Source organism: Hetaerina americana, unplaced genomic scaffold (genome assembly GCF_022747635.1).
Source record: "Hetaerina americana unplaced genomic scaffold, ioHetAmer1.1.p SCAF_5, whole genome shotgun sequence".
In the NCBI taxonomy this organism is placed as follows: Eukaryota; Metazoa; Arthropoda; class Insecta; order Odonata; family Calopterygidae; genus Hetaerina; species Hetaerina americana.
The window spans coordinates 29489645-29633823 of NW_027287095.1; the positions used below are offsets into that span (position 1 = coordinate 29489645).

Consider the following 144179-nt stretch of genomic DNA (forward strand, 5'->3'; position numbering starts at 1 on the left):
TAACTATCACTACAGAAATCCCTGTTATCCCTCATCTCACCTCGCAGAGCTCTAAAACATCTATCTTTTCCTTCCTCATTTCCTGATTTCTATTTTCTGATTTTCCTGTCCCCAACATCGTCCTAACATTCACAATCTCTATGATAACTTATTTTTTCCTCTTCTGTGTCTTCTGTCCTGCTTCTGCCTATTTAGGTTGCAAGGATTTCGTAAAATGACGACCACTGAAGCCCTGCCTCTCCTGAAGTCAGGCACGACACACTTCTCAGTTGGCTCGCGGTTGCCCTGACAGAGGTCCATGATTGGTTCTTGGAATAATTAATAGAGACTGTTTCCCATTACCTTCCCTTATGGTGTTTTGAAAGTAGCACTTATCATCCAATGGCTGCTCCCCACTGGGGTCAGACGCCTTTGCAGCAGCTCACTGAGGATTAGACGCTGCGAGGACTACCGTTCGTCTGGCTCTAACCTTTCGACCTCAATGGCATGGGTGTCCCAACCAGGAGCAATTACCATTGCTCCCGTCCCCACAGTTCTAGGGGTAGTCAGAACCCACGCGCCATCACAACGAGGTTATAGTCCATGGGGATAGACATTCATTACGTTCAACTAGATTTTAGGAACGCTCTACGTCAAATCGCAGTGTCTAAGGAATTCAAGTCGAAAATACGGTTAAAATGAATGCCCAGTAAAAGAGAATTGTATCTGAGATAACTCTCGATCAAATTAACTGTCATTTTATGCGCCAAGGATACATTTTGGGCCGCAATAAATTAGTATTGAATAAATTCTCATAAAATGTCATAGTTTATTAAATACTATTTTGTATTAATGACTGAGAGCCATCCCGTATAAAATCATCTTTTGTTTGGCATTCAATTCAACCGAATTTTCGGCTTAGATTCCTTAGACACTGCGATTTGACGTAGAGCATTTCTAAATAGTTTCAATTTACGATCAGAGGCGGGATACATTCCGAAGGAGAGGGATCAATCCATTAATTTATTGGGTCATGGTTGGGGGGCAAAGGTCGTCAGGGACGTGATCACGAATATTTTTCTGCGCCTAATCGCCATTGCCGCCCATCACGCGATTTTCCTCGACAACACCCTAAGAGGTCTTGTGACCAAGCTCCTGTGATCCTTGGTAACGTAAAGAATTACTTTACTTCTTATCCCGTGTCACGAAACTCAAAGTACTGTGACAGAGTTTTTTCCTCGATCCGTCTCATTGGAAACGATGGCGGGAGGGCGAAGTACGCAGTTCCATGATTTCGCCCCAGGAACAACCATAAATGGAAGTATAGGTAGAAGTTTAAACGCTGCTTTCGGTTTGGAAATTACCGGTGACATCACTCATATCTCAAGTCCTCATTAAGTTTCGCGAATAACGGAAACCTCAAAAATTCACCGCCGACTCTAATATCACGTGTTGAAGGAGGAATTTTTCCACGTAATCCCCTGAGCAGGAAAGCGATCCATCCGGGGTGATTTTACGCGGGGCGGATCAGGAATTCTGAATTTCTCCGACTCTGCTGTGCATGCTCAGATCGCAGATTATTTGTGCGCTCAGCGTTTGAATGATGATATGCACAGCGGAGTAAAGGTCATCTGTTCCGATGATGATTTTTTTGAGAATCGATACCTGTCCGGAAGCTGGAAAAAGGAACAGAATAACTTGATGGATGAGAAATTCACGAAAATTGACCGCCGAAAAAAAGTCCATAAATAATGGTTTCCTTAGATGTGGAGCATGTTTTGTGGACAGACAACGTAATAATCCATGTCATTGCTGGCCTCAGATTATACCGTCGGGGCACCTTGGTGGAAATGTTTCAATTTTTTCAATGAAACTGTCTAGTGGGAATGAGCACAGTTCGAGGGTGGTAACTACACGACCGATTCACGGTCCCGTAGCCATACTTTTTGTGACCATTCATTCCTGACCTGTGCCATTTTCACTCAACAGAGCGTAGCTCACCAGATTTGCGGAAATGGGATAAGCGTCTTAATCCTTGGATTCCAATTTCGCTAATTTCCTTCGTCAATTTCAAACAATTTTTTCCCTTCAATGAGAGAACTTTTTTGCGGTCGGGCATAAAAACCAAACAGGCATGACGTAATGAAAAGAGCCGATTATGCACTCCAAACCTGTGGTTAATATATTCCTAAGGTTCAGGTGGATCAGCCAAGAGATTAAATCCTGATCCGCGGTACCAGATAAGGTTTATAATAGTTTTTATGTGCTCTTCAAGTCTTTTGTGAGGTAAATTTGACTTTGAGACCGAATAAACTTACAATGAAATGGTGTTCATTATTTCCTGCATATTTCAGTAAATGGTAAATTGATGCTATAATGATTATGTGCGGATTTCGTTTTCAATAAGATATGAATTTGTGATCGGCATTAATTGCCATCCCAAATGTTAGTCACAGCACATAAGTGTATGATCTATCCCAGTGAAGATATGCTTATGTACTCCGTTTTGTCACGTGCGTGTTCGGTGCGTTTCTGTTAGCATACTTCACTTAAATGGAATTATTTTGTTGATGGGTAAATTCGTTGAATACTACATCCTCGCGCATACACAAAAAGATGTTTTAAATGTCCAGGCAATTAATTGACTGATTGGCTTCGATACGGAAACCCATCGTACCTGACCTGATAGCATCAACCATCCAAAATAGTTTTCCTGCACACATTAAGCCAAAACATCTCGCTTAATTTTTTTCAACTCGCCTCCTGCGCCGCGATAAGTAATGGAGATACCTGGACGAATAACCTGGCAAAGTTCATTCCACTTTCTCCAATAAAAAAATCTTGTGCTAATCCTTTGGGAGGATGATATTTTTTCGATTGGTTTTGATTCTAGCAGGCGAGGTTGGAGCTCAACCCGAGCTAATTGAAAGATTTATGGCGCCCATGGTACGGATCCCATTCGTTTTCCCACGAAATTATAGTAACCAGAAAGTCGCCTTGGTTTCTTAGACGGAGTTGATCAATAGCATCACCCAGGATTCAAACTTGGAACCCTCCGTGAAGAGTCTCCACTAGGCTACTACCCAACTCTGTACCAATTGTTTTCAAACCAAGGATAAGTCCCCTCCTTCAATGGAAAGAGGCGGTGACTTATCCATGTTGCCCTCGGACGTATGCATAACATACTAACCTTCACTCATATGCTCGGCAATACTTTCTAAGATTGTCTGGGTCACCTGTGCCGCATCTGTTTGTTACGGCACCTCTCACGGTTACGTAGGTGTGAACTCAGAAAAAGTGATCTTAGTTTTCGGGTTTATATGCAGATTATCATCAACCCAAATAGTTCTTTCATGAAGTCGGATATTGCTAAGGTAATATTCTCATTTTGCACTAAAATGCCTTACTTAATTTATATAATAAATGTGTAGGGGACTGAGGCTTAAATGTTGTGTCGCACCGACTGAGTTATGCCAATATGCTAGCAATAAATATTTAATATTTATTATGGGAAGAGGAAATTCTTTTGGTGGTGGTGAAAGACTTCAGAAGTGTAGGTTTGAAAGGATTTTTATGAAATGGTGTCGAATGTTTTTTCAAAATTGCTGTAATGAGTCAGATGTTTAGAAAAACGTTTAACCTAAACACATGCAAGAGGAATAAAAAATATAATTTGATTTCTCCCCGCAAAATCTGTACGTAAATTTGTGCATTCACAGTCCAAATAAATGCTATTTGTTTGACTAGTTTGTCCATCGCCAATGCAAATTACATATTCCTTGGCGTGACGAAAAAAATGTCTGCCAATATTCTGCTTCTGGTATGTATCAGGACAGCGTTCGCCTTGTATTCACGATGCCTTTTTCAGCCCTAGACTGCCGTTAGAGCCATATTTTTTTATTTTGACACTACAGAAGCTAGATGAAACTCAGCAATTCATTAAAGGGAGAAATGTCCATCTAGGCTAGGCACATACTATATACTGAGGAGTAGACATTTTATAACTCTAATCAAGTAGTGTTTTCTAGTGCATACTTTTGCAAAGACTGGCATCCATCGTTTTGGTGAACCATCCGTTCTTAAAATTTTTCTTATATTAACAAGTATGAGCTGAGAAATTTATTGACAGAAAGAAAGAAAACAATTAACGTAAAACTTAGGAATTGATGATGCTCGACAACTGAGATTATTCCACAATGTCGATCTGAAGTCTCCCTATACCTGAATACAAACCTGACGCATCCGTTCTCTTTCGTGCCTGACTCACTTCCACTTTTCTGCTTATATGTCACCCTTAGATCGTAAAAATCAGCGACAACCGGAACCCCTGAAGTTTCCGCGAATAGACTCTAAGCTGAAATATGAATATTTCGCTATCTCTTATCCTGAAGATTCACGCGATCGCTCTACTTTTTTCGAATTGTAAACCACTTCTTATTTTTTTCGACAGAGAGATCGGTAATGAGTAATAATAGTTTGGAGTGTCGGGAGCGACCGATTTCCTAACTCGCGCGGTGTTTTTCTGCGCCGCTGACGACAGCCGCGACCTCCTTACATTTGGCGGCGACCACCGTCGAAAGAGCTCAGGCGAGAGTGCAAGCGCGTAAGTATGCATGCCCTTGTCCTACACACGAGCCCACTTGCGGCGCCCCGCGTTGTATTGTTCAGATGCATTTGTGCATATATGATGTCATAACTATGTAGCACCTCCAGGGAGAAGTGCGAAAATCATTCGTAGGACATCATCACCACAGGTTATCACCCGACGTTTGCTTTGTATCAGCTCTCCACGCTATCCTGTTAACTGCCAATCTTTTCATTCCTTCATGGTTCCCGGTTCACCGTCATTCCTTCTAATAACTATTGGGTTAACAATTTCAACTATTACTCGTTGATTTTGCTATAATAAATCATGATAACATTAAAGGAGATAACTTAAGGCGTCACTTTGTGGAAACGATAAATATTTACAAAAGAAACACTTGGTTTTTCCACATAAAATTTAATCACGACCTAGGTTTCGACGCTCAATGCCCACCCCACCTCCCCATTCCTTCTAGTATATAAAGAAAGATTTTGGCCTGTATTTCAACTGATGATGACGCTGAGCGTCGAAACCAAGGTCGTGATTAAATTTTATGTGGAAAAACCAAGTGTTTCTTTTGCAAAAATGATAGCATTAATTTCCAATTCGACTTGAAAGTTCTAGGCAATAGTTCCTGGTTTGTATCTAACACTGCAATGCTAATGCATATCGTGGTGCTGTGAAGAATTCAAAAGTATTTTAATATTTTTATCAAGGTTGCTTTTTTTAGGTTGTCTTATTTATATAGTCTCCAGTAAAGTCTTAGCTAATACTGATAACTTAACAGTGTTCGTTAGTTTTATTTTGATCAATATTATGTAGCTACAAATTTACAGCGTTTGGAATGTCATTTGCTCAGCTGCTCCTATTGTTCCAGCCGTTGGAAATTAAGTTTCAATAATACGTTTTTTTGAATGATACCCTTTAAGGGTGGCATTATTTGATCTTAGTAGTTAATGAACTAGGGATTCGCCCAAAAATTAGATTAAAAATAAAGAAAGATTTTAAGAAAGACGATACGCGAATGTTTAAATGGAATTTTGGAACTAACGTTTTAGCCATTCATATCCTGTACAGTAAATTTTACAAAATAATGAACCTGCCATATCATCAATAGTTACTATACGCAAAAGTGCTTTAACAAAGTTGCAGCAATCACTCTAATCACTTAAATTAAAAAACTATATTTTTCGAGTCAAACAAAAAGTTTCCAACGAAAAAAATAACAAATCTAGGTTATGTTCGGAATCTTATTCTGAAAACCGCAATTCTAGATAAGTGAGTATCTAAAATATGTTATCACATTATTTCTCATTTACAAAATAAGATTAGAGGAACTGTTGGTCACAAATTTTCTCCGGATACCGCAGCATTCAGCCTCAAACCCTGGTGGCTGATATTTCTCCCGTGATTTTTGGCACAGCACGAAAGAAGGAGAATTAAAGAAGGTTGGGCATTACCGTGACGAACACTGAAATCACGGTTAACCCCGCCGAAGCGGTGTCCCGTTGCGTGCTAGTGCATACATGCATTGCTATACAAATAAGCAGTCTGCGGAAACATGGAGACATTCTTTGTAAGAGCCGAAGCTTCTGCCTTTTCCTCCTTCCTCAGCTTGCGCTCACACCTCGCTGCCTTTTCTTCCTTCCTCCACCACCGCATTCACATGTTTGATGTCAGATCACGCGTTATACTAAGTAAGCAGCATCCTACAGGTAGGTTCGCACTGAGGGTGTTTTTCCTTCTCCACCGTGACCTTCAGGTTTTTCATCGTGCGGTTAGACCAGTGTTTCGCTACTATAATACGTTAGTGGATAATTTATGACATCGATAATAAATGGTGGGACGGAATTTAGACTTGTTCTCACCTTACCGTAGCATTTTATAAAATCTTTCCCGGATTCATAGTTATTTGAGAAAAATTGTATCGGATTTAAAATGAATTAATCACGTGTTTATGTGAGCATATGTGTACCTCCCGCTCGGTCATTTACGTATTCTCCCAGTGACTCAGAACTCTAAAGCTGTGACAGCATTCATTTAGGCATTAGGGGTTCGAAAATTTCTATTAGAAATTGGAGGTTGCAAAATCCTTTTTCATTAAAAGATTACAGAGATAAAGGATTAGGAATGCGATGTAAAGTTGTGGCCCATTTTGTGAGGTAATTTTGATGCCACAAAAATGAATGCTTGTAATTGTTACGTAAGGCTCAAATTGGTCTCACATGTTTTGCTTCTGTTCCCGATTGTATGAAGGAAAATCTCCCGAAAGTCGCCAGCACATTCATTTCCGCTGCCGATGTAAGAATTGCATTGTTACCTATCAATAATAGATATTGTGACTTCAGTATAGCGTCGCAAATTAATTATGATTTTGAATACCAATGGAAAAGAGAGACATTTCTGTGTCGTAAAATTGTTCTACTCATAAAATCGATCATTAACTACATTGTAGGGTTGGATCGCAAGCCTTATTGGAGCGTGGTAAATGTGTTCAACATTCTTTTTCTTCTATTGCCACTAAACTTACTGTTTTACCGTCTTTTTCAGTTCGCTCGCCCTGGAAACACATAGAGAAAAACCTCAGATGCAAATATCAATGAGCGATTTCCTGCTGAAATTTGATTAAATTTCATTCGATTTCAAATTGAAAAATTATCTTTAATTGCGAAACGATTTTTTCAAATCGATGCCATTGATGTTTTTTCCACTAAAGGATGAGTCAAACATATAACCGAGCGAGGTTCCGCGAAAGTGAATGCCTTCGTCCAGCCTGCGGAAATAATGTGCAAATTTCCGAGTGTTTCCTCCTACCCCAAAAATGTCGAACCACTCTTGACATTTGAATTGTTTTCATACACTAGTCTTTCATTTAAAAAATATAAAAACATAACTGGTAACCTCCTGATTCTCGGATGCGACCATTCTCCTACAATTAAAGGTATGAGGTGTGTAAAACAAAATTAAGAACACGCTTCATACTGTGCGATTTTAATATATGTACGTTAGGAATACAAACTCTGTTAATCATCTTCTACAATCTTTTTTTTACCACGTAATGCCGCATATGTTTGAATTAATGAGTAAGATGGAGTTTGGAAGTCGCAGCACAATTATTATCGGACGTTTTGAAGGCCTTATGACTCATGGATCAATTGTTAATAGCTTAAAAAATTTACTTGTAACGGCAAAGGAAAATAAATGACCATATACGGAATCCATGATCCTAAGACGCGCGCCCCATCTGGTGACATTAAATGGCTGACGGGTATTCCAAAATCCAATGAGAAATATCTGATCAAAAATGCGTGCTCACAATCAAAAGTCGCCATTGAAATTGCTTTGTTCATGGGTGTTTATAAAGGCCTATGTAAAAATGCTAGATGCCTCCCTTTTTCATCGATTCCCTTTACATTTAATTAATTGTTTTTTCTTCGATTTAGTATTCCGAACAGCGTGAACATACTCATATTTTTGATGAATTTATTTAAGTTACGATTGATATTACAGTTTGATTAATGCCGATGCGTCCAAGGTTCTTTAATATCAATATAAAGGTTTATTTCATGGAATAATTTTCAATATTTTCTAAATATTTGTTCCTTGCTCCCTTATTTAATGCTTTACCAGAATATAAATGGAATTTAGGATTTTATTTCCAATTATAAAAGTTGGAAAGTATTATTGGCAAAATTGCCAATAGGCTCTTTGACTTGAGAGTAACATACGATGGCCACACAAAGCTTTGAATTACTTCGTCTGACACATGGCGAACTGTCATCCTATTATCGACTTTAAATTGTTGCGGATACTATTTTAATTAAAACTTATTTTTGCACTTGCACATTTATACACTTTTGACAACTGAGAAGAACAATTTGCTGCTAAAGGAAAGCGTAATGACTAACGACAGACTTCCAAACGCTGTGCTCATACCACTAATAAGCTGAGAAGCGATCAATAAATAAATCCTATAATATATGATTAATTGTTCCAGGTGCATTATCACATTCCCTCCATGAGTGTTTTCCCTTCTAATAAGGATGTGCAGAAAAATGCAGGCATTTCCGTGCGTGCATTTCCTTTTATCATCCTGAGTGGAATATGTTTCTCTTGAGGTACAGACTCTGACTAACATAAATCTACGTATCTAAATGAAGTTTCTTCCACAGCGGTAAAAAATTGCTATACTGGACTACATGAAGTATGCACAAGTTGTTATTACGGTTATTGTTTGTTAGCAGACCAACGAATCTGCGTCCGTTATCGCAAGTACTATTCAGTTTCATCAAACATATTTTGCACAGGTATCATGCGTATTATATATATATATATATATATATATATATATATATATATATATATATATAATAAACATAATTAATTGATCTACCGGCTAAGGTGGGTTTTGGATGGACACGACTACAAAATAAATATTTTGTGACTAGTAACAAAACAAAATCCAGCAACTTACTCTACATCTCTTAAGTCTCTCTTCATCTCTGTTTACTTCCTCCCTACCGTCATCCCGTCCAACATCCCTATCCTGTTCCTACTCTTTCCTTATTTGTCTGAACATTCTCCCCTCTGTTACAGTCTTCAACATCCCACTGGTAATCAATAATCCCTTCATCCATTTTTCCTGCCTCCGTACGATTCCTCACAACCAACCACTCTCCTCGCCCACCATGCCTAGTATTTACTCATTTGTTTTTCACTCGGCCCATTTCACCTTCTCCATTCTTCTCCTCACCCACATTTCAAAAGCCTCCAGTCTGCATCTATCCTCCTGCTTCAATGACCACGTTTCCGCTTCGTACATAGCTACGCTCCATATCAAAGTTTTTACGAGTCTTTTCTTAACATCCTTACTCAAAGTCCCTGTCATCAACTATCTCCTCCTAGTGAAGGCCTCTTTGCCTAGCGTAATTCTTCTCCTTACGTCCCTACTACTTTGACCGTGTTGGCCCAAAACACTTCCAAGATACGTAAACTGTTCTACCTGCTCTAGTTTTTGCCCACCTATTTTAATGTTTAACTTAGCCTTTTTTCTCTCTGGAAAATCTCTGAAAAATGTAATCATTTCCTCCACCTCGTATGCGTTGAACAGCAACGATGATAATTGGCAACCCTGCCGTACACCTTTCCCTAACACTGCCCATTAGGACTCTCCGTTCCCCACTCGCACCTGAGCGGTCTGAGACATGTACATGTTTCGGATTGGTCTCCTGTCCCTCCAGTCTATTCCTATTTTCTGTAATATTCTAATTAGTTTTTCCCAATTCGTTCTATGAAACGCCATTTCGAAATCTACGAAACAGGCAAATACGTCCTCGTGTGTGTGTGTGTGTACATATATATATATATATATTATATATATATATATATATGATGCATATATTCTTGTATAAAAAGATTGAAAATATGTGAATAGCTCTCCCTCATCGATGTAATTTACTTAATGTAACGCAAATATTGTCAGATTTTTTATATATTGGAATATTTCATGCCTAATTTAGCCCTTATCGCTATATGAACTGGCAAATTTGTTAATATATCGTCAGTAAAATAAAACCCACTTTCCACGGCATCAAATGATGGTTAATTTATTGGGAAAATCTGTGAAATTTTGCAGTTAGAAAATTTAGTCCAGTATGATATCACAAAGGAATTACAATTCAAACAAAAATTGAATATCTCAATGCGGTTGCGTTAGAAAGTTTACATTTGCTGCTTGCGCTGTTTCTCGGGAGATTTTTTGAAGAAAGTTTTCGGTCATTGATAAATAATAGACTTTTTGTCAAAGAGAATATTAAAAAATGGAGTAAAATATCTTATTTAAACACTTGCCTGTTACAAAAATGTTTAAAATTAATATTTCAGTCGGAAAATTTTCCATTTGTCAAGATTGCGGGGGTTTGTAGTGCATTTACTTACGTGCTTTAAAAATTCATCGCAGTATTAGTTGATATAGTGAACAAAATAGACGTAACATCTCGTACGGTGTCATCTCTTTATTTGCTTTGGAATGATGGCATATGTTCAAAGCTGTATCTTTTTGATTAGATAATAATAATATTTTAATTGGAAACTTATTCATTAACTGATGGGCGAACCACCTTAATATTCAGAAATGTTTTACTATTCAAACTCAGTACACTTTGTACAAAATAGCCATTGCATTTTAATTGCGTACATTTTTGCAATTATCTCTTCGTTGGTAGATCACGTGTTACAAATATTCGTTGTAATTTCAAATATTTTGCTTTTCTTTCTTTTTTAACCGCATGTGTGTCATAAAAAGTATTGTTTCGTCTGTACGTGCATATTAATTGCTGGCTGGCTAATTAATCCTTTCAAAGATGTTGAGACGCTCCTCATAGTGTGAGGCTCAAACATGTTGCCCTTTGAGGTTCTTAATAAATCCAGCTTCGAGGGGAGTTGAGGGATGAAATGAGCGGTAAATCCGTGTAGAAGGTCAGGAGATACCATCAAAAAAGACTGAAGGGCCATTACAGAAAACTTGCTTGGGTGATGGATGACATCTTAAATATTTTTAGACATGACGAAGGAGTTAAGGAACTTGCGATTCCCGTGGGCCCGTGGTTTATTTTTTCGCTGAGTAGCCGACTAGTTATTACTCCAAAGGGTGTCCTGCGCAGCAACAGTGAAACCAATCTTAGTGGTTTTTCTCAGTCGGTGGTAGTTTCCATCAATTTTTCCTTCTTACGCTTTCCTCGTGCCCACACGATAGGACGAGGAAATTACAGAGGAAGAGGCTTGTAATTGGATACCGGGAGGAGAATGGAGAGGAGAACTGCATCCATATAATCAATGGTGTTTGGCCAATGACCGCAAGGATGATGAGAGAGAGGAGGAACCTGTGCTTCCTACGGAACTAAAGGTTCTCTCTCGCTGAAGCTATAATCTCCCTCACCGAATGCACCGAAGCTCAAGCGAGAAAGAATATGGGGGCGATGCTAAATGACTGTGAAAGGACTATCCGATATGACGATGTATAGCTATGCAGACATTTTTTTTCGTATGGGCCAGGATAATATGCAGAATTTCAAGGACCCGATAATTCAATGGTCGATAATTATCGTTGATATGGTTGGGATATAACAAGGCTGAAATTGCCGATATGGATTATACTGTCGACGAGACGATATTAACGATAATAACTAAGTGTTTGTAATATGTGAGGATTTCAGAATTTACCTCTAAAGAAATCCTTCGTATGACGACAGTAGAGCTGCTGTCACTGTGTAACCAAATCGTCGATATTTCCGAAGCACGAAATGAAAGATAGTGTCTTTATATGATAGGGATTGCCCTTTCCGACATCTAATGATATGTCACTGCAACGCCCACACATTGTTATCAACTAGGTGTTTCTTTTACATTGGGGTTCGATACTGATAAAAAAATATCGCACAGTTCTGGGCCTCAACTTAGCGTTTCAGCTAGTGCGAATTAGGGGTCACATCACGGGCGTCTGTGCCACTGGGGTTGGTGAGAAGATGACACAGCGTCTAAAATACTTAAACGTACGCTGTTGATTTGCGATGATGAGGTTACACCTACTCGTTACCAAACAGCCGTGTTTTTTTCTGCGGAATAGACTCGGGCAGATTAGGATGAGATCTATTTGGTCCTAAATCATGTGATTGTTTTCGTCAGAATGAGGGTTCAACCTCTAAAAGTATAATTTTCGGTTGTACTCTGATCCTTACTCGGGTGTCTCGTAGGGGGAGCCCTTCACAAGACTAACAACACTTCATCTGTTAGAGTAATCGCATCATTTCTAGAGACTAAGGGCGCAACAATGGAAGTTCATAATATGCACCCATTAACTTTATTAACGTAATCAATTACACTATCATCAACTTGTTCAAGTCGAATAGGAGCTAATAAGCCAACATAGGCGATCCCTGGTACTATCATGAATCATTCGCACTAAGCCGCAACATTTGAAATAACTAACATAGAATAACTACATTTTTCGGTAGAAATATTTGCAACAGGGACCACTGAAATAACAAGGACAGAAATGGGGAAAAGACTTGGAGACTTCACCAGACCTGATATAAGATAGTTCGTAATTCTAAGGGACCCGACCCATGCATGTATATAATTCTGCATCAAACGAAATCAAACAAGCCAAGTATTGCGGTACGCCAATACAAAATCGAACCATCCGTAGAAAATATATTGGTGTTGCCATTAAAAGTGAATTTTAACATTTAATTGTTAAATATTACAATATTATAACTTCAATCAAGGACTATATCTCATGAGAGAAAAAATGCCATTACCGTGAAAGTTATAACGCAAAACTGAATAAATAAAACAATATCGACAACGCGATTTAAAATCACCTTATCATGTCCAACGCTCCGAATTATATTTTCGTTCCATACTTACTGAGTGAACAGGTGTCCATTTCACAGTCGCTGGCTTGAGAAATATTGCGGAAAGCGATGGAAGTGGAGCAAAAGGGACGCGAGTTCATAGGATACCTATCGGAAAGTTTCGTTGAAGACACCGATGCAAGTTCCGACGCAGTGTTTCATTCCGTTCATCATACCCTAGCCGTTTCTTCCCCGGAGCAGATCACCCACCCACCTGAACCAGAAGTCGCGATTGACCTCGACACTCAACGCAACTCCCGCCGAAGAAACGGGGTCCTTGAAATTTTGGCCGTTGCCAGCGCGCGTGTCGCTCTCCTACCACCACTGCCACGTTCCCTCGATGCGTGTGTGAAACACTCACGCATCGCCGCATTCTCCCGTGCACCCCCGAAAGCGAGGGCATAACAAACCCGTCCCTCCTCTCCGCCGGCCCTCACTCATCCTCTGCCAGCCTTCGCCGCGACGATCCCCTCCAGAGCACGTGCCACTAAAACCGCGGGCGAACCTCGCCTACCTCCCCCTCCGCCCTCAACAACCAGTGTGTGTACACTGTTTGCTGCTCCCTCGTCCTCGTCCTCTCCCTCCCTCCCCCATTCGCCCCTCCGCCCGCCCCAACTCCCCCCTCTCCCCCAATACGTTTCGCGCAATCGTAAGGCCGCGTATAAAGGGAGGCGTGATGGGGCGGCCTCCCATTCAGTCAACTCCGTCCCGGGAGCACCTCCTCTTTCCTCTCTCTCTCACCTCGCCGTTCGAGCCGCGAGCCGACCCAGCTCTGTCAGCCAGCCTTCCCGGAGGAGGGAAAGCGTTCGGTCCGGGAATCGAAAGGGGCAGGCCCGTGAATCGGGAATAATCATCTTCCTTATCCGTCCTCGACCTTAACATCTCCTCCACCTGCACCCTCGCTTTCCGTTGCGACGTCCAATACTCCCCCTAAGTTTCTTCGTCCAGAGACAGGTGCTGGCTACCAATCTCTCCGCTCGAGAGACACGTAAGAAGCAGGAGACTCATCACTTCCGCCGGACCACCTGCAGGACCGGCCGGCCACCGTCACTCACCTCTTCCAGAGTGAACGGCCTAGGCGGTTGGTCAGTCGGAAACTCGTCTCTTCAGGTAGAGGGGACTCCTCCCTCACACCGGGTGCGATGGCGTTCGTGAGGATTGCAATGGTGCACTGGAAGAGCTTGGTGCTGGTGCTGGTGCCCCTGTTGCTCCTCCCCATCCCACTGGCTAGCTACACCAAGGTGAGAGGCCCCCCTCTCTATCGAGTGCATCTTTTTTGAAAGGGCACGTTTTGTTGACGGTGATTGTCCGCGGTGTGCTGTCAGTCGATTGCTTGGCTAGTCCCTTGTGGCCCATTGACTGAGTCGAGTGCGTTTGGACTTCGTGGCATTTCATTGTTCACACCGCGCCAGGTGTACCGGAATCAAGTTTTCTGGCGTGCTTGTGAATAGGGATCTCCCGTCCGTGCTTATGGATAAAGAGAGTCCATTGATTTTTTTCAAGCTCGATCGTCGGAATTATTTGAATGGATGCTGAGGAATGCTCGTCGAAAATTCACGCGAAACAATTTTGCCTTGAATCCTCGTCAGGGCTACCAAGCGGAAGCGTCGTTCGTGATTACAGCCAATTATATTTCTTCTTGGAACCTCCATTTTCGGCGAACTCTCGGTTTGCACAAAATTCTCTGTCATTCAAGGGATTTAAAATGAATTAAATGTTGTCTTCCGCCTTCAAACGGGTTACTACGTTGTGTGCATTGAAAATATCCGTGAAAACATGTCAAAAGGATGAGTGATTTGGATTGCAGAATATTGTCGATGCGAAAAAATGTTAAGATGTCCAGACCATAAAAACGTAGGAAATCATTTGCTCTCGTGGGTGCTAATGAATATCAATCCCGTTTCCTCATTGCATGTATCTAGTTGTTATAAAATTTTGAATGGAGAAGGTGCATTTCAGATGCAATTTTTTTATCCAAGTGTTATTCTTAAATAAATTACCCTGGAAAACACATAAACCTTTTGAATGTAAACTAGGAAGTTAAACTGACTTTTTGGAAGTATAATTTTAAAAACTTTGGAAACATTATTTTGTATTGGTTCATGAAAGTTTTCCATAAATTGTCTCTCATTCCGTCGAATCATTATTTCTACCGATAACTGTTTCGCGTCCATCCCCTTAGCTCCAACTCGTAGTTTTTACTCTGCGCAGCCGTTTCGACGGCAGACTCTTCCGTAACATCCTTAATTATTAGCGTTATCAACTCACGATGAGAAGTTCTAAGCATTGCAAAATTCCGCTCATTAATGTCCTTTATGGTTGTGTAAAATCTGTCATAAACACCCAAGTATGGAATACAGTTCTATCCATGCAATCGTTGCGAATATTTTTCTGTTCTTATCAGTTTTTGTTATCACCACACATTAAGCTAAGCGATTTTAGAGCTTAAACTAAAAGTCGTAAATTACATCTCGGATTAACTTGGGATATACTGCAATAATTCTCTCATCTTTGTATCATACGTCGACTAAAATATTCAACTTTTTTGATTCCAACGCACTGATTGTAGTTATTATTTGGGTGCGCTGTGTCTCCCTCAGCCGACTCTATGGGAACATTGAAGTGGCGGTTAATTGTAAAGAAGGTATTACTACGGTTACTTGTAGGTTAACATTAGCAGATTGTAAATGGCACATTAAGTGAGTTCCACACCGACATATGAATACATATAGGAAGAAGGAGGAAAAGGGTGATTTTCCTGTTTTATTGGTCCTGCTTTTTTTAAGTACCTTAAGGGGAAATCCATCAGAAAATGCATTATTTCCAATATTTATGGGTTCCCCGCCAATGCTATGCTACCTTGAAGTGGAGGAGACTCATTAAAACTCCTTTCTTCTGGAAACTCTTCGTCCATGTAGAAATGTCAGGAATAGCCAATAAAAAACAGATTTTATATTTCAATGCAGCATTTTTAAGGATAAAATGGTGTCTACGGCACTGATTCCTAGCCATATAAAATTCTCATAGTATTCAGGAAAATTATAACTATTTCATGGTCAAATTTCACAGCAAAAATCTACTGAAACATCATTGCATTCATAACTTTAATGACTTCTTCAGTTCTTCAAGGGAAATTCAAAAATAAGTATCCTCTCATTTAAATCTTTTCGTGGATAAGGCAAGGGAGGAACATTGAATAAATTGCTTAATGTTGCAAAAAAAATACACAGATATATACGTTTGAGTCTTATGAACATTTAAATTTTCTGTATTCTGTCATTTTTAGTCCAATTCACTTCGCAAAGGAAGCAGTTAACATATTTACTTATTTGTACTTTTTTTAATGAAACTATTTTGTGAGGAATATTAATGAGGCTTTTTTCATTATTTCCTTCGAGATTAATATTGATGATGTATTTCACAAATATTTCCTTAACTGATTAAAATGGAATGATTTAATAGATTTTACATGACATAATGTCAAAATTTGAAAACTGTTAATCTACATTTTTTGATAATTTTAAATTGATTGATGATGCACAATTGACATGCGTATTATATCCGTAGGGTTCGATAAACATTTACCAGTAACTTTATTTTTTCAGATTAAACAAATCTACATTCAATGTTAATTATTAATTCAATGCTTATTAAACGTCAAACTATTTGGTTTGAAAGAAATGAGAATTCTGGAATATTTCCGATAATCAGGAATTGCTGTTTATTACACGTACTGTTTTTGTCCAATGAGAATAGCTCACAATGATAGTTTTCGATGAGATTGTTTTGGGTATTCCATCAATGTTTTTGACCATTTAGTACCAGTCTATTTCGTCTGGGAGGAAAATAAAATGAGTTCACAATTGAAATTAATGCCAGAAGTATCCTTTGGATGGGATAAGTAAAACAAGTCATTAATTTTAGAAATAATCTCTGGAGCATCACTGGTTACTGGTGTCGGAGGAGATAAATTCTACTTCTTAGAGGAAGTTTCGAGAAGGTTAAATTACATTATTATACAGTTTGAACAATCATGTGGAACAATCAAACTATCTTTATCGTCGGAAATCCTGTATTCGAAATTCGCCTAATTGAGTGCATATAATCACCCCCACGCTTCCATTTAAGCTGCAAATATCTTTGAGACGTGGCAGTATTTAAGTGGAATATGGCGAGTAATTAATTCTACTTGAATTCCTAAGCACTGCAGTAAAATTTTCTCATAGTTTCTTATTGAGGGCGTTGAATTTAAAATCTCATTAAATTGCTTGAATCATTCCGAGAAATCCGCTTGGCCGTAGGTATGTCTTTAGGTATAAAAGACTGTATCGAAGATATATTAATCTATACTAGGATACAAGTGTCACTTACGAAAAGAGATTCTACATATTACTCGTACTCTCATCGGTAGACCTTGATGCAAGGTATTCCAGCATTTTTTAGTTGTAATGTTGCATACATCCCTTTCACAGTGTTCCATTACGGCGAAGTAAAGGTATAAAAAATCTAACTTTGGTTATGATGAAACATATGCTCTCTTGCACTAATTCCTTTCATATTTCTCTATCCCTGCGTTCTTCTCTCGAGTCTATTGCACATTTAAACTTGCGCTCCTTTTCCTGAGATATCTGAAATTCCTTGAGGATCTCTTCCAACACAGTCTCCCATTGCTTTCTCGATCCAGCTATCCTATTCTCTCAACCATGTACTTTTCTATGTATATGATAAATCCAAATGAGACAGGAAAGATGGGATGCTGGAGACTGCAATAGAGGGGAAAAATTAGGTAGGGAGGAAGGCAGCATGAGGGCGGTAATAAGCATGTTGGACGGAATGAAGGGAGGAAGGAAGCATGTCGAATCGAAGAACAGTTAAAGGTGGTATCGGATGCCAAATTGTGCTTTGTTAGGAGAGACAAGGAATTGTATCTTTGCACCATTGGTAGTGCCCATCCAAAACCTAACTCAACCGGTAGAATACCAATAATAATAATGTATTTGATTGGTGTATCGACCCTCATCATTTCTGCCTACGTGACCAAACCAAATCCATCTGCTTTCATACCGTTAACATCCAGGCCCTTTATTGTTTAATGTGCTGAGTAAAAAATGAAGTGTCAAAATTGTTTTCTTTCGGTTCGTGAACGACGAATTTTGGGTCCACCGTGAGGAGCAGCACACCGACCAGTGTCCTCCTCATTTCCCACGTGACTTTCTTGGGAATTTGAGCGGGAAACAGGCTTCCTTTTCGTCCTTCGCAGCTGTCTCTTCGGATGGTCACAACCTCCAATGCGCGATCCACCACGCGCACCGTCGTCTTCTGCCTGGCCTCCCGTGGGGAAGAGGACGGCGGCCGAAGGCGCCTCCAAAACCTTCCGCCTTCTTCTTACTCCTCCTCCTTCGCCCACCCGCCTCCCGCTCCTCACTCCCATCAGGAATATATAGGTCGAGGGAACGAGTGCATTTCCTTCAAGTTAGACAATTTTCCCCTCGTATCCTCATCCGTCACACTCGTTTCCCCCCTCCCTCCAACTCCCCCTCTCTGCCCGTCTCCTCAAAGTCTAATTCCCGGTTTTCGTACCGGTCAGCGTCTCGCGGATAACGGATCGCCGGACGAATTCGGCCGTAGTTAGAAGGTGTACGTCTGGCGGCAGGCACTGCCTCTTTCTCCTGGAAACGCCTCCCCTCCTCAATCTATAAATTGCTCACTGTTCGTGGACGTGGTTAGAAGGATTTATTTTGATTGTGTCACCGTCCTCGGCAAGTGTCAAGGTGCGCAGAAGACCTCGCTGTTCGTCGGATGAGAAAAACAGGTCTCGGATATCCAAGAGCCCAGAGCACAACGAATGTCTAAGTGTGCGACTCCTGATACCGTAGTTATCAGCAGTACGTGAGTTTGGCGTTTGAAGCATTACACCTTACCTGAATCCAAATTTCGACTTTCTACGCATAATAAGTGCCAAGCCGAGCGTTGAACGTCATTGTGGTTAAACTTTTCCTAAGAGTTTCATAGTCACATTCGTTAGCTTCCGAACCCTCTCGCTCTTTCATAGCGGAGGGCCTTATAACTATAGTAGCGTTCAGTACTGCACCAGTAATAGTCTTACCACAACAGCTGTAGCGTTGATTCGTTCGATCGACGTCAATTACGGAACTTTTTGATGGATATGCATCGCGTAGTATGGCGTCAACTATTGTTACATTTCTCCATCAACATTGTTAAGTTCCTCCCGTTCGAGCGCATGGAAGGATCTATAAGTTTGAATATGAATAACTTTCTGTTATAACCACATGATTTCATATTAACATTTTTTCCGTACATATCTACTCTTGCAGGTGAAATCTACTGATTAAATGTAATGCATAATGGGAGAAAACCGTAAATAAATCAAGGCCCGGTAGCGCTCGAGAAATTTTTTCTCGGGCAAAATTTTAGTTTCTCTCTAAAACCTTTTAATCACATATTGTCACCAATGTGTCCATATCTGAATTGTTTTCGTTCTTCTAAATGGTAGAGGATATGATATCACCTTGCTATGAAGGCTTCTTGGTGTTTTCTGATCACTGTCGTTCGGCTTTCGCCGCTCTGGTTAAAGTGTTATTACGGTGTCCCTACCTTCTTAGTTGGACAGCGCCTTGGGGTCTGATGTGATCCTGACTGACGTGAATCCAATCGGAATAAGTCATGTTACAATCCTTCTCCGGTATCTCCAGGTAACCCGTTGAAAACGGTATAGTTGCGTGCAGTCATCATGCGAATCATATTTGTATTTTAGACATACATTATTCCATTCTCTCGTATTTTTTTACGGTCGTCTAATATTGAATAGGCACTTTTATTTGCGTTGCACTGACTACTCATTTACACAGATAATTTATTTATTGAATTTAAAGTGATGAATTGCATTAAAGGATCAATCTCATGTATTGCGATCACTTAATAGAAAGCAGAAATGACTTCTTTTTTTAATATGTCGTTTGTTACAGTAATTGGAAGTTCGACGCAGTTTACTTTATGTCGTTTTCACATCATTTGTTTGCACATTATTTAACGTAGACACCCTCTTTTGCCTTAAGTTGACATTTAGAACATGAAAGTTAATTTTGCATAAAATATTATTTTTGTGAATGTCAACGATACAAAAGGTATGATAATCATTTATAGGCTTCCTTTGTCTAAACTGTGAAATTTATACCTTTCCAAAAAAGTCAAGTGGATTTTTAGCATTGATACGTACATTGTACATTTCCTCAAAAATTATTATTTGGTCAATTATTTTTACGTATTTACATCAGTAAGAAGACCATAGTATAGTCATTGTTTGAATTTAAAAAGTTTCCTTAACTGCTGGATGGTCTAAAGCGATTATACGATAGCAAAATGCTATTTTTTTAAGATTCCGAAGACAAAAAACATTTTTTCATTCCATTAATTTTTTACGTCCCCACAATTCTCTAAAATTTTTATTGGCTCAGTGTGAGGGTCGTGTTTCCATAATCACTACTTGAAACATATTAAACAAATTATTTTCATAAAGCTAGTTTTATAAAAGGTCATGTTTTACAGGCCGACGCCGGGTTTCTCTCCCCCCTTCATCCTTTCCTGTCCATCCCCTATGGCGCAAATGACCTTAGCTGTCGGTCGCCTCCCCTAAAAACTACTACTACCAACAACAACTACCATAAGTTAACGTTGTGAGTGAAAACTAGCCCTGGTACATATTTACTTACCGATCTTATAGTTTTCGGCTCACTGGGAGTCCTTAAGCAGGCATTACGTCGAAATGAAGCTAATGCCATTCTTTGAAACCAGTAAAAAATTGGCTTTCGTATTTCATCCTAAATTAAGTACGTATCAGCATCTGAGCATGAGCATAAAAGCATATGGGATTATTAGTTCACAGATCCAAATACAGAAAGTTCCCCATCGACCATGCTATAACTTATAACATTTTCGCAGCAATGTAACTTAAATGTCGCAGAAGCATAAAAAAATATATTTGAGGTGCTCTGACGATCCAGGTGAGATGGCATCATGCAGAAATCATCGTCACCATGCACCGTCGATTGAGCTTATATGATAAGGCAAGGTCTTAGAGCATGCCATATTATTTTAGCCACAATTTTGCTCTAAAGACATATGGCAACGGAGAATGCTAATCCCCCACTAGATACTCGGTGGTGTTCTAACATGTGGTGGTAGTATCAAATCTATGGAAATACTTAGAAAGATAATTATTAAAGATTTGTGGCACATGGCAATGCCCGTATGTTCTATTGTACCTTACCGAATATATCAATATATGCATTATGCCTATGTGCATAGATGAAATTTTCAATTAAACGAACAGCCGCATTCGCTTGAGTCACGACGCTGTATTTCAAATTCCTTATCTCGAAAAATTCACGCGAAGGCCATAAAAGTGGATTAAAAATCACAGGGCGACAATCTCGAGCAGTCCTGATAACAAATCGCCCATACACAGTTGAATACCTTGAGCGTTAACAAAAATAATCATGGGGAAAGGCAATTTTTACATTCCGATGTTGGGTCATTTTTAACACTGAATTTCCTCTCCTGGCATTTTTAGCAGCCCTTAGGAGGAAAAACCTGCTCAAGATCAGGCGGTGACCTCGCTGGAGGAAAGTCCCGACTCAGTCGTTTGCACGGAAGCGCTCTGGGTGCCGACGCTCGAGAGAAACGTGCCCTGCCGTTCAAATTCATTTCCGCCAATATTGCGTTCGTGAGTGCAGAAATTTTGTGACGAGTGCAGGGTTGGGAGAGGGTCAGTGTTCCACGCATGGCCACCCCTGATGTCATTTCCCCAACTCTGCTCCTGATCCGGTGCCTAGGTGACCAGCTGCAGCAGTATCGAAAAACAACTCCGAATTGCATCTGCACTGACAGATTGGACGAATGTCGTAGTTGCCCGTCAATTCCCAACAAACGAGTAAAGCTCTTTATTTAACTCTTCATTACCTTTTCTGATGTGTGTTTCGTACTCTGACATTTTTCATTCTATTCTTCAGTCAAATCAGATCTTCCTGGGGAACCATAACCGACCCAGGGTAAGGAACTCGTCCCCTACCCTGATGTGTCAATTTCACACGCCGTCGGGCTTAGTAATAGATGAACTCTATTATCACCTACCAAACAGACCATCCGGTTGATTACTGTGTTTATGTTTTACCACGATAAAAACCAACCAGACGAGTATTTAGCATTTTAAAAGTTTTTGGGAGTGGATTTTGCTAATGTTTATTTATGAAAGGAGTGCCTCCAAATATTGAGGTACTGTGTTGCCTATGCTAGCTAGACCAGGACCAGAACTATAGCTCTTCGGAGATAAGGGTGTTGGGCATGGACCACTGGCCGAGATTCAAAATCTTTCTCAGGCACGACTTCTTCCTTAAGACTTAGAATAGACCTATAAGACTTATAGAGAATTTTACTTAACAGAAATCTTTCTTCCTTCGAAAGTGAAAAGCATTCAACGCAGTCACGTTGATAGAAATGATCCTTTTAAATATGGAAGGGCATGTATTTTATTTTCTTATTCAGCTCGTAATTGCAGAAGTCGTATTTTACTGGTAAATTTGCTACAAAAACCTTTGAAGAGAATTAATATATGTTATACGTGTCTTATATTTTCTTGTTTTAAATGCTCCATTTGTTTCTTTTATTACCGCCCTATTTTTTGGCTTGATAATTTAAAGAAACTTTTCAAAGAATGGGTTAATACTTTAATGTGATGAATATTTATTTTCTTAAAGACGAGTGAAAATTATGAAGCTGTTAATTATGAGTCTGAACGGAGACATAACGTTGACAATATATTATTTACCTTGCACATTGAAATCATGAGCTATCTTGCAGTTTAAATTGCACCGTTTTGAAGATTGGTGTGTGAGTTTCACTTTTTAAAATTTAAAATGAATTCGAGTCTCCAGGCATGATGCTGTAAGTACGGCCGGTGTTCTGCCCAGCAGAAAATCGATTTTTTTTAGGTTCTCGAATATCTGTCGCCATGTCAAAAAAATAAATCGCTCACCGTTGAAACAACAATGAAACCTCACGGGAGCGGAAACACGCCCACTTTCGAGTGCTAAATGGGTGGCGGTGGATGGCGACTTCTTTCCCGCCTGTCTCCTGGGCGTCGGACTGGAAAATGAAAGTGTTTACATGACGTGACCTTCAGAGAAATCGTCTCACGGGAGTCCAGCTCAATGTCCCTCGGGATGATTTATAGATTGGGTATACCGTTCCGAGATCTCCCTGACCTCTTCGATTCCTGCCCGGTCGTGCCCTCACTCCCACTTGCCCAACTCAAGTCACCGTGTTTCATTCCTCGTGAGGACAATGGTGACATCACCAGTCCCATTAGCATGAGGTCATGTTTTCTCGTTTCGTGATCGCGAGGCAGCCGAAGACACAACTAGGCCTTCGGAAGAGAAGGATTAGGGAATACCTCTCGGCCGAGAGGCTTAATAAATGTGCTATGGTACTTTTCGGTAATTGCACCGAAAACCTCAATTCTATCTTCAAAGCGACTATTTATTAACACACCAGGAATTTACTCGTAACAAATAGCCAACATACTCTTAGGAGCTGACTTGAAACTGATCGGTTATGATCGAATCAAATGCCAGATAGACTCAGCTTGGAAGATGGATGGGCCTTTCATAGTAAAAACTATCGTCACATTTATAACGCTCCAATCTGTTGAAATAATAAACAGAAAGGCTCATATTTGCCAATCCGATTAGAAAGAGCTCGTCTAAATTATCGAATGCACTTGGAGGCGATGAGGAGGGCGGCTGTTCAAACTAGGTATCGAGTTATTTCCTTATTCGATGGGGAACTAAAAAAAGCGGTATCTAAATGCGTAAAAATTAACCATCCTCTTGAACGGTTAAACATCTTTGTGTAAGCGCCGATTAGTTACTGAGTTACCTTGATATTCGATTTTAAAATCAAGTTTCTCATACCTGCCAATGTAAAAAAATTATATGAGTAAAATAGAGATCTCGTTTGACAAGTGACGTAGTAATTTTCATCGAATTGTCAGTCAAACGGGCGTCAGGGGGATATTTCATATTTCTAAAACTAATAAATATATCTGTAACGTTCTTTTCAATGTCTCATTTTTCTTTCTTCTTGGAAACATTGCCAAGCAGTAAGCGCCGTGCATATACTTAGCTTGAGAAAAAAGAAACCTTGGTGATTTAAGGACACGCCACTTGAAAATTATATTTTTCTCGGGTCATCATCATCCACGCACGAATAATTAAGAATTTTAAGCATGCGTCGACATTTTTAGATCAATGGTAATCGCTCAGAGTATGTAAAAATATTAACCATTTGAAGTTTTCACGGGTTTCAGCTTTCAGGTTTGGCAGATCCTAAATCAATATTAATTAATAATAGAAAGTACTTCATGTGTCGCGTTTTTCATAATGCTATTAAATATATAGTACACAATAGAGGCATTTAGGTCGAATGCTTTATCAATTTGGTGGTCTTAAGTTTCGTTTTACCCACTCTAATTGGAAATAAACTGAAGTCCCACGTGGTCGTTGTTCTTGTATTGTTCAAGGATATTTATTAATGCAAAAATATCATGCAAACTGAAGTTGTCCTTCCTTTACAGAAGTTGATTCCATTGCTTTAAGCCCTGTAAGTTTGTTTTTATCGGTACGATGCCACGAGTAACACTGGTCTATAGATTCATCGGAGCATTGCATTTTTTTCTCCATGCTCGTGTTCATTCGGTGAGACATGAGTTGGGATGCCACTTGTGGGCAAGGGGGACCCAATGTTGAGGACCGCGAGCACACTTCAATTGCACGACGGGAGGGAGAGAATTGCAAGTGAGAGTAATTGTTTCAGTACACCACATCCGTTCTGTTGTGAGAGAAATTGAAACAACCGTGATACACTGAATTCCTTATCAGATACATTTAAGATTTATTCTTTCACAATTATAATCACGTTTTTGATGAGAATAAGCTACCAAACTAATGAAAAGGTAGAGCGTATATTTATGTATGCGTGTGTGTATATACACATGTGGGTAGATACACACATGCATACGTGTTTAAACTATTATTTTAACGTAAAATTTTAAATTATTTCAGAGTATGAACTCAGGTCGAAGGATGGGTCGACGGTTTGATAACATCTTTACATTGTTTTTAGTGAACGGTTAAAACTTTAAAGGCTGCATTGTAATGAAATCAACATCAGATTGCGGAAAATATTGGCAAGTTGTAGGAGGGCTAGTCTATTAACCTCTCAGTGATAACAGATGTCGTAATTTTATCGAAGGTTTACAGATTTCAAAAGAGTTTTTATTCCCGTAGCAGTTTGCCGCCCAGCGATCGTCAGAGACACTGTAATGCAGTCCATCGGGCAAGATTATGTTGGTGAACATCCCGTATTTCTGTCATAAGTATAAATAAAGCAACTACTTACCGCTTGCACTGTCTCAAGAATTGTGCATCTTTAGTAATGTATGACTCCATTCGTGTGCATTTAAAAATCAAGAAGGAGATAGATGCTGCTTGTCGGGAATTTTCTAGCTGTGAAAAGATTGGTTCCCCTCCATCGGACTGGAGATTGTTAAAGGCAGGTTGGACTTGGAGCTTTGCATTCTCATTGCTTGGAAGGTGGCCGCTTTCTCTTAGCCAGGGCAGAGCGAATTTATTGGTCATAATAGCACCTCGGGTGGACTCGAGTCCTGAATTTAAGAGTATACCTATTGTGGGAAATAATATAACCGTGAGAATTCACGTTTATTATTTTTCAAAGATTTTTGGCCTGGTTCCGATTTTTTTTATCTGACGGGAGCTGCCTCAACTTACGAATCACAAAAATTACAAAAAATGTTGACAAATTGTTTTTCTAGGGTACATAGCGATTATGTTTTCTTTATCATCTACACTAAACTGTTGGTTCTTGGATTATATATATATATATATATATATATATATATATATATATATATATATATGTGGATGTCTTCGTAATGGAACGCTCTTCGGCGACGCACAAATATATAAAAACGCAGATGTAGATTTTTAGACCATAGAGACACAATATGTTATTTGACGTTTCGACGGCTAGGCCGTCGTCTTCAGAATCACGTCTTCCGAATCTGAATACGACGGCCGAGCCGTCGAAACGTCAATTAACTAATTGTGAGTGTCCTTTCTTTGTGTCTCTATGGTCTAAAAATCTACATTTGTGTTTATATATATATATGTATATGTATATATATGTATATATATATATACACACACACACACACACGAGGGTCATCCGGAAAGTAGTACCCGTTCGTGAAATAAAGACACAAAAGTAAATATTAACAAACATAAAAAATTTTATTTGAAAGAGGATACTTTAAACTACTTCTCAACATAATCTCCAAGCAAATTAATGCATTTGTCATAACGTGTGACAAGTTTCTGTATTCCTGCTGCATAGTCCTTCGCCGCCAGCTCATTGAGATACGCGAGGGACCCATCTTGCACAAATTTTTGCATAATGCAGATGGTGTTTAACAATTTCATGAACAATTGTTCGAGAAACATTGGGAAAATGCTCACAGATGTCATCAATTGTGACGCGCCGATCGTTCCTCACGAATTCGTCAACTGAGCTCACCAGTTGGTCTGTAATGACAGACGGTCTCCCCGAACGCTCATCGTCGTGTGTGTTCCCCCTCCCCATGTTGAAGTTGCGACACCACCGCCGAACAGACGACTCGTCCATTACATTGTCTTCATACACCTCCTTTAATTGGCGATGAATATCACATGGGCGAACGTTTCTTGCATTGAGGAATTTAATCACTGCCCTCACTTCACAACTGGCGGCGTTCTCAATTTTTTTAAACATTGTAAACAATCACAGAAACAACACAGGCAATGCTAGCGTCACGCAACTTGGCTCAGAGAAGGCAGACAAGCCACTGAAGCTATCTGACCTCGTCCAGCGGCTACTCGCGTCGTCAGCACTTCATGCGGCACGAACGGGTACTACTTTCCGGATGACCCTCGTGTGTGTGTGTATATATATATATATATAAATATATTCATTTATTTGTGTGTGTTTGTGAGTGTATATGGATGATTAATAGTAGTTGGTCCTCATGAATAATGCCGTGGGATATAATTCTGTGGGACAAAAATCCTCTCTAGTAAAAGTGTGCGGTAGAAAAATTTTACATTTTTTTTGGTCTTCTCTAAAAAATTGGCACGTGCAAGGAATTTCAGGCGGTTAACCCTCGCGAGAGGGACTGATCGTATTCGCACTGCAGCCATTAAGCTAACAGTTTCTTCGGCGCTTTGCTTTCACATTTCCGGGAGACGGGCCGCTTTTTGTACCACTTTTGCAACAGTCGTATAGGTATCAATCCCCGTAGGAAATCATTAAAAATAATGATGGGTTTTCAACCAGAATTAGACGATTGGGTTGGAACCGCGCACAGAGTGCGTCATTGTGCACCTCCATTGGCAATGCAGCCCTGGTTTGAAATGCCAAGAGGTCGAAAGAAGTTGCTTCGAATGTCGAAATGTTTTGAAATCGTTTTCGTAATGTAGTTTCAGAGGTGGCTGCCGTGTGAGACGCAAGCCGGACGGAATTATTGTGCCTCGAGTTCGATGACCACAGTTTCACGACTGAATCCATGCTTCGCAGGGCTGCGGGACGGAGGATTGTTAGGACAGACGAAGGAAGAAGAATAAATAATTGTGTTCCCGTAGGTGTGGAAAGCTATTTTTAACTATTTTATAATTCTGTAGTCAACATAGGACTGTTAGTACCTGAACTCACGTTTATAAAATTAAGAGCATCATTGGAAGAGAGACTGGAGTGCACAAGTTACCGTCAAAGGTTTAGCATAGTTGAGAATAGTTCTAATGATATAAGAATTCAAATTTACGAACAGTTTAAACATATTTGCTCCAATTGAACTTAAATAAGGCAGCGCTTTTTATTATAGATAGGTCCTTCCGTAATTAGTCGTCTTTATTTTACGCGGAAGACCCGAATACCCTTTCCCTGTCCATCAATACACATTTACATTGGTCGGGTGCTGCTTCGTTCTGTTGTCGAGTCCCTAAATTCCTTGGAACGGTACCTCACGTTATTTAAACCCGTGAAGAGCTACCGAAAAATATTTGACGAATTCTATATCACGCAAACAATGTTTCTGTTTATCTTCCATACGTGATCGTGAACCTAGCTGGATGCGAAATGGTATGAGTAAGCACTATGGCCTCATTTCAGCAACATTTTACGCGTCATGGCCGCTAGTCAATTGGTGCCAAATATTTTTACTGTTCCGATCTAAGAGCTTTAGTAATTATTTCAGTATTTCGCTGTTTCTCGGCTTATGTTGTGCCTGGATCCATTTTACTCGCTCTCCTTCATAAATATTCCAGCAAAAGTTACACGTCCTGGTTAAAAGTGTGCTAAACGTTTTTGTCTCATTTTAAAATTCATGAAAGTAGCAGCTCTTTTGTTTTCTACATATTTGGGAATATATTGTAAATTCATCATGTTTAAAAATATGTATATGAGTTTGCACCTTTGATTAACGCCATGTCCTGGTTAGTGTTTTGGATTGGAGCTCTATATCCAAAGTGGAAATCGTCGGATTTCCACTTTGGATATAGAGCTCCAATCCATCGTCGTCTTTTACGGTCTACACTAACCCGACGGGGTTAGTGTAGACCGTAAAAGTGAGTTAAGGCGATACCAATTTTATAACCTCTGTGACCGGAGAAGTATAGAGCGAAATCCCTCTAAATAAAGTTTAAATTAATGTCCTGTAGCTGTACTGAAGGAGAAATAAAATGGAGGAATTCATAATCTAATTATTTATTGAGTTTGAAACCACAGCATTCGATTTTAATGCATGTTGCAAGTGACATTAGGTTGGAGTAATCTAGTAGTAGTTTTTGAGGGGAGGCGACCGACAAATGATGTCATTTGCGCCATAGGGGATGGACAGGAAAGGATGAAGGGTGGAGAGAAACCCGGCGTCGGCATTAGCCTACTCTTTACGAAAGGCGCCAAGGGGTCTGCAGTTTAACGTCCCATTCGACGGACGGTGTACTCACTCAAAGTACCCTCCACAAAGCACCTCAAGTAGGGATCGAGATACCTCTGAAAAATATTCAACACCGCCGGGATTTGAACCTGCGTCCTCTGGGTGGGAAGGCAGTACGTTAGCCCCCACACCATCTCGATCCCCCTTGGGGTAATCTGTTCATCGCCCTTTCAGGAAACGAGATGTCAAACATCACACACCTATGGGTGAGAACGTGTGATATGAAGTGTGAAGCGCATGAGCATCCAGCATGTTAGTTCACCTAAGTGCATTCTAAATGCCGTGACATGGGATATGGGTGCGTGACCTCGCGTGAACCATCTTCCTTCGCCGCTATTTATCTTGGTTCCGGGACCGTGCATGGGGAGGGAGAGAAGGTGCTTGCATGTGAGATAACAGGGCAGGTGACCGGTATTCCTTGGGATTCCCTGGAACGGGACCTACTATAAGATGCAATTATAGACGTTCAACCCTCAAATGAAACGTCATTTTTGTCTGAGGAAAAATTCCCTTCCACGAACATTTCCTCTGCGAGTGTTTCCCATCTTCCCTCCGCGTCGCCCTCGCGACCTGGAATGGGGATGAATATTAGAATTTAGGAATTGGATTGGACGCGCCAATAAATGGGCAAGATTTTTAGAAATTGAAACCTACCATTAATGTGTTGCTTCGTGGGTGTTCAGCCACGTATTCAGGCAAAAAAGACCCCTCTAAACAAGATGGATTACGTTTATAAATGATACCTCGGTAATGAATGGGTATGGACCTAAATTGCTACTCCAAAAAAAACGAGAGCTATCGCAAACCTCATAGATATGTGCGGACCCATTACATACAAGTGTCTCTGAGCCCCGTGTCATTTGTTTTAAGATTCCAAACCTTGGCGTTGCATGGGTTTTAACCTCAACTTTAGGCGTTTTAGTCCAGCGCGTAGAAAATTAGGTTACTAACCTATGAGCTCGGGTTTGATTCCCGATGGCTTTGGGTACACCCAATTTCACCCCAACTGTGTCATTTTTCGGGTATCAGAGAAACCATAGGCGCACAGGGAAAGGAGCTGCCTCCCCCAACCCTGATGTGTGAATTTCACATAGCACAGAGGGCTCTATCTTCTAGTTTGAGCTTTATCTTCACCTGTTGAACCAATGTCTGTGGTTAGTACAGTGCTTTTTTTGGTACAGGACGACTAAAAACTTTAGGGTAAGTTTCCAAGTGGCTAGCCGAGAACAGCACCTCAATGGTTAATTGGCCGGACTTCCCTCTCATTTCCACAGCTATCCCTCCCTATTATTATACGTGCAGACTTCTTGAGAAGGGTGGGAGCGATTGTGTGCTGGGAAAGCGCTCTGAAATATACATTGGAGTAATTATGTTTAGTTTAAATACAGAAAATTCAAATTGACAAAATACATTTAGTCTGTTTACATCTTTGCGTTAACTTAGGTGAGGTTGTTTTATCCCGTTTTCTTGTCGTCAGAACATTGAGACTGGATTCCTTTCTCTTTTCTTATACGGAGTGTTAATATTTATGGTTTCCTGTTACGCAGGTTCCGTTTGTGCGGTATTTTCCTTTCCTGCCGTATTGAATGGCGGGGAATCACCCGATACGTGTTAATCAAGCTAATTTCTCATGATTATGACTCAGAGAAAAAGAAAATGCACTTAGCTCAGTAAATGCTATTGACTATAGGGCCACTTCATTCATGGACTTACACGCAATAATTATTTGTGAATGCAATAAGGCAACCTTGTCGATGATTGTTTTGGTAATCGTGAGAATTTAATTCTCCGTTGTCCCGTGTCATCCGGTCATTGCCCGTACAGTCCACGAAAAACGAAGCACTTGTGTGAGGTTCGAATCCGCGACGACCGCGTGAAACTGGCGCACGCACTCTCCATTGATCGGACCGGAACGATCTTCTGCCCCCCCCCCCCCGTAGGGTTCCTAAGGAAGGTACTTTTGGCGTTTTAGGTAGCTGGGAAGTAGATAAACGAGAGAAATGTTTGCAAGGAGAAAATTATTCGCCTTCACAGGTATAAAAATTGGGATTCTTCAATTTCTGACCGACCGTGTGAGGCGGTAAAACTACCGAGACGTCGCCTACCAATCCGACATTTAGTAACAGTAAGACGTTTAGGAACAAAATATTCTGACCAAGGATGCAGATATATTTCACAATGAGGCTTGTTTTAATAAGTTCGGTTTGTACGCTATGAATATTTTCCATTTAATTTATTCCTAAAATTCCACCTGTACAAACATCACGCCTATGGGCAAACTGTCATTAAATTTCGCTCATTGCAACGAGCTTGCTGAACATTCAGGAACAGGTTACTTCCTGGGCGTTTTGTCTTCCAAGCTTCCTTCATCAGTCCTCCCTGTTCATCGCGCGTATTTGCAATCGCGGAAATATAAACGTTTCCAGGAATAAAATCGATCGAGAGAGGGGGGGGGGGAACAAGAGAAAGGAAGGAAATCCCGCAAAGTTAACGCGGGCAGCCCGAGGAGTGAAAGCGCCGGGCCACCAGGGTTGAGGCTAGAGAAAGAAGCTCCTTGGATGTGTCAATTAAACCACAATAAATAACCACATGACGAATGTCGGCTCCAATCCACCGACGACAATGAATCTTAATGAAGTCACTCAAACGTTCGTGAAATCTGTTCATTCGGAACACTTGCGTCACACGCTTCCGAGGGCCGCCCAGAATGGGGGAAGGGGAGTAGCAGGAGGGCCCAAAGGGGGGGGGGGCGCACGCTAATGCATCGGGCTTTCACGGCCATGTCCACATCGAAAGTTTATTGCGGATAGTGATCCTTACACGCATACCGCGGCGTTATTACCAATCGCTGTTTTCCTCCGCGAGATTCCTCCCGTTTCACTCAATGCATTGTTTGGATCCGTCGCCTCGCCGCATATAACTCGGGAGACGACAGGCTTAAATCTCTCGCAGGAGTTCTGAAGTGCATTGGCACGACAAGAAAAGGGGTAGTCGTAGCAATTAGTAGGTTTTTAATTTTTCTTTTACCCACTCGCCTTTAAGTCTCTTTTTTCTTAAGTCTAAGAAAAGCGTGCAAAAGCTTCTCAACTAAACATGAAAGTGAATATAACCACCCAATTATATATATATATATATATATATATATATATATATATATATATATATATATATATATATATATATATATATATATTTTGTTTAGGGTGGTGGAAAAAATATATACACACACATTCAAACACGAATGTGTTCCTATGTATTTCTATTTGAATGAATAGATATGAATCTTTTTCTGTGTATTTTCAATTAAACCTTTCCTTTTAGACGATCATATGATGAAGTCGAACCACAGCGAAACCTATGTTATGTAGAAACTGTAAATGAGCTGTCCTCTATTTCATTGTCTTATTTATATGAAGTTACTCCCGAAACATAAGAAAAGGCTGTCCGTCGAAGTGCTCCTCCGTGCGCGTTATCTCCTAAATAATACCAGTTTCAATGTTTATTACGCGAATAATTAAATGAGATAATGATGTTTATAATACGACATTTTAATACGACTCTGTCCTAAGCGAAGTCTTGAAACCCTCTGTCACGCCCATGTTTGCTCATTCCGTGTAGATTTAAATGTATTAGGCAATAAGCTTTCATATTTCAAGACTCTACCCATTGCTGATTCGCCAGATGAGATGCATGTATATCAATAGACCGCCAAAGTTTGTTTCATTAGGAAGCATGTTCGACTTCAAATTTTATCACCTGTTTCATCATAGAATAAGCTCGAGGTTCCCGTAATTCAGCACAAGGAATATTAACGGAAATCTACAGGAAAACGCAGGATCTGATTTCAGATTCGATGGTGACACGCGTGCAGTTTCAGGAAGCGTGTTTGTTTCGAGAATGCATAGATCAACGCGGTAATATTGTATCCTCCTTCTGGGAGACCTCAATGAAGTTGACTACGCGGTAGCGCGCATTGGCTGAGGAATGAGGGAGGGAGGCAATTTATTTTTCGTGTCCGGGGGCCCGGGATCCATCCGGCCCTCCTCGACCTCGAGGCCCCACACTATATGAATTCAATTCGTAAGCCCCTCTGCCCTCAAAGTCCCTCCCGCCCTTCCCTTCTCCCTAAACCCTCCGTCGCTAATATTCACGTAACCTCGAGTGACCGCCTCACCGGCGTTGGTGGGGCCGACGTTCAGTTTTAATGGCAACCGCCACCGCGCCCGTCCCGGCGCCGGCGAGCACTACCAGGGGTTAGCGACCCCGCATCGCTACAAGTCAATTTCGTTATTCCTCTGGTACGCTGTGTGACGTGATCATATGCGATCTACATCCCACAAGAGTCGAACTGGTCCTATTATGGAAAATTTCCGGGCGGATTATTGTCTCATCGTATTTATGCATTCGGTTAAGTAAAAAGATGCGGTTTTTAATGAGTCATTCGACTCTTTATTGTGCAGGAGAATTTTTAATTCCCATCGTTCACTTCTTCATTTCCCTTCAGGAGGCCCCGGTGGCGGCGGGGTAACGTCCTCGCCCAGAAGTCGCGGGTTCGATTCCCGACTAGGTGGATTTTCCTCCATCCAGGGCTTGGTTTAATGGGTTTGTCTTCAATATAATGTCTGTAATGTAAGGGTTAGGTGGAAGAAGGGACTATAGGTCTCAACCTCACTCAATTACGTCGATAAATAAATAAAGTCTCCGCTTAATTGTTGACATTTTTGCCAAGTAAAATCTCCTCTTCAATCGTGATAATTTTTGTCGAACCTTTCGCGAACATATCTAATGGTTAGAGTTAGATATTATCCTTTAAAATGAAGGAAACATAACCCTTGGTCGGCTCAAAGCTGACCGAAGTGTGGCTGAAGAGATTAGAGATAGCCAGGGAATTTCTTAAGTTTTGATCCTGAATAATGAAAAAATTGGATGCTAATATATTGGTTATCGATAAGTACGATGATTAGGCTGGGCCCTTGAGTCGATGGTACTGTTTTTTAACTTGATTTGAAAATCACCCAGGAGCCAACCCTCATGAAATTTGGGTGAATAATTGGATTCCAATCACTCGCGGGTTATGTATCGAAGGGTTGTTTAAGACAAAATACGAGAGTTTCGCAGAGCATAAATCATTCGCTCAGACGTGATTAGAACCTGGATCCCTGAGTTTGTGGCGGAGTCCTAAGCCAGTTAAGCTACAGAGGTGCCATTTTACTCTGCGAATTACTAGGTAACTATTGGCTGTTAAATTTAGTTATTAAATACTGGCTAAAGCAGTCCTTAGGAAATCGTTACTCCTGTATAGACAAATAATTCATATATGTTGAGTAGGTATTCTCGCGTTTTGTGCGTATATTAGCGCTACACTCTACGCTAAAGATTGCTGCGGTATTTATCAGTTTTTTTGCAAATTGGTGAGGAGAGGTCAATTTAATCTATTCGATTTAATTTTTCTAGTTAATGCTGAATATAACTCTTCACTGCTAACTTCTATCACAATCGTTCACCATTACGCAGCCCATGGTTCCGTCACGTTTAATTCTGCTGGTAGCGTGATTTTCAACTAACTATATGGTCAGGGGTTAGAATCCCGAAAATCTAGGAAAATTTACGCTGTCGATAAATGGATGTCCTTCACATGCCTTGGAATCGTCATACCTGTATATCCTCAAATGTCGGGACGTCCCATAAACCGGATGACTGTCACCACTGAAACAGACCTCCATTGAATAAAGATTGAAATTTCATCGCGATGGACGAGATGAGGTCAACCAGTTAATTGAATTTAGTGTTAAAGGCTTGATGAATATACATCTTGATCCTTTGGTTTCATTTTTATTTCTCTATCATAAGATAACGGCTGGGAACATTTTATACCGTGAAAATCGAACCAAAAGACGTCGTCATTTAGCTCTCTACCCCGCGTGGCAAAAGAAATTCTTACGCCAAAATAGAATCTCCACCTCAATGAAGCTAATGTAGAATCCATACATTCGAAGTGGATATTGATATGGATTGTCAAATCGAAAAATATGTCAGTACAGGCATAAGTACGGTCGTTCCATCTCGTAAGATGAAAGGGCTTCCTCCTGTCAATGTGTAGTGTTCTTATAAAAAGAGACGTTTCAGGCGTGATATGGTGGAATATCATGATTAATTAAAATTAGCAATTTTCCACAAAAATAAAATTTAATGCGACCGGTTTCAATGTTACTACATCATCATCAGGTCGACCTGATGATGATGTAGTAACATTGAAACCGGTCGCATTAAATTTTATTTTTGTGGAAAATTGCTAATTTTAATTAATGTAGTGTTCTTATTACTTTTTAGGAGGCAGTATCCAAAGTTATTAGTGTTCAAGTTCATCTGCTAAGGTTTTGCTAGGTGATTTTGAAATTTAAAAATATAACTCTACATTATCATCCAAACGTAATTTCACTGATGAGATTGAACATGTGCGTAATTGGTCACTGGATGATACTTGGAACAAAACAAATTAAAATTCTCTCTCCTCTTTTCATACTCGTGCATCGAAATCTCAAATACTTAAAATGAAGGATAAAATATAAAATATTCCTGAATTTAGATTCCGACGCGACGTAGTTACGTTTCAATCGTTTGTAGAAATCCGTATCAATTGCTGTATCGCATTACACCAAACTCGAAAAACTAAAATGTCCCCAAAGAAACCATCAGAACAGATCATATTCTCCTTGGTTTATCTGTTTTAAAGGTCGGAAATTATCGTTTTGCTGTGCCGGACACGAAATCTTCGACCGATTTTAAATTTGACATTAGAGCAAACTATAAACAGGTATTCTGAACGCGGTTAGCGCCGCTGTTGACCGAACGTGGTTAGTGAACCGAAATATGGTGTTAAATAGTCAGAGATACCGCCGTTTCGTCGGTAATTGTAAGGCCATAGGCAAGACGCCGGTACCGTTATGTTCATCCTTAATGGTTCTGTGAAATCCATCATTCTCAGCGCGTATTCTAATCTAAATGCCTTTAAAATGCTCCTTGAGAAAACGACTTCCGACTGAAACCGTGCCCCACCAGATGGGTATTTCATTATAGCTCTCACCTGAGGGCTTACAAATTATTCCGTATTTACTCTTCACTTGCAGCTCAAAACTGACGGGCTTAAAATTGTTTGAGTTGAGAAGTGTACTATCAATATACATTTTTTTCTTCAACAGTTGTTTATTATTTTCGGGTTAAGTGCCCGCCTGATGTACGATTAACCTAAATTTTCTTTGCAAAGCGGATAATTATCAGAGTCTCACAACACTCATGTCGCCCTGGGCGATACTTGAACCCTTATAATTTGTGATCATATTAGTGATTGCATGTGGTCAAATCAGCAAATACATTGACCCGGTGGGTTCATTACCCATCAAAGCCAAACAGAAGATTGATGAATACATTTTTTAATAATTCCTCGTGGTAATCTGCCGGTAATAATTTTTGACCACCCATTTGCAGGAGAGGTTTTATTTGAGAAGAATTTCCTAATGCAATTAATTGATTTCCTTCCGTAAAACTTGAGCACGGTGTCAGATGCCTGACAATAATCAAATCATCAACTAAACGATTAGACTAGATGTGATGTGACAAAGCGACTAGACAGATGTAATATTATGTACACAATAAACCAGCACCCTATTTTAATCAGTGTTTGCTTTCAAAGGATGAGTATTTTTAAGTGACAGCGAGCTATCTATATATATATATCAGCTACAGTACTAGCATAATGACAAACGGCAAAGTCGTTTGACTAGGACCTGACTTAGTTTGACTTTTTGCTGACTCAATTAAGAGTGCATAGACAATGGAAAATACATATCCCGTAATTTTCAGCCATTATCTTCAGGTATCTAACGAAAATACTGAAGGAATTTTTTGAGCATATGGTAGTCAAATTTAACAGGAATTGCTACCGCTCTTGCTTTAAGGACTAAATAAACAAATCACTCTGCCTCATGCTATTTGTTAGGTCTAAGAAATCATTAAGCTTCCTCTTGATTTTTGCACGCACATTCAAAGTTTATGGATGAAGTGTATACATACAATACTGATTTTTGGTTATTATCTGATATCACGCACGTGAAGGATGCCTAAATGATAGCAATATGCAAGAAAAGAGTCAAATTAAATGAATCGCCATTGCGATAGATTCTTATTCACTTCGATTGATTTTGCATTCACGCTGAAATTAAAGCATAAGAGATACATGATAGTGTATAATCACGAGAAAAGAATTCATTTCCACGTCCATAAAATTTTTCAGGAGAGTGAGGATAAAAATGTCATTGAGATACTCCTTCCTCAGATACGCTTCTGGAGAAATTAAGCAATCGGAAATGAAAATCGATACAAACGAGACGTGACTGGTTAATCTCTAAATTTAACGATCAGTTGACCATGACAGCTACACCGCCTTCACCGTTCCATGTGTCTGTCTCGAAAGTAATGAGTGCTTTAGAGGCCGTGAAACGCTGAAGGTGATGTCCAGAGGATATGTTTTGGGCGACAAATCGTTGCGTCTTTACGTGAGGTTGTTTGCGAGATTATTTCCGCAAAAACTTGTTTTCGCCGGCTTTTGAATGTATTTTAGCTGGTCCTACGGCGCCTTGGTTTTATCCGCCCTCTCGGTTGCCTTGCTTGTATTTTTGACATCTTACAATGGTAGGATTCGCTCTCATAACTCACATTTGTTCCAAAATGCAGCGTACTACCACGGTAACTCAAATATTGTGGATTAGTGATAGTACATGTTAGAAAACTTAGTAAAAGTAAAGAGTTATTAAAACTATGCGATATTCCAGTCGATACAAAAAGTCGACGCACGAAATTTATTGTTGGAATAAATTATACGCTTTCCTCATTATGCATGTGTATATATATATATATATGCATCCGTATGTGTGTATATATATATATATATGCAACCGTATGTATGTATGTATATATATATATATATATATATATATATATATATATATATATATATATATGTATGTGTGTGTGTGTGTGTGTGTGTGTGTGTGTGTGTGTGTGTATGATACATATACGTATATACATACATACACACACATTCAAACACGAAAAGCCGCCATATGGCGAACAAATATTCATTCACATGGAAACAGAATTAAGGAAAAGGGTTGGTTCTACAGGTATATGTGTTCCTATTCCTTTTTCTTATATCTATTTCCATGTTTATATAGATATCATATATCCATGCACATTCTGTGCATAGTTTTCTATGCATATGGACAGCATACATATAGTAATCATCATTGCTTGCGAAAGATTTTTGCGCAACGAAAGTGAAGAAATTCTTTCGAAATGATATAGAGTGGAAAATGTAGTGTGATAATTTACTGTTTGATAATGTATTATCCAAATATTATGCCAGGAATTCATTCTAGTATCCAATAAACTAACTGGCCCACATAATGCTAAATTCCTTCACTTCCAACGCTCAACAAACAATACACTGGGCTTTCTTTTGAGTACGTGATCCGTCCGCCCAGTAATCGATTCATTTTCATACCTATAATACCATCCTGCAAACAATTTGCCTCGATTCGGTTCCCAGGGTAAAAAAAAGTCATCAGCGCAGGCGAGTTACGACGGAAGCTCATTCTTGCTTGGATTTTTCTGGCATGTCAAGTTTTAGTGTTAAGCTGGCAGAAACATACTATGAAATGTTAGGTATGGAAAAAAGGCAAGAGTGACGAAAAAACATCCCGGAACAATATATAGATAAAGAACGTACTACGGCCGAATGAATGGAATGAATATAAAACCCAAAGCCGTACTCTTAAGGGCACTAATAGGTGGAATAAAGAAGGGGGGTTTTTACACGATAACTTTCTCGCTCCCTGTAAACCCCCCTTCTTTATTCCACCTATTAGTGCCCTTAAGAGTACGGCTTTGGGTTTTATATTCATTCCATCCCGGAACAAGTCCTTGCTAGCCACTGATTTTTAAAATAACAGGTAATAACGGGTTGGTGAAGATAGTTACAGACGGGAGAAGGCTGGATAAGCGAGGTAGAGCGAGGGAAAGAATAAACATTTCAGATTGAATTAAGGACTACAGAGGTATAGAATGAGTTAATTTAGTACGAGTATTTTGGAATTCAAGGATATAGTTTCGTCGTATTATTCACTTCTCAAGAGAACAGTAGTGTGCTGTGAGGCAAAAACCTACCCTATCCCTGTAGAATACTGTCCTTTCTCCTTTATAATGATAATAATAATCCTCCTTTCCCGAATTTCGGCATATCGGTGGTTTCCGAGAGGATTTCGGACATTTATAGGAATAATCGACTGTATATAACATTGTAAGCTTTCTTTACTAATTGAACGTTGGCCTTTGCTCAGAAATGAGGAAATACGAAGCCAAGAAACCAGTCGAAAATATCCGTAATTGAGCGATAGCTGCGAATTGTAAGGATCCCTTGCCTCCGAAGATGACGTTAGCGTCAATTTCATTCCACACCGCCGACAACTCGGAAGTGTTTACTGTTTGAAAATGAAGGGAAAGTGGGAAGTAGCGGAAGAAAGAGAAAGCATGGGGTGATCAGTTAATCATTTTATTCTCTAGTGAGGACGTCAATAGAGAATGTTTTTTCCATTCCGATCCAGCAAAAGAGAGAGAATAAAAGTCGCTTTGAAATATTGTCCGAACACGGCAACCGTCCTCGTTAAACGGGATGTAACACGCGACCTAGTTGCGCAATTGCACATTGAACCTGGCCTAGGGATCGAAGGTCTTTTGTTTCTTTGATATATTGCCACTAATGTGTGAATTGGATGGGAGAAATGGAATGACGAGGTATCGAGCTATCGAACGATCTAGCTAGCAAGAGGTAGGCGCGACGAGACAGTCATTATACAAATAGCACACTTGTTTGGCTGAAACTCGGATCAGATGTCGTATGCATAATATTCATTGCGTGCCACAAAGCAATTGCAGCGTACATATACACTTGCAAAACCTCTTCGGAATTCTATGTTGTTGTTGTTTTGCTTTCAAATGACGACTCGGTACGGTAGTTCGCATCTGCGGATTGCGAGGACTCGCGATAGAAAGTTATCGAGGGTAATAAGCAGTCATTCGTGTAACGCAGAGGATGATGATATGCGGATCCCCCAAGTAGTTTGTTGATAAAGATCGGTCTGTTTGCTATGAATTTACGCAGAATTCCGAAGCGTGTCCATTATGGGAACGAAGAAATTGTTTATTTTTCCGGAGACTTCAATAAAACAATGCCTTATGTTTTATTTTACCGGATCCATCAGAAAAGTTAAAATTTCCCTCTAGTAATGAAAATTGCGTGAGGTTTTTGCGATTTCAAGGCCGTCGTGAGGCACTCATCTGTCTCATTACAGTAGTGGACATTCTGGTCGTTTAAAAATTTCACCTTCTTCGGTGAAGGTTATAAGTGCTGTTGCTAAGTTAAATAAGTGAAGTTCGCTGCAGAGGATTGGCGGCAGCGCCGAGGCAATGTAGTTGTATTCTTTGTCCCAATCCTTACTCCCATAAGTTAAGCATTTCAAGGGATTCCTTTAAGTACGTGTAATAATAAAAATTGATATTAAACGATGGTTTTCCGATCACTCTTATGCATTAGGGTTCTTGGAAACTTCATGAGAAGAGTTTTTTGCAGGAAATGATTTTGTTAAGTATTTTGAAGAATAATGCGTTACTTGAACTGAACTTTAACTTCTTGTCTTTAAAATTATCCACGTCCTTCATGTTTATCTATAAAGGAAACATAAATAAAGTGAAGTCCAGTGTTGGTGAAAGCAACATTTGAGAATCAACAAGAAAGAGATAAAGAGTGTACGCAATAATAAACTCAACCCATAGTAATGAACTCATGCATTGGAAATTCGTGTGAAAAGAATCAGAAAAGCTATTAACTTTGATAGTTCCCAAATAGATAATTATTTCATGAAAAATCATTCGGTGAATTAAATACAATGACCACATTTATACAAGTATTCACTTTTTTTAGCATTTTTGTGTTTGTCTATATGTATGTATTAGAATTTTATTATTAATTTTGTAAAATTTATTTTGACATGTCTTTGGTTAATAGAATCAATCCTCAGATGATACTAATAATGATGGTAACATTTTTAATTATTTACTGAGCTGAGCTATTTAGAGTTAGGGAATTTGTAAATGGTTACATATGTTACCCTAATTAAAAGCCTGAAGGCTTTGAGTGTATCTGATACAATGTCATAAGTATGAGAGTCTCCATTGTGACATAAATTTAATGATAAGATAGGGAATAGAATGGTTTAGTAGAGATAGCAGAGGAATACCAAATGGACAAGAGTTTAACTTCTTCCTAGGAAGTCCTGTCAGTTAATTAAGAATACAATTCCGTTCATCTGCAACTTTATTCACTTCCGAGATCAATATTATCGGACTTAAAAAAATATCTTGAGGACTATTTCGCAGTCTGGAGCGACTTATTTTCATTTCTTCCTATCAAGTTCGAGTTATGAATCGACTTAATTTCATTTGCAATAAGTTTTTGTAGCCGCATGTTGTGAAATACAATGTCCGAATTGCTCAACCCCAACTATGTTAGTCTCAGAAATAAAAACTTAATTTTCAATGCAACGACGACTCATGATGAGCAGTATCTTATTACTACACTGTTACGATGGGGATTTGAATAGTACGCCCCTTAAACGACAAAAATCACTCTCCGTAGTATATTATAACAAGTAAAATGGATAATGCTAACATATTTGTGGAAATATTTTTATAAGTTTTAGTATTTCTTGGGCAAAAGAAAGTTTAATTGAAGGGAGCTCTTATAACGAATGTAGGTTTCTATTGGGCGAGTCAATAAAGTGATATTTCAGCATTGGGTTGAGAACATATAATTTTCTCTCGGTACATCATAATTTGTCTTACCGGAAACCTCAACACAATATTTTTTCATTGAAACTACCGTTACCAAAATTACTCGTACGAATTCGTAGCACTCATTTAGAACCATGCGTATATCTATGCCATGTTGCAAAGCAAACAGAGAAGTGAATGTTGTAATTTTCCCTCTCGCTCGAAGTGATGATTCAGAGACTCCAAGCTCGGTCAGAATCTTCAAGTATTTACCGACGAATTGCGCACCAATTCAATGCATATATATATATATATATATATATATATATATATATATATATATATATATAATGTATAACACTTAGCACTAGTGGACACAGACAAAAACACAGAAACACACAAAAAAAGAGACTCACTAAATAAAGTGAGTCTCTTTTTTTGGAGGAAAAATAGTGAGTCTCTTTTTTTGTGTGTTTCTGTGTTTTTGTCTGTGTCCACTAGTGCTAAGTGTTATACATTATTATTCACGTCCGTGAGTCTTTCAAAAAGTGTTATATATATATATATATATATATATATATATATATATATATATATATATGTGTGTGTGTGTGTGTGTGTGTATATATGTATATATATATATATGTATATATATATATACACATATATACATCCGTCTCTTAAATAACCATTTTGGATCACTTCGCCGTTTTAATAGCAATGACGAGTTAGATACACGAACACAATCGGCGTGGAAAAATAAAAATCCGCCCACGCTCTCTTCCTAAATCAACAAAGATACGATGATATTGAAAATGTCGAACGTGTGACAACAAATGCGCCTCAACTTGCTACCGGAGCGATACGTACGTCAGCGTTTCTTTGTCGTTAGATAACACATTTCGGATCCCCATTGAGACAACATTGATCATCGATATATGATCTAGATATAAGGGTATTTTAGGAGACGATAAGTAGTATCTATCTGGCTTTGTCATCCCTTGCGTGGATGATCCCCCTCCCATGTCGCACTTGGAAAAGGGGGTGGTGCCAAAATGACCACAGGGCTAGTCAAGGCTCTCAAAGCTTTGGTTGCAGATTATCTCATGTCAGATGTATGGGAGGGGTTTGTTTTTGTTTGTGTCTTGAAAAATGTTGTCACAGATCTACGTATTTTAAAATATTCCTCACACAATCACAACGACTTAGATCTGCTCTTCGTTAAAAGTGAATTTATCATCCAGAATCATACGCTATTTATTATTGCTAGATTATGATTAATGTTGAGAAGTCGAAGTTTCTTGATATCTAGGTCTCTTCAAAAGTGGAAGAAGAGTGCTGTCAACAACTAACTCTTTCACCAAATTCGTTCGTGAAAATGACGTTTCTTCTACTTCATAGGTCTTCCAATTCTTTTCCCTTCTCTTCCCTAGTGTTTTCAGCAAGGCGTGCTGTAAAATGTTCCTCCAAAGAGTATCCTATCTTATTTACTGAGTTTTTCCCGGCATTTTGTCGTCTCTTGCTCTGCGCCGACCTTCATAACTTACTGGAGTTGTCCATTTATTCATCTTTCTCTGACTTTTTTCAATTTTCCAATGTTATTATTTTTTGCAACTGCTCATGTATCGAATCCCTGGAGGATTAAATTCCATATTAATGTCTGTGTAACGTGTTTTGTACTTAGTGAATTTGTATTTTGTGGTTCGTGTAATTAAATGTACTTGTCGGATATGTTCTTGGCACTTGCAATCCTTCTCTCTTGCCTTTTCCACGGTTGGTGGTCTTGCGTACAAATAGCAAATTTCTACTTCCACTTCTAGCACATCTGCTGTCCGATTTTGACACTCTTGCTGGCTACAATTTTTTCTCCCACCACGAATTTTTCAATGATTCAATGACATATTCGATCGTTGGGTGGCAAACAAATAAAAGTGTCGCTTACTTTTGACCGCAGTATGAAGAGCTAGCATTGTCGTTTTCCGATTTCAATCCGAAGATCTCTCTTCTCTGCAACGGTAGAATAAGCCTTTGACTTTCATCTAGCAGATGATTTCGAGTTTTCTGGCGTGAACAAACGTATCACTTAGGTGGGTAGATTTTCGCGTTCTTTATGTTCATACGTGCTCGGGCCGCGGACAAGAGCAAAACGTTCTTCACGCACCAGAGAAACTGCTAACCTCCAGTGAGAGAATGTGGCTCGCGATTAGACGTTCGACCCCACGTATAGATAACATTTTTGGGCATAATGAATTTTCTCAAAATACATACATTTTTTATTGCATGTATAATATGTTGTGTTAAAAATATGCATGTCGATATTTATGTATATGTGTGTTTGTGTATATACACGCACACACACACACGCGCACAAAAACACACGCATGCATATATATATATATATATATATATATATATATATATATATATATATATATACATATATAAAAATGCACATATATATACATACATAATATACATATATATATATTAATATATTTATATTCTTGCGACAAACTTACATTTTACAACAAAAAATTAAAAGAAATACATTTCACTTTGATATTTCGGTGGTTACAGCCACCTTCATCATGGTTCAAGGAGTCACTGAAGGTTGCTGGAACCACCGAAATATCGAAGTGAGTTGTGTTTGTGTAATAATTTTATTTTTTACTATAATTAAATGCAAGCGTGCATCAAGAATAAATGAATGCTATAAAGGTGATATATAAAACACAGATGTTTAGACTATAGAGACACAGAGAAAGGACACAATATGTGTGAGTGTTTATTGTGAGTGTCCTTTCTTTGTGTTTCAAAAGTCTAAAAATCTACATCTGTGTTTTTATATATTTGTGCGTCGCTGAAAAGCGTTCCATTTCGAAGATATATATATATATATATATATATATATATATATATATATATATATATATATATATATATATATATATATATACATATAACAAAATGACCTCAGCTGCCGGCCGCATCCTCTATAAACTACAACTAAAAACTTTACAAGATATATATACATACATACCTGTATATGTATATATATCTTGAAGGAAATTCTCAAGGATATGAATAATAATTTAAAAGGAGAAGCGGGATACCTTTCTTCGATCTTTTCTGGGGATCGAGATGGTGCGGGGGCTAACGTACTGGCTTCCCACCCTGAGGGCGTGGGTTCAAATCCCGGCGGTGTTGAATATTTTTCAGAGGTATCTCGATCCCTACTTGAGGTGCTTTGTGGAGGGCACTTTGAGTGAGTACGCCGTCCGTCGGATGGGACGTTAAGCCGCGGACCCCTTGGCGCCTTTCGTAAAGAGTAGGCTAATGCCGACGCCGGGTTTCTCTCCACCCTTCATCCTTTCCTGTCCTTCCCCTATGGCGCAAATGACCTTAGCTGTCGGTCGCCTCCCATCAAAACTACTACTACTCGATCTTTTCTGTTTCAACTACTCGTATTTTTTTACCTGACTTAGCTCTAACTGTTAGCACAGATCTTCCCTCCTACTTCCCGATAGTGATTATATATATATATATATATATATATATATATATGTCTGTGTGTGTTATATATATATGTATGTATATATATACATATATATATACATATATATATACATATATATATATATATACATATATATATATATACATATATATACTACCTTGATCAAAAATTTCCCGGAATTTATTCAGAAAATTAAAAATACAACTTTATTCATCTAAATCTAAATTGTCCCCTTCAAAGTAATCCCCATCGACTGCAACACACTTATGCCAGCGCTTGATCCAATCCTCGAAACATTTTTTATATTCGGTTTTCGGTATGTCCATCAGTGATTCTGCGATTCTTCCATTACTTCCTCTCGGCTGCTAAAACGCGTTCCCCGTAATGGTTTTTTAACTCGATTGAACAGAAAGAAGTCACAGGGAGCCAAATCAGGTGAATTCGGTGGCTGTTGGATGGTATTTGTTGCATTTTTCGTCAAAAAATTACGAATAATGATAGCACTGTGCGACGGTGCGTTATCATGGTGCAAAATCCACGAGTTTTCTGCCCACATTTCTGGTCTCTTTCGGCGAATTGCTTCACGCAAACGTCTCATAACGCCCAAATAATACTCTTTGTTTACTGTCTGTCCTTCTGGCAAAAATTCATGATGCACTACACCGTTGTAATCCATGAAAACCGTCAGCATTGCCTTCTTTTTTGACTGAAAACGACGTGGTTTTTTTGGTCTCGGCTCATTTGGTGAACGCCATTCACTTGCCTGATGTCTGGATTGCGTGTCGTACTCATAAACCCACGTCTCGTCTCCAGTAATGATCCTTTTGATGAATGTGGGATCGGATTCAGCCTCGCAAATCATGTCTTTTGCGACGTCAACACGGTCTCTTTTTTGCATGAAATTGAGGTCTTTTGGCACCAACTTTGCTGCTACACGACGGAAACCCAAATCATTAACCACAATGTCTTGGGCGGATCCATAGGCAATGTTCAAGTCCTCCGCTATTTCTCTGATGGTTATTTTGCGGTTATTGACCAACATTTCTTTTACTTTATCAATTTTTTCACCGACTTTCGATGTCGATGGTCTGCCACTGCGTTCATCATCTTCGATTGACTCACGACCACTTCTGAACCGCTCGTGCCACTGGTAAACGACCGTTTTTTTTAGAGAATCGTTGCCGAAACACTTTTCCAACATTTCCAACGTCCGTAGTAGTAGTTTTAAGGGGAGGCGACCGACAGCTAAGGTCATTTGCGCCATAGGGGATGGACAGGAAAGGATGAAGGGTGGAGAGAAACCCGGCGTCGGCATTAGCCTGCTCTTTACGAAAGGCGCCAAGGGGTCCGCAGTTTAACGTCCCATCCGACGGACGGCGTACTCACTCAAAGTGCCCTCCACAAAGCACCTCAAGTAGGGATCGAGATACCTCTGAAAAATATTCAACACCGCCGGGATTTGAACCCGCGCCCTCAGGGTGGGAAGCCCCAACGTCCGTGCGCCACTAAATCCGTTTTTTACGCAAAATTTAATACAAGTTCGTTGTTGCAAATTTAAATTCATTTCTGCAATTGTAAAAAATCGCCAACACACACAGAGATAGATGTACTCTTGGCTACGTAACTTTTGCAAATGTCAAGTTATGACACTAAGATTTAAAGGGAATATCAACAACAGATGTACCAATTTAACAAAAAAAAACAGAACTCAAATCGGAACGATGGGAGCGCCACACGGTGGTTATTCCGGGAACTTTTTGATCAAGGTAGTATATATATATATAACACACACACACACACACACACACACACACACATATATATATATATATATATATATATATATATATATATAAAATCACTATCGGGAAGTAGGAGGGAAGATCTGTGCTAACAGTTAGAGCTAAGTCAGGTAAAAAATACGAGTAGTTGAAACAGAAAAGATCCAAGAGAGATGGAAGTAATATATAGAATAGCTGTATACATGAAGACACTCGTGCATACGCTATCTATCACCACCAAACCACATTTTTCAAGGGAGATAAGGAACTGAGCCACCGATAATTCGGAATGCGTTTGAGTTTAATTTGTAGGTTTCTGTGTTTTTACTCGCGAAAGGTATCCCGCTTCTACTTTTAAATTATTATTCATATCCTTGAGAATTTCCTTCAAGATATATAAACATATACAGGTATGTATGTATATATATCTTGTAAAGTTTTTAGTTGTAGTTTATAGAGGATGCGGCTGGCAGCTGAGGTCATTTGCGCCATTTGGGATGGACCAGAAAGGATGAAGGGCGGAGAGAAACCCGCCGTTGGCAAGAGCCTTCTCTTAACGAAAGGCGCCAAGGGGTTCGCAGCTTAACGTCCCATCCGACGGACGGGGTACTCACTCACAGTTCTCTCCACACAGCACCTGAAGTAGGGATCGGGATACCACTGAAAAGAATTATATATATATATATATATATATATATATATATATATATATATATATTTATTTATTTATTTATTTATTTATGTGTGTGTGTGTGTTTAATTGTTCAGGAATTCTGAGGTTTTGAAGGAGAAGGGGAGTCTTTCAAATTGAAAGTCTCTCAAATGCTCCCATGGATTCAAAGTGCGTTTAAATTTTTTTTATGTCAGTTACGACAAAGATCTTCAATTTCAAATCCGCTTAATCTTTGAACTGTACCGCCCCTTCCTCCAGTGATGCGATTTTTGAATTCTTTGAGTCTCATGGGATAACCCCGCCAAGGGAGAAGGACATTACAAGAAAGAGATAAGCATCTCCATGAGGAAATATAATCGACCGTGAAGGCGGGGAGTGAACGACAAAGATTGTGCTCATGGAGGTCGTCAGCTGTTCGCCTATCCTTGAAGAGGACCCTTCGTGGAAAACTGCGCTGCATTCCTTGCGTGTACTTCCGCTCTTGTTTCCTCCTCCTCCGTACCCGCGCTCGTCATCGGCGCCTCGTATCTCTTCCGACGACGGACGGTGTATCGTCACCATCGCGTGAGCTCCTAAATTTCAAGAATCTTTCACCATCTGAAATTTTGAATTCATATTTTTAGATCGATATGAGCCGTAGCTCTTTGGAGCGCCACCCCCGAGCCTAATCTTTTCTTTATAAAATCTTATGTATTGCTCTTTACTGTCTGACGTACACCATATCATTTTAAAGAAACTGTTGTTGGAAAAATTGTTACGGGCTATCGAGGTTGTTCTCGAGGGTTTTTTTTTGCGTGTAGAGCATTCGTTTCGAGGCTGTACGCGTTTTACAATTTGCAGCTTCTTCTTCAGCGAACTGGTACTTCGCTCTTAACACACCATCCGATCTCTTTCTCTCCGTTTGACTGTCGGTTCGTTCTTCCGTTGTTGTCATTTACGGTGGAATCAGCAGCTATAGCCACTTGGTTCGGTTATAGTTGCGAAAAATTGAGACGATTAAGTAGTTATCATTTGTCAGAGAACTGGGATGAGAGTCCAAAAAAATGAAAATCGCGGAATTACATTTAAGATGGGAAAGTAACTCCAAGTGCTCAGTTGTCACCCTTGACTATGAAAATTTCAAGGGAAAATGTTTTAGAAAAAATTGCAGGTCCATCACGAAAGCAGTGGAGTGAAATATAAAGAAAAAGTAAAAAAGGACTGTAGGTTCACATTAGTTGAGCCACATTCATAATTTGAGGCAATTGTATGAAAGCTTACATCATATAAAATAGAGTAGTAACTAAGAAACTCTATGGATTCTAACGGGAAGAAATTATTTGCCAAGGTTATTAGAGGAACTGGAATGGAAGCCTCTCTCATTACGACGAGATCTAGGCAGCGAGTTTTCGGGAAAGTATGGATCGTTCATGTTACCTTAGGGCATGAGAGAGCAATGTACTTAGGTCCTGCACGGTTACACTGTATTCGGAGATTTGACCATCCGAACGAAATAAGAGAAATTCCTCCATCGATTTTAGGTGAACACTCGACCTTCCCTTGGAAGAGTCGCTATCGTAAAAAAGTCATGGTTCAAAACACTAAGAAGTTTAAGAGAAATGTCTTTAGTATTCTGAAATTCCTTTTACAAAAACTCCTTTACTTCCATAATTATTTCAAGTACTCCTTACTTCCTTCAGTAAAATTGGTGAAATGACTTGAGTCCGTCGTCCCATCACATGCTGTTATACCTCCGGTAGGCGGCGATACAAAGTGAGCCGTTGGTGATACAGACGATCGCTTCAACGCGAGGGATTACTGAGGTTGGTTGTTGAGAGTTCAAATCTTCAACTCACTTCTCATCCCCACAGGGCGAGTTATTTTCACGCATCAGCGATGGGAGGGAGCATCTTCTTTCACTGCGGTTTCCCAGGAAGATCTGGTACCCAGAAAATCCCACAGCTTGGGCAAAGCTCTAGGAAGCGTCATCCGGATATGAGCCCGGAACCCTCCGTTCATCAGCCGAACCTCCTCCCCCACGGGGGCCGGACTCCGCCTCACGCGACAAACGTTTTGGGTCACGAGACGTTACGGGCCGCCACAACCACGAAAACTCAATGCATCAGCATCAGGGAACGACTGATACCTACTCCCACGCGCCGGGGAACGTTGTTTCTCGTTTCCCGTGGACGAGAGATCGGGTTCTTCCTTCCTGCGTGCATGGAGAGGAAGTAGTTTGCGTAAATCAAGCCGGGATTCTCCTGCGGTGCGAATTTCGCTTGATGGAAGCGCTCCCCACCTATTATTTCGACGTGATGACAGCTGCGCGTAGAGGTAGATGCATTTGGGACCCCGTCCCGCCGTCACCCATCGTCTAGAAAATTACCCTCATCCTCATTGGCGAATCGCGGTTTGGGAAGGGCATGTTTGTGGGAGGAGGGCACGTGGTACCCGAGTTGCGACCGCATGCGGAAGTGGAATTATGTATAAACTAACGTTCACACCCTCGCGGTTGAAAATTTTCTGTCGCGCCAAGAAACAAAGAGTAACGAATCGGATGGGAACGAAGGAACGCGATCACCAACGTCGAATAGTGATTACTGGACTTGATAGCTGGACTCATCGTAAGGGTTTGTCCCTTGAGTACTACACAGGATGAAATATCTATCGTCTCTCATTTCGTTGGACGAAAAATCGATCGAGCTCCCCATTACAATTCTGAGTAAATGTTTTAATAAAAGACTGACTGGGATCAAGAACAATATTGAAACATCAAAGAAATACCATCCACCTCTGATACAAGCCTAAAAACCAGAAGGAATAACATTTTTATTCAATTTAGTACTTCCACTTGAAAACCACGTCACAGTCCCAATATGACTTCACCTTTCCTGCGACGCCTCCCGCCAATCAAGTGAATTCATTGATTTCCACATTTTTCGGGCTGCGTCCGCGTATGTCGTTTAAATGTACAACAGTTTCGCCAGCTATCCTGCTGGCGTCCTCAGGTCAAGGATGAAAAGAAGCTTGTTGTCCCGTCTTATATAGGAAAAATCCGGCGCCAATACCGGGAAATTTCTTGGCCAATCAGGGAACGTCCTCATATTTGCGCGGAATTATTCGTTTCCACGCACTGTGGAGTGGATATCCATCCTCTCTGTTAAAATTTTTTGGCCTTTTAACGATTTCAATGGCCTCTCTGATTATTCTCTGGAAGTATTTTCCTTCTTTCGCTATTATTTTAGCGTCGTCGAAGAGAATAGAGTGTCCAGGTTCACTCCAGGCGTGCTCAGCGATGGCCGATGCTCTAAACTGTTTGGCCTTGGTTGCCCTCTGGTGTTCACTCATGCGTGTTTTCAGCGCTCTGCACGTTTCACCGATGTACCATTTGCCACAGGAGCATGGCACTTGGTACACGCCTTCTGATATTAACGGTGAAATTCCATCCTTGGGTCCGGGTAGGGTGTCAGCTATCTTGGTGACGCAGTTGAATCTGGTCACCACATCATGTTTCCTTAAAGCCCTCGCGATTCTTTCCGAAGTCCCTGCGATGAAGGGGATGGTGACGTAAGCCTTCGGACGTGGTCTGGAGTCTTCCTCCCTGTCAGGAACAGCGGTGGTTTGTCTCTTCTTTTCTTCCTTCTCGGCCCTTTTTTGGATCATATGAGCGCTGTATCCATTCCTTTGCAGGGCATTTGTCAAGTGTTTCTTCTCGTTGGCAATAGAATCGGAGTCACATATTTTATATGCTCGGTTGACAAGTGTGTCTACCAGTGAGGTCTTCTGACTGGGATGGTGGTGCGATGCAGCATTCCTTCTTCCTATGGAATGGTGACCATTACGAGCAGATGGAAGGAGCTGCGATGGGCTCACCCCTCTCCCCGGTTGTGGAGAGGGGTGAGCCCATCGCGAAAGGAATGGATACAGCGCTCATATGATCCAAAAAAGGGCCGAGAAGGAAGAAAAGAAGAGACAAACCACCGCTGTTCCTGACAGGGAGGAAGACTCCAGACCACGTCCGAAGGCTTACGTCACCATCCCCTTCATCGCAGGGACTTCGGAAAGAATCGCGAGGGCTTTAAGGAAACATGATGTGGTGACCAGATTCAACTGCGTCACCAAGATAGCTGACACCCTACCCGGACCCAAGGATGGAATTTCACCGTTAATATCAGAAGGCGTGTACCAAGTGCCATGCTCCTGTGGCAAATGGTACATCGGTGAAACGTGCAGAGCGCTGAAAACACGCATGAGTGAACACCAGAGGGCAACCAAGGCCAAACAGTTTAGAGCATCGGCCATCGCTGAGCACGCCTGGAGTGAACCTGGACACTCTATTCTCTTCGACGACGCTAAAATAATAGCGAAAGAAGGAAAATACTTCCAGAGAATAATCAGAGAGGCCATTGAAATCGTTAAAAGGCCAAAAAATTTTAACAGAGAGGATGGATATCCACTCCACAGTGCGTGGAAACGAATAATTCCGCGCAAATATGAGGACGTTCCCTGATTGGCCAAGAAATTTCCCGGTATTGGCGCCGGATTTTTCCTATATAAGACGGGACAACAAGCTTCTTTTCATCCTTGACCTGAGGACGCCAGCAGGATAGCTGGCGAAACTGTTGTACATTTAAACGACATACGCGGACGCAGCCCGAAAAATGTGGAAATCACCTACTCATCGCCGCGGAAACCTTCGAACGAACAAGTGAATTCATTTTTCGGCAACCTCTTCAGGCAGCATCCATAAATGTATTCACTCCCCTTGTCGCAAAAACATAACGCCTTGCTGGCTCTATCCCCCGATTTTTCATAACGCTATATTATTCCTCATAACCCTAATGATTGCCATGATTGCATACAACGACTGAGAACCTGACTCCAAAGCCAATACGTTGCGTTATGCGATGTGGGACAGATGAAAATGTACTCGTAATTAGTGCTAAATATATGCTACCGTTTGTTCATCATTTCTAACTTCAAAATAGATATGAACCCCGCGCTTTATGTTTATTGTAACGACCCCGCATTTCCCTCCCTAGTAACAAAAAATGTGTGTAATTGCCTATTTCCCTCTCCGAAGAACGTTACGCAATTAATGGCCGACGGATTAAAGGGAATGAGAATTGAGAGAAAAGAGCAATCTCTGTACTCATCTAGTCTGTAGCTCGCAAAGCAAAACGCAGTTCGACAATGCAAATAAAGTGCTTCATGAGGTACTTAGTGACTAAGCAAGAGCTCAATTTAATTCCAATAGAAATTCATCAGAATTCGTCGGCAAATTCTTTTGTGTCCATCCAAATATAGTAGAAACATTCCACCTATGTTTTCTAAGTTCTGAAGAGAGAAGAACGATTTTTGTCAGTTACTTTTGAAAACGGGTATGACCTGTAACGATAACGTGGCAGATACTGACCGCATCAAACGCATATATTTGGGATTCAGATGGAACGATTGCATTTATCTGTGATTAAGATATTTCAATGTTTATGACTCAAGTATAAATGCGCGAATAACAACAAAGGGGGGGTGAATCAGTTAAGACTTTACAACTTTGTGATATCAAAAAAATTTTCTGACGACTTAAGTGCAAATTCTGGTGTTATTTAGTAGCAAAACACATCAAGGTTTAGCTTACAGTTGTTTATTTTAAATGTGATTGCTAATTTGGCAGACATCCTTTAGTAGTTTCAATGCAACAATTTCAGAGTGTAAAAATCTTTCGCCTTGACCGGGATTCGAACCCGGATCCCTCAATGTCCGGTCGAGTGCTTTATTGAGGGATTCGGGTTCGAATCCCGGTCAAGGTGAATGATTTTTACGCTTTGAAATTGTTGCATTGATATGCACATTAGCGGATGACTCAGTTAAAAGTAACAGTTGCGTCACCTCCCGCAGTTTCTTTGGAATTTGTCATCCTGTAGTAGCTAAAATAAAACTTAATTCTGATTTCATTCTCCATCTCCTGGATTTTCTCGTACTCGTTGGGTGAGTAGATTAACCGTTCTCCCTCCTATTTTTTATATTTTTATATTATATTTATATGTTATATATTTTAGTACTCTGCGAGCCACCGCTATGGTGTGTGACATGGGGTGAATACACACCAGACTAATTTTGGCCGAATATTTCCTTTATCGATCCTACAAGAAATGACATCTTAAATCTATCTGTTCCACACTTAATCTCTCTAATTTTATTCCCCTTATTTAATCAACTTTATTCTGTGTTTTAATTTCTTGTTTCTACGAAGATAAAATCAATATCGCCACTATCTTGTCATTTTATTTTTTATTTATTTACGTAGTACCATGAATACCACTGCTAGAGTATGTGGCAGGGGGTGATTACACACTGGACTACGACGTAGTAAAAAACCACAGTGCAAATATACATAGCTCTGCTCTTAACTCACAATCTTTGACTATGTCGGCGGGTTTGCCAAAACAAAAGAGTCTATACCAGGGCTGCAGCTTAAAACGTCCTGGGGTCCACTTTGAGCAACGTGACGACTCGTTGGGAACGTAAAATATAAATTTCCCAACCACATTCTGTAGAAAATGGACAGTTTACATATACGTCGTAACATATCTATCGTCATTAGAAAGCTCTTTATGTGGAAATTACCCCATTTGCACGAATAGCTTGTGTTGAGTAACACTAAACAAATGATCTTCCCGGTTAGTATGTCTATCGGTCATCAGTTTTATTTTTACCTCTAGAGCCCAGCGTGTATCTGATAAACCCAGTGACACTGCGCTACTGTGGCATGGTTAATAGAAACTTTGGCGACTTTCACTGTCGATTGTGTATCTGTTTTTAACTTTCATTTCATTTTCATCCATTACGCATGGAAAAGGCTTTCTCTTTGTTTATCCAACGTTCCTCCTGTCTTATTTTCTGCAGTGAATCTCATTGCAACGAAATATGTTTGAACGGGAGACTGGCAACTGAATCTGAACTTTGAGCTTCTATACATTGTTTCATCCCCATGTCAATTGGGATATGACTCCTTATGGCTCATTCGTGCAGTTCACTGGGGATGACATGAAATAATGAATAAGAAGTCTTTGAGCAAGTATGGGTGTCATTCCGTCCAACTCGGAGACGTGTGCTACGACTTTGAACAGGTCTGCACAAGGTCAAAGAATCTCGATGGATACAGAATAGGTAGTTACCAGTTTGACCACTCAGCGGAGCCAACGCGTGGAAACTGATTTGTTTACCGCCGTGCATGCTAATCATAAACAAGAAGAAATCTTGAAAAAAATATGTAGTAGTGGAAAATTCGTAAATCCTCAAAATATGTGATGAGAGTTGTCATAGAGCCGACAGAAATTTGTGAGCGAAGTGACAAACAGTTCCGTCATAATGAGGTCTTGGAAGTGCCAACTTTTGTGTATCTCTGTGCGTATGCAAGTGCCTACCGTAAAGAAGGCACTTGAGTTTTCTCTGATTGATTAAATCACCCAGGATCATTTGACACGAAAGAAGTTTTCGGACCAGTTTCCAAACGAGGACTCCTTGGAAGGTGCTCGCTCTAAGGTGATCTGTCAAAGTCGGCCCTGTTGGCTCCGTAATTTTACATTCGCAATTCTTGTGCAAGCTTGGCCGGGTAAAATTTGGCGAAAATCTCGACTGTGGGGAAATAGGATGCATCGATGGACTCATAAGTTAGATCCGCAGCTGAAAAAGGTTTAATTTGGTGGATTCGAAAGTATTGGAAAGGGACGAGGAAAGGGAGGATCTACTTGTTAAAACCACTTTCTCCGTCCCCGATTCTCGTTTTTGCGTCGCACCACCCTATTCCCGCCATTCTCATCTCACCTTTCCTCCTCCGTGTATAGCCGTCCACTTACCCGCGCGTGCTATTTTCTATTCTTCCCTCCACCCCCTCCCTTTACCATCAACCCCCCCTTCTGCGACCCTCCCTCTCCCCCGACCCCGCATTCAACGTCCGCCGCCTTGACCTCGGCGTGTTCAATTGTTAAGGTGCACCGCTCCTCGGTCATCCTCCCTCTTCTCCCCTTCCCATTTGTTTCTTCATTTTTTAAGAGCGCTCTCTCTCTCTCTCTCTATCTCTTTCCCCCTTCCATCCCCAAGGCGGTCCGTGATGCTGTGGGAAGGTTCGCAGACGCCGCTATCAGACCGAGTGTGTTTCGATTAAGGGAGTTCAGAAAGGTCGGGGTTCAAACCGGGAATGCGAGAGAGTTCGGCGTCATTCCCTCACCCGCATCTTTCCACCTCTCTCCAACCCGCTTGACCTCACCCCCCTTCCCCCATCTGCACTCCTCCCTCTCTCTCTCTCTCTCTCTCTAACCCCCCCTCCCCTCCGGTTACACCTCCCTCCGCGGCCCTCGAAAAGGCTGATGCAACACGAGAGAGCCGCCGAAAAAAACACAAACGCGAGAGCGACGTCCAGTCGACGGTCTGGAACGCTGACGTGCATAAACACCTCCACTATTTGTATACACTCGTGCGGGACGAGTATTCTTCTCTCCACACCTAAGTATGGCGCCAGTCATAGCGTCAAGTCTCAATCGCAATTTTTTTTGTAGTCCTAAAATATTATTCTTTGGAATGCTCAATACGCTTCGGAAGTCTCATTTCGATGTAGTAGAAATATATCCATGGTAGCAAGGTTAATCAAGATCGTCGTTGTCAATATAATTATTATGGAGCGGCGATAATACTCTGGAGTAATCGATTGATACTTATTGAATGGAATACCAGATCGATTCTACTTGGAAGAGGGATCCTATCTATACGCTCAAAAATTTCATCAACTCAGTTACCGTGGAAGAAAGGCTAAAACACTTAAATTATTAGTTAATGAGTGAAATTTCTGTTTATATAATTATCGAAGAATACAATAAATGAAAAAAGTATGAGTGTAAGTCTAGATAAGTGCGGTATAAAAGTACATGCATATATGAGCAACAGTACGAATAAAAAAATCAATTGAATATGTTTTCCAGTCCGATCCAAATGATTTGGTTGAAATAATCGAACTCACTCGGATGGACTCCTGGGGCCCATTTATTCTGCAAGTCCATTTAAACCTTCCTTGAATACACCCATGAATGCAGTATAAAAAACCATCGAATTCGCACACCCGGCAGTTTATGTATTTAGGTTACAAGTCCTGCTCCAATTATTGTCTGCGGATTCCGCATGTGCAAATTGCATGGAATTAAAAACGATCTTGCAGCTTTGAGGAAGGGGCCCCTAATCCATTCAAGTATCGAACTCGGCTAAAATCCATAGTGTACTCGCTGGAAGTGGTGTAATCCCCGCACATCCCATCCACTCCCATAGTATGGGATTGGGTGGGATGCGCTTAAAAGTTCACCTTCCACGTCCGACTACTTTGCGAGTCAACGCGGGTGTACGAGTAATGACCGCCTGACCGCTGCACAGTGAGTGTCGTCATCTCTCTGCGAAGAAACATATCACGAGACAAAAAACAGTCTCGGACGTATCCAAATCAAATGTCCGAATGAAAAAAAGATTCGCAAATATTTTCAAATGGAATTTCGCGGGTTTTTGCGAAGAAGGCTTTTGTCGTCGCTTTAGATCAAATTGAGTACGCTCTTAAAAATACAACATTAGCACTTATTAAATCATATTTTCAGATCCTCCGCTACCATAAAAGTGCATCAATATTTTTTTTACGACAGGAGATTTGACATTTAACGATCGAGTGGGTATTTTATCTTGTTGTGTATTTTATCTTTCGATTTAAGGGTAAACGGTTTTTTATTAAGATGAAATAAACGATATCATGATGTAAAAAAGCCACTTCAGTATCATCGTAACTTTTAAGAAGGTCTCAATAAGCGTCGACGAGATTAGGATTGATATAATTTTATGGGTGGAAAATCATTAGTCTGGATGGGGTGGCGTCAATTTATGACCGATATCTGGCAACGTCGCAAAGGCTTGTTATTATACGTCTGCTAGTTCAAATTCTGCGAAAGTTTCTTCATTAGCTGTGAGGGGAATGTTTAATTGGGTTTATAGCTAGACGAGAAATCATGGTTCTTGCATTGAGAAATAAAACCAAGCATATAGATGATTTTAACATTCAGCTCTTTTTGCGTCTAGCTGGGCTACTTGCTTCGAACAAAAGTGTCAAGTCGTTCCTTCAAATTAGCTGAACTTCAACAATTCCGGATTCTTCAAATCAGCGTCCTTGATACAGTTACGCATTGAGCGTGCATTTTTCCTCGGAATGTGGGTTACTTTTTTCTATTAAGGTCCAAAAAGAGTGATTAAGTTAAGAAATTACTTTGAAAATACTTCTTCTCATATCCCTTGAGCAAATACTCAAATTCAAACCGGTACAGTATGGATTATTCCAGTAATGCGCATTTTTTCACGCTTAACATTAAAAGATTATAAAACTCATTCTTAAATCTACAAAATTTTGAACATTCTTTCAATGCACCAAGTAATTCCTGTTGGTTAACTTGATACGCCAACGTTGCGTAGTATTACGTTTTCGTGGGTTCCCTCGTGCAATACTTGAGATTACGCCAGCCATTGGCTGAATCTCCAAGGGAAATTGGCACTGTTACCGAACCACCTTCAAATAAATCCACGTACTCATGGACACCCTGGATTGTTGCAATCCGAAAAACCGCCATGGGGGATTTTCGAGGTATTCGAGCGGTCATTTCACTTGCATTACATAATAGTAAAGACCATTCCCGAGGCGGGGCTAGAACCGGCGACCTTTGTCTTGGCACGTGTCCGTGTTACCACATGACTATAACCCGGCCGGCTTTCTAATTTCTACCGTTTAGCATTCAGGTATCTGTCACGGGGCTGAGTGATTAATTTGGGTCTGGAAATGCAACGGCAAGCAAGCCTACCGTCGTATCCCCATCCAGACCTGGAATTGACAAAAGGAGAGGGATTATGGGGACCTATAACGCCCCTAAATATTTTGATAAAGCCATTAAGGTTCGCGTACGTGGTCACATCGAGTGACATTGTGACACACTTGCGTAAAGTTGTCACCGAGCGTTAGAATTTGATCTATTTTTTAAAGTTGCGATTTGAATCGGTCTTTGGCGCGTGGTTCGAAAAAATAAATATGCCCCAAACAAATTCTCTGCATCAACGCAGATTATCAATTCTAGAGCGGGATTATGCGTACAGCCCTCGAGCTAACCCGTTCTCTGCCAATTTCTATGTTATTTCACATTTCCTTGCCCTAATTAATTCCAACACCTGTTTCTCTTACTTCGACCTAGGTCCTCCTCCACAGTACTTCTCTATCATGTTGCCAAGAAAAAAATCAGCTTCAAATTAATATAAATAATTGTTCAAAATTGTAATGAGTCCTACTTCGTTTAATTATCACCAGTAGATCTCTTTCTTCAGCCATTATTTGATAAACTGATTTATTGATCACTTGGGGTCTCCTACACTACACTGATAAAACCACGTCCTCGCCTACCAACCCAAAGGTCGCGGGTTCGATTCCCGCCTAGGTGGATTTCCCTCCATCTAGGGCTTGGTTTAATGTGATTGTCTGCAATATAATGTCTGTAATGTAGGGTTAGGTGGAAGAAGTGACTATTAGTCTCAACCTCGCCCAATTAAGTCGATAAATAAATAAATAAAACCAAACTAGTTTCGAGGGAGAAGGGTGGTCTCGGAACCCGTGGTTATTGACATCGACCTCCGGCAATGGACGTATTAGGAGCGCCTGTGGTGCACGATAGGAATATACCATTCCTCAAGGCCTACCACTTTCTGACCAAGGTTGTTGAAAATATGATGAGGAACGTGTACCAGTCTTCATTTTTGTCCAAACAATACCTACTCAGCCATTACATCTCCGGAAGTGTATTTCTTTTCGATTCTCATTTTCGTATATCCAATCTATGCATTGATTGGCAGTAATTGCGGTTCTTCAGATTTCGCGGTCTTCTGCTGGTCCTAAAGACGGACATGTAGATTGGACAGGCTTTATTATCCGTGACATGGTCAATCTACTTGAATCCAGGTCTTCCCCTGCTGTTTTTTCCATTTAAACTCCCATGACGGTCAATAACGGTAGGATTTCGTCGCTTGTAGTATGCTCGATCCACGTATCTTTTCTCTTTTTTCAGGGAGAGCGTTTCTCCTCGATCCTCACCGGCACTCCCTAATCAGTTGCTCTTTCCATCTATGGGATCATCATCGTTCTTCTGTAACAGTACATCAGTAGAGCCTTCACCCTATTTTTTTCTGAAACGTCGAGTGTCCATTTACCTTTTACATGTAGCGCCCGTTTTGGTAAATATTCAAAAATACTTTTTAGAGCGCACGTAACGATCTTACAAACAACTTCAAGAGCAAAAGGACGAACATGCGTAGAAAAAAGGATGTTGGTGACACCTACAGGTTTGCGGAATGATGAGGACGTATGAAGGCGTAGATAGCACATCAAGGTTCTTAATCAAACTTTTAGCTCTTGTGTTCAGACTGGATGAAAATTCGAAAGTTATTTCTTAGAACGACCCATTGAAATCCTCAAAGCAACTCAATTTTGCAGTTGAAGAAAGGCGGGGGAGGTTTTCCACCTCGTTTCCAAGTCCTGGGCTGATTTGGAGAGCAAGTTTTCGAGTTGAAAATATTATTGCAGGAAGAGTTTTGTTTGAAGTGGGGATAAAGAAATCCACACACGGCGCTCAATTCAAATCCCAAGCGAGTGAAAAGGCTAGTCGCAACCGTCCGTAAGGCTTCAATTCTTCCAATGATACAAATGTGAGGTTAATCTGGAAGGAGTGAATGATAAAACGCATTAGACGTCGATGACGCATGTCGAATGAGGAATCAAGTCCATCCCTCTTTTCTACGCTTCAATAAACAATGGCATTAACGTCGGAAAACGACGCAGTTCATCCCCGACAGGCGTACACGCGAGAAGGTAGCGAATGTAATATCCTTTTATTTTTCCCTCGAATGGATCGAGTTAAATTTAAGTTTACCCATTGTTCCGTTAAAGAAGACCTACTATTGAAACCGAAGGACGTAGCTCTTCAATAAAAGCTCTCGGTTGCTTTGGTAATGACTTGAATTTATTTTTTAATACTTTGTCTAATTCACCAGCTATACCGGAAGGAGATAAATAGGAGGTAGGAGGGTTCATGAGTGGCCAATTGAAGTAGGTGCATGCTGATTCAAGGTAAACGTTGATTCTTTTCCGCCTGATGCTTCGCTAATATAGAAGAAATGCTCTGGAGAAATCCGGCTGTACTGATGAAGTCGCCGCCGTAATTTCGTAGAAGGCATTCACGTGAAGATAAATCCGGAATTAAAACTTTATGAAATAACAGTACTTCCTGAATTTGGCCAAATTAGTGAATTGAAGTAAAATTTTCATCATTAAAATCCAAAATTATATTGATACAGCAATGCATTGATAAAGGTCAGTCTTAAGGAACATCAACGAATGTTTTATTTCGTTTGCTGTCTGCTGAAATGATCGCTCCACCATATCAGTCTCGGTTCTTTCAAGGTTACTCTTTACGGAGGCATTATTAAATTCACCAAAAATGCATCCATTCATCTTAAATGTTCTCCAAAATAAAAAGGCATTTAATTAGTGAATAGATTTTTTTAAACCAAAATCGATCCGGCTTGTCCAGTGTGCAGAAAACTCACTGGCTCTTCTAAATTCGTTAGTGGGATCACAATCCCTATAAGATGTTATACGATGGCAGTTCGTTAAATTTGCGGATTTTTTACGCTATACCTGTAAATACAGAGCTGCCTATAAAATTAACGTATGCTTTTTAAGAAGTCAATTATATGGCGGCCTTGATTATTACGCTATGCAACGCGCTTGTAGGGATTCTATCTAATGATCTACTTCCTTTATTAACACCATTATATCTGATAATTTCTTCCTTTATTTGAATATGTAGGTCTATTGAGGCAGAGTAAGACACGTAATACAATGTAAAACAAATATAAATTTAACACCTGGCATGAGGAAACTTAGAGAACCAATAGGTTTCCCATCTTACTGATCCTACCCTTGAATCTTGGACGAATTAAAAGCCTTGAGCTGTAAAAACTTCTTAAGTTACATTTAAAGAGTCTTAAATACTGTTCGTTTTATTGTACTCATAGGTATTTCGCTAAAAATAGATACATGAAGTAGATTTTTGGCCGTGAGAGATGTTATATTCTCATTGATGGTCATCACGTTTTAGTCTTAGGTGATTATTGCGTAGTTCGTACTATTAGGGAATGGCGACGGATTTTTTCCGAGAACTAAACTCAGCAAGAAATTAGCTAAAGAGAGTAAGGATCTCCAAAGACCTGAAGAGAGCTTTCTCAAAAGTGCGGTAGTGTATCTGGAGAACAGTCTTTATTGCTCGTATTTCTTGTCTGAAGGTCTTGTTTGCACACGAGGATGTTGGCCTCGTAAGATGATACCACCAGAGAATTGGAAACGAATTTCAGTATAATCTCAAAAGTTTAAAGGTGTAATCTATTTATATCGGTTGCGACCGTTGTTTTTACATTTGATATTTATGTGATTATTTCAATTTATTCTGCATTATAATACGTGGATTACTTTGTGCCAATAAACCTACACATTCTAAGATAAAAAAATAAAGCGAAAAGTAACAGCTGAGGAGTTCCTCATGCTCGACTCATTCATTGTTTCGGTGCACAATTGTACCGAAACAATGAATGAGTCGAGTTTCCATTGTGCTATTTCGATATGACATCAGAATTTTTGTATCTTAAACCCAAGTACTATATCCTTTACATAATATCTCATTATGTTTTGAGCTGCGTCAAAAAATTATTTCCGGCCTTTTGTTTTTAGCTCCGGTAGTATTTTGGCAATCCATATTACATTTCTTCCCCGTGGGTATTTCACTACAACAAAAAGTGAAGCCCTTTTGCATCTTCATCTAAAAATATGCCTGCATGGTTTACTTTTTCGTCATTAAGAAGTTCCAAATGCTTTTTCTTTATTTTTGCTTTGTCTTTATTCAATAGGAATTTCAGAATTTTACTTTACAAGTGGCACAGACTTTGCTGAATGTTGCCAGTTCATGCTTTAATTTCTAGAACTGTCCCAGCACTTGTTTGGATCAACTTTCAAAGTTACGAAGATGCATATGAAGCAACATAAAGTTTCGAATCGTTTTCTTTCAGGACATTACTACGAGGGTGGTCCGAAAAGTTTCCGACCTAACAACGTTACAACACATTTTTTCTGAAATTTTCCGATATTTTCTGAAATTTTTAGAGGTCAGAAACGGTTCAGGCCACCCTCGTACTAGTTATCAGCTCGGAGTCTATATGGCCACGTGTATATGTATCAGTTTTTCGTTTCTAATAACATGTTTTCAGTTATTTTCCATAATGCGCACCACGTCTTGAAACACTATGTCCTTGTGTTCTTTCATATATTCACAGCCAGTCCTTTGAGTAAGAGGTTAATTCAGTTTAGAAATAGTGGCGAAAGAAATAATTAGCTAAAACCGGCTTCCTTTTATTACCTCCACAGCCATTATTGTTTTATACTATCTTGTTCTTTTAGTTGATCATTCCTGATCGTTTTTCTCAGTATTAGCAAAACTAAACGATTACTGTGAAGGGAGTCATGATTTTTTGCGCATAGCCAAGATGCGGGACGTCTGAGATGATAATATTTGTTATATTTACTATCCAAGTGTTACTTCCACATCTTCTTCTATTTTTCTGATCTCATCTTTTGTTGGCAGCTTTAATTTATCTCTTTCATTCATCTCCGCCATTTTCCAATATTTTCATTTCCTTGTGACTTTTTGCAGCAACAGCCTTCATAATCTGCTTGGCGTTAATCCGTTATCCTTGATCTTCGCATGCTCTTCCTTCTGTGTATTTTTCCTTCCACTAAATCGGTAATGAACTCGTTGTTTCTAATATTATGTTCATTTTAGTGTTCTCTTTCTCGTCTTCCAGCATCATATCACCATTTTATTTCTTTGAATCTTCGTAGGACCTCTTCATTTAAGAAATCCTTTCTAATGTCCTCTAGTACCACATTTCAAAGGCCTCTATTTTTTCCATCCCACCATCTCAATTAATTCAAGTCTCTGACCCGTGAAGGTTTATGCTCCATGTAATTTTTACAAAATTCACTTCAATTTCGACGCTTATATTTATGGAAGATGAAATCTGCATCTTTTTATGAAAGGCTATTCTTGCTTGAGTTATTCCACTCATGTTTTCGGTTACATTTCATCCGTCTCTTATGGTCAACGATCTTAATGTAAATTTGTATAATCTAAACCTGCGTCTTTGTTCAATTCAATTTAGTTCCTATGCTGTTTGACACTGCACTATTTTTTCCTTTTATTCATCTCACTATTATTATATTTTACATATGGGCAATTATTATAACGTATTGACTGCTACGATTTTCATTGAAAATGTTCTGTCAAAGTCAATTCCGATAAATTCTCCTTACAGTCATTTTATCTCAATGCACAAATAAACGTTTAAGTATGCATTTATGTATATTTTTACGATATGGAGTGAATTATTTTATCCTTCACAGATGGATTGGACTGATTAGCTGATACTTATTGGGAATAAAACGGCATGAGTCCTTCTCGCTGCAAGTTTTGCATAACATGAAGTGTTCACGGCGTCGTGGGAGCATTGTGGGTCCAGGAGTGCCCCAAGGCAACACGCAGATCTTCCTGCGTGTTGCCTTGAGGCACTCCCAGCATAAACTCAAGTTGTAAGATTTTCGATGTACCGTATCTTTTGGAGAGACCGCATATGGCATAGATAAAGGAATCCTGCACCCACGCTAATACGTGCAACGGACGTTACACGCTCAAAGAGATTAGTTTTAGGTGTGTTCCATCTGCCCTCACCCGTTAAACTGACATTTGGATTGATTATTGCGATTGGTTTGGGAGTGATTTTTTTAAACTAAGGTATTTTTTACTTATTTCTCGGTCTCAACAATGGAAACCATTTCACCGCAACTTTATCGCTGCACTTGCTGTAAAGAGAAGGCGCAACGTAAGAGCAGCATTACATGACCATAAATGAATTGAAAAACGATGAAACGGTAGTGAAACGATTTCTGACCATCGGTATTGACTTGTGACAATTAGTTTTAAAACTGTGGTCATACATGTTATGATTCTTTACGATAAATATTTTAATTGTTATTTAGGAACCAGCAAACGTTCTCTCATGACCTTGTAAGTTGCAGAATTGTTATGTAATACTAATAATATTTAATAATTCAACTTGGATCTATTACATGTAAATCATTTCCTTCCGAGCATTTTTTTGAAATTTTAGCGGTCTGAAATTATCGATTACTCTAACGCATAAACTAAATTGTATGAACAGATATTAGGTAAATGTACTGCGTGGTAAGAGATAAAACAATTGCTGAAATAAAAGCATATTTACTCTTTTTTTCTTTGAAAATGCGTCTTTTTGGATAATTATCTGGCTTCATCATAGCGAAAATATATAGGTAGGTATAATGTTTTCGTCCTGTCATGCTCCGGGATAGCAGTGGTCTGGCATTTGTAAACATAGTCGCTGGACTGTTTAGTCGGAAAGAATTTCAGGACGTGTTCTCCGCAGCTGCGAAATATTTAGGGAATCGCTTTTCCATTCCTTGTGGACCGTTCTTCGTAAATTTGACTGTTTGTTGCTCGTAATACGACACTTTTTCAAGGCTAAAAGTTATTTTTATGTGGAAGATGTTATTTTAAACCGAGAAGATGCCCCAATTCTTGCATTTTGCTCTCGAGAAAAGTATTGCGGGGACGTGAGATCTAATGGCGTGTGCGGTGGCGGAGGGGGGCGAAGAAGAGTAGAGGTCGCCGAGAGCTAAAAAAGCGCAAAATGAAAGGAATTAATGTTCCAGAGTTAAAACAAAATGTTCGCCGACTTTTATTTTCTAAACCTCGCCATTTTATATCTCTTCATTTGGCCACTCATTTACCGCAGAGTGTTTCATTCGTCGTTCTTAACCAGGAAACCCTTATCCATTATGTCATTGACCTCCGAGGACCTCATCAGATCTTGTCGGGTAATGAAGCTCTGCCGACTGATGGAATTACATTTTTTCCGTCGCCGACGACTATGGGCGTGATAAAGATCAACGAGAGGCCACAGCGTGAAGCCATAGCGAAAGGCCTTGAACGTGGGTGAAGTAAACCGTTTTTTCAATTGATTTTGAAAAAAAATTGAGTTTATAACATCCTATGGAATTTTGCATGAGTGCAAATGGATGTTTGGTAAAAATTAACGAGAAATAGGAATCCATTTTTTATTACTATTCGAAAGCATATCTTTTTTTTAAATAGAACAGACGGTGAATATACAAATAGATATAATTGAAGGACATGAGTCATATTTTATTTGTTTCTCATATTTTTCTTTGAACAATTTTAGGAGTTCAAAGTGTTTCCATTTGCGAATGTTTAATATCTCCATTGGTCTCAAAGAACAACCCAATATCAATGGTAATGAGAGTTATAATATAAAGTATATAGTGATGATAAAGACATTAAATGCAGGAATATTTTTTTGAATTTCACGATACGATTATTTCGTTTAAGTTTCTGCTCCAAAAGTGTATAGAAATGACTCAACTTTGAAAAAATTGGGCTTGCGATAATGTGTGGATGTGACTAGGGACAAAAAATGTTTTTGGTTCAGCTTACTGCAATTTGTTTGGATTGTTAAGCAATGGACCATTAAAAATATGGTTCCCTTAGAATATGCTCTTTGGAAATATTTAACGAATAATCCGATTAACACAGTTGGGATTTCCAGACTTCCTGCCATGCTTAACTAAGAAGTGCTGCAACGCTGTTAATGTTCGCGGCGATGTCCTTCCTTACGTCGCCAGAGCAGTATTGCAGTATTATGGTCCGCTTGAACCTTCCAAATGACGTCCTTCGCCTTAATTTCGTCATCAACGTAATGAATTCCATGGCAGCGGTTCATCTTGACCTTCCCCCAGTGCTCTGTGACGTTCGACGCCTTATGTCAATGGTGAGTTCACGGCACTGTCGATTCGACACGGCACGTCCGACTGGTTTCGAGGGCCTCTCATGAATCGAATCTTGAAAAAAAATTTCCCTCCTCCCAGCATCAACGAGAGGAGACGAAGCGGTATATTTCCGGGTGGGTTTCATCGTTATTAATTAGTATTTAAAAATTCCAATGAACGTAATCTTTTGACGAATATTCCATATATTATATTTTTGAATCTTATATTTCACATTTTATATTTTCTATTTTCGCGCAAAAGTGAGAGAGGATACTTTTCATAATGATTGTAATTACCTAAAATTGGTGCTCATTGCCGAAATACTTCTCTTACCAGTTCGATCCAAACAAAGTTCTATTTTATTTTCAAAACGCACTCCATATTTGTACACTCATTGCAATCAACTTAACCCTGAGGACGATGCACGAGTCGAACATCGAAACGCCGGCCAATATGGAATCCCTGACCCGGTGGAAGTACCGAGAAAACTTCATCCAGCAAATACGCCGGGGAAGCACCAGATCTAACTTCACAAATAATTGATGAAGTTTAATATCTACCTTATACAGGTACGCACCCAAAAGTGGTAGGACTGATTTTTTTACAAGAATTTTATTGACGATATACTTACATCGACTTAATAATCTTCAAAGTATGCTCCTTGAGCTGCTACACACTTAGTATAACGTTACTCCCATTCCCCGTACGCCCGCTGGAAATTTTCTTTGGGGATGCCGTTGATGACCCTCGTCGAAGCCTCTTGAATGGCCTTTATCGAGTCAAAACGTCGTCCCTTGAGCTGTCTTTTCATCAGGGGGAAGAAGAAGTCCGGTGGTGCCAGATCGGCAGAATAGGGCGGGGGCGGCAACGTGGCAACGCCGTATTTGGCCAGGAGCTGTATGACGACGAGCGCGCCATGGCACGGCGCGTTGTCATGATGAAGCACCCAGGAGTTTGCGATGGCCGGTCGGACTCTTTTAACGCGTTCTCGGAGGCGGGTGAGCACCTGCACGAAAAGTTCGCATTCACAGTCTCCCCTGGTGGGACAAACTCCTTGTGAACCACTCCATGACGGTCGAAAAACACAATCAACATCGTTTTGATTTTTGATTTGCTCATGCCAGCCTTTTTTGGACGTGGGGACGCGGAAGTGTGCCATTCCGCGGATTGTCTTTTCGTTTCGGGGTCATATTGAAAAACCCATGTTTCATCACCAGTTATCACATTGTCCAAACAATTTTCATCTCGGTGCAAATTGGCTAACACTTCTTCGGAAATGCGCACACGCGTTGCCTGTTGGTCGACACTCAGAATTTTCGGCAACATCTTGGCGCACACCTTGCGCATGGCCAAATCCTGTGAAATAATGCGTTGGACGTTGGATGCAGACAGACCCAACTGGTCTGCAATTTCTTCACTGGTTAAGCGTCGGTCTGTGTTCAGCAGTGTCCTCACTCTGTCCACATTCGTGTCGGTTCTTGCCGTCGACGGCCGTCCGGAGCGATGGTCGTCTTCAACGAGCTCCCTACCCTCTTTAAACGACTTGTGCCACTCAAATACTGTGGAACGGCTTAAGACAATGTCCCCATAAGCCTGCTTGATCATATCGAGGGTCTCAGTTGCCGTCTTCCCGAGTTTCGCACAAAACTTCACGGAATAACGTTGCTCTAAATTCAGATTCATTTTGTTTTTCGACGCGGACAAAAAACTTGCTTCACTAAAAACGGTGTCCTCACTCAACGACAGACCGCAGGTGACTGAAGTTGGTGTTGGTCTGTTGCTAAGAGCCCCATCCACCTTACCATGCCAGGCAGACCCCCCTCCACCGTTCGCGCCAGAGAAAATCAGTCCTACCACTTTTGGGTGCGACCCTGTAGGTCACTAGCGTTTACTTTCAGTTATTTTAAGTTATAAAATTAGCGAGGTGCTTTTATTTCTCAGACTGAAATGAAAAACCATAAAAATTGGAAACACTCGCAATTTCCTTTCCAGTCACCTTAAAGCAGCTTACTTTGATTTCATGATTTCGAGAACTCGCCAGTGTCAGGGAACTCGCGAAGGCAATGAGATGTATTTGTCTGAAGTAAATGAACGGAGTTCCAGTTTTGAGTTAAGTAAAAATAATATGTTGGCGAATGAATGTGACTAATATTTTGCTCGTAACAATCACACGAAGGTATTGGAATTGCGATGTCGCGGAACTCAGCGACTGGGCTCGATTTCATCATCCCGCGGAGAAAACATTTACTGAAATATACTTTTACAATTATTTTACTACCGGACAATAATTATAAATCCAAGTATCCATAATTACAACGCTGAAATTAGGCCCTCGTTATATAAATATTCAAAGTTCTCATTTTGTCGTCAGTTGGCAAACGTTGAATGAACTTATGACATTTCTTAGACGGTATTTGTATGACATTTTATGGCAAATTATGAAAAAACATTGTCTGCACTCTTAATTACAAATATTCGGCAACAGGTTGCGCAGAATTCATGTTCATAGGTTGTGTGATTAAAAAGGATGCGCCTTGGGAGATAAATGCTGTGTTCCCGAGTAAGAAACTCGGAAAACTTTCTGCTTGGAAAACAGGCGCAATAGAATAAACTTTATAAATTAATGTTCGACGCTGCTTGCATGCTTAAATATTTTTCATTTTGAAAGCTTTTAAGTTTACTCTCCTCGAGAAAGAGACAATTTGCTTGAAGGAGAATTAATAGGACACAATCGCAAGGTTATTCATATCATTGCTCCAATTTCGTAAAACTTGGAAAAGATGGAAAAATTAGTATAAAAAAGAAATTTTCCCTCACTCATAAGTTCTCTTTGTTTGGAACTTATGAATATCATTAATTTGATCTTTATCATAGGAAAATATTTATTGATTTGGCTTGACAATATTCCTGGCTTTATACTCCCCGAGTCATTAAGATTAACTATAATCCTGGAGGTATTAGATCTTTCGGCATTCACTTAGGGTTAAAAGCGAAAGTATTTCGTGATTTAAAGCAATAAATACTTTTTTAGTAGGTACAAAACAAACTATGACCTAAGCGTTTCATAAATATTCAAAGGCTGATTTGACTGATATTTATTTAAAAGACCTGCTGCAAATATACTACGCGGATATCACGTAAGATGTTTTACCAAATTCACTCAGACGAGGGTCAAGTAAATAACGATTAACCACATCTGGGGCAGTTTGCCTCCAAGTTTACTTTATCGCCGTGTAGGCCAACGTCCCTCTACATTTTCCAAAACCCATAAAAAAGAAGATATTAAATATATTTTTCGGAGTCAGTTTTTTTTGCGATGCACACTTTCAAAATTTGACTAACTTTTCAAGGAACGAGTAATTTATCGTAGGTAGGTCTTCAGGCATGTAGAAATGCCTGTGCGTACTTCTTAATTTGTGTGGAGAACACGCGTTCTCCATTTACTATACATGCGAGTCCTTTGTACCATTTTTCGTGTTACCAAATTGAATACGCCTGGGGATATGTACGTTTGCGCAACCGTCGCGGCACTATGATTTATGACCTCCTACATAAGAGGAAGGTAAAGGACAGCGTCTCCCGCCTCTCAATAAATTCTGCACTATTCTTGCCGTTTTGTACGAGAGTTAAGCAGCATTTCCCAAACTCCAAACCTTTGCCTAATTGACCTTTGTTGTCAAAGCTAAGGCTCTTCGAATTTATGATATTCCTATTTTTTGTGAGGAAGCTAAGTTTCGTTAGTAAGATGGTTGTCTTGGCAACCATTTTTCCCATTACTCTCTTGAGAAAGCATGGCACTCTGTAGCTATATATATATATATATATATATATATATATATATATATATATATATATATATATATATACACAGCGACCTATATATATATAGGTCGCGGTGTTCGAGGGGTTAGAGCGTTGAGCTACTGACCGGAGGGTCGATTCCCGGGCAAGTCTCTGGGCACCTGAAGCTCCACCCTAGTCTATGTGATTTTTCGGGTACCAAATCTTCCTGGGAAACCATAACCGACTCAGGGAAAGGAACTGGCCCCCCTACCCTGATGTGTGAATTTCACACGTACCGGCTTAGTACCGAGTGAACTCTACCATCACCTCCCAAACCGACCTTCGGTTTATGGTTCATATTTACTATATGTATATATATATATATATATATGTGTGTGTGTGTGTGTGTGTATGGAATCGCAACACGTGGTGGCAATTGAGTGTTTTCGCTGGCTTTTGTTTACTACTTTATCGTAGATTCCGCTTCCCCTTATCAGATGTGAGAGCTTTCCAGTTATAGCTTCAGTGGCGATTTAGTGTACTGGCTTATCACCTCGACTGGCTGGATTTCAAACGAAGAAGTGATGAAAAGTTTCACTCTTTACCACGCTTACAAGTTGTGTGCCGATATGATAAGGGAAAAAAGATACATTACGTCGTTTTCCGGAGACTCCTTGGAGTCTGTCACGGAAAATTGGCTACTAGGCATCTTCCACTTTTTCATCCGTATTTGCTTTCCCCCAAGCAATATTCACTGGCATCTTTTACAAGGACAACGTTTAAAAAGTCTCACTGATATCAAGAGGCTTACGTGCTGAGAGCCTGCCGGTGTTATTACTCATCTGTAATTGTTGTCGTTCATATTTCGTGTTGAAATGAAATGCTCATTGAATCTTAGTATAAAACCTGTGGCTCTAATCTTTATGTTCATTTGTGATTGTCTAGTTATATTGATTGAATTACATCCGTTTGTTCACATCGAGGAACGTCCACCGCAGGTATCGTAAGTGGTATCAGATTGCTTCCATTTGGATCAAGTTTTCCCACCATTGAAAAGTTCTAGTTCGTAACAGTTTTAAAGATGACTTTTGAGTCATTGTAATTATTTAATTTACTTTAACCTTAGGCACGGCAAATTAATTAATTTTTGACACGACACACAAATTTATTTCGTCCGAGATAATTAGTTTAAAAGCTTTTTTCAAATCATTAAATTGCGATCTAGTAGCTCAGAGTTTCGGAAGAGCGTCTTTTATTTGTTCTGAGTGAACGTTTATCTTCCTAACATTAGACATTATAAGTGTGAATTATTGTAACAACGGGATAGTTAGTTTAACCCTCTATTACTTGGTTCAAACACCATTAGGTAACTTTTCTATCCCTCCCGTTGGACGGGGTGAACTGAATTCTAATTGTCGGAGCAGGAAGACGCATCTTAAAACCTTAAAACAATAGCCTTACATGTAGCCAATATTCTCTGTGTTGATAAATATTTGGATTGCTGTATCGAAACTATCTGCTAAAAATCAAATGTATAAAGGATTAGATGACTCTTTTTCCTGGTTCACCGAATGTTTGCAGGCGTGCTTAGTGAGCGTGATTTCTTACACAGACAATTCAAGCCAAGTAGGAAAGTGAATCATCTGCGACTTGATACGCGGGTCAGCTACCACGCAAGACAATAACCTTCGACAGTCTGTCTGTACTCGTTATATCACTGATGATGTCTGAATTTTGATGCGTAGACTTCCGATATTCCATTATTATTGGTCGCCCGTGGAATCTAATAATGGATTTCTCGAGGGCATGACCTCATTCAATGTTGTTTCCATTCACTTCAACGTCCTGCTCTGGGAAACGCAATTGCGTGTCTCGACGTAACACGCGTACTTGAACTGGAAAGCACCTGTTGAATCTTTTCCCAGGGGGAGTGTAGGATGCAGTGTCACGCGACCTCCTTGCGCAGCGAATCGCGTAAAGAAACAATGAAACAGGTGGATGACCAACCGTACTAGACTACATTCCTTGGGGAAAATATTCAAACCGTTCTACGAGCTCACCTCTCACTAGTGCAAGGCCTGAGACAGGTGAAATTCACTTATTCTCAGGGGTGAGGGGAAAGTTTCTTTCCTTCAGTCTCCCTCGGCGTACAGAATGGCTGAATGTGCCCCATTTCCCAGCATATCATCAGATTCACTGAATTAAATTAATAAACACGAAACAAATCCCCTTCGACGTCCGATAGCTTTGAAATTTGGTCAGCTAAGAATGCTAAGAAAACGTTAGGAAAGGATGGATACTCGTACGTGATAAACTATTTCTGGATTATTTTATTTATAGCTTCTTGCCCAAGTAACGTTACAATTGCTACACTTACCCAGGTAATGTATGCCACTTCAATTCATTACTAAATTCAATAATATATTCAATATTTATAATTTGATCAGTTTTTCAAAGTCAAATATGAATTTAAATATCATCATAAGATCAAATCATTGTTGTGTTTCTGACATAAAATTCTTTTCTCAGTGCTCTGTATTAATTGAATAAACATTGAACACTGCCTTCATTTCCAGTAGGGTGGCCAAACGCGTAAAAAAACTAGCCCGGCTAGGGTCTAGCCATTCACATTCATGCGTAAACTTTCAGCATGTTTGGAAACTGTCAATTGAAAGTACACATCACTTCTTCGTGAGTTACACTTTGAATGAATTTAGAATAATTATAATTGCTCGTTTTTTAACATTTGATGGTGCAATTATCACATGGTTCAATCATTAAAATGTACTCCAGAGCGTACCCATGACACCGCAATGCCAAATTTTCTGGTCACCCTATTCTGACATCTAAAACAATCGCACAGTTTGATTGAACCCGATGGTGCCTAGAGTGACCTGGAAATGAACCAGGGGTTCTCTGGTCAGTATCCGAACGCTACGCCACACTAGAGTACCACGCCCCATCTCAATACCGTGATGAACATATTAATAACAGTTTATGTATTACTGTCATACGATACTCTTTTCCGGTTCGAGATAGTCCTCCGATTTTGCCATTGTACAGGTATGGCAACGAAGGTAGGATGGTGAAGCTGGGATATCGCATAGGCGATGACGCAGGCCGGAGTAGGAAGGGAGGGATGACCCCCATTGGATCCCCCACCTGGAAGGGTGTTGCGTACCCTTCAAGTGAACTCCGTGGATATTGTATTCAAAAGTTATCAATTCGATAACGTCATCGACTCTTATTTGTCCTGGTGATTTCCTTCGTATGGCCCTATGATTTACTTGTATTATCCGTTGTTGAATCCCAGCTTCCTCCGCTATCCTGCCCACTCGGAATGGAAATTGGAATGAGGTTTCTTTGCTAAGACTTTATTTAATTTAATTTTTTTTATAATATAAGATCGATTTGATGGAACAGGTCATGAATTGAGCTATTTGGTGAAATTGGTGGGAGTAATCACTACGTTAAACATCTGACTGCCAATATCATGGTATTCGCTTAGTACATAGACTACTAAACAGTTTCAGGGTCCATTTCATTATATTCTTTTTTGCATGCTAACTTTGAAATCTATCAAGCATGATTTTTTTCTGAATAAAATTGTGAAACGTGAGTAAATGGGTAAATAATTGATGGAACACCGTTTTTCCGTTATTATATACATCTCAAGATGATAACCAAATTTTTGTCGGCGTGTCTCGTAAAAATTTCCGTGAATAACTCCCAATTTCCAATTTTAACTCACTGACGTGAGATTATATCAATATTAATTACGTGTGCATTTTATTTTATGCAACAGAGTTACAGATGCCTTATAATTGCTCCCGAATGCCCGTATCCTTTTTTGAATGTTTAGTGAGGCTCAGAGTTTGAGGCTGATACACAACGACCAATTATTTTGAAATTCAATCGGTTAAGAATGTTACGAAAACTTAGGAGAGTATACATACCTGTAATTAGCTCTTTTCGGATAATTTTACTATCAATGAATTTTTTTCCCAAGTTATCTGCTTAATATATTGATATGCTGAAGGGAAAGCCTATTTCAAACTCTAAAATAAACCAATATTCATATGCTTTCCTAGGAAGATACTAGGTGAAAAGTGGTTCAAATTGATTTAATTAATTCATACTCTTTGCATTGAACAAAATTCGAAGCTTAATTTAAGAGTGTTGTGTAAACTCATTCAGTTGTAATATTGTCTATTAGCCAGTCATTACTAGACACAAAATAAAATTTATCTAATATTGTCCATTTCTAATATTTCTCGAAATAAGAGTAAGAGAAAGGCAAGCATTTGCATGCGTCCGGTTGTGGACGCATTCCAATGCCGTTGGTTGACAAATTGTAATTTTATTTACGTTTCCTTTACCGTATTAGCGCATTGTGCTGGACTTTCCTCATTGGTCTTTAAGTGCCGCGGTCGCAAATCCTTTTTCGGGCACTATGCGCTTTTAGAAGTCCATCAGGGTCGCGGTGCAACATGGCCTTAGTGAGAACAACGGCACCAGTCATTTCGAGCAGCCAAAACGAATTTCTAATTAGGGTTTTCCGTTATTCCATGCATCGTCGCTTCGCTCCGCTAAAATGCTGGGTGGTCCTTGTTTTTTTGCGAGAAAGTCAAAGCTTTTTTCCTTGATATTTCCGAGATGAGATGGGCATTTTTTTCCTCTTTTAGTTGGGAGGGACACACAGATATGCCCCTCATCCGCCACTCTCCTCTCCTCCCTCCACAATCGACATCATCGTCCTATTTGTCGGCATGATGGACACGCCCCATTTGTCTCCCCCCCCTCTTCCGGCATGAGTCTGTTCCGTCTCGACCCCCCACCCTCCTCTTCCACCGCTCGCCTTTACACACCCTATCGGCAACGGAGATGCCCTCTTCGCTGCCGCAACATCCCCTCCTCCCGGTCCTCTCACTCCCCCCGCGACAGCGCTCTTCCGCCCGAGGGCGCGAGTCCAAAGGAAGCGAATCCCGGTCAATGCCGAGAGGAGGTCATCTGTTGGTGCGGCACTTTGCGCATGCGGCGTGGGAGGAAATGGAAGGTGAGAGTAGGAACGCCAGGGAAGGTTGGGGAAGGAAGGTGGGAAGGCCGTTTGGGGTGGGGAAAGTGGGGTTGGATGAAGAGTGTGAGAAGAAGACATGGAGAAAAGCACGAGGAGAAGGTCTAAGTTCGGGCGCGGAAGAAAGCGTTTGCGACTCCGGAACTGAACAGAGTCGAGGACGGAACTGAAACAGGGACGAGTCCTAAATATTTCGGAGTCCTTCCTCTAGATGCTATTCCATCAAGAAAAGAACGAGATGGTTTGGGAACCCCTTGGGAAACAATGGATTGGTTATTAGGAGGGTAAAAGGGAAAATGGATGGAAAGACCACAAGAGGAATACCAAAGGATGAATACGCAGGCCTAGTACAGTGAGACATATGACGAAAGAGTTATATAGTAGTCGTGGGGGAATAAATATCGGCAAGGGGCTCTAATAATTCTATCTTCATCTTGAGAACCTCATTCCAACTCATTGGTAACCAATCGGGGGTTTCATGAGCTCATTTCAATCCATTGAAATTTCACTGGCAAATTTTCGGATCATGCTTAAAACATTAATCATATTTAATTTCAGCAAATTAAATTGCTTGTAATTCATCGCTGAATGTTGCCTTCAAACACCCAACTCGGCACGGAAAATAAATAATCGTGAAATATCAATCGAGTTAAATGGAAGATAAGCTGGGTCAAGCTAGTAGGAAAATTTGTTTTAGTTTTTTGTTTTACAAAAAACAATTAGTCAGCATATCATGTACATTGCGTTATTTTTCCGAATGCTTTTTAAATACAAGCGTGAACGTCTAGTGTCCCTCGAGTTCACCAAATGTCAGTAATAATTGACTTCCTTTGATTCGGCGACGTAGATTAGTCAGGTTTTTTATCTTATCTTTTTGTACCCATTAGGAAGAAGGCTTGGGAAGGAGGAAAAATCATAGGTCAAAAAAATAATTGTGAGTTGTGGGATCATATTTAGGTTTAGTATTGGGTTCGGTTAGCTTCGAAGCCACTTATTGGTTCCAGTTTGCGGATGGCAGGGGAGGAAGAAGGTACTTGATGACCGTCGGTTGGGAAATATTTCTAGCACGTGGGAGGTTTCACCCAAAAGGTGTCTTGAAACGTCACTATGGGCACGGGTTCAAAACGGCAAGGCCGGAGTCCGAATCGGGAGCGCCTTCGAAGCCCTTGTCAAGCGAATCAGAGAGGGTGCACTTTCCCCCTCCCTCCGACCGATTTGAGAATTACCCACTTCGAAAAGGAAAGCTCTCTCGTTGTCATTCGGCCGATCAGTGCCCGCCGGAAGGCCCAATCCCATCGGGAAATTCTTCCCGAAAAGTTTCGTGTTTATGGGTGGAAAATTACGTATGTTTCCGCGCTCAAATTGATTGATATCCAGTGGGCGGCGTGCGTTCTGAGAACGTCGTGAAACGTCACCGTCGGTCTTACTTAGCTTCCGAACAACAACGCTAACCAATTACGCCGCCGTTATTATACAAATGATGCCGACACTAAAGGTAACAAGGATTTCCTGCTAAGGTTACAAAATTGCTAACGTATTAATTACCGACGATTAAGTCCTTAGCCCTGCGTTGTGTCTTTGTCGGGGAGATGCCTATGGAATATATGCATGCTGGAATGGCTCGCCTTAGAATTCTTCGAAGTCTCCTCTTTCCGACATGAACTCCACGATTCGAAGATTGCTCCACATAGCGGGAGTCGGTGTGCTTTGATGGGCGTCGACTCTCGAAAGCTGAGAACGTCAGATTCGTCAAGGAAAAGTGGGTATTTATGACATTTGTCGAGGAGGAAAGGTGGAAGAAAGGGCGAAGAGAGGTTCAGTATTGCGCTATACTTTAAGCCTTAATTTGAGGGTTAGGTGAACTAAATACTAGCCGTTGAATATATAGAAAGTCAAGGAAATTAAAATAAAGAACACCCAAGCATCCCGAAATCAGAATCTGTGGTGAAGTCTGGGATTCTTTCCCGGACACTAATGATTCTTTCTACGATTCGATGGTGAAGATGCCACATATGATACGCCAACGGTATGAGCCAAATATTACGCGCAAGAATGCGTAAAGGAAACTAAGATTAGGCCGATGTAGTTTGTCCAAAGGTTTTCCTGGAGTCAATGGATTCATATCACTCCTCGAATATGTTTTCTTTGCGGTGCATTTTCTTGTTTCATCGAGCTTACAAAATGTGATGACCCTGAAATGTGTATATCAGGAAATATAATGACCGTTTTATTTCTTCCGTTAAACAATAATTCATTCATTTGAGGTATTGTTTCGAGGTGAACCCGGTTTACCGCCTCGATTAACCCATTTGAGCCCAACTCTGGACAACAGAACGTCGGGGTTATGAAAATGTGTTAGGTGTTATTTAAAAAAGTAAGCAGGCTGATTGATTGAATATTTCCTATTGTTCTCAGGTTTTCCCAGATTAATAAATATATGCTTTGGTGTATCACGTAGATAGGTTATAATCACATAGTAAAAACCTTTATCAACTGGTTGAATCGTTGCCAGCTCAGAGATTGGAAATTTCTTAGATTATCCCCAAGCTTTTAACGTGTATAACTGAGAGTAATGCGTCTTCTTATCTCACATAATTAATTAACAGAAGAATACTGGAAATTCCACATTTAATTCACCACCTCCTTTTAACGCATTTTATCTTAAGGTATGTCTTAATAGTGGGATTTTCAAAGTTTTTTATGGCCTTTTTCTTTTTACCCTCTATAATAATATTCCAAGAAGTCCAGCCCAAAATTTACTAACACAAATTCAGGCAGTGACACAACTATGCACTCAGTCCCCATATCTTGGTGAGAATTCCGCTTGGGAGAGCGGAAATATTCTTCAATGCAAATTGTGATTACGTACTTTATTTGCGACCTTAGTTTCTACTTGTAAACAGCAGTTGCGCAGCAAACGCCTTATCTTGAACGGTATGCGTTGATGATTACGGGTGTAGGTCGAAGAAACAAATGGGTTTTGAGGGACAACACTTGACGACTGAGGCACTGCCTTGAAAAAGAGATAATGACTCTGAGCTTAAAAAGTATTTGACCCTAAAAGGACGCGTCGTAGAAAATACAATCTCTCACTGAAGTTCGTTTATATATTCCTGGTAATCCATGTCATGTCAAGATTCTGCTGCATGTCCTTCTGCTTTTTTGCTGCTAATGTTAACCGAAGACGATTTTTTTCATTTTTATCTTCACAGCGAAGGAAATAATCCTGACTGGGTTATACATTAAGTAGGATGATTTAACGTTGATTCTGTAGAATGATTTTGATAAATTATCTTGATATACGAAATTGATCTCACTCATTCATAAGTTTGATTTATCTCATTTTTCTATGGCGTTCGTTCCGCTACTCATCTGAAGGTCCTTTATTAGTTTTTACTGCCCTCTGAGTGGAACGATGACGGACCGGACTCTCATCCAACTGTAGTAGAAAATATGGAATAGTGTTAGCCTTGAAAATATAACTATGCCGTTTTTTCGGAGTGCAGCTCCTGGCCACGGGGGAATACAAGCAATATTGGTTCAAGACAATGATCGCGCTATGGGATTCTGTTAGTATGGGGGAGATTGATTTGGCGTACATTCCTTGCTAAATTTTTTAGCTGACAGGCATTAGCCGTATCCAAACGTTTCGTTCTTTCCATGCATATGTAAATGTACAATATTTGAGCCAGCTTAAAATATATGTTTGGGTATAATGAATCGCTGTGGGAGGGACGCCCATAAATATTGACTTTTAAAACCAGTCAAGGCACTGAATGCATTATTATTTGATACTCTTAAAAAAAGGTGCATTTTTCTGGTCCAAAATGCACTCAAAACGTTGCGGTGATGGATTTATGGAGGGGAACTCTCCTATTCTCGCTTGGAGGGAAACGGGAGCTTGAAGAAGAGTCAAAGACTCCTGTAAGTAAAATTTTATGTTAATCGAGAGGGGTGGCGAGTGCAGTGCAGGACGGGAAAATATTCGAGTCGAGTAGGCCGAATCAGGTCACATCTCGACCTCCGTTTTCGCCAACGCGCATCGGAAAGGAAAAGTGTGCATTCGCGTCGATGGGCGGTCACTCGAGTCGCCCACGCCGCGGGGCCGATCGTGGGCCAATCATTTGGCCCGGGGACAGTATCACTCAGTTGAATTATTTTCACCTTAAGGTACGTTGCGACAGCAAAACCACGTCATCGAGGATGTCGCATAGAATAATTGAAAGCATTGGCCTCGATTTTCGTCAATCTCTGGTAGGCGGCAACTTTATGATATGAACTCAAAAGAGTACGTTAATATGCGGAAAGGACGCGGTCAGGGACCCAGGAGAGTAATCCCCTGGCTCCTCCCACCTATTATTGATAAGATTACTCAAGGTTGGAGTAGTACGGATTAATTCATATGGTGGGATGCGCGAGTGAGAACTCCGTCCGCTGAATGAAAATGTCAACGCCTTCTCGCGTCTTGGGCACTTCTTTATCTTATCGCTGGTTCCCGAAACTGAACAACTGCTCCAGTTCCTGTACCTACTACGTACACGGACACCACGAGATGTTAACTTATGCTGAAGGGTTTTGCGCCTGAAAGCGTGACTTGTCGGTGAAATGTTCAACTGTGCGGACAATAAGGACGATGAAAGACCACTTTATTGGGATTACATGTGGGAGGAAATGACATGGTAGCATATTGTTAATGAGGGTAAAAGTTTTAAAAGCATATTCCGGGGTCAGGTCGGTACTTTGAGTGGAGTTCACTGTGAGCATTCTGTGTGGTATTTTGACCGAAAAATTGCTATAGATACTAGAACGTACAAGTGAGGTACATTTGGTAATTAATCCGATGGCTTCCCTGTTTCGTTGCAGGGTTATGTTGTATGTGTGTAAGAGGCTGGAAATGTTAATCGAAATGCCTGTGAATGACATGCCTTTCATTTATGCTCTTGTTGCGATAAGAGAAGGTCAATTGGCAATTGTTTTATTCACACGAAGTAAGGCGCAAGTATGAAACTTATTAACTGTAGTTCCCGTCACTTTACTCCGGAAATAACTCCCATAGCCAAACTCGAACCAAGTACGGGTGATTCTATCGGATGATGAAACCCATGCAGTGGTCATCCTGTGGCTAGGTTGCAAATAAGGAATGGCTCGATAGCGAAATTTTTGATTTTTCCGAACATTTCATGAGAAGTTAAAAAGCTTGTACGATTACGAAACACTCTTAATGAAAGAAAGTTCTTTTGGAAAATTTGACATTTTCCTTTTCTACCCTAACGGAGGATTAAAAATGGGTAATATTAGTCGAAAATGAAGGATCTCAGGTTTTCCCGGCGTATGGTATTCAGGAAGTTCTCTCGGGATTCCCACCCGGTCAGGTTTCAGTACACCGACGTTTCGATGGCTGATTCTGCCATCGTCTTCAGGGTGAAGGCGATGGCAGAGTCAGCAATCGAAACGTCGGTGTATCGCAACCTGACCCGGTGGGAAACCCGAGAGAACTTCTTGAAAATTAGTCGCAAATATTAATTTATTTTGAGATATTATAGGCACTTCGTTTACGGAACAATATTCGTTCAGCGAAGTACCGAACGCGTCTCCGTGTTCATCCGGCGCAGCTTTGTCACCTCAAGAGCTGGCCTGAGGCTTTCCTATTGAGTTTTAGCTTCAAAGACGGAATATCTAGATAAGTGCAACAAAGAGACGAAAATGCCTATTTCAAACAAGCAGTACTCGTACCCACCTTGGGCCCGCTTGTCGACTACCTCCCAGTCGTTCTATTAGTACCAAACCTTGTACTTTGAGAAGCTATTGATATCTGTAAAGGGGCAACTGATTAATTTAATAGAAATAGGAACTCATTACAACTGCGGCGAATTGATCAATCGTAAATTTTGTTTATTCATAGTTATTGTGTAGATAAGGTTCATGGATGAATGGTAATGATACAAATACGTAATGAAAATAAATATAAATTTATATTGATATTAATTATTCACATGACAACCGGAATCAAATCATTTTCAACGAATTCCCCTAAAACGAGGCTCAAAATCATCTATTCCATCTAAGAGTTAACGGAGAAATCTAAAATTCTTCTGACTGCGTGTTATTACATCGCATAATTTCATTTTGTAGTATTTTGTGGTAAGTAAACTTTCTCGTTAAGTGTATGATTATTTTAAATATATGTATTAATAATAAATATTCAATCCAATGGTCAACACGAAGCTGGTTTTCATTGGTAAGAATAGAACTCATGCTGAGCCAAGCCACAAGTGATTTGAATTTTTGGGTGCTCATAAGTTTACATCATTCGGTTTCACACCAGGTTCTAGTAAGCGGGATCCATCATTCAGGAGTGAATCGGTTACCCATTTAGCTATAACGACATCCATAAAAATGAGAAGGGTCTTCATTAACTATAATTCCTAAACGCGTTAGCGTTTCTTCCTTGTGTGTGATACTTCATTACCAACTTTTTTCTTCTTGGTTGGCACAAAATGCATTATTTTGGAGGGAGCTACATTAATTATGCTGATTAAATCCAATCCGTAGGAGGAGATCGCATCCTTTCGCCAATGAGGGATTTATATGTTTAAAGTGTACCATTTCACTTAATATAAGGGCCAGCAGCTGGATCGATATATTTAGCCAATGAATGACCGAGAGGAGCAAATGAAAATATATAGAAAAAAAGCAATTCAAAAGTTAGAAACCATATTTTCGGGTTTCCCTGGATTTTTTGTAACTTCTCGTTTCTTGACGTCGAAGCGTAACGAACAACTGACGGAAAGTGTTTGAGAACCGAAAGAATGGAAGTATTGATGACCCTTAGATAGTCTTCTAAATAATGTCGAGAGGTCTTCATTTAAAAATACACACGGTAGGGTTGGCCTCTCACGGTCAAATTCGCCCCACAACTTTGAGGACTGTGTTTCTACTAACTAGACGCCGATATGGTTTTAAATTTATGATGGTGTTATTTAATCCTAATTATACCTGTTACGTGCATTTATCTCAGTGTCACGGTCATTTCAAATCAAGTCACTGAAATGACGTATTTAGTCTTATGGGAACAATTAAGTTTATTTTCCCTTAACTTTGACGTATTCATCAAGAAAACATTTCATCCTTTGTGCTATTTTGGTCCGAATAATTTGGGGATTTACACGATGGTATGTGAGGCCACCGATATTTTTCGAAGTACCGAGGAAAAATATAAATGTTCGGCATTATCTCTGTGGCCACGAAATCACCTCGCTTCGATTGTCGGGAAACCACGGCTTTTGCGGTCGTTGCACATAGCCGCGGGCTGAAAATCGTCCGCTTCCTATCGCAACCAACCATTACGAATACTTTAAAATATTTTTTTACGCTCCCTTCATTTCAGCGCAGTGCGCTGCGACCGCGGTAAATTACTCTTTTCGTGTGTATTCAAATGCCTTCTCCCACTTCACCAGCGGCTCTCCGAGCTCTCCAGTCCTTCCCGAAGGGCTGCCCTTCCATCCTTTGAACCTCAAAAGTTTACGCGCAGAGAGAGGTAGAGTTAAGACTCCGCGGAATGTCGCGAGCCCACGCCTCGTGGGGATCTCAATTTTTCGACGCGAGTGCGTGAATGTGACGCACCACAACAAAATGGTGAAAAATACCGCCGCACGCTCTCCAGTGAGATTGATCTTTGTGCTAGCGCGTAGCGTATGGTGGAGAAAAAAATGCCCGTCGACTCTGCATTGCCGGATGCCTTCAATTGCACGGTCGCATTGCATCAATCGAATGATGACAAGATCTCTCGGTGATAGATGAGCACAGCCACGAGGGGTTAACAGCGGGTCGCTGTTCCACTGGCTCCGGAGACATCTCGAAGTATTTTTATTTTTTTCTTTTACTGTTTGTATTGATCAAGAGCAAAGCGTCTGAACCGGGTCCCGTTGGCTGTTGGCTAAGAGTCAGTGCAAGGAAAAACTGTATAGGAAAAATTTGGGCCTGTGTGCCGTTTCAATTGTAAAACAGGCTCCCTGTGACTCCAGTCGCGAGGAAAGTGTATCAAAGCGTTTAAAATAGAATAAAAGGTTTGTATTCAGAACTTGAAATAACTGGTTTCGTCGAAAATTCGATATCGTTCGGACTTAATGTTGTCGACCGCTCGACTTCGACGGATTCTTTTAAATTGGCAATGAAATCTGTAAACAGAAAGCATTCATTTAATTCAACGATAGATCTAATTTAGTTGAGCCAGATCATTGGATGTGCATTAAAGCCTATGTTTTTGTGCATGTTTGTGTGAAATCAGGTTGCTCGTATTGTCTGACAGGATTGCAAATAACCGCCTCGTTTCAATGGTGCAAATAATATGGGCATGCGACCCGAAGAAAGGAATAGGAGGGCTTTAAGTTGGTTTTAGGTAGGAAATTCCTCTTTTCAACTCACCAGCTTCTCTGTCTGCAACACCAGAGGCGTTAGGCTGATAATTAGTTTCGGCTATACGCTGGAGGTGGCAGAGGATCATCCTGTTTAGCATGTGAAGTCTAACAATGTGTCAAGTTCAGATTAAAAAATTAAAATCCAAATACGTTATCTAGAATAGAACTTTCACTGCAATTCCTATACTTTTTGGCCACTGTGACTTGAAAATTCCCAATGGAAAATTAACCAAGAACGATGACTCTCAGTCAAACAAACAAGATTTTATTGTTGGCAACAAAAATCTTTTATATTCTTTTAAAACAGTTCTGTTCCTCTAAATACCGCGTAAAACATTTGAGCTGATTTGAAATAATTTAGCGTTCCGATATTTTCTTTTATATAGATTTTATTTCTTTCGATTATCTTCCTCAATCGATTACAAGTATTTGATTTTTACATTAAATTAGTACAGCCCATTTTGATTATTTAAATGAAAATTTGTAAATTTTTAGCAGAAAGGATAAGGTGTCTCCATACTTCCACTAAGCGACTGACTAGTGGTCGGTAAATATTATTCGATTTCAATTGACTGATACTATTTTGCATCGATATCTATAGTGGTATACATTATGCTTGCAGTGATTCAGACTTTGCCCACCATCAAACCGATATGACCCGTTAGATTCACCTGAAGTCATTAGTCGATTCGACAAATGTTCTTTCTTATGAAAATTGAATCATGTCCTCTTTTGTTTCCTTCCTTTTGAACTGTTTTTCATTTCAGCCCCAAGCGCAACGGAGCAACTCATTCCTCCTCACTTTATAACTAATAAAGAAGAAACATGCATTATTTAACGAGAGAAATCTTTTTAGATGCTAAATTTCGCGAAAAATTATGATAAATGGAAATTAGTGGTTGTAATTTTTTCAATCTTCGCCGTTCATTCATAACGTCATTTTTGATCATTAACCGAGCAAAACAATTCATAAATAATGAGCGTAAATCCGAAATGGCATCGCAGTTAGTTCCCGGAAATGCATTTCCCCTATGCTGAGCATATTTTCTCTATTGCTGAACGCAAACGGCACTTAAGGGTAGTTGAGGTAAAGTGCTCGCGATAAAATAGTCTGCCACAACAGTACCAATTCTGTTCACTCACAAGCCATGTAGCCTTTCCTATACATATCACACCCATCTGTTTGAGAAGGCAGATTCCTGCGAATTTGCAAAATCACCCTTACCGTTCCAACATGTTGTCCTTTATAAATGCTAATTTTCTGCAATCCTTCAGGTCGAACATTTCTCCAACGTTTTCCTTTATCGTGATAACTCAGTTTAAAGTTAACAATGCATGTAAACGGACCTGGTATCTGCACTACGGAAAGTACAGTAATCTTTGTGGGAAATCTATTCACATCAGCGAATATTGTCAAGAAATAATTATCAACAAGTTAATCAAGTGCCGGAAACAAGGTTGAGAGTAACTTATTTAGAAGTTTGTTCAAAGGCAATAGCAATTTCCAAAGACGTATAAAAGTCATACCCAGGTGAAAATGAGTAATTGTACTATTCCTCATTTTCTCACCCGATAATGACATTTTACGCCGAATTGTTAGAAAATGAAACTTGAATATGCCAGGATTATCATGAATGTCAACTAAATGAGATAGATGTGGATAATTTGAGGTGTTTGTGGGGAAAATAGGAGATATAGGGTTATGAATGAATGATACAGGGTTAGAATGCATCGGCATTTTCGTAAATTCGTATTGAAAACGAAGTTATTTATTTGCATTCCATTGCTAATTATGGATATTTTTATTGGATGGTGGTACATTGCTAAAAATTTCGGCGCCTTCCTGGAAAGTTTATTTCCATTTATTTGTAATTTCCGAAATTCCAGTTTTCTTCAATATCCTGCGTGCGTATTAGTATCACTTGCTCTGTCTTTCCCCTCTTCCCCTCTGAACTTTATTTATTACTATGTGCAGCATTCTGTAGTTTCTTCTAATTGTTCAGCAAGTTAAAAAACTTCATTGTTTTTCCCTTTGGCTCCTTCTTTTCATGGAACCTTCTCAGTATCTCATCCATAATAAGTTCCGTTTATATGATGTCATATAATACTGCTGCTATATTGGGTGTTTATTTATACACCATTCTAATTATGCAGCATATTTTCCTATGTTCACACAAATATAATTCATTTCAATTGGATAAAATTCTTTAATGGAATCGAGTCAGAACTTCCATGCATTTCGCAGGAAAAATTTCGGTTGTGTTTCATGTGTTCCTTATCAGCGCACTCCGCTACCTGAAGCTGTAAGGCGCCCGCTTTCCCAATCCTGCCGGGTTACAATCTGACTTGTTTAGGTCACTACTGCGCTAACACTGAAGGAACCGTGTGGAATCGTTTTTATGGCTCATTTCCCTCTCCCAAGGAATAACAAGCACAACTTTATCATTGTGAGAGGGAAATAGTACACTCCCGTCTGGCAATGAGAGAGTTTGTCTTGATCATAAAATAGGGTAAAACGAATTAAGTAAGTTTAAAAGAATGCATGGGACTAACAGCTTTTTGTTCCGATATCTATGCCCTCCTTAAATTAAATAAAAGCGCGGAAGATTGGATGAGTTTCAGTGACACCAAAAAGGAGACCTCTCATTATCTCTATATTTGTGTCATCTCTCTTGATTGTAATGTGTTACTCATATTCAAACTGCATAAATGCTCAGACAATCATGTAGACGTAAGGCCAGGAAGCGAGTGTTTTAAAAAAGTCACCAGGCAATAGTTTTAAAATATAGGGAAGTGATGTCCTTTTCTACGCTCCTCATCTCATGGTCACGTCCCATTTTTCATGAGGTGTCCTCATTTCGTTCTGTTCTCCATCAATTCAAATGAAATAAACTAGTGTCCTTCAAACTGTCACAGCACATTTAGTTCGACCTTGGTAATGACCGATATTAAATGTGAAGGACTGTGAAGATTGAAAAAAATATTTAAAGAAAATGTTAAAAAACATTTTGAAAGATGAGAGTGAAATACTGCGATGACGTAATTCAACAGATAAAAATCTAGTCCTTTTTAATGTTGAGAGAATATCTTACGATATAGATTTTCAGCATGCACGGAAAGAGATGTTGGGGGATTGCTGATTGTGATCTTAAAATCATATAGAGGAACTTAGGGCAGCGATTTTTTCTTCGTGACAAGTGTCATCATTTGAAGATTATCACTACCTCCTTAAATACCGTATTTGAGTAGTATCAATGATCTATCCTAGAGTAATTATTGTTTACATAAAGTCCTTACTTGCAAATAATGGATTGCCTCATCAAGGTGGCCACTCACTCGGCAATATCATGGAAAATTGAATATGAGCAATGACTCAACTCTGGGTATCACAAAACTTCGGGTAGATATGGTATGAATGACAATATATAAAAAGAACCGGGGATATGATATGCGTTTCTTCAGTATCCGATGAGAGCTTGTTTCTTCTTAGCTGTAAGACTAGTTCATATTTGGTATAGGCACACTCTCGTATAGGACATAGTAAAAACTAGAGTAGGAACACCATTAAAGGCTAGTAAGGGCAAGATGGGGGATGCGAGTACAACGATGAGGAGCGATTCGAACATGAATCCAATCAGATTCCAAGTACTCGAGAGAAAAATCGGGAATGGGGATTTAGAAAACGATTGACTACTCCGTGTACTTACCAAGAATAATTTAGGATGAAATGGAATGATTCTGCTCAGATTCGATTACAACCCATGATATTATTAGGACAAGATATTGAAGGCGAAATCAATTAATTGAATTCTGACCAGAAAACAACTGTAAAATTTTCCTTCGTAATAAACTAGATCGACCCAATGAAAGTAGGTCATTCCATTTATAGTTACTGGATTATTGGAACTCTGTTAGTGTTTTATTCAGAAACTATGACGTTGCGTGTTTGTCAGTCAGACCTCTGAAATCATTTTGGGCTGTGATTGAATTTAGCGCATTTTATTGCGAGTCCTGCGTATTCATCATCAGGTAACACTTTTCTTTTCCTTTCGTCACCTGGGAGAGATTCAAGACCAAGATCTATTAGCTAGTTTGCGAATTCATTTGGCTGTTTTCTTATGTGCGAGCTATGCGATGAGATGTTTCGACCAGTCATGGGATTGCATTTGCATCGTACGATACGCATGCATCGAAATCCTTTGTCCTTATTGTTTGAACGATCAGCTCATTATCAGCATGCATGAATAACCAGCTCTAGGTCTACTGAACCATCTCATCCAATTAAGACTGTGGAATATAACGAAGGCAACTTATTGTAAGATAATCAGTGCGGTCAATTTTCATAGTCTTTGGTGTATGTTTAGATTCCTGTTCGTTTTGAAAATATTGGGATGAAAATTGCGCATACAAGGTGTACAATTCGGATACCATTATATCACGCGGCTTGATGAAACTTGACGGAAGTATTTTTTCCTGTGGAGGGAGAATTTCATAGAGGAATAATTATATTGGTTCCCAAAGATACTTTAACACTGCGTCAGAAAATCCAGGGAAGCAGCTTACGCCCTCACGTGCTTATGGTTCCAACCCTAATTGCATTGCGAAGTATGAAAGATGGGTGCTTGTAGTAAATACTGCGCGTTGAACTGAACGCTTGTACTAAATACTGAACTGAGCAGTCACCGTCATCATATGTTCGTTATATATTGGGGATTTTAGAAATACTGTACTCACAGCAATGATAATTTATATTTGCTGCAATTATCTTTGCTAAATTGCTGAATAACATGGCAAAAGTATGCGTAGGATTTTATCAGGGACATATGGATAGAAAACTATTTGAGTTGATTTTTTACTGCGTTCAAGAGGTAATTTTAGATAGAATTAACAATAGATTGCGAGATATTAAGCATATTTCCTCACGCAATCAAACAGTCAACGCGTTTTCAAGATTCAAAATTGTATTCCTTCCTAGGTCCATGGGCAGTTTTGTCGACTTCAGAGAGGCGGAGAACAGGTTTTCCTCCACACTGCCCAAGGCCACATCTTTCGGATAAAGTGACAATTTTGATGAATCAGCAGTGTGCTTACTCCACGTCTTCCCGTTCATTTAAAATTGGCACTTAATTAAACGTAGGAATTGGCGTAAACAAATCACGAGGCCAGCCAAAAGATAACGCAGAAATGCATAGTTCGAAATACCTCAATAAACTTCGATACTAAGGAATCGTAAACCTTCGTAAAATTATTTGGGTAACTGTAATTAATAATTATTTAATGATTACTGTATTATACGTATCTCCCACGTTGTTACTGGGTACCGTATTCTCAGTTTAATGTATATCAAGATATTTTAGAAAAGTTGTTGTTTCTCCGATATTTGATATGTATTTGTGTGATACCTTCTCTTTCTCCTTTTGTATACAGTACAGGTGTAAACCTTTGCTTATTACTTTTTAATTCATATAAAGATAGAGGCAAGAATAATTATGCCACAATGCGGGGAGGGTGCTATTTTTACAAAATACCCAAATAGGCTCTTAACCACTTTCTCTTTTGCTCATGTGCCAGGCGGCGAGAGTTTTGGAAGCTCTAAAACTTTTACTTCATCCAGGCTCTATCAAATATTGTCTGTAAATATTAGAAATTTTGGCAATTTGGTCTTTTATCTCCAATTAAACTCAACACTTGCGCGCTAACAGTAGTAATTCTTGTATTTAGGGCTATATTACTGTCGACTATATCCTGGAAGTACATGAACAGATCAAATGGAAGTACGAGGGTCATCCGGAAAGTAGTACCCGTTCGTGAAATAAAGACACAAAAGTAAATATTAACAAACATAAAAAATTTTATTTGAAAGAGGATACTTTAAACTACTTCTCAACATAATCTCCAAGCAAATTAAGGTATTTGTCATAACGTGTGACAAGTTTCTGTATTCCTGCTGCATAGTCCTTCGCCGCCAGCTCATTGAGATACGCGAGGGACCCATCTTGCACAAATTTTTGCATAATGCAGATGGTGTTTAACAATTTCATGAACAATTGTTCGAGAAACATTGGGAAAATGCTCACAGATGTCATCAATTGTGACGCCCCGAACGCTCATCGTCGTGTGTGTTCCCCCTCCCCATGTTGAAGTTGCGACACCACCGCCGAACAGACGACTCGTCCATTACATTGTCTCCATACACCTCCTTTAATTGGCGATGAATATCACATGGGCGAACGTTTCTTGCATTGAGGAATTTAATCACTGCCCTCACTTCACAACTGGCGGCGTTCTCAATTTTTTTAAACATTGTAAACAATCACAGAAACAACACAGGCAATGCTAGCGTCACGCAACTTGGCTCAGAGAAGGCAGACAAGGCACTGAAGCTATCTGACCTCGTCCAGCGGCTACTCGCGTCGTCAGCACTTCATGCGGCACGAACGGGTACTACTTTCCGGATGACCCTCGTATTTAACTTTTAAAATGTCGTAAGAAAGGCGATGCGCCCAAAGAGGTCGATTCATACGACTTAACTGCATATTCACTTAATTTCACTCAATCAATTGGGTCAAAAGTTATTTAAAAAATATCACTCGATGATTGAATCTGCTCTTCTTTTCCTCGTGACCTCAGCACTTACTTCAAAGAAGTCTAGGAAAGAGTTTCGCTACTTCGTGGCAGAACACAGCAAGGCAGAGTAGTAGCTTGGATGTTAGAGCTTTCGCATACCGACTGCTGCTTGGCTACTTAATGGACAGGTTCGAAATCGAGTGGTAACTCTGCACTCCCTCAGCATTTCCCAAAACAATGCGTTTGTCTGTTGTCGCTAGACATATCCGGGAAATCTCATGTGCTGCAGGGAAAGGAACAGGAGCCCTTATCCTCAACGCGTGAGTACACCAGTTGAGCTCCACCAAAAAAAAATTTGGCTTGAAAGGTATGGGTGAGATGTAGTATATAAAGCACACGTGTTTTTGTAAGCGGTGCTGAAAAGCGACGCCCAAACAGGGAAAAGGTGGAAAGTAAGTCAGTATACGTTGTGGGAAAACAAAATTGACACCGGTGGGGAAATGGGAGGAATACATTGCATATCCACTCGGGTTTGTTTTTACTCGCATTGTCTCCGGTAACAAGATCATTTTCATTTCAGTAAGGAAGTGCAGCCGAATGGGTTGAGTGCTTTTCATTGGCGGGTCGCATCAATGGCGCATCAGACAAGGAGTCTCAATTCGTTGTGAAAGAGACGTACGGTACAATATGTTCGAAAGGGAGGAAGATGGAGTGTAATTGGCTACCCCAAGTCGACGCGATGGCCGTCCGCTCGACACAGTCGAAGAAACCCCTCTATGTATATTATTATTATTAAAAATACACATGTGCTAATAGACATTGTCAGGTGGCACACAAGTCCCAAATAATTGCAAAAGATAATACATAAAACCAGACTTCAAAACACAAAACTCTTTAACAAAACAAGTGAATCCCCATCCCATTTACAACCATTAATCAGCAAGAAAAAAAAAGATAAATTAAAAAAAATTAAGCTATTACATATAATACCATACACCACACATCATTCAAATTATTACATATATGCCTTACATCTATTCTTAAAAGTATACACTCTGTTAGGAAAGGGCTCGAATATTTTTGCAGGTAAGGTGTTCCACTCAACAATTGTTCTATTTAGAAAAGAAATTTTTTTTTTATTTGTCCTCTGTATATATTCATCGGCGAGAGAGATCACCGCAAAATATTCTTTCTCCGCGTCTTCAGCTACGGAAATTCTTTCATCAAGAAGTCCATTTTCTTGAAAATCTATCTGATGAAAAGTAAAGCAGATTAATATTTTCCACTTTAATCCTGAGTTGCAGAATGATGTCGGTGATGTCGCAAATCATTCTCCTCCAATCAATCTCCTCCTGGGGCAGAGAGATGTACCCGACCGTCCCTAAATTATTATTTTCAATTCGGTTTGTGAATTTGAATTGAGCTTCAGATCTTTAGGGATAATTGGAAGTTGCAGGTAGGCATATTTGAATGAAGGTAATGAAAAAAGTGCATAATGACATAGCATCTTAAAAAATGTATGACGCCGTATAATAATCGCTAAACGAGTCAGATTTCAACGTTTATGCATACTCATATGGATCGTCGCTTGTGATTTTTCCAAGATGTCTTATTAGTAGTGAAGTCAAAAATTTAGAACCTAAGGTCAAAATATTTGTTCCTTGGGAAGAAAAGATAACTTAGAAATTTACTGGCGTCCTAGTAACGGTTCCTTGAACCTAACACAATGCACATTTCTTTTCTCATTTCAAGTCTTTCTTATTCTCATAGGTTTGCGGACGGACGGGCCTAAAGAAAGCCTATCTCATCTTTGCCACATTTCAAGACGATTTGCTCGAGTAACCTTCACAAAAGTTTTGGTTTTAAACTCATTATAAATTAAATGGTGCTCGATATGTACACTTCACCCAGATAACTTTACTTTCAGCTTTTCTCTCCTCAGTTTTAATTTATTTCAAAGTTCCTACAAAATATACCTTGTTTACCCTTTTTTCGTAAAACTAAGGCAAAATTTGCGGAACTTTGAATGATTGTCCTTCTGCAAAGATGATTTGACAAATTTATTTCCCTATTTCGTTAGACGGTAATTCTGACTATGATTTGAGACGAATTACATCTGTTAAAATAGAATATTAAATTTTCAATTAATACGATAATGCGAATCACACTTCATTAACAGCACGGAGGCTGGAGATGTTATAAAATCCATGGGATGAGGGTGATTCAAGTATTTTCTCTTAATCCCCATGCCAGCCTGAAATTTCCTCTTCGCAAATTCTTTTCGAAACATCATCATTCTCTCCTGGTGAGAGTTGGTCGATACCACTTGCAATATTTGAATTTCCACATTCTGATTTTTTAATATCATTGGAATTATTTTGGAAGCAATTGGCTGTCTTGCCTAAATATTGGACGTTCCTCCATCGAGAGAAGAACTGCGGAAAATAATGCAAACATATTGCGGGCACTCACTGCGTATTTCTTGTCATATTTTTATAAATTTTCCTTCGAAGTGCTTTGGAACGGACATCCAAGGGTGGAGCCATGGGCTGTATTTTTCCTTTGCGAAGTTAAGAACTAATGAGGAAGTCAGAGAGGAAGAGAACGGAGAGTGGCAGCAAATGATTAACTTCCTAATACTGATGGCATGCATACATCAAACTAGAGACTCCATCACGTGATGTCTGCGATCCGGTCCGCTCTTACGTGTACATCTAAGAATATCGAAAACCAATTTTTCATGGCTATAATGATGATATTTTAACGAAAGTGTGCCACGTTTTCCCGTGTATTAGTTTTGACTGGATATAGTCGCAACCATGTCAACTACTGTGCCGAATAACTGCAAGGAATGTGTACGCCACTGAACAACCTCCCATGTAATAAACACAGTCCTCGCTGTTATCATCATCAGTCGAAAACTTCAATATTTACACTCTTTTCTTTTGTTGCGACAACGCGTTCCGATCTGCAGTGACATCTTCGGATTGAATTCACAAGATGGCGATGAAGATGGCTTTGGGCGTCAACTCTATTTTCGCAATTCTAGGTCCGTATTCAATGTATGCGGATAAAACAAATAGATGCCACATGTACAGGCGTTAATGCATTTTCTCGAAACAAGGCACATACATACGTTAATTCATCACAAGGGGGATTCAAATGGTTGCGCACTTTCGGTTAAATTAAAATTACTTAACCGACAGTAGAATTCTGACGTGCCACCGGCCATCGTAAAAAAAAGCTGATTACGTTTTCATTTTACCAATGGCAAGCTGTTGACTCCAGAGTAATTCTACTCATTCGAAGAGTACCAGGAAGATGACGACATGATATTTCTTTGTAAATAGTGTGCATGGGGAGGTTATTCGTCGGGGACCCTAGAGGTCAGGTACATGAACTTGACCACGGATGTGGAAAGAAGGCCTTGACCTGATAAAGAACTTAAGACCCCCCCCCGCTTTCCATCACAGGAGCCTTTTGTCCAACTTAGCCTGTAGGGATAGGTAATTGAAGTAGCTATGCTCATCTTCTGGCCTAGGCTCGATTCGTTTCACTCTAGCGCATCAAGCAGGGCGGACGGCATATTTGACACTCATGGAATTTCAAACGCCCTGGACCCTGATTTCACATTAAATCTTTTCCTTTCGCAAGTCGTCCCATTCCCACTCATTCAAACATATGGCATTCCATTGATCATCATAGTAAAACTTGTCGTTGTTGGTTAATAGGCTCCCACGGTTGTAGGTTCCTGCTGCAAATTCCTCGTTCTTTTCCCGTTGACACCTCTCCCGAGTCCTTCAATGGGGGAGCGTCAATTCTGTGGCCATCGGAAGGGGGTCGCCATCTTCAGGTCATCGAGAGGAGATGCTCGTGGGGGCTCCACTGGATCGCCTTAGAGCTCGAATCTGGAGAAGGCGGTCGGAGCGCAGATGAAAGTGTCCTACTAAAGGACGAATTGCGGCTGCAACGGAGAGTAAAAAAAAACACTCAACTGGAAAACCCGTTTCGCTCCGTCATCCGCGCTCTTCCATCGCCCGGTGAAAAAGATACGCAAGCCTGTTTTATGTTAGGATGATTTGCATCTGCCATCTGTCGCCTACGTTGGGGCGTCTCGAATTTTCCTCCAGCACAACCTTTCTTGGATTGGTTGGAAAGCGGAGCCAATCAAATCGCGTCTCTCGGCTTCCGTGATCGTGAGAAAAAGTGCTGTTTCGCACACGTTTCTAATAATAAACAAGTTCATTAACCCCGCGCACGAGCATAGATCTTTTCCCCAATGACTACGTAACTCTCAAATATTACTTGCCCGGACGTGATAGAAGTTAAACAGTTTTGAGTAATTATGTTTCATAGAAATGCCATTTTACTGCATTTTGAAATTTATTTTTCCTCACTGAAAAATTTGGGGGAATAAGATATATTTTACCAGGGATATATAGCATTTGTATTTACTAATTGTTTACAATTTAAGAACTGTTTCATGAAAAAACTTATTTATTTGAATTAAAACTTTTCATTATTTGAAAATTGATAATATTTATGACAGCACACTACATATATGCATGACAGCATATATATATATATATATATATATATATATATATATATATATATATATATATATATATATATATATATATACCTTTTTTATGACTTCCCATGAATGTAATCACGTTGGAAGTGAACATTAGGTTGCCGTTTGACTTATGTAACCATTAAAATGTATGCTGGTATATTATTGTAGCTTCAGTGAAGCGAATCATTTCAATTTAAACTGCTTTTTTTCGTATGTCCTATTTCATAGCTGTTTCCGATGATTGTTTGTTCGTAAATGTGAATAAATTAATATATATTCCATTGCATTACCTTCGCTTTAACATTTCAAAACCATACTTAATCATTTATATGATGCCAAAAATTTTAACTGCTACTCTTCTAATCCTCAACCATATTTCTAACAGAGTAGGTGGCCCACGTGAACTAATAGCCGTGGGTTATAGTATGAAAACTGTCACACCTAATGCATCAGTAGTTCGGTAATGATGCATCGTTGAAACTCACGAAATGAATAAAGCCTTATTTTCTTGTAAACCATCCTTAAATGATCATGCACTAACCAAGCTCGACAATATGTGCCTTAAACGCTCACCCTGATTCCTACAGGCTCACCTGGTGATCCTGTGGGGATCCCTGGGAATGTATTCGCTTATTTAACGGCATGCTAACGTTACTGTGACCGGCATACTAACGGTACTTTTTTTGTTTAACATGTTTGTAAACCAACCAATCTAAAGACAGTATATTAATTCAATTCATTTCACGTGTTTGGTTCTCCTTAGGCTGCACGTTGCGGCTATGTGGTGCTCTTGATGGCAATTTACTGGATGACCGATGCCGTTCCGCTTCCTGTGACTTCTCTGCTACCAGTAGCTCTGTTCCCACTTCTAGGTGTCTTATCAACCGAGGAAGTGTGCGTGGCTTACCTGAAGGAGACCAACATGATGTTCATCGGAGGTCTTGCCGTTGCCCTCGCCATTGAACATTGCCACCTGCACGAGAGGATAGCCTTAAAGGTTCTCCTCCTCGTGGGCACCAGCCCTCGCCTGTGAGTACGAATGATTGTTTTGTCCAGCAAGAGGAGAGGTTTCCCGAATTTTAGTATTTTTAGATAGAGTATTTGTTCCGAATTCCAGCCCTGCAGTTCAATATTATAAAACCCAAATATCCCTCAGCATGAGGGTAGATAGGCATTTTAAATCTTACTTTTATTCAAGTTTCAAAACAAAGCTAAGCGTGGGGATTCACTGTATCATTATTTTACTCCCCTATGTTGCATCAAAACTTTGAATAGAATTGTCACAAATTTGATTGAATTAACAAAGCAGTAATATTAGCAACATAAAATGCAACGGGTGCTGTATCTAAGATGTTGTCTCTGCTATTATCTTTCTTGAACGACGAACGGTTTACAATTTTATTTTCAATTATAACACAGTCTTGCTTTACGTAAATCTTCTATCTTCACTCGTCCAATGCTTCAACTTTCTTCTTACATCTCCGCTTCCACCCTCTTCTCGAGTTTTTTTTCTCTTTTCTCTCTCCTTTCTTCAATCTTTTATTTTGTATGCCACCCGATCTTCTTCCAATTTCCTCTTACCCTGGGATTATTACTCGTTCTATTCTACTTGCTGTTCTTTGGCCCTGTTTGGTTATTTGTCTCAATTCACATTCATTGTTTTCCATTCCACTGCAGATTAATGCTGGGGTTCATGCTGACCACCATGTTCTTGTCAATGTGGATTTCCAACACGGCTACTACTGCAATGATGGCTCCCATCGTTGCGGCCGTTCTAAAGGAGCTCAAGATGGTGAGTCACTAACATTACATACTGTTCATTGGTAAAAAATAACCAATGCTTGTTGAGGAAATGAACTAAGAGCAAGTCTGTAGGCGGCAATGATAGTGGGACAATGAGAAATTATTGATATCCCAGTTTTAAAAATCAATAAAGGCAGTTCTTAGGTTTAAACAACGGTCCCACCTCAACAAACGCAATTCGATATTCTGCCTCTCCCTTCCAACTTGAAATATTGCGTCTTACGGGAAAACCATAAGCGTCATCATTCCCATTATTGGTTTGACGCAGCCAACCACTCAATTCTCATATCGGCTGACCCCTTCACGCCTTCGTATCTCTTCCCTCTCGCGTCTACAAGTTTCTTTCGCGCGTATGAGTGAATAGGTAATTTAATTAAGAGGCTGGGATAGTTGGGCTGAATACTACCCCCATATATTGCATTTAGAATGATAAAATTTGGTCTATAAAAGTTTTTTTGCATATAGTATGTGTATTGAGAGGGTTCGACCACTACTTTTAATGCTCATATGAAAGAGTAAGAAATTATATCAAAAGAAATTCTGCAGAAACGTGCATTTATAGTAAAAAAATCATTGTGGTACATTTTGCTAGGGGAATAGCGGATAGCGGAGGAACGAAGATGAACGGAACGCCTGCTTTGAGCAAACAAATCTTAGCGTCAGATTATTGTTCTATGCTATAATAGCAGAATGAACATTAAATATCAAATTGGGCAATTAAAAGTTAGAATAATTGAAAGTTTTTGTCATTAATGAAGTATAGTAAGCGGTAATAGGAGGAGAGAGAAAAATACACGTATAAAATCAAACTTATTCGGAGCATCTAAAAATGGAGGGTTGTTGTAGTGTAAAAATTCTCAGGAGAGTTTTTATTTCGTGATTTGTTCGTTGCAGTCTTTCAATAGAAACCCTTCACCATTTTAATCACACATTTAGGCTCTTGCCTCGACCATGGTAGCACCAGGTTTTTCACGTCGTCGTCGAAAGATGCCGCCGTCAGTTCTCATAACCCGTTCTCCATGACGTTTGTCGCCTCTCGGTCACTCTCTGTCCAAGTAAGAATGTCTTCGGAGGAAGAAATGCATGATAATTATTTGGTGCGAGGTCCGGAAAGGCCGTCGGTAGGAATCCTCCCACCCAAACTGATCAAGCGCGCACGGACGGCCGGCCACCCGTGTGTGTGACTGCTATACCTCAAAGAGGTCCATTGACGTACGGGCTCATCTTTGATTCCAAATTACACGCAACACTTCCTCCAGCGTTTCACAGTTTATTAGGAAATTCTTAGCTGGCCAGAGACTGGGGAGTGACCACATGACGAAAGACACGGTCACTAGGAATTAGCTACGGGTGGCGACCCACTTAGATGATGACAAAGGAAAACCTACGTACGACACAAGACTAGGGCATAAATTTCATCGTCGATTATGGGGTGACGTAGGTTATGTCTGCTCCAAAAAAAAAACTTTTTTTACGCTCTCATATTGCAATCCTCCCCACTCTGGACGCTCCATGTGAAAAGGCCGTCCTCGAAATTATCGAAAAACTATATTTATCCTCATTATTGTAAATTGTTCAAATCTGTTAGGAAATTTGTTTATAATAGTGTTCGTCCAGGTACCAACTATGTATGTATACATTGAATTTCTGAGAGCGCTTTTCACCTCGTAAAACATGTGAAAAGAGAAGCGATACTCAGCAATTCCGTCTCGACTTCCCTTAGCCACAGCGTAAATATGATATCCGATCTGAACACTGAATTATTTTTGTAGATATAATAGTTTGGACTTGGCTTTGTCTTTGAAACCATCATTGGAGAAAGCTTGGTGAGTGTAATGCGGGAAGAGGTTATCAAGGATAAATCATCAAAGGCTTGCAAAAATGCATCATTTACACCTACTTTGGCACTATCGGCTCCTTATTAGAGGCAGATCCAGGCTATCCCCCGCATACCATTCAAGAAAAGACCTTATGTAGCATAATTTCTATAAGGTCTGGCCAAAAATACAATGGGCGCACGCCCTACTATGGGTATTTATTTGGACCTGTGCCTTGAACGAGTACATACCTTGGGTCTTGAGGTCCAAATGGTGCGCTTCCATGGACTGAGAAATGATTCTAAATCCTTAGTGTGAGGGAGGATAAATTACAATGCCCCTCAACATTTTGTCACCTTTTTCCCAATGCATTTAAACGTGACTGTTTCCAGACTTGCCCAAATGCTTGATTGGATACAAATATTCTTTGACTGGTCTTGATGTCTCCCCACATTTGAAATTGGCTCAAATGTGATTAAAGATACATTTAATGTGATGTAATCTTGGCATTTTTTGGCGTTTGTTGAGGTAATACTGAGCTATGTTGCACTTGTCAGATTCCAAACAGGGCACATAGTTGTCCAACAGAGGATTACCTAATTAAAAATTAGAGAAAGAGATGTGAAAAACAATATGTACTCTAGAGAATCTTGTTTTTCCAAGAGCAATGATATGATAGGGGACTTATATATAACCTGTACATGTGTAAACTTCTTAGGCGTATGTGGTATATGGAGAGTTATGTGGGCAGTGTGAGGAAAAAGGAGTAAGACAGAGGTATCCATTATCACTCATACTTTCCAACTTTTTGGTAGAGAAAATGGTAAAATTGGCATTGAAGGAATTTTATAAAGGAACAGGTTGTTGGGAAATCCGTGAAATCAAGTTTACGGATGGTCAAGCTTTAGTTAGAGAGGAAATAGGTATGTGGCATTGAAGAAGGATTTATTGTTGTTTTGGATATCAGCTTGTGTTTAGTCAGGACAGACAAAATGTGTCATTGCACCATTGTATAGCCTTTTTCCATCCAAAATATAGTAAATGGTAGACTACCAAATAATAATAATTATATTTGATAGTATTTAATGAAAGTTCCCCTCAACTAATCTGATTCATTTTCCATTACCCACCAATTTTCATTGATGCTTTCCTAGCCCACAATAAACAATTACGATTTGTGACAGACATGCATGTAAACTTTATGTAATCATAATAATGTAGTTTAAAGTTCTAGGCCTTCCCTAGCCCATGGGATAATTATGACAATCACGTAAGAAGCAAGGGAAAATTTGTTATAATACAATAACCCTAGAAATTTGATTTACCCAAAATATTGCAAATTATACCATGTTCTAAAATTGTTCTAAATAGTAAAGGAACGATTTCAGTTTATACCTGTTGGGAAATATACTGTGATCTTAAAAAATACTTTATCTGGTATATTGTAATAATTGAACTAGGAGAATTAACTGAGAACATTTTCTCTTTTATATTCATAAAGAAATCTTCACCTTGGGGTGCTTCACAAAAGAGAAGTATAACTTCTATAACAGATAAAGTATCTGCAGCTGAGGAAGGAAATGCTAGTTCAACAATGGAAACTGAGAAAGAGCCAGTGCCTCGCAAAAGCAGTGTTGATGCTGATGAAGAAAAGTATGTCTCTCTTCCTTCAGTAGCATGTCTTGTTGTTTATTTTATATATTTACACACACACACACATTCAAACATGAAATCCTACCATATGGCGAACAAATATTCATTCACATGGATATATATATTTCAAAGTATCAACTTCCCTGTAAACTTAAAGTCTTTTGTTTTAATTTCTCCCGGCAATGACTATGGTTTGAAACTAAAAAAGGTTTCATGTTCATTTATGAGCTAGATATCATGTGTTTGCATAGCCCTGCATATTTCAAAATGCATATCCCAGATTGTTTCAGTGAATAGCAAAAAAAGTTGAATATTTTACTCTTTCAGTCATGAGGGGCCTTCACAAGAAACAATTTGCTATTATCTTGGTATAGCTTATGCTGCTAATATTGGTGGAACTGGAACTGTCACAGGAACTGGGACCAACCTCACATTTATGGGCATATTTGAAAGGTAAGGAATACTATATATGAATATGTTTAAATGAGTTATTGATGTATAGGTACCATTTCATAAATATCATTTGATCATGTTATTAATATTGATACATTTATAAAACAGTTTAAATAAAGTTTGGAGTGTCTACCATTATCATAGGATATTAAAACAAATGATCATACCCTGTCAAATTCTAAAATAAATTATTTATATTTTAATACTTTTATCTTTCATGTTACTCCTGAAATATGAAGTCTCTTCCCCCATGCTACAGGACTTAATTTTGCGACATGGATGATTTTCAATGTTCCAGGAATGCTAATAAATATTTTCCTGGCCTGGGTTTGGCTGCAGGTGCTATTCATGAGGCTTTTCAGGTATTTATTTACTTGTTAAGATAAGAAAACGCCTGATGAAATACCTACCTATGTCTAAGCCATTTCTGAAAATTCTCCAATAATTCATATTCAGCGGAGATTATTCAAAAGTATATTGTATATGAATTATGCCCATTTTATTGTTGACTTAACATTTGAAGAGCTTTTTGAAGTGCAGTATCATTGTAAGTACTAATGTAAAACTTGTATGCTGGAGTAATAAATAATTTTGCAAATAATCTCCTATAACATTTGGGAAAATACTGACATCTAAAAACTGGTTATTTATCAAGTAAGGATAATATATGAATTGGTATTAAAATTAAAGTACCTTACCTTTTTAACATTTCTGTGTGTATTATTTCCAGTAGATAATATTTGGATTTAAATTTTCTAAGGAAAAGAAAAACCATTGATTTCTGCCCTCCTCTATTAGTAATTCTTTGTAATTTCAGAGTGATGGCAAATAGACTCAATTAGCTAAATCTGGCTGGACTGTACTATATTTCATTGAGATTCATTCTTGTTCATATAAATGAATTTCTTTCCTAATATGCTTATTTATTTAACAGGGGAGGGATAGAAGGTGGTGGTCCAGAAGCATCAAAGAAGATTAAGGAAATGATTCACCACAAGTATGAGCAGCTAGGACCTATGACTTTCCACGAAAGCAGTGTACTTACCCTCTTCATTTTTCTGGTCCTGTTGTGGTTTTTCCGATCTCCACAGTTTATCACTGGGTGGGCAGATATTATCACAGATATGTAAGTATCATGTCCACTACTCTGAGAGATAAAATATTTTGTTTGGTGAGGAAGTTGCACTTTCTCTAGACATCAGCCTAAAAGGTTATTAAGGTCACAATAACAAAAAAAAATCCATTGAATGACAATTAAGTTACCATTATAAAAGTTTGACATGCTACAAACTACACACTCACTTTTCCTATGCAGGGTATACATGGACACCATAACGGTATTCTTTATTACTAATCCCTCATTGAGAAAACCTAATTTTTTCTTGGCTATTGTGAATCAAGATTGGTATTCTTTTATGATGCATTAATATAGATGCACCATAAAGTAATATCCAATGGTCAAAGTCATAGATTTACCCTCATGGGAAATAGCTCTATGTCATCAATAAACCTGTGATTAATAGTCCATCTTTGTTGAGTTGCATTGGATAATAGGATACATAGTTCCTATGGTAACAACTGGTCACCATTGAATTATCAATATTATACTTATAATGCAACAATTTCAGAGCGTAAAAATCATTCGCCTTGACTGGGACTCGAACCCAGATCCCTCAATATCCGGTCGAGTGCTTTTGCCACTTAAGCTACCGAGGCGTCCTCTTAAACTCTGAAATTTTGGGGCTTTTAAAGGAACTAGATGTTATGACAATTTCAGAGTTTAAGAGGATGCCTCGGTAGCTTAAGTGGCTAAAGCACTCGACCGGATATTGAGGGATCTGGGTTCGAGTCCCAGTCAAGGCGAATGATTTTTACGCTCTGAAATTGTTGCATTAAAATGCACATTAGCGGATGACTCCGTTAAAAGTTACTGTTGCGGCATCTCCCGCAGTTCCTTTGGAATTATACTTATACTTAAAAGTGGTATTTCCTACTCATAAAAATTGATTCCTGTTGAAAGAGTGGTTTAAGTTCATGTTAAATGGATTCACATCTTCATTCTCTGGACCTTATTTCTGATAAAATTTGGTGCCTGTTCTTATGCATTTAATATCTCTATTGTTGTTCAAAATATTGCATATCAAAGTCAAAACTAGCATTTGAGATACAGGAAAGAATCCATAAAAATTTACAAATACGGCAAAAGGTTTTCATATTTGGCATACAAATTTTAAAATTAAGGTGATTTAAATCATTTTAGTTTTGACTTGCTTCTATTTCTGGAAATGAAACTCTAATTCTTTTATTTAATAAAATATACTTATCTGACATTTTCTATAATAAAAACTTATGTAAGTAGCGGTTATTTAAAACAAGTATCGTAAAATGTAGGCCATGCATATGGGCAGAATCAGCCAAATATTTTGGAGTAATGCCTCTGTTAACATTCAAAAATTTACTTGAATACCAAGGTGCCACTTTAAGAAAGAATACAAGTAGAATGTAAGGGCAATCCTGCATATATTGGTAGAGTGAGACCACCTTCTAATTCATTACACCTTTTCTCTGTTTTTTTATAGAAAAATCAAGGATGCTACACCTGCAATTTTCATAGTTTTTCTAATGTACGTATTGCCTGCAAATCTAGACTTCTTGCCATGGACTGTGAAAAATGGTAGGTTTCCATTGGACAAAAGTGTCTCTAGCTTCAAGCACTGATACTATCAATGAATTTCTTTTGATATCCCCCATCCTTTTAATTTATTAATTCCTGTTAATCATGTAGTCAGTGTTTTAGCAATGGAAATAACAATTAGATAGTTAATACCACAGCACCAAACTGAAACTTACGGCAAACTTTCCATATGACACCCATTAATCTCTTCAATACCCTATAGTGAGTATAAGAATATATTTTCTTACCTTCCTCAAATCAAAATGTAACATGACATTCAAAAAAATGAAAAACAATTTCAGAGACTAAATCTTTTCTCTAATTTGCGTGCTGTACTTAGAAAGTCATTTAATCATCTGCTCTTGATTTCCTTAGATCATAAATTTTCTCCTATATGCAACTCTTTTATTTTATAGTCCCTTCTTATTACTTAAATCCCCTTAGTTTTTATTGCTGCTGCAATAATTAAAAACAGCAGTTTTGTGTATATCCTGATCCCTTTCAGTTCAAACTAGTTTTAGGCTCAATATTAATGGTAGTCTACTGTTTAAAGTAGACATTCAATGGTCATAGAGACTAACTACCGCTAACATTCTAATCATTGTTTAAAAATGATGCTAAGTATCCCACAAAATGTTTTCCCTTTTTCCATATGGGCTTCCATTTTTCCTACCTTCTTTGAATATTGTCTATCAACTTTCTCAACCCTTAACTATGCCTATCATTTTGTCATTTGTTTTTATTTCCATCTATTTAACTTTTTCTAATCCTCTCTACACTCACATCACAAAAGCCTCCTATTTATACTTATCCTCTTGCCTAAATGACTGAATTTTTCGAGCTACATAAGCATACATTTTATAACAAGAATAATATACTTTATTTATTTTGGTAAATGGTACAACCATATTAAATGTCATCAAAATAAATAGTGCAACATATAAACTAACACAACGTAAATTCTTAAATGAAATGAAGATTATAATTTAAATAATCATCACTCAAATAAAGCAGGTTTTTCAGTAACCAGGTATATACTACATTCTAACTCTGGATTCAATCCAATATTTACTGAGTTGGCAACCAGTTACACAATAGAATGTTAAAGTTATAAAATGAGTTATAAATTGAAGATGTGCTATTTTCTGGATAGGACTGCCCAGGCAACCTCAAGCAGCATGGGCTAAGGAACTCGCCCCTTACCCTAAATGTGAGAATACTATATGGCATAAGGCTTAGTACCAGGTGGGGTCTATCCATAAATTTGGCCTATCCAAAATTTGAGTTGACTCCCATGTGGTGTCCTATTCTCATATGATTGAAATTTTTAAAATATTACTTCTCGCTCAATATTTGCTACCATCTTATGTGTTCAAAGGTAAACAATAATTTCATGTTATTCAGTATATTTACTTCTATCAACTTGCACTTTTTATTGTGTTTTTACCAGTATTTCACTAGAGCCTTCTTGATGATTATTTTCCTAAATGGATTTTAGTGAGATTGTATGAATGGATTAACTAGAGATTCTATTTATGCTGAGGATTTTCCTTTTAATTATTTAAATAAATAGGGCAAAGGAAACATGATTGATGGGCAATGTAAGGGTATGGAGGGTTTACAGAGACAGAGTGAAATGGGAACACCAGACAGAAAGGTGAAGTTACTCAGGATGTAGAGAAGAGAATTCTATTTATACTATAAAATAAAAAAAATTCTTTCCATATCCTGTTCTACAATGTGTGCAATGTTGTCAGTATTGATGACCGTGGGTTGATGGAATGGGAGATCTATAAAAAAAATAATACTAACTCCCCAAATTGGACACCATCTGAGTGAGGTCAATATCATTTTAGCAATTACTAAATCATGTCTTTTCACAGACATTTTAATGTGAAAGATGCTGTAGACATTGAAAACAATGAAAACTTGAAAATTATTTAAGGCACTACTGTATGGCCCTTGAATTATGTTATTCAGTGATGTTGCTTTAATCTTATTAGGTCACTTAATCATCACTAACATAAATCAGCAATAATTTATAGGGCATAAACTAATGATTCTATTGTGGGAACAGTGCTAAAACGGAAATATGCCAAAAGCATTCCACTGCTGGTAACAGTACCTTTATTTTTAATTCTCTTCTCACAAGGAGATGAATGAGGATACAAAAATAACAGTTAATATTAAAAGCATAATTTTATGCCGGAAATCAACAGATTTAAGTATACATGAACCTATGCATCATTAAAGAGTTAATGATGAGAAATCGTTTTAGAACCATATCATTACTTTGGTAGTGATGGAACAACTTTTCTTTTGTAAATGAAGTCAATGGATTATGATTCACTTATGTTGGTTAATTGAATCCACTCATTTTGTTTTCCACTTGTTTCCAGGGAGAAGGCCACGGAGGGCATGCCCATCTCTGTTAACGTGGAAAGTATTACATGAGAGACTACCTTGGGGACTTATCTTATTACTTGGTAAGGCACAGTCATTAGTATAATAACCATCTTAAATCTGTAGTTTTGTTGAATTATTAGATACTATGGATGTATTTAATGGGTTTATCCCTATTTATTTATTTAGAATTCCTCAATCAAACTTTAAAATTAGAGTAAATAGAAAATATTTCAGGGTAATTTTTTTTAATGCATTATTGTCAAATATGCACAATCATGTATTTAAATTATCATTTTTTAAATGGCAAAATACCAAATTATTTTTATATAAGTTTATTGCAATTATATTAATGTATGATTTCAATCTGGCGAAAACTGTTCTGAAATGCTTTTACAAAGTTGGCAGTGCATCTCATACCAGCCTTTTTTCTAAGCAGATTAGAAAAAATCAGCTTTTATGCTCAATCCATGTTTGTTAGATTTTGATAAAAAGTGTACTTCTACACTATTTTTAATAACGTTGCTCAAGAGAATTTCAAAGATTAAATTGCCAATATTTTTTCACAATTTTATTCCTGATTCTGTAGTGTGTATGTCTAAATGCTGATAAGTGTGGCCCTTTTACATATGAGTAACGGTGTGTGGATATCATTCCTGACAGCATAAAAATTATTTGATTCCACCAACTGATCACACAAATAAAATTGTGAATTTTCTATAGAGTGACCACTTTGAGTGGCTACAATGACTCCTTCATTTTATAGTACATATAAGAAAAACAACAATTCAAAATTAGTTCAAATGCATTGCTGTTGTAATTTAACAGTAATTAGTTGCGTATGTACAGCACAAGTCCCACAGAGTACTATTTGCTCTCTATTACAGGGAAAAGGGTACACCAGAATACCTCTTACAGATGATGTGATCTATTGTTCACCTTACACATCATGATACTGTCCCTAATTTTAGTTACCCTTCTCACCATCCTCCTTATCTCTTTGCTTCCAATCTTGCTATTTATATGACTACACTATTGAGAGCTCCCTTGCCCAACCCTGCTAAAAAACCCAGAGAGTTTTTTTCATATCACTGTGTTGCAATTATTTTTAAACTTTGTATCTCTTTGTACTTATATCTAAATACATGTTTCAGAATATCTTTCATTGTCATTTCAAACTTTTCATTTCCAAGTTATCTTAAAAATATTAATTTCTGTTTGGCATTTCTCAGTAGAATAAGTGAACTATTTGAAAATCATATGCATATTATAGTTATTACAACTGGTTTTTGTGTCTCTAAGGTGGAGGCTTTGCAATGGCCAAAGCATGCAATGAATCTGGCCTCTCAAAATGGCTGGGAGAGCAGCTGGTGGTGTTAGAAGTGTTACCTCCCTGGGTCTTAGTATCAGTCATCTGTCTCATTACAACATTTGCCACCGAGGTCACCTCCAACACTGCAATTGCAAATATTTTCCTTCCTGTTCTGGGTGAAGTGGTAATAAAAACCATTGTTTATCAAATATTAATATTAATACTAAGGATTTATGCTTTTAAAATTTCTAGAGACAATTAAATTGCAGAAATCATAACCTGCTAAAACCAAATGTCTCAAGTTTCAGAAAATTCCGAGTGGAAGTGCCAACACAATTGGATGGCAATTGGCTACACAGGGTGTGTAGCTGCTTACTCAACCTATGTAGCCAGTTGACGTGCTTTGTGTAGCTAGTCACCTAGGTTGTGAAACCATCTGTTACGACACTTCCACTTGGACTGAATTGTCATTCTGTTCCTTTGGGTATATCTTATGTATATCTTTAGTCACTTTTTTAAAGAAGATTACTTGATTCTATTTGTAATGTGAGAATTATTACCAAAATGAAGTCAGCTTTACTTTCAAGTTATTCACATTTACTTAAGTTATATCTCAGTGATTGAAGTACCGACTCAAAAGACTGAATGAATTACAAACCTTATATAATGCATAGAGCCCATTTTATAATCATTATCTCAAATGAGCTTATATACATATTTTCTTTTTCAGTCTAAAGTCATTCACCAGCATCCTTTATACTTGATGATGCCGACAACTTTATGTTGTTCATATGCTTTCATGCTACCAGTGGCCACACCTCCAAATGCTATTGTTGTTGCTGTATCCAAAATGAAAACTGTTGATATGGTAAGATTTTGATATATTCAAAGGCATATACCACTGTAGGTACCACATTAATAGTCGACTACAGTTTATAGTCATTAAGTAAAACAATTTTTGTCTTTTTGCGGCTTTAATTGGTCAAATCAGTGGTATTTATTGAATTCTAGGCATTACTATTGTAGCAAATATTAACATAATATACATCATCATATAAATATTCCATTTATCCCAAGAAAAAACAATGTTGAAATGTATTCTAAAATCATATTCCACAAATCAAATCCTATAACTAAGGATGTGATTTACTCACATTGGTTTTTATAATAATTTTACTGTCACATAATATTCTTTTATTCATGGTTAGGAGTCCAACTGTAGCATTATGTAGCTCTATTAAAACAATGTAAATGTAAATACATATTATGTAGTATCACATACTAACAGTGGCATCATTTGCATGATGGGCCTGATGTGGTGCATCCCTTTGATTATTATAGAATTGATTCCTGTACCGCCATTCATGAAAATGCAGTCATTAATCACATTGTATTAGCACTAATGAAGCATCTCTATTTTTTGCTATCATTATACGTGGCATGTTTCATCCATCATGTTGTTGTCGCCTTTGAAAAATAACTCATGCTGGAGGTTCAGATGATATGGTTTGTTGGTTAGCCTCTCCCATCCCAATGAAATAGTTTGAGGTCAGTGAATAAGTAAAGATGTTCCCACATGATGTAATGGCCAAGTATTAGCTTATTATTTTGACTAAAGCTTGAAGATGAAATAATTTGGGTGTCCCTGAAAGTTCTGTATTATATGTAATTTGTTGAATGAATTCAATGACATTATTCAGAAAAGTTCTATTGTGGAGTCAACTCTTTAGACTACTGAGGTGGTTTCAGTAGCTTCTTTGGGTAGTGACTGAAAGGAGCCAGGCTTAACATGCTTACATGAAAAAGAGGTTTCTATACCGTATTCCAATATGATGGAGCTAAAACAGAAGTAGCATGAAATTCTGTCTTTGTCAACTTTTTGAGACATGAAATAAGTATATGAACTGCTTAGATATCAACCAACGTCCACACAGCTGGAGTCACCATTTCAGCCTTTTTTTCAACATACATTAGTGGTGCTGCCAAAAAAAACTCGTATTTAAATAGAGTGGGAGATCAGAGAACTTTTTTTTATTACAAAACTAATTAGAATATTAATTAAGCACACTGTATTGTTTTCATTTAAATAAGATGGAGTTAAGCAATTATTGTGGAACTCTAACCTAAAATAGATATACTGTAGGATTGAATTAATCTTATTTTTTTCACTAGTCATCAAATCTCAAATGAATTACTTACAAAATTTTATTTGAATGTGAATTTTTAGTTTTTATTTGTCGATAAATGTGATCACCCCCACAGAAACCCCACGGTCTGCACCAGTTGACTCACCTTTCAAAGAAGCCAAATCCATTCTACCGTAGAAGAAAAGGGATTTCTATAAACAACTTCATAGATGCTTAAGAATTAACTGTAAGAAGAAATGACTCTGTGACTATTCCTTCAAGTGGCCTTAGAAAGACATAAGAAAAAACTTTTAATATGCATGAGCAGTGAAATAAATTGCCATCAATTAGTAAAACTGTCCTTATCTTTGATCACAAAAAGGTCAAATGGAGAAAGTAATGTGCTGGCTTATCAGACTTTTTTCCTTGTTATTCAGTGCTGTGTTTTCTCATTCTAATATTTCATTTGAAAAAATTTGAGAATATAGAATATTTATTTGTAAAAAGAAAATTTGAAGGAGAAGCCAAAACAATGACTTTTAACAGAGTCATCCGCTAATATGCATTTCAATCCAACAATTTGAGAGTGTAATAATCATTTGCCTAAACCAGGATTTGAACCCAGATACCTCAATGTCCGGTCTAGTGCTCTGGCCAGTTAAGCTATCGAGGCGTCCTCTTAAACTCTGAAATTTTGGGGGCTTTAAAGGAACAAGATGTGGTGACAAAATACCATACATACAACGTCACAGGCATTCGTAGCAACAACAGACAACCTAGTGGACTGTGGTGCATTGTACATGACTATGAACGCTTGTGACATTGTTATGCACAATATTTTGTCACAGCATCTTGTTCCTTAAAAGCCCCCAAAATTTCAGAGTTTAAGAGGATGCATAGATATCTTAACTGGCTAAAGCACTCCGCATAGATATCTTAACTGGCTAAAGCACTCCGTCGGACAATGAGGGATCCAGGTTCAAATCCCAGTCAAGACGAATGATTATTACACCCTGAAATTGTTGCATTGAAACATATATATTCAGGCCTCAAATAGGATGTTTCATGATTTTTGATGGTCTATATACGAGTTTTCTCCCCATAAACAACTCCTGGAAAGAGGATAAAGAGTTGAATCAATCTCAGAGGAGGTTAGAGAAACCTAAAAAACCACAGATATCAACCCAAACATTAGTTTGATAGATGAGGGTAGAGCTCACTCAGTGCTGAGCCTAACCATGAGTGAAATTCACAGACCAGGGTAAGGGGGCAGTTCCTTTCCCTATGCCACCTATGGTTTCCCTTGAAAATCACACAGCTTGGGTGGAGCCGAGGGTACTTAGGGAGGTATGCCTGGGAATCAAACCTGGGTCTTCCTGGTTAGTAATCCAACCCCTGGACTACTGTTGTTGGGATAAATCAATATTTCATGGTTTGAATAAATATTTATGGGATTGTCTCTAACTACCACTTTGTATCAAATAATAATGTCTATAATCCACAGTCATTCACTTTATAAAAGGTCAAATGGATCAGGACCTGATTTAGAAATTTAAATGAAAGCCAATGAATATCTAATTCAATTAACCAAATAAGCTATGAGCTGTAGGTTTTAATAATCTTTTACCTCTCAATGATTGGTTTTGTTCTGATTGTTTGCATTTTTTTGAAAAGTTGTGGTGCCAGAATATTTATTTTAACTTTTTTTTATTACTTGTTTTTTATAACTATTTAGTTTGGTATCTTCACCCCTCTTATCTCTTTATGTTTGGATAGATGGTAATTTTTTTATTCCTCTTCATTTTCTGTCAACAGATGAGGGCTGGCATCATGATGAACTTCCTTTGTGTTTTTGTGATTTTAATCCTCTTCAACACACTTGGGCGAGTCATGTTCGAGATAGACTCATTTCCAGAGTGGGCAGAGGTGGCCAATTCTACAGAAAGCATTTCTTCTACTTCAACTGATACACCACTATTTCTATCACATTAAATCATAATGAATCAGCATTTGAATATGTATTTAAGGTGATCTGTAAAAAAAACTGAGCTCCATTGAAAAAGTTGAAGATATTGAAGAAAATTGTGGAGATATTTATAAGCCCTGCAGTGATCAATCTCGTGATCTTCAAAAATGTGATGCTGTCATAATGCGGAGTGCATTATTTGCTGCGTTTAATGTAGCCTTTGTACAAAGACTGGGTGGTGCCATTTATGGTATTTCCTTTGTATACACTGATAACTATATTTTATATGGTTATATAAAGAGTAAACCTTATCTTAAGTAGAGGTGTGTGGCAGGAGGGAACCCAAAGGCATATTAGCCATAATGGATTTGGGTGAGAATGAATAAATTTGTGCTCTCTGTATTAGAAAAGGATTAGTGTTGGGAAAGAAGATTGTCTGTATTTTGCTGCATTGGAGTGATTATCAAGACATCGAGAGTACGTGAAGAAGTGAATGACTAATATTTTATATAATACATAATGTGAATCCATGAAAGTATATTAGCTAAATAATAATACTCAAAATCTTACTACTCATAAGCAAGTCTTTGAGAGTAATAGGATAAACTGGTGCCAAAGGCATCATAAAATTTTTAAAGAGAAATTTAATTTAATTATACTTTTGTACTTTTTAATAAGCTCAAGTTCTTCCATCATTGGAATGTAAAGATTGTACATTGACTGAAGTGAGCAGGAGACAGTAATGCCCTGAAGCAATTGATATATTCAATGAACATATATTTTAAGAGTTATCCATTCATGAAAGATAGCAAAACATGTACAAATCCATTTTGTTCTATGAGAAAAATTGTTAAAATCTCAAGTTTTCAGATATTCTTGCAGTGAGGATTTGTTGGTTTAAGTCCGAATGTTATATATTCTGAAATGTGACCAGATTATGTAAGTTGTTGTACATCATCACATATCCACTAAATGAATTGTTAGCAATATGGAATGGATATTGAACTCTAGTTTTGGATCAGCACTGTATATAATTTTAATTGAAATCCAGTTTAAAATGCCAAAGAAAAGAGCAGAATTTTCTTTTAAAAAGAAGATTGTACATTTTAAAAAGCTGCAAGTGAAATATTATCTTAATCACTGATATGTGATTTAGACAGTGCATTCTGCAAAGTGTAAATATATTGTTAATAAACAATTTACATCAAGCTAGACTTCCTTTTTTGGTTATATGAAAAGAAAGCATATTCATCTAAGGATTCAGAAGTTTGTGCCAAGGATCTATTCAGTGGTAAATAATAATAGTTTGGTGGAGAACACAATGAACGTAGATGATGGTAGATAACTTGTAATAAAATAAAATAATGTAACTGTTACTTTCAGACATTTTTAGGAATCCTAAAATAATTTTGTTTTGTGAGGACATATTGCTGCTTGGTTAAACTTTTGCTTCCCTGGCACTTAACCAAAGAGGGATCTCCTCTATTTTCCATTATTAAATTTAATTGTTAACAATTTTTTTATCATGATCCATTTTTATTTCAAGGAATGCACATCTTTCAAGGAATGCTTGACATCATAGTTTGGGATAATTTTCTACTTAAGGGAAAAATATAGGGTATCATTTCTGTTTTTTTTAAGCAATTTATAAAACGAAAGGAATTATTGTGATAGTCAACAAATCAACCATTCAGCCCAAACTCACAATAATCAACCCAAAGCTAGATAGTCAATGTAGATCCATACAAGTATAATCATAAATTAGGGAAAATGGGTCAATTTTATTAGTCAATTTCATATGCCTCCTGCAGTTTCTCCAACCCTGCAGGAGGCATATGGATCTATGATCGGTTAGCCAAAAAATCACATGGTTTGGATAATATGGGAATGTCCAAATTCATCACCCAGAGTTAAGCCCAGGCTCTTGGATCAGTTTCTATGCAATATACCGATGTCTCTGGGTGAATTTATTTTATATTATTAATAATATTTCCTAGGCAGAAAAATGTTCAACCTATTCCAAAATTGTGTTTTTTATTTTAATGTCAATTTTAGATTTTTCTTTCCCCTTTCCTTTACCATTGATTTAGCCTTACTCTTGTTGATCTTTAATTTAAAATCTTTTAAGATTTGTGACATTATATCGGTCATTCTATCCATGTCTTTTTCAGAGTCCTCATTCATTGGCTAAGCTGTGACTACTTCCTCCATTCAATTTAATCTTTTTGGTATTTCCTTTTATATTTGTGATTGCTTCCTCTATAAGTAAAACAATACGTTTATGTGAGTGGGGACTGCCACACCTGATAGCTTCTTGTTTTTCTTGTATCCGTTTACATGAATGTGTCTTGTGGCAACTTCTTTTATCCATCCAATCAAAGATGATAAAAAAAGTAATTTTTATTACGATAATAATGTATAAATTAAATTAATTATACAATTCAAGTGATATTGGTGTCTCTATTAGCTTGAGTACCTCAGCCAGACTAGGAAAAATCTAAAATATCGAGTTGATGAGAGTAAGGTTAGTCTACTCGTATCCTGGGTGTTAGGCTAGATGTTCCACGACCAGGCTTGTCGGAAAAACAATTTTCAGGGAGGAAGGGCGGGTGGGGAGGGGGTGAAACGCTGCTATCGGCACCAGAGAGCATGCTGGGGGTAATATTGCCTTTTCCGATGCCTGCCCCCGCAGTATATCACAGACTGAGGGATTTGACTGAGTCCATCAGAATTTTTTGAAATATTCTGCGTCAACTCGGGTGTGGCCTTCACCTTTTTACACTAACCGTATTTTCCGGCCCATAAGACCCACCGGCGCATGAGAGGCATTGTATTTTTTCAGAATGAATAAATGATCGTATCACTTTTCCACTTGATAAAATTTATTTTTACAACCAGGTTTTGATGAATTACATCATCATCAGGTTACAAAATGAACTTGTGTGCCGTCTTATACACATTTAACATTCCGAAAGGAGGGGAGTGGATGTTGTAGGAAACAAGGGGAGGGAGAGAGAGAGAGAAGGGCGGAGCAAGGGGGAAAGGGGGGAGGGAGAGAAGGGAAACGTTTTCTATCAGTTATTCATTATGTTCGACTTCCACCACATCGCGCCTGAAGCTACTCAATTTGCGGTTTTTCAGATTAGAATCTACGAAAAATACTCGAATCAGAAAGAAAAAATCGACTTATTTGGATGGAAACACTTAACACGAAGAAAATTGAATTTTTACATTAAAAATTATCAGCTACACGTAAATCAACGTTTGTTCATCATAGACTCCTAAAAATTCGTCATGACTGGGCCGAAACGCCTTTCAGCTGTTTTGTACCGTGTTCTGAAGCGTATACTCCATCTCCCTGGCGTAGGAGAGGGGCCGTTCGGGTCAGCGGACAGTCGTCAGATTGCGAACCCGGACGAGGTGCTCCGAGCCGTGTAAGTGCCCCCACATTCCTCAGAACACCCAAGATGCACCCCCGAACAGCTGTTGTGGCTCATCGAGTTAGGCTTTGCAATTACCATAACGGAACTGTCAGGGGTGGCTGGCCGAGTCGGTGAGTCTGCTGCTAAAGCATCCGAAATCGAGACATTGCTAAACGCTTTTTCCTTCAGTGACTGCCCGAGGCGGGGCCACAGGGTGCTCACGCCTCGAAAGATACAGTGCACATACAAGGGGAACAAGGGAAAGGCCCATATGAGAGACACCGGACAAAGAGCACGGCACCTGGACTGAATAGGATCCCATAACCGAATACTGTAAGGTTGATCCGGACGGCAAGGTGATGGCAGAGTTATTCAGTAGGTGTGCGGAGATACGACGGGTACCACAAATGTGGAAGTGCAGCAAGGTCGTCTTACTACACAAGGGGAGCGAGATAGAAGGGCTAAAGTATCGGAGGCCAATCGCCCTCAACCCTACCAACCACAAAATATTCACTGGTATCCTGGCGGATCGCGTCATGGCCTGAGTCTTCCGTGGCCGGAGGCTGTCCTTTCCATTCCAGGGCTTCGCTCCGGTGAAGCAGGGCTTCATTGAATACAACTTTGTTGGTCATGCGAGGGGGATCATGTAGGAGATAGCTGTCATGTGGCTCGATCTGTCGGATGCGTTCCCCTCAATCCCACATCCGCACACCTTGAGGATGGTGGTGTATTTGGACATGCCTGAGGAAATAGTGGAACTCAAGGGGGACCTCTGCAGAGGTGCGAAGACCGACGTTGGTACGGTCAGGGGCACCGGAGGTAAGATAGAGTAACGTACCCTCTGTCGCCGTTCCTCTTGAAACTTGAAGTCTTGCGAAGAGAGCGACGACGGTGTTCCTTCCATCCGTGCGGGAGGTATACACGTGCCTTGGACTTTCTGTTGGCTTCCGCTCCAACGGGGTACCGGAAGAGGTGCTGGGTTTGATTCTGGAGGATGTCCAAAATCTGGATGTCTCGAACCTAGCACTATGATAAAAGATCGACGTAGTACACTAGTTCCTGGTCCCACACCTAGAGATCCCCCTTCGTACGACCCTGGTGCTTAAGTCCAAGCTGACGATGGTGGATAAGGGTGACTTTTATTTTAAATACTAGACGTTTTGCTCCTCTTAGGCGCCTTACTGAGCACGTTGTCAGGGAAATCAATCTATTTATAACGTTACCAGTAAAAGAAGCAAAATTTCGAGCATTAGGAAAGTAGGATTTCATCCTAAAAAGTGTAACTTATTATTGAATAAAACATAGCATAAAAAATACAACAGAAGTATCGACTGCCTTAGAGAAAATGGGAGCTATTTGCAAAGACTGCAATTGGACATAGCATATTATTATCCCTCAGCAGTACTACATTTTTTCTTGGTATTTAGAGCCGCGTTATCTTGAGAGAAATAGTTAAAGCAAAAATGATGCCTCGCCTCTATTCACTGAAAAGTTTCGTAACAATTCACTTTATCGTTGCAAATGTAATGTGCTATCCAACCGTTACTTAAAATATGTATTTGGTTGTATATAAAGCTTGTATCGCTTAACTTTACACAGCCAATGTCTAGTATGAAAACTTGATAACCCTTAGAAGACGAAACTTAAGTTATTTTAGTACTTAGTTCATAAACAAGTACATGCAATACGCAAATATTGCCTGTGGTATATTTTACAATTTCACATTTCAATTGATATCACTTCAAACTCCTCAGAGAATATATGACATATATAAACATTTACCATGGTTACCGTGTTTTATATGAAGGAGAAGTGAAGGTAAGGAAGCTGTAGTAGGAATTAAAAGAAATATCATGGAAATTTGTATTTCCATGTAAATCTAAGAGATTAGTGAACCCTTGGAAAATAGAACCATACTAAAGAAGGGCAGAGACGCTAAAGCGCAGATTCAATTCCCTGTCGTAAAAAGCCGGCTACGTTTGACATTTGAAGACGTTTATAAAATGGACCATTTGCATTCGGAAATCACTCTTCAGACAACCGAGGAAATGTTAACAGAAGAAAATAAAGTAAAGGAAACATCGGAAACAGAGGACAGGAATTATGTAGGTGTGAATTTTTTATCATCTATTTCGATTTGAATGGGGGAAAAAATGCTATTCAGTTTGCCATACAATGCCAGCTTCCATTACCAAATGTACTTTTCATTTTTTCCTGGCCAAAAATGCGGTCTTGATTTTCCTAATTTTACAAAAACTCTTTTAATGTAAGACTTTTCGCTTTGGTAACTACAAAGATACATTTAAGGCATTTTATAAAATGTTACGTTCATACGTTGGCAAGAATTGCAGAGTTTAATGAAAGAATGAGGGCTTCGTTAGTACGAATTCCACCTATGCTATATATTATATGAAAAATTATTTCAAATAATGCTTTTTAAGACAAAAAATGTTATAAAATAGGCATAGAGTCCCAGAAAGTTAGTTAATCAATTAATTCAAGTTTATTAAATGATCGCTACGATCATTAGAGTAACCAAGAGTCCAACATACTTAGCAAGCTAAAAATTATTTAATACATAGGAAACTGTTTCCAAAGTTTAAATCATCCAGAGATGAAGACAACCAAGAAAACAAACCCGCAGTCCGAGTCTGCATAACAACAGACACTGTAATTCAATGACATTAAGTCCGATTGCATCCACTGACTTAAACGTGTGGGCTGCATAAATATAAGGATATTTTAATAGTGCTACCCTGAATTTCCTCAGTGGTTTCATAGCGGTTAAGAAAATATCCCGAAAACAAATATTTCCTAAAAGTACTTGCACTACAAATTGGCATTTCTATTTTATCATCCCTCAGAGACCAGCATTTGTTAGCCCGCTGACACAGTAAATAACATATCGTACATGTGTAGTTGATATCCCACGCAGCTAAAGTTGTTCTCAGGATCATAAACAAAAGGATAGAGAGTAGGGCAAATGATTACTTAGGGGATGATCAGTTTGAGTTTAGGAAGGGGAGAGGTGCGCGTGATGCCATTGCAGTAATGAGATTATTAATCGAGAGGAATATAGAACACAACCAGGAGGTATTTGCCTGTTTCGTAGATTTCGAAAAAGCGTTTGACAGAGTGAATTGGGAAAAACTAATGAGTATATTGCAGAAAATAGGAATAGATTGGAGGGAAAGGAGGCTAATCCGCAACCGGTACATGTCTCAGACTGCTCAGGTGCGGGTGGGAAACGGGGAGTCCGGATGGGCAGTGTTAGGAAGGGGTGTAAGGCAGGGTTGCCCATTATCACCTTTGCTGTTCAACGTGTATACAGAGGAAATGATCAAAGAGGCATGGTAAGAACTCGAGGTAGGAATGAAAGTGGGCGGGGAATTCGTAAAATCAGTTAGGTTTGCTGATGACCAAGCTTTAGTTTGTCAGTCAGCCAAGGGGTTGCAGGCATTGCTGAGTGAATTGGAAATTCAGTGCGACAGGTATGGGATGAAAATCATTATTAATAAAACAAAGGTTATGCGATTTTCTAGAAATAAAAAGGCTAAGCTAAACATTAAAATAGGAGGGCAAAAACTAGAGCAGGTAGAACAGTTTACGTATCTCGGTAGTGTTTTGGACCAACACGGTCAAAGTAGTAGGGACGTAAGGAGAAGAATTGCGCTAGGCAAAGAGGCTTTCGCAAGGAGGAGGGAGTTGATGACAGGGACGTTGAGTAAGGATATTAAGAAATGACTCGTAAAAACTTTGATATGGAGCGTAGCTATGTACGGTGCGGAAACGTGGTCATTGAAGCAGGAGGATAGACGTAGATTGGAGGCTTTTGAAATGTGGGTGTGGAGAAGAATTGAGAGGGTGAAATGGACAGAGAAGAAAACAAATGAGGACGTACTTGGTAGTGTGGGCGAAGAGAGGGGTTTGTTGGGAGAAATCCTATGGAGGCAGGAAAAGTGGATGACGGGGGTGTTGACCGGCAGTGGGATGTTGAAGACTGTGATGGAGGGGAGAATGTTGGGCAAACGAGGAAAGGGAAGGAACAGGATAGGGATGTTGGACGGGATGAAGGGAGGAAGAAAGTACTCAGAGATGAAGAGGGACTGGATATAGAGTAGGATGATGGATTTTGTGTTTTGCTAGTAGTAATAAAATGTTTGTTTGGTTGTTGTGTCCATCCAAAAACCTACCTTTACCGGTAGATTACCTTTAATAATAACATGTGTAGTGTTGAATATTCAGAAAATTTCAATATTTTCGCCGAAGTTAAGATTACCTTGTGAAGGTCATAAGGTCATTTAAATTAATCGTCTAATTTTTGATATTGCAAAAATATTCAAAAGAGTAGATGCTGTTGATTTATACACTGCAATCAAAGAAAAAGAAATTGTGGGGTTGGAAAAGTGGGATGGAGATTTGGAAAATAGTTGGCCACCATTTATCTAAATTGACAGTCTCCACACATATCCGCATATACATTCACTCCATAGAAGCCTCTCACATTGGAAAAGAAATTATAGATTAAACAATAGAAGTGATGAGTTCAATCACCTAGAACTTAATGCATCTATTTTTTTGAATGGTTAAAAATTCTACCTTCACAGAGTAAAAAGCTTTGTAGAACATCAAAACATTTATCTAATATACCGTATATACATATAATACAAGGGTATCAGTGGGAATTATTATCTGCAAATTCTTTGAATACTATTCAGATAACATTAAAATATCTTTAAAAATCCATTAAAACAATCCGGGTGGAGGTGGGGTAACGTCCTCGCCTACCAACCCAGAAGTCGCGGGTTAGATTCCCAGCTAGGTGGATTTTCCTCTACCTTGGGCTTGGGTCATGTAATTTTCTTCATTGTAATGTGGAAGTGTTAAGTGGAAGAGGGGACCATAAGTCGCAATCTCGCCCAATTAAATCGATAAATATACATAAAAGCATATAATTGATCAAATTGGTCATTTTTTAATATCTATTTAAGATTCAAAAATTATATCCTCAAATATTTAAACAGTTTACAGATGTTCAAAATGTTTAAATTTTATTTTGTATTGGCATGAAAGGGATACGGTAGTCCAGGGATAGAGCATTGGACTACTAACCTGGAGATCTCCGGTTTTGATCCCCAGATTGACATTAAGGGGGACACAGTTGTCCAGGAATAGAGCTAGAGGTTTGACTACTAACCAGGAGGACCCGGGTTTGATTACCAAGCATGCCTCACTGGGCACCCTCCACTCCACCCAAGCAGTATGGTTTTTCTAGTACCAATTCTTTCTGGGAAACATAACTGGTGCAAAGAAAGGAACTTGCCCCCCACCACCCTGATGTGTAAATTTCATATCCTGTCGGGTTTACTACTGAGTGAACTACCATCACCTACCAAACCAACTCTCACGTTGATTATTGTGTTTATGTTTTTTTTAGTGATGTGAAATAAGTGTTAAGTTGCTAGTAGTAGTAGTTTTGAGGGGAGGCGACCGACAGCTAAGGTCATTTGCGCCATAGGGGCAAGGACAGGAAAGGATGAAGGATGCAAGCTTTAGTGGCTGGAGATAACTATGATTCAATTTGCAAATATCTCTCTCAGTTATGTGAAAATAAATAATAATACTTCATAAGATCAAAGTTTAAATTCTGCTTAAAATTTTAGTTTGACTTTATTATCCTTTTTTATATTCATAGCATTTGGAGAGAAACAGATCCTGTGGAATATTTTCCTTTAAAAGATACAGAGATGGTGAAGAAAATGGTGAAGGCATAAACCCTACAACCTATGGATATGTTTATAATTTCTTCTTGCACTGGCAAAATATCATTGTGTTACTGACTCCTTCCATTTTACTTACTCTATTGATGTTCGATAATTCTGTGGTAAGAAGCATTTATTGAGCATGAAACTCTGTTGAAGCTATTTGAACCAAAGTATTATTATTGTTTCATTTCTATAATACCAAATTAAAAGTAAATAATGAATATATCATGAATAAAATTAATACCATTTTGAATTCAATCATTAATGGAATATTTTATGGATTAAAAAACAAATATAGCTTTTGCAAACTTAATTTACTATTTTTAACCATGATAAATTTTGACAATGAAATTATTTTTGATTGTGGGATACTTGTAGCAAAAAAAACCAGTTGTGATGATTTCATACTTTGCAGATTATGCGATTTATCATTCTTATGTCTACTATGGGGGTTTATTGGTTAACACAAGCAATTCCACTTCCAATCACTGCATTGCTACCAATGGCATTTTTTCCAATTATGGACATTGAAGGTACACGAGGATCTTCCTATCAATACATAAAGCAAGCAAGTATATTATTGATGGGAGCTAATATTTTATTTCAAACTATTGAAGTGTGCAATCTACATGAGAGAATTTGCTTGAAAATTATCCTACTGATAGGCACCACTCCTAAACTGTGAGTTCAGGAGAAATTTCTTCTACAATACATTTTATACTCTCTCTGTATACTCTGAATTTACATTGCATTCAACTTTGTATATATTAGTGTCTACCTGATATCTTTTCGAAAACATTAAATTTATTTTATCATGTGTTTGCTGTACTTACATGTCTCCTTTAACTAAGTACATAAGTAGATATTTCTTGTCAGTATTTGTTACCCCCATTAATTAACCAAGAGCACTATTTTAATTATATTTTCTCTTTCTTGTATAGACTGATGCTAGGAGTAATGCTCTCAACAATGTTCATTTCAATGTGGATTCCCAATACAGCAGCAACAACAGTGATGATACCTCTTATCGAATCTATAACAAGGGAATTGAGTGAAGTAAGGCCTTAAGGAATTGAAATGGTTACATGTATTACTGTTATAATATAATATCACCCAAGCACCACATGTCATAAATTAGAAGGAGGATCATAAAAATAGTGACATAATTGCAACACTTTCTTGTTTTTTATGATTAATTTCAGTCACAAGCAATGCAATGAAAGAGCCAACACAAGGCAAAGGAAAACAATTGCTCTCCTTACCTGTAAAATAAAGCCTTAGAGTGAACATTCACTCTTGTCACATGATTAAGTTTAACGCATTTTGTTGCTTATCTGTTTTTATCTATTTTTTAAATAATGGTGTGTGAGGTGCTAAAGTATTTAATAACTTGGTATTGGCTTACGACTAAAAGTGCATGAAATTTAAGGTTCCTGCATGTGCAAACCTCCATGAGGAAGGTTTCATAATAATGATCATAGCTAAACCAACTTGAGTTTTTCACATACATGTTGGCACCCCTATAACCATATATTTCTAGAACTTCTTATTAGTAAGTGTATGATTGATGCATTTTATACTATTTTGTGAGCTTTGCATAAACTATATCCCACTCTGACAATGGCCTTGCTCTCTCAATTATGTGTTCATGTATTTTAACTAAAGATACAACTTTAATCTATCAATATTAGTGGGGACATGACATTCTGTGGGAAGTAATACGCACTGACAATATTTGACCTCTGATTAAATAAATTTAGGTCTAAACAAAAAAGTCAAGACTAATATTGACAAAAAACTTCTTTGTACGAGAACATACATAGAACAGTTAGCTTCTCCTGTACATAGAACGACAGGTCTTAAAAGAGCTCTATGAAATGCATCAATCACAAAATCAGCAAATACAATTGATATTATATTATAACTATTATAACTTTTACCTGAGTGGTGAGACCCTTAAATATTAATATTTTTGATGAAGTTTATCCTTGCTCCATTTGAAGTGAAGTGGTTTTACACACCCATCAATAAATAATTTTAAAAGCATTTTCCCATGCTATGAATAGGTGTTTATTCTTTTTTTAATGTTTAAATATTTCAGAGGTCATAGAAGGTGTCTCTTCTATGGTGAACTTAAAATCTACCTCTAAAAGATTTGCTGGAATGAATATTAGTAATTCCATTCATTAAAAAGTATCCCTTAGCAAAAGTGTTCATTTCTGAGATATAAACTCAGTTTATCTTATTCAGAGTGAAGTAGATTCTGAAGTTCTTCGTAAACCCCTAAATGAGAAAAATGTTCCGGAAACAACTGAAGATATTTCAATCAATACTGCACAGCTCAGAGAGAACAAGGAAGACAATGATGAAAATGAGATGCACCCTGATCAACATATCTCATCACATCAAGTCAACGTAGACAGCCAAAAGTATATAAATTTAATGCTAAGCCAATAATTTAAGCTAATTTAATAATTTTTCTTTATCATGGTAGAATCACTTTCAACATTGCTATTTTTACAATTTTACTCATTTTTAAATCACCAAATCCCAGTGATTGATTAGTATTCTCCCAAAAGTCTTAATTTCACCATATACTTCATGACTTTCTCATTTCTTGCTAGTTTACTCCGTAGCTCAGGTAATTACTTTGAAGAAGAATATAACAAAGTAAAAGTGAATACATTCATCCTTCTAGATATGCCTGAAAATTTTGAAAATTCAGTAGCAATTATAATGCAATTGTTTACCTATTTAAATAGAAATTCAGAGGCAATGCCCTGGCAATAGATGAGTTTCAAAAGTAATTTTAAGAAAAACTTGCTTATTTTCTGGAATACACACTTATAATTTGCCTATGGTGCTTTATTTTACTGAAAATGAATTGCATTCCTTGAAGTAAGATTTATGTAAATATAGCACATTGCATTCATATGCTTTTTGACTATGTGTGATATATTGTTCAGGGTCAGGAGAAGGAATATAACTGAATAATAAGGTAAGTAATTGCATATATAAATATTTTTACAGAGGTTTGATCAAATTATGAAAAACCTGAAAAACTAAAAAATGTCGGGTGATTCAACATTAACACTAGTTATTCCTTTAAAATAACTTAGTATTCTCATATTTGGTAATGCACTGCTAAACTAATTCATGACTATGATGACTGCTGTGTGGCATTAAAACAGAGCAGCATGTAGCCACATGTGTTCTATGATATTTGAATTCTATTTTGTGATTGTGTTCAAATAGATGTTTTATCTATTCATCAATCAGTAATAGACTTAATTAAAAAAATTACCTCTCTGATAAGTCAATATCACTGAAATAGTCATCGGAAGAAAAATCTATGAATATTTGGGGATTTTGTAAACCCAACGTGCTGTGGCCCTGATGCATCAAATTTCATAAGCCATCAGGAAATCACTTATCCCTCATATCACCATGAAATTTCCTTTTAAAAATACAGGTCCACATTTTATTGACATACTTATTTTTATTTTTAGCAAATCTGAAAACTTATAAGCTGCAATAAATAACAAAAAATATGGTATACCCAAAGGACTACACAGTTTAATTTTCAGGGGAAAAACAAGAAGACATTTTTAATCTGGAGTACACCAAACACACTACAGTGAAAGAACATCCTTTATTTACTGCACTAGTACAAACAAAGGGAGAAAATTAATTTCTAGTATGAATGTTGAGTACATAATATAAATGAGTTACTACATTAGCTCAATCTTTAATTGAATAGTTCCAAGGGGTATAGGGCAAATCTTGACACATAACTAAATAAAACATTTTAATGTTCACGATTTTGAAAAAATAATGTATTTTTGTGAATGTGGCAGAAATGGAAGCTTGGAATATATTTTGATTTCTCGCATTGACTCAAAAGGTAAAAAAGCATTGCCTACACTCTTCAACCATGAGGATGTTATAACTTACTCAAATCAAGACGGTAAAATATAGTCTCACTAGAAAATTAAGCTCCTTCATATCAGAATCTTACTCCATTACTATGAAGAAATGCTGCAGGCATTCCATTCCTCTGAAGACAATATGAGGAAAAGAGCCAACCCTGAATCACTATTAACATGAGTGTAGAACAAGTTTTTCAGGAAAGGATGATATAATTGATCAAAATAATCTAATTTTTTGAGGAGTTATTGCTCCTTTGTCAGGGATTTTGTAAAATTGCTAAACAAAAAATATCAACATACTTAATTGACAAAATAAATTTTTTTTCCGGGATTTGAATACAACACAATAGTATTGAAATATTTAGGAAGAATGGCAAAAGTACTATCACAAGCAGCAATCAGTTGTTTTGTAAAATTAATACGTTTTATTCCAGTTGTTTTTAAATTGGAATAATCACTTAATATAAGAGTTTAATTTAGTCACACAGTTTTTTTAACCCTCAAAGTTCATCCTAGCTCATTTATCATATAAGCTTGTCAGAAGATGTGAGGTCTTTTGGAAACTTTTGAACTAACAACCTAGAATACTAGAGACAAGGGAGATCTTGAAAATTGGGGGCTTAGGAGATTGATGCTCAATGATATAACCATTCATGGTGTTTATTTCATTTTTTGTGCAAGTACCTAATTAGTAATGAATTAATATGCATAGCCATTACTCTTGAAAACTACTAAACTTTATATGTGCCACATTGATCTCACAATTAAAGGGAATACTTAATGGGGAAGCATTCTCTCAGGGGATCAATGGCTCCATAGTCCCCATATGGGTTACATCAATGACTACTAATATACGAGGATAGTTAAAAAGGTTCTCTGAATCACTGCCAAATTTCAGCGCTAGCACAACAAGTTTCCTGCGTAGTAATAGGTAATCCTTTATGAGTAAATATGTAATGTGCCAGTGCTCTGGAAAGAGATCTATGGTGTGGACGCTTCACTGTTTTTCTCCCTTGATGTGATTTGTGAAAATGGAAAAATTGAGATTCGAGCAATAACTTCATAAAGAAAGGTATGAAAGGAAAGGAAATTCACAACGACTTTCAGAACCCTCTTGGTGACTCTGCTCCTTCATATTCAACTGTTACCAAGAGGACAAATGAGTTTCAGTTTGGTCGGGACAGCTTAGATCATGAACCATGTAGTGGTTGGGCAAAATGTGCCATTACCCCAGAATTTATTGCAAAAGTGCATAAAATGGTCATGGAGTATCACAGACTCAAATTGCGAGAAACCACTGAAGCTGTAGGGATGTAGTCAGTACATGCATATCACGTTTTAACAGAGGAATTGGATATGAGAAAATTATCTGATGGGTGAGGACGACTCTTGACACAGGATCACAAATGCATTAGAATGGAAACTCCCAAATAATTTTTGGCCCATTTTAAGAGCAACCAACAAGATTTTCTGTGCCAGCTTGTGACTATAGATGACACCTGGTTCCTCTAATTATACCCTAGAGACAAAATAGCAGTCAAAGCAGTGGAAACATGTTGGTTCACTACCACCAAAGAAAGCAAAGGCATACGGTCAGCCAGAAAGCTTCTGTTTTCTGGGATGCGAAAGGGATTTTGTCTCCCAGCAGAAAAATTAAACACAGCTCCTTGAACTAGATCTTAATTTCCTTAACTACATTTAGCTCTTTGACTACATACATATTTCATCACAAAAAATCAATGGGGTTTCAATTCCTATGAAATTGCAAATGAACAAAAAGTAACACTTATTTACACATGATTATCTGATTTTCTTAATAGCATTATAGCCTCTCAAGAAACTAAAGGGTTATACCTTGCTGTGGCATATGCATCAAATATTGGCGGAACAGGCTCCTTAATTGGAGCTGGCGTAAACATATCATTACTTGGAATCACAGAGATGTAAGTAACAATAAAATCACTAAAATATAGTTTTAGTAATATTCATGAATATATAAAAATTGATTTATAAATCACAAATTTGTTGCAATATCACTTAAATTTAACTTCTTTAATTATTCACCTATGCTTTATCAGATTAATAATAATAACTAAATGAAATAGGAAATATTGGATTACTAATAATTTTAATATTATTCCCTTCTCATCAAGGATCTTTCCTGAGGCCAAAGGACTAAATTTTGGCACATGGATGCTTTTTTCTATTCCAAACATGCTGGTGTGCACTTTAATAGGATGGATCATGTTACAAGTGTTCTATATGAAGTTATTTAGGTAATTTGGTAGAATAGGGAGACAGAGCCTTTTCCAATGCAATCTGTTATTTCTCATAAATGTGGTAACTGGGAAATCACACAGTTTGGGTGAAGCTTTGGGTGCCCATAGGCTTTATCCAGAATTGAAACTGGGCCTGCTGGTGATGACATACACTCTACTTGCTGGTATACCATACCCCTAAGTATCAATATATGTGCTTACATCGTTCATTACTGAAGGCAAATCATGCAACAATGAAGGTATCTGATAGAAATAAAATAATAGATATAATCTGCAAAGATTATATGACTTAATTGTTTTTGTAATTTATTTTTAGTTAAAGTATTTATTCATGAACCAAGATTATGATCTTGGAATGATAATGAATCAGTGATATAAGCTATATTATGTCATATAGTATATAATGTTATATGTTACTAATATCATCTAAGCTTATGCATTTCTCAATATCATTTTTAGCACAGGAGTGTAAGAGTTACCTAACGAGATCAGCAAAATAAAAAATATTTCCCATCAGTAACAATCAATGTGTATGTTCACGTATGCACAATAATCTCATCCAGTTTTTTAAATCTGAAATTGCGTTATTTTCAAACAATAATATTTACCGCATGTTTTTGCACAGATTTTACTGATGAAATTGTACTTTATGTGTGTGTGTATTTTATCTCATATTCATTCCATCTTCAGGCAGTGCATGAAATATTTGCTAAGAACATTCATTGAACTAAAGAATTGGCATTTAATTAATATAAACCTCCAAGGATTTCAGTCGTGATGTCTCCTTGGGTAGCATTTTTTATGTATATGTAGGTATATCTGTATGCATACCAGATTTTAATTTGAAAGAAGCATGAAGTAGACATGTTTTGTAGAGTTATAGTCTATGAGATCTGTCCATAAACTATCCAGGCATGCAATATTTTGAGAAAAATAGCCTACCCAGAGCAATGAGACCTTAGCCCCTTGGGACTTCACAAACTTATCCCAGAATCTCTTCCACCTTTCAAAACAATCAGCAAAGTCCTTTTTCGGAATGGTCATCAGCTGCCTCATCACATTCTTTTTGCAACAAGAATTTTTTGCTGCAGTTGCAGGGGATTTGCTCCAAGCTCCAAACAACGACCAAGGTTTTCTAAAAATGATCATAACTGGAGATGAGTCATGAGTCTATGGCTATGACCCTGAAACAAAAACCCAGCCTTCCCAGCAGTTGGTTGACGAGATCAAGGAGGATGTGACAACACAGCTGATGATCATTTCAATAAAGGACTATGCTAAAAAAAACTGGAAGAGATGTTTGGATAAGTGTGCAAGGTCCCAAGTGGGGTACTTCAAAGGGAACTAAGGCCTCATTGTTCTAAGTTGGCTATTTTTTCAAAATATTGCATGACTGGATAGTTTCTGGAAAGACTTCCTATATTGGCCAATATTCATTCCTCAAAAAATTCTTCTTTAATACAGGGGAGCCACAAGAAAGGCCACAGAGTCAACCGATATTCGTGAAATAATATTACAGAAGTACCAGAGGCTAGGAATTATGACCTATCAAGAATACATAGTGTCAATTATTTTTATAGCTTTCATACTGATATTAATACTTCGTTCTCCAAAGTCCTTCAAAGGTTGGGCGGATGTCCTCAAAGAAGTGTAAGTTTGATTCCTAAATAATAGACCCTCTCATACAATATTTAAATCAGGACATTGTAACCATTTAATTTTAATAATAAGCAAATCCCTAAATTAGACACTTCATTCCTTCTTGTTTTTTCATCATTATAGGACAGTTAAGGATGCAACACCAGCTATGATTTTAGTTATACTGCTCCATATTCTTCCAGCTACTACAGACTTTATGCACTGTCCTGCAAATGAAGGTAAGATGAGTAACTCAGGGCAGGAAAGAAATAGAGTATCCTGGCTGATTTTAACACTAATAATACAAAGATTTCTGTATAATCATACCTGGTTGTATGTATCAAGATGCTGATACACATCATGAATTTTCATAGCCAGGCTTGGATTTTAACTTTGCTCATATTTCTTGAAAACCATTAGTTTTTTTACACCTAATCCTATCTTAAAGCTGCTGGCCATTTTTTTTCAGAGTTTTTATTTTTTTTTATATCCTGCCCTAATTTTCAGAGCCTGCCCTTATTCTGGACGTCTTTAATGTTTTTTTAACATATGATATGGCCAATGATTTCATAGCCAGGCCTGTTATTATTTGTCCTACCCAGAATTTTGGACAGCCGGCCATGAATTTTGAAACCTGTCCCTGATTTTGCAGTCATTAATGCCTAATGACTAAACTAAAAATGGATCCTTGCATCTAAATTAAGCCCTGGAACTGCAGGGTGCCTCTTTGTATTGGTGGTTTCACAAGATAGAGACCACAAAATAATGATCCACATCTTGGTATAAGGCCATACAGAAATAATGTAAAGATTCATAGGAGCATCAGACACTGTGTTTTGGATACAGAGAGTTTATAAAAATATCTGTATCAACCCTGCATCCATTTCCTTCTGGTAAAACCTTACAAATATTACTGAAATCTTGATATCAAGTAGGTGCAGTGGCTAGTTCACCGGCTTCCCACCCAGAGGACCTGGATTCAGATCCCGGTGGTGACAGAACCTTTTAATGGTACCCCTACTTGAGTGCTATTAGGAGAGCAATTCAAGTCAAGTAGGTCATACGTTGGATGGAACTTAAAACTGTGAAACCCTTGGTGTCATTCATTAAGAGTAGGCTAATGCTGACATTGGGTATCTCTCCACCCATTCTTACGCAGATCAAATCACCTACTTATCCCTAATGACACAAATGACCTCAACTATATGCAGCTTCCCCTAATAGCTGGGGGACCCCAACTATTATTAAAATCTTCAAAAATACCATTAGGATGGAATATTCCCTTAATTTGCATGATGAAACATAGTAATAGAGTAATTTAGAATCCTTTCCAATATTTTGTTCTAGATCTTACTCACATTGAAATAAAATTCTTTAATGTGAAAGATTACATTTGAATGGTAGGAAAGTATTTGGTACTATACAGTGTAAGATATTTAACCATGCTGTCATTCCATCAGATAAAGGAAAATGTAGTCTAATGTAGAAGATGAAGAACCAAGTATTTTGTGTTGTGGTCCCATGCATATTTACAGCAAAGGCAAGCCCTTAGAAAAAATGGCTTTTTCCAAATTTGTGCATGTGCATCACTAATTCATTAATTTCAGCATTTTAAGTAACCAGGGCAACAAAGCAAACTTGTCTCTAAATGTGCACTGCATATCCAAACTATAAAAAGTACTAATCACATTTAGCTGACAGGTATAAAAATTGAGAATATGAGTTGATTAACTGATAAATAATGAATTCTAACTAATTCTTGATTGAGAACATCAAAATTTTAATGAAATTAAAAGATCCAATTGTTCCCGGCTCAACTTTGTGGAAATTCATGCTAATTAAATGAAGAATACAATGTATCTTTCCACTGTCCTTTATTCACGTACAACCGGTTTCAACGCTCAAGCGTCATCATCAGGTACAAGTTAATCAAGTCGCAGTCCATTTATATACCATTTATGAGGGAGAGGAGGGGTGGGTGAGAGAGTGGGAGAAGAAGGGGAAAGAAAATGGGTTTGCGATCGGTGTTGATGGGGAGGGGGAGAGGGGTGTTAAGCATCAGGAAAGGTGATTGGCTGGTTTACAGTGGGGTGGGGGGTTTGTCGGGTCTCTCTGTGAAGGAAAGGGGGACTTCCAGGATTGGGGAGAGATATTCAAACAATAAATCGTTAACCAAATGACCCGTTTTTAAATTCTTCCTGATTTTGAGCTCTTCGCACTTGTCCATCCTCGCCTTGGTTAATGACAACATTCAAGAGGAGAAATATATGCATGAGGGAGGGGTGTTTAAGGGGAACATGTTACCTTGTGTTGTAGTTTTATAATTCATGAGTATGAATGAAACAAATTTAAATGGTAACATTGTATATATGTATCATAAAACTGCACAAACTAAGTTACATTTTCAGGGCATATGCATGCATATTATAAGCAAGTTCACCTACTAAGATAGAATTGAAGAAACTACCCTCATCTACTCTTCCCTTAATGCCCTCCCCTCTGGGTTGCCCTTTTTCCATGTCTCACAAATGATTAAATATTATCTTCACTATTGTTTGACTAGGCCCAACTGTGAAGTAAACTAATCATTCAGATTCTAATTCTAAAAAAGGCGACTGTCAGCCAAATTATTGCAAATAAAGTGTACTGATTGTCACTATCAACATGGCATCATAAAAAGGATTTTAATGACCAGTTATTTTAAGCCAGCCTCCATGGTGGTGGGGTAACATCCTAACCTGGCAACTAAGAGGTCATGGGTTTGATTTCCACCAAAGTGGGCTTTCTGCCATCTAAGGGTTGGATGTTTGGGGTTGTCTTTTTTGTTATTTCATGTTTATAGGCCAATGTAAAAGGCTGAAACCTGACTGCTTTCTGACTGTTACTATAAAACATTTTTTTTCCAACATTTCTCTTCTATTTCAGGAGATCACAAGGTGAGCCCTAATTTGATTGGCTGGAAACTTATACAGGAAAAGATGCCATGGGGTCTGCTCATACTAATTGGTAATTCACATGATTCAAAATTCACTTTTATTCCACAGGTATCTTACTTATTGCACAGAAAATTCTTAAGGGGCACATGATGCACTCTAACCTACTTCTGTGGCTTATATATGCCAGTATCCTCTCTCAGTACAGTAGCTTGTGTATAACAAACATTCCAATACTTGTACTGCCAAAATCCACGTTTTTTGACCAAAGCCAAAACACAGATGGATTTCAAAATACCTAAATAATCTCTAAGCGGGTATTTAGAAGGCCAGGTTTTCCAGCCAAGGTAGGGGGTATCCAATCCTAGGTTTGCAAAAGTCATTGCTATTATATTATTAATGATAACTACCAGTTAAGGTAGGACAACCACCAAATAAATATCTTGTCTCTCCTAACAAACGAAACCCAGCATTCTACTCAGCAACAGGCCCCTCTTCATCTCCATACACTTCCTCCCTTAACCCCATCCAACATCCCAATCCTAGTCCTGCCCTTCCTTTATTTGCCTAACATTCTCCCCCTATATCACAGTCTTCAACATCCCACTGCTGATCAATATGGTTCTCATCCATTTTTCCAGCCTCCTTATGATTTACCACAAAAATTCCCACCACACCTAGCTCTTCCTCATTTTTTTTCCTTTCTGTCCACTTCACCTTCTCCATCCTTCTCCACACCCAAATTTCAAACGTCTCCAATATATGTCTATCATTCTGCTTCAGTAAGTATGTTTCTGTGCTGAACATAAATACAATCCATATTAAAGTTTTGATGAGCCTTTTCTCAACATCCCTGTCGTCAACTCCCTCCTTGTGAAAGCCTCTTTTCCTAGTGCAATGCTTCTCCTTACGTCCCTAAACCTTTGACCATGTTATTCCAAAACACTTCCACTTCCTAAACTGTTCCACCTGCTCCAGTTTCTGCCCTCCTATTTTAATGTTTGGCTTAGCTTTTTTCTTTCTAGAAAATCGCATAACCTTTGTTTTATTAATATTGGTTCTCATCCCATATCTATCGCACTGAATTTCCAATTCACTCAGCAATGCTTGCAACCCCTTGGCTCACTGACTAACTAAAAGCTTTGTCATCAGCAAGCTTAACTGATTTTATGAATTCTCTACCGACTTTCATTCCTATCTCCAATTCTTCCCATGTCTTTTTAATCATTTACTCCACAAAAAAGTTGAACAGCAGAGGTGCTAATGGACAGGTTGCCTTACCTATCTTCCTAACACTGCCCATCCAGACCCTTCATTCCCAACTCGCACCTGAGCAGTCTGAGACATGTAGAGGTTGCAGGTTAGCCTCTAATCCTTCCAGTTAATTCCTATTTTCTGCAATACAAGTATCGTCTTCTTGCATATTCATTAGTTTTTCCCAATTCACTCCATCAAATGCCTTTTTGAAATCATGAAAAAGGCATCTTGTTTCCATTCTATATTTCTCTCAATTAGTGGTCTCATTACTACAATGGCATCATGCATGCCTCTCTCCTTCCTGGACCCAAACTGATCATCCCCTAAATAATCATTTGCCCTGCTCTTTTTGATGATTCTGAGAACCACTTACGCTGTATGAGAATTTAAACTTATTGTTCTATAGTCCTCACATGATGTAGCCTTTACTTTTTTCTGAATAGGAACTTACTGTGATCTAACTGAGTCTTCCAGACAGATTCCTTCCTCATAAATCATACGAATCAATCCATATAGACACTTCCTCCCACATTTTCCTAAACCTTTACGTAGTTCCGTAGGAATTTTGTCTACTCTCACGGCCTTATATGATTTTATCTCTCTTAATGCCCTTTCTATCTCATTGTTGAGTATGCCTGGGCCTAAGCCATCTTCCTCTATGTCATGTTCCTTTTCTATGGCTAAGCCTGCTGGCCTAAGTTCTTTACCATACAGTTCTTCTATATCATTCTTCCATCTCTCTTGGATCTTTTCTGGTTCATCTAGCATCATCCCTGACTTATCTCTAATTGTTAACATAGATTTTCTATTCTTACACTTCCCGACAGTGTTTTAACTTTCTTGAATAGTGCATCAATTTTACCCTTCCTCTGCAAACTTTCCATATCTTCACCAAGAATCTTCCACTAAATTTATTTTACTCTATTTTTTACCCATCTCTATTTATTATTCAACTCTTTGCACTTCCTTCTTTGAAATCCTTATTTATATATTCTTCCATTTTCTTCTCCCATCTATCTTTTTAAGCATCTCATCAGTGATCCATGCCTTTTCTTTGTCTTTTTAACAGGTCCAATTGTTTCTTTTGTAGCTTTCAATATCCCATTTTTGATATATTTCCATTTTTCCTCAATAGTACTCAGCTCCTTTTCCTCACTCATGATTTTCACTACAGTCTGCTGATACTCTTTCCTTGTCTATTTACTTAATGCCTGTAAACTCCATTTCCTAATCCACCTTCCCTGCCTTATCTTTTTTAATCAGATGCTACATTCTATGATAACTAAATTGTAATCAGAGTCCACATCCACTCCCTGGAAATGGTGTAAATTGATTATACTCTTCCAAAATCTCTACCTAACCATAATACAGAGAATAGCTTTTTATGGCCCAATAGAAATTTATCCCACAGAGGTATCGCAATTTAGGCTCATTGTACACTACTGCCCTACAGTACCTAATTTGGATCGATGAATGGAGGAATCACTCAAATTTTGTCGAATAAAATCTATAGCATCATCTCTGAATGAGAGAGCCAAATGGTAAAAATGTCATTAAGTGCACTCTCATGTCAGCATGTACTTTGCCAATAGCACTTGCTGGTTTTAGCAAGGAGTAATTATTCCATTTTTGAAACAGTTCATTATTTTTCAAGCTTAAAAATTAAGAATTACATTCCCAATAAATACCAAGAATTACAAATTTGCCAAAATCAATATTTTCATTTCTATAAATCCAAATTAAAGAACAGAATATAGCAGTGCCAGACTGTAGCAAACAATGTCAGTATGCGATTCCTAACTTTTTGAGAAATTAAAAATTGTTCTTTAAAATGTAGACCTAACAAGAAAATAGTATATATGTAGTATTAGCTTCAAAGAATTCACTCTTTCTCATTTATTATGTTCAAGTAATAGAAGGACACTAGTTACTGAAGTCAAAAATGCTAATTGGTGAAGTCTGAGAGTCAGTTCAAAGTATATGGAATTGCTTGAATGCATAGTGGTGGAATGAATACATATTACCAAAGTACATAATTTTCAATTTTACCAGACTTTTGCTTGATTTTTAACCATAGTTTTCAGAACTTAAACTGAAATTACACAAGTATTAATCTAGTCCATAACTGCAGTTGTACACTACAGAAAAATGAAATTTGGATGCTATCTCCGTTTCCTAATATGTATCCTATTAACTGTTGAATCAGTATAACGTTTTGAATTTACACTTTTTTCAAGGTGGAGGTTTTTGCCTTACCCACGGAATTCAGGTAATTGGCCTTTCTTTGAAACTGGAGGAAAAACTTGCTACACTCTCAAATCTTCATCCCCTGATTTTGCTGTTCTTGGTATGCACTATTGCCACATGCCTTACTCAGGTGACCTCCAGTGTTGCCACTGCCAATATATTACTCCCTATTACAGCATACTTGGTAAGTAGTTTGACTCCAAGGTAAGGAAGAACTTTATTGATAAGCTAGCCCATATTTGTGTAATTGAAAACACTTTTCAATAGTGCTCACACATTATTAAAAGTGTTCTACCCATCAAGGTTCCTACCTAGGTTGATCCAGTGAGATCCAATGATCCAAGGGCTGGGTATGGGTACAATTCTAGCCCTACCCATCAGGACACCAAACACTACAACACCCTACATTACAATAAACCCTTCTTTAATTCCACCATTTTCTATCTCAATTCATCCATCCAACATGTTTGTTTTACCCTTCTCTAGCTTGCTTACCCAAAGTTCTCCCCTTTATCACAACTGCCAACATCCCACTTCAAACAAACTGCACAAATCTAAGTACTATATCAAAGTTTAACTAATATTTTCTATACCTTTTTACCCTGTCATTGAATCTCTCCTCTTTTCAAAAGCATATTTTACCAATACATGTCTTCTCTAAATGCCAATTTTAATATAAATACTTACTAAATAAGTTGGATCATCCTGCCAGCTCAAGTTCATAGTAAAAAAGTTATGATAATTTTAAGCTTTCCTATTTCTTTTGAACCTCATGCGCTTCATTTTCTTTTCATTGATCCATACCCATGCCTATCATACTGGTTTGGTAATATACTCAACAATGGCTGCAATCCCATTGCTGACTGGTTAACTGAAACTTAATCACCCATAAATTTAACTGATTTGATGTGTTACCCACCTGCCTAGCCCTATCTAAAGCTTTTTCCATGATTCTCTTACCATTTCCTCATTGCAAATGCAGAAATTACATATGATAATGAATGACACGATCTCCTCCATACCTCCACTGTCTAGTATTGCTCATCCTAATTCTCCATCCTCTATCTACCTGCACATATTTGTACATAAAGGTTTTTACTATGAATGAGATACCAAAATTGTAGGACTTTTCAGCATTCTAGGCTTTGCTAAGATTTGAGAATTGATGGTCTTTACTGAAAATAGAACTTTCGGAAAATGTTAACTGATTTTTTTAAATGATAGATTATTTACGCATAACATTTTTGGTCACAGTGTGTATATTTTGAATGATGATGGTAATTTTGCAAATTGGTGACCTAGGCTTGGAGGATGCCATCAGCAAAAAATAAACATATGCGCAAGAATAATACATAAGTGGATGTTAGAGAAAATTCTTTAAAACTTGATCAATTTTATTTTTTGCATTAAGATTCAATTCAAATAATGAATTTGTTTTGAACTGCAAAATAATTTCATTGAGATGAAATATGAGGTGGAACGCTTTAATTGCTTTGAGATTCTGTAAGTTGGATTTCTATGATTCAATTTCAATTCTCATGACAACAGATGAATGTTCAGGGAGCTTTTCCTATTATAAAGAACTTTTATTTCTCCGTATCATTTTCATTATATTTAACATATAATAAAACTGCACAATGAAAGAAGACTCTTTGCTTTACCTCATAGAATTTTATTTATTAATTCACACCTGAAGATGTTATGCTGTAATGAAACATAGGTTGTAACAAAAAATTCTATGTGGAAAAGCAAAGTGTCTTCTTTCATCATGAAGGGTTTGCACCATGAAATGCCTGAAACTGTGACATTTAATAAAACTGCATTTATGGCATATGTACATATAACAAAACCATTTTCATAGACTTGAAATATATAAGTATTTGTGCAGTGTTAACTCTTGTTGTATTTTCTCACTGCACCAAATGGTGAAAAAACAGATGTGTGGACACAGATTAGCACAAGCATCTGGTGGACTTAAAAAGAACTCTCTACTCTGTTATTTATGAGTTATTTTTGGAGAGCAGCTACATTTAATGACTATGCTCCATGTAAGAAATAATGCTCATTAATATCTTTTACAGTCTAAAGCCATAAAAAAACATCCATTCTACTTACTGATCCCCACAACGTTCTGCTGTTCATTTTCTTTCATGCTGCCTGAGGGGTCCCTTTCAAATGAACTTGTTTATTCAGTTAGCAACTTAAAGAAGATTAATATGGTAAGATTCATTTACCTGTGCACTCTATATTAATTTTAAGACAAATACATGAGGAGATTAGCAATATTAGTAATTACCTTAAGGTATCGAAAAATAATATTTCTTAGTTTAATTAGAGTCTTCTTCACTAACCAAAAGCTTATAATCAATGAATATGAAATGATTCTAGAGAGCATAGAACCAAATTATACCATCTTTCTTCTTTCACATTATGGCTTTATGTGAGTGACCTCGTAGTTCATGTGTGAAATCAATTGCAATCATGAAAGGATTGTTCTGCTGCCAACTATCCCTGATTCTGCTTTATTGTTATGTTAACGCCCAATTCAATGCATAAATTCAAAGAACTGCGGGAGATGTTGCAACAGTAACTTTTAATAGAGTCATCCACTAATATGCATTCAATTGCAAAAATTTCAATTCCATGTAAACATCAGAGAGGAAGTCTCCATAGTTGTGATGAATTTACCTGTATGGTAGTGAATTTGAGATCTATGGCCAATTTTTTCCAATCCCTTCAATTGGATAATATCTAAACCTGTCAAAAGATAGCAGATGTTGCTGAAAATGCTATTGGAAATTTCCTGAGCAAAGTCATATTTGCTACCGTAATTTTCCTAGTACATAATAATTATCCACCAATTTTTTCCATTTTTCGTACATTCCATACTAATTTCTAACTACCCCTGTGCAAATTAAGATTTATTCTATCATTTATACCACAAAAAATACAGACTTCCCTTAATGATTAAAGTTTCCCCTTAGCAAAATAAATGCCAAATTTACCATACAATAATTAATGAGAATTTCTCAATGGGATATCCTGGAGTAACAGAACTCATTAATTCATTAAAAATGTTGACATAAGTGCCTACCTACAGAATTGATTGTGTGTTATCACCATCAGATGGGTCTCTCCTTTTGTTGAGATAGACTGCCTACCCTGAGGGAACAGTCCCCATTTTAGCGGTAATAATAATAATAATAATACTTTATTCATTTTAAAAATGGTACAACCATATTAAATGTCGTCAATATAAGTATTATTTAACATATAAACATACTTTCTTAAATGTGATGAAGATTGTCACAAAAGAATTCATCCAATGAGTAAAGTGGGTGAGCAAGTAACCAGATATATACCCTATTCTTGAAACTCTGGATACCATCTGATTTCAACTGAGTAGGCAGATAGTTATACAGTCGTATGTTCATATTGTGAAATGTGTTGTAAGTTGATGACAATCTACAATAAGTAGTATTTAGATTCGATTTACCTCTTGTGGAATAGTTATGGAGGTTGGATCTTAATTGGTAAGTTTCTAGATTAACTTTCACATGAATCAGAGCCTTAAAGATGTACAAACAAAATACAGTCATGATTCTATACCTAATAAAAAAAGGTTTGCAGGAATCACGTGGTGGTATATTAGCAAGAGAGCGAATAGCTCTCTTTTGCAGTAGCAAAATTTGTTTAACATGAGGGGAATGACCCCATAACTCAACACCATAATTCAAATGACATTGAAAGAAGGCATGGTAAAGTGTTAAACGATACTCATTTGAAATGATAAAGTTGAGCTTTCTTAACATATAAACAGCTTTACTAAGTTTATTACAGGTCTGACTGATGTGAGTCTCCCAATTAAGTTTTGTATCAATATAAATTCCTAGTATTTTAGCAGTTTCAATATCAGTTATTTTTGATTTAAGACTGCACACAATATGCTGAGTTTTGTTAGTATTTAATTGTAAATGATTAACATCAAACCATTCCTTAGCCTGTTTTTGGGTAGCGCTAGATCGTAACTTTGCATCTTCTGGATGTTGACACTTTGTAGCTTCACCCCAGACTTCAACCTCTACTAAGATCCTCATATCATAAAATATCCTTTTTGAATTCATAACATGGGTGTTAAAAACAGCTGAACACAAATCTTAAAGATCATAAGAAACGACACAATTTGTTCTTGATAGTGAAAGTTTTTGAAACAACAGTAATTTGTTTCATATCCTAACTTTTTTAACTCTAACATATCCTAAATTTTAGCAGATGTGTGCATAATAAAGTGACAATTATTTTTTGTTGGATGATGGTTAATTATACGAGGGTGGTCTGAAAAGTTTCCAACCTCAGAAAATTTCAGAAAAAATGTCTTGTATCTTTGTTAGGCTAGAAACTTTTCAGACCACCCTCGTAAGTGTCTCTTGAAGTGATCTTGAAAATACATAGGATCAAGTTAAATTATGTATGTTTAGTTCTATAACCTACTTTGATCAACCCTAAACCACCATGAAATTTTGAAGCACCTACATTTATTGACTATTGAATTTTCTACCACAGATATGCATTATCTTTTTATTACAGTGATAGCTTTGTGTGCTTAGTGTTAAAATAGCAGAGAATGAAAAATTTGTCCAAAATAAATGATCACTTACTTTTGCAGGTTAAATCTGGTTTTATTTTATGCATCCTAGGCATTATTGTGACCCTGATCTCAATCAACACTTTGGGATGGGTTTTATTTGAGTTGAAAAACTACCCTAAATGGAGTAATATTAATGCTACCAAGATTTAGAAGAGATAAGCAATGAATTGGATAGAAGAGGAGTGGCATTCATTCAATAATTATAATTGAAGCTTGATTTAATTAAATACAATTTCTGGGACTTTCTAATCAGTTATCAAGGGATTGTATTTTTTTCTGCACTTTGTTGTGTTTCATTGTTTTAATAGATTCAGTAGCACAGAATTATTTATTTATTATATTTAATGTTTTTACAAGAGACCAAGAAAAACAGTTACAGTTTTTTTATTGATGTATATACATACGAGTACTTAAAGCTGTTAGAAGATTTTTTTACTATTTTCAGTGCATGTAAATAATAAATAGTCCAAAATCAATAACTTGAATTACCTAATTCATCTTTTGTCTTTTATTTTGTTTTCTGTTACTGTTCCTATCACCTTTCATAAATTAATCTCTGCAGCTGAGTTTAAAATCCAGTTATTAATTGAATGTTGACAGATCTTGAAGAATTAATTATTTTGAACTGTAAAAGTGTCAAATTTCCCTACACTATAAAATTAAAGCTGTAGTGGAACAACATTTCATTGATCAAAACATGAAAATAAAACATCGGAGATTTAAAAATGAAAACCTAAATATGAATACACATATTGCATTATTAACCACACATTTTCTGCGGAATATAAGATCATCAGTATAGCTTTGACCCTGCTTCTCCCAGGGTTTTTACCTCTGTCTCACAAGGAAATACTCAATTTAGGACCTACTTTTGCTCCCTGGCATCTTTAATGTGAATCTTCTGTGCTGATTTGAATGAAGTGTGAGTTTGATATTATGTACCATATTCTTCTCAATTCAAAATCCTCAAGTCTTCCCCCTCTGGCATTTGGTTCATCCAGCTCATACTTCCCTATACTATTTCAATATTTGACTCCCTCAAAACACAGCATTCCAGTGATCCATCATGATTGGGCTCTCCTTTCATTTTACTGTGCAAATCTCTTCTTTTATTTTTTCATACACTTATATTTCTTGTTTTGTATGGATTAACATTAACATACAGACCTGCACGATCAGTCTCTATGTAATTGCCTTGTAACTTAATCAGGATTCATCCAGCACAACCACTCTTTTTCCCTGTTCTTTCTTCAATAAGATGCAGCTCCTGCTATCCACTGGTCTTCTATGAAAATTTATAATTTTTTGTCAGGTCATGGCTTATCTTCCCAAAGCCATTTTATTTTTCTAATTGCCAATATGCTTCAATCAAGCTTGGTTATTTTCATTTTCCTGCTTTTCACTCTACTAAAAATGGTAATATTCCAAATAAAGATCTCATATCCCATGAATATAGCCTACATTTATCAATAATTGGATATAGTTAGTACTATATATATATATATATATATATATATATATATATATATATATATATATATATATATATATATATATATATATATATATATATATATATGATATAATGAAATTTATTTTGAAAACTTAACTAGAGTTTGTAAGTAATATAGTTTTTCAGGTATTGATTGAGGTCACGTGAAAGAGATTCATATGCCAAGCATTAAGAATTAGTAGTGTCACTCAGAGTTTCAACATATTTAGTGATTATCAACAATAAATAAAAACTTTAAACAGCATTTTTACGAAATACATCCTTCCCAAAAACTACCGATAAAGGTTTAAAAACATTTACGTTAATAATTAGCTACTTTTGAAATTTCGGTTGCATTGGAAAATAAACAAAAAAACTCATTAGGATAGTCAAGTACAAGCAAATACGTACGTAAATGAAGCCATATTCGCTGGAGCAAAATTTAAATGTCATGCAACGTCATCACTGACGAGATTGTATCCTAAATATTATGCAACACGCATGACCTAATGAGGATAGCACCGTGGGAGTTGAGTTTAAAATCTAGGGAGCTAGTGAAGACAGGCGAGGCTTCCTCAGTAGTTGTTATTTTTCGCTATTCTCCTCTCCTTTCCATTCATTTATTATTTCCTGCTAGTACATTGTCAAAAATCAACTGCACTCATACTCCTCCACATTATGCGTAGCATTCAAATAAAGATTTTACTTAAAACTAAATCTTACTATTAGCATACAATTCACTCCGCTAGGTATCGTCACTGCCGTCATTGAGTCATCGTTAATCGTTTTTTGCCTCAATAGGTCGGTATGGTATCCCAGTGAATAGTTCGGTTCCAAGAAAAGGTTGCAAATATAATCCCGTATGATGCCTACGGTCAAGCAGCTTCATTCAGGCTGGAATGTGCAAGGTTCTGGTCAACGAATCTTAAGAAACCGTTAGCGCCACGAGATAAGGAGCCTACTGCCTTTTCCATGGCCTTGATATGACGGAAGGGCTTGCACGTCCCGATGAACCCTAGAGTGGCACTGGCAGGGGCAATGATAAATGCTCCTTATATGGTCACCCATGGTACTCAGATGGGTCGAAGGGCATGGGCCACACGAAAGATAGCCCGATGGTCCTTCCCTGTTCCGTGCGACGGCCGCAAAAGTGTATTACCCGTCATTTAAATGATGGTGTCATGTTAAAAGCACTATTGTGGAGTGCATCGGGAAACCACCTCCCTTTGAACTCCACGAGTACGTCTGCCCGTCGAACATCGATCCCTCAGAACGTCAGTTGGACTCTATCTCACGGGCAGACGTCAATATCGGCGTCATCAGAGGCACATCAGTGGACTGTTTTTAAGCTTATCGGTGAGTCAGAGGTGCGTCAAGGTGTGACAAAAATTGCAGCTCAAGGACATAACTTCGAGTATTTGCGCTGTTTTTTTATTTTTTGTGCACTGAAGAACGACAGCAATAAAAATTGGCGATTTTGATGACATTAAAAATTACATTTGACACAAAAACCCACAATTTTTAACGTTCCAGAATTTCAAAGGATATTTTGCTATCGGTAACAGGATTAAAAAGAAAAAAAGGGTGACAGTCCTTACTTTCCAGTACTAATCGCCCGATCCATTGACGGTACCTAAGAGAGGCTGAACTTATTGTTAGGACCATTAATGTTCTACTATGCCTCACAGTAATTTCAGGTTCACACTTATGAAGAATAATCATAAATGATAATTTACTCATAGAGGTCAATTTTTGAAGGCACAAGACCCAACCGATAATTTTCTACTCATCTACCACTATGGCTGATCTCGGAAACCCAGACTCGACCTGGCTCTATACGCAATACAGTAAACAAATTCCGTAATCGTAGATGTGACGATCGTTGGAATGTATTATGGGTATCATGTATTCCAGCTACGGTCAACCTTTCCTCGATACTCACTTGCCAGTTCACTCCTTTTGATTCTCCATAGTGATTTCTTGCTTTTTATCCAAATAACCTTCCTACTTACGTTTCTTATTTTAACGAGATAAAGAGCATTGAGCTTGCTTTTTATAATATACAAATTAATAATTATTTGTTATTATTGAACTTATTGGTTATCAATTGATGATTCTGTTTAATTTCACCCGTCGTCATGACGAGGTGTCATTATTGAAATACAACTTGGAGGAGTGAACGTATATTTTTCTCACACGAGCAAGAACAAGACGTATTCATACTTACTTCCAAAACGATATTCTAAGTCTTTGAATTGAAAGAATCTTTCGTTTGCGAAATCTCAATTAGCCGAGAAATATGTCTCAGGCAGATATCGAAAATATTGTTCCAAAAGATTTGATTCGAGAGTTGAGAAGAGAGAGCGTCAGTGTTTCCCCAAGAACTCGAAAAAGTTTTGAAGAAGAAAACGAGGATGACGTTATTCACGTAATTTATGATAATTATAGAAAAAATTGAAACTAATTTTGAATAAAGCCCCTGACGGCCAGTAAGGTCATAACTGGGGTCTGGGGAAAACGGCATTCTGGCGCCCCCACCTTCACTTCAATTGTACCCTACTTTTTATTGTGCACGCTGTTGGCTTGGAACTTTTTTTTCTTTTATACATTTACATCTTGTGTTTTTGGAATATTCGCAAGTCCCGAAAACATTCCATGTACAAAAAGCTGTTACCCCTCCTCCTACGCGCACATCCAGGGCCCAAAACCCACACTAGTTGCATCCTTGGCTATCAGACAGGGAGTGGTGCTGCTACATGAAAACGAGTCGGGAGGTAGGAAAGACAGAGTATGCACGTGCTTCATAACGAACTTCATTATTCACTATTCATGAGAGAACAAAACAAGCAATAGTTCTGCTTGAGCAGAACATCCAACAGGAATTGTTATGCATAATTTTAATTTTTTGGTGGATACTTTGCCAAGGTCTCACGTCTCCCCTATGCATTTGCATAATATGAGCTCCAA

General features: G+C 38.4%; 1 protein-coding gene across 2 annotated transcripts; it reads left to right on the forward strand.

Annotated features, from left to right (window-relative positions):
- The first annotated feature begins 13692 nt into the window (after positions 1–13692).
- On the forward strand, positions 13693–112810 carry LOC139693856 (protein I'm not dead yet-like). 2 transcript variants are annotated; one of them, XM_071592164.1, is made up of 13 exons: positions 14118–14219; positions 66756–66977; positions 96159–96424; positions 97073–97187; positions 100517–100668; positions 100996–101121; positions 101361–101483; positions 102056–102247; positions 103701–103795; positions 106195–106281; positions 107501–107694; positions 108241–108378; positions 111452–112810. In XM_071592164.1, exons 2-13 carry the CDS (start codon positions 66798–66800, stop codon positions 111626–111628), a joined length of 1845 nt encoding a protein of 614 aa, XP_071448265.1. In that variant the 5' UTR covers positions 14118–14219; positions 66756–66797; the 3' UTR covers positions 111629–112810. The 2 variants fall into 2 exon arrangements, with proteins under 2 accessions (XP_071448266.1, XP_071448265.1); XM_071592165.1 differs by lacking the exon at positions 66756–66977 and having other exon boundaries at positions 13693–14219.
- Positions 112811–144179: the final 31369 nt, after the last annotated feature.

Excerpts from the sequence above, each read along its gene's own strand:
- LOC139693856 (XM_071592164.1), top strand. The coding sequence starts at position 66,798 with ATGTTCGCGGCGATGTCCTTCCTTACGTCGCCAGAGCAGTATTGCAGT. Across the intron at positions 103,796-106,194 it reads GCCATGGACTGTGAAAAATG|GGAGAAGGCCACGGAGGGCA; the intron begins GTAGGTTTCCAT and ends ACTTGTTTCCAG. Across the intron at positions 106,282-107,500 it reads GGGACTTATCTTATTACTTG|GTGGAGGCTTTGCAATGGCC; the intron begins GTAAGGCACAGT and ends TGTGTCTCTAAG.